Genomic DNA, 144,179 nt, shown 5'->3' with positions numbered 1-144,179 from the left:
CCTTCGGGTCTCTCCAGTCTGAGGAGCCCTCATATCTCTCACCATTTGTGTCTCCTGTCTCTCTCCCTGCCCCCAATCAGACCACATTCCTCCTGAGGGAATGATGCTCCCATCAGGATGCTGGATGGGAGTAAACCCCAGATTTCCACAGAGGCACACTGATATTTTCTGTTCTGTTTTCCATTTTTTTTCCAATAATTTCTTTCAGATGCTGGATGGGGAAGTCATCAGAGACATGACTTCAGAGGCAACACATTGCATCCTTTTGGGAATCCCTTCATTTAACATCGAACTTTTTGCCAAATATCAGGTCTGAACCTGAGTAAATCCAATTGTGTCGGTCTATACAAGGTATCATCTGGCAGCCAAAATAAGATTTCATGTTACTGATGTGAAACCATTGTTCACAGTAGCTGTGGAGCCAGAAGGCATTGCCCCAGGGCTGTGCTACTGTGCAGTACCAACAGATATCCACCTCCCAGAGCTGTCAACATATGAAGACCCCAAGTCTCCAGGTTTGAGGCAGCCATCTGACTTAGGAACAAATCTTGTGTCTCATTGCTCACAAAGTTAAAGGGATCTTGTCTTCCGGAAGCTACCCAGAGGGCTGCCTTAAATCAAAAAGGATTGTAGACAATGAGTTGGTCCTTCTTGAAAGCAGTAACTACTGGAGGAAGGGATATGGCAGTAGCCCAAAGACAGGCAACTGTGACCAAGTGCTGCTGCGAACAAGGGGTTCAGGGAGCCCAGAAATGTGGCACAGGCTGTCCCCACAAGCTGTGATGATCAGTGGAAAAGGGTTTCTATTAGGAAACAAGTGAGTAAATGCAAAAATGTATCCAAAAGAGAAAGTTTCTGTGGCTCCCGCATGGACCAGGTGCCTACCATGATGAAGGAGTAAAGATGACCTAAGGGACAGATGTTTGAGAAAAGCTGAACAATGTCCCATAGCAGTTTTTTCCTGATGTTTATATAAGAGCTCAAATTCTGCTATCAGCAAATCTTTTCCTATCAAGGGTATCTGTTTTCTTTTCAACTACAAGTGTGAATCTCATTTAAAAACCCACAGCAAGTCAGTTATAGTGATAATGAGGCATTTTTGCAAGGAGTATGAAAACCTTCCTTTCTGATTCTGACAATTGGTGGAACAAAATTTGTAATAGTTAAAAAAAGTTCTCAAAAAAATTGGAATTTGTTCCATTAATCTATTAAGAAAGGCTTGGTAACACATTAGGCTGTTTTCTTAGTGTCAGTAATATGTGACTATTATAGGACAATTCAAGTAAGTCTCAGTAGTAGACTGTGATTTATATTTAACTGTGAGTTTGTATATTATGTGCTAGTATGAACCAATGAAGCACCTCTGTGTCATGTTATCTCTTAGGCTAGCTGCACTGGGGAGATGATTTTATGCCAGTTGATTCCATTAATTTTTTTGCTTATTCTTTTAGAATAGATGTGATATTGGCCATATTTAATGTAAACAAATCCCTCATAGATTTTCCCTAAATTATATCAGTGACATGACATTTCCCTACATGACATGCTTTTTTGCACAAGGTGAAATAATGTACAGCCTAAAATTGTTTCCACATCCTCATCATCTGAAACAGCAGGAGTGCCCAGAATCAGAGGCCACAGCAATGCTATTGCATTTAGGACAACAAATTTCATTAAAAGTTTCATGTATTGGTTTAATTTACCCATCTCATGATAAACCATAAATCTCCTCTATCTTCTTTGACACTAACTACAGACTCAGAAGCATACTTTAAAATTATACCATGTGAAGATTTTTGAGCAAATATGGTAAAGCCTCTCAAAAACAAAGGTAATCCCTCTGAGCCTGCACGGTCTGTCATGTTTATTCATCTCTTCCAGTGTTATAACAATAAATACTGCTATGGTCTAGCTAGGACAGCCACTAAATGTGTAGTTTTATGGCTGAGTCTGCTCTCTGGTGCTCATTTAATCATGTGTTTTATTGTCAGCTCTTCTCCAACTGTCAAACGTTATTCCTTATGAAAGAGAGACCTGCTTTCTGTAACACACATCCCCCCTAGTCCCACTCATCATTTGGTACTATTACCTTTCTTTTCTCTAGGCTGTTGATGACATTTATGGATGGGTTTTTTTTCCCCCAAGAAATAGCATATTTTTAAAACAGGGCCTTTTTCTCTTTTTAGTCCTTTGCCTTAATAATTTCTCACACATTAGAAATGGCCCATCTGATGTGTTGATCTTTATATCCATCTCCATCCAAGAGCCGTAAGCAGCAGTGAAAACTCACTGTGTGTACTGATTTTGCCATTCTTCAGGAGGCCCCATGGAAAATCCCTTTTCTGCTCTGCTTAGTAACACAAATGCAGAAGCCGCACATGCTGCCCTCCATGGCACCGGGCTGCTCCTCTCCGTGCCTGGCCTCTGCCACCATTCCCTGAGCATGGACACTGTGACCGTGGACAATAAGGCCAATGCAATGGAAAAATACAAACATTTGCCCACATTCACATTCAACAGAGGTCTGCTTCTCATGGGAACATGACAGAAACTACCAGTGGCACAACACTGCAAATTGGTGGTATGTAAATGTGTAGTGGCCTCCACTGTGCATGTGCCTTACTGACACTGTAGGGCTGTCTGTGTGTGTATGTAGTCCTCTGAGCCTCATCCAAAGAATAATGCAAGGATCAAGGAGGAGAGATACTGTTTCAGTGGTTACCAGACTCATTTAGGCCTAGAGGGATTCACAGAGACAACTGTTTAGCAAGAGGAACCAGGCAAATAATCTGCTTCTTGGACTTTTATGCATTTCCGTGTACAAATATTTTAAAAAGAACAGTAAAGATTGACTGGTTTTACTATACTTTTCCAAGCTCAGCAGTTAGTTTGTTTCTCCATCAGAAAAAGTCAACTCAGCAAAACGGAAACCTTTTGTGATAACTCATTCATTCATCCAACACTTCCTATGGCAACTGATAAAGGGAGCTGCTGCTCACCTCTCCTGTGGATCTCACATAGCACATCAGTCTATATGGCAAAGGTGATACAAAGTGCTCTGGTATTGCAGAGATTAAATATCCCACCAGGTTTTAAAAGAAATTCTTAGCTACCCCCTCCTGTCACTTCACTTTTGACCCACACACCCTCCTTGCCCTGTGTGCTGTCACAGAGCAGTCCAGAGCCCTGGGCACAAGCCCTGTGGGCCACAGTTGCCACTGGATTATCACCAGTCAGCCTAGGACCCTCTAGCAGTGTCAGAGGAATAGCTCACTGATGACACCAGATTAGTTTCCCAAGTCCAGACAGGTAGTCTGGCCTCACCTCTACTGTGTGGACACCTTCAGAGCAAAGCCCTCATCTACCAAATTAATATTTCATCTGATGATTAGTAGCTCACACAGCCCACTGCAATGTCACAGTAGAGGACAGCAAGATATCTGGCCTTGTAGGGGCCATGCTGCTTCATCTTCTGAATAAATATTTTAACACAAAAAGAATCACTTCTATTAGTAAAAAATGCCATTTTTCAATTCAATATTGGTCTGCAAGTAGGTTGTGTTCATCCTGACAAGTCCTGTGATCGGCCAACTAATGGGGTGCTAATCAGGGCATACATATTCACATTTTCTGGGAAAAGGTGAAAGAAAAAACAGAAAAAAGCCACTCCTTTCTGATAGCAAACCATTACAGAACAGTCCTGCTGAGGATAATGGAAGATAACAACTTTCACATCATCAGTTTAAGCAGAGCAAAATAACTAGAAAACTGAGTCCTAATACCATGTTAAGTAGTACAGTTTTAATCTCATCACCCATGTGTTTTTCGAAGTGTTACCAGGAAATGTGTAACTGTTCCCCAAAAGCCTAACTCTCACTCCATGCTGCCTGTGCTGGCGAGCATTGCTGAAACTGCTCAGCAACTGGGACTGATGAGAGTGCAGTGAGAAAGCAGAAAGGTGCTTGGAGCTGGGAGACAGGGCTATAATATCACTATTTCAATCCAGCTGAAGAAAACCTTATTTTTGAAATTTTACAGAGAACAATAAATGTGTATTTCCTGGCCTCAGCAGGGGTCTGGCTGCAAGGAGCCCATTTCAGTTGCTTAAGCCATGCGCATCACCCTGACCTCAGTGCCAGGCAAGGTGATGGAACAGATCATCCTGAGTGCCATTACACGGCACATGCAGGACAATCGGGGCATCGGGGCCAGCCAACATGGATTCATGAAAGGCAGGTCCTGCTTGACCAACCTGATCTTCTATGACAAAGAGACCCACTTAGTAGATGAAGGCAGGGCTGTGGATGTAGTCTATCTAGACTTCAGTAAGGCATTCGACACTGTCTCCCACAGCATCCTCCTAGACAAACTGGCTGCCCGGGGCTTGGATGGGTGGACTCTTTGATGGGTTAAAAACTGGCTGGATGGCCAAGCCCAGAGAGTGGTGGTGAATGGGGCAAAGTCCAACTGGCGGCCGGTCACTAGCGGTGTTCCCCAGGGCTCAGTTCTGGGGCTGGTGCTGTTCAATATCTTTATAGATGATCTAGACGTAGGGATTGAGTGTACCCTCAGCAAATTTGCAGATGACACCAAGCTGGGTGGGAGTGTCGATCTGCTGGAGGGTAGGAAGGCCCTACAGAGGGATCTGGACAGGTTAGATAGATAGATAGATGGGCCGAGACCAACGGCATGAGCCTCAACAAGAACAAGTGCCGGGTCTTACACTTCGGCCACAACAACCCCATGCAGCACTACAGGCTGGGGGAAGAGTGGTTAGAAAGCGGCCCGGCGGAAAGAGACCTGGGGGTGCTGATCGACAGCCGGCTAAACATGAGCCAGCAGTGTGCCCAGGTGGCCAAGAAGGCCAATGGCATCCTGGCCTCTATTAGGAATAGTGTAGCCAGCTGGTCCAGGGAAGTGATCGTCCCTCTGTACTCGGCACTGGTGAGGCCACACCTTGAATACTGTGTCCAGTTCTGGGCCCCGCACTTCAAGAAAGATGTTGAGGTGTTGGAGCAAGTCCAGAGGAGGGCGACCAAGCTGGTGAAGGGACTGGAGGGTCTGACCTACGAGGAACGGCTGAGGGAGCTGGGGTTGTTTAGCCTGGAGAAGAGGAGGCTCAGAGGTGACCTTATTGCAGTCTACAACTACCTGAAGGGAGGTTGTAGCGGAGTGGGAGTTGGCCTCTTCTCCCGGGCAACTAGCGATAGGACAAGAGGACACAGCCTCATGCTTCGCCAGGGGAGGTTCAGGTTGGACATCAGGAAGAATTTCTTTTCAGAAAGGGTTATTAGACATTGGAATGGGCTGCCCAGGGAGGTGGTGGAGTCACCATCTTTGGATGTGTTTAAGACAAGACTGGACATGGCACTTAGTGCCATGGTCTAGTTGACAGGGTGGTGTCAGGGCAAAGGTTGGACTCGATGATCCCAGAGGTCTCTTCCAACCTGATTGATTCTGTGATTCTGTGATCAGCTTTGCAAATTTGCCAGCATCCTCTGCAAGATGGCCTGTAACATGTGTACACATGGTACCCAGCAACAGTAATTCTGAGAAAATGAAAAATGCTTTTCATTCATTGCAAACAAATGGGTACAGTGCAATCCCAGACAAACTTCCCTGAAGTAAGTAGCCTTCCAGATTAAAAAAGAAGGGAGTAAAAAGGAAGTGTGGGTCCCAGAGGACCCCTAACAGGAAATGCATGGGAACGGTTACTTCAAAGAAGGGCACAGATATATAGGAAAAGAGCAAGTTTCCAAATGCAGCCTTTGCTTTTTGCTCTGGAAGAGCAGACTTCTGCCTGTGACCAGCATGGGTGCTCGCACGCGCACTGCCAGAGCTACACTCTGCAAACTGCAGCCACTAGCAACGTCACGCTCCCAGCATGGACTTTTGTCGCTCATCTCCAAGTTATCCCCAAAACAATCACTTCTGGAATTTTAAAGCTCTGTGTTATGGAAATTATGCATATCAACCACCATAACAGGGTTGGACTCTAGGTTTCCGCATAAGCCGAAAGGTAGATTCCTTTATGAGAGTACTTTTTATTAATAGCGCTACAGCTCAAGCTGGGTGCCTCTGAAGAAGGACCCCAAACAAAGAAATCCCTGGGCAATTATACATTTACAATCTAAGTTCCCCACCCCTCATGTGATAGTTCGGGCCAATAGTAATGTTAAGGTCTGGGTTCTTCTTGCTTTTTATTGGTTTGATTTTTTTTCTGTTTCGTTACTAAGCAGTTGCTAAGTAACGAAACAGTATATATACAGTATCACATCCTCTCAGGTCGTTTTTGGCTGATTCTGTAGTTAACTATTTGGCATGTTGCAATATGGTTGTTACAGTTCATATACCACGATCTATAGGCTTTGTCTGGTCTAGCTATTAATGTTTAAGCTGCTAGCTCAAAGTTTCGACTAACTTTTTCTACAACAGTCGTCCCTTTGTTTTTTATTAACATTCCTGTTATTATATGGGAGCAGAATGTTTGTAGCCTCTAAGGTGTGAGCATAGTTGAGTACAGCAAATGTTACAACATTGAATACAAACAAACAGTATCACAAAAGTCATTATGAAAATTAATAACCCATAAAGAATTAATTTTGCCCAAGCTCCTAAATCTGGTACCCAAGAGGTGAGCCAAGATCATACTTCTTGGAATCCTGCTGAAGTATTGTCCAATTGTACTTTATGCATTAATTTTACTTGTTCCCACATGTTTCAGACATCGTCTGAAATCCTTCCCCTCCAGTCAATGTACGTGCAACAGCTGGTATTAATAATTGTACATACTCCCCCTTGTGAAGCTAACAAAGTATCTAATGCCATTCTGTTTTGCAGTGTAATTTTGGAGAGTAGTGAAACTTCTTCTTGTAATGCCATAAAGCATCAGCAGTATTATTGCCAAGAATTTCTATTGCTGCTGAAATGTTAACTAAGGCCTTTTCTAATTCACTCACTCCTAACCAGGGAAGAAACCATCTAGCGAAGGAGTGGAATGCGGTTGGCCTTTCTACTAGTGGATTACTACGTTTGGTCCTATGAACAAATGTTCATAACCACGATCTTCATTCCACAGTCAAATTTGAGAATACAGAAATATTAGAAGTAATGGCTCCTAAGGTTCAAGTTCCCAACCAATCTCCTGGTAATGTTTTGCGAGCTCTCTTACCACATATCCAAAACTACCCTTTTCCCTCAGGTACAGGCCAGGGTGTACTGGAAAAGTCCCCAAGTATTCCCACTATTCCTATTTTAATTGTTTGGTTACAATCGTTAAAGTTGCCCACAAGGGTAGTACCATTGTATAGGAGCTTAAGTTGACTGGGGAGAGCATGACATTTTTGCATATTTGCTCTTTGCTCCTGGGATTATCACCTCCCATTGTGAGTGAATGTGGTCTCGAAGGAAATCCCTAACAAGGAAATGCTTGAAGCTAAGTGACTTGGGAGGTGAGTACATATCCAACAGTTAGTTAGTTTTCTTAGTAATTTGGACTATGGTTTGTGACAAGTTAAAATAGAGGTTTTCTCTCCACTCATAATGGGGCTGTACAAATTTAGATATTCTCTTTACCTGTGTAATAAGCACAGCAAATGTTAGTAACTTCACCCATAAAATTTCCATAATCTCTCCTGTAAGGGTGGTATGTATACCAAGAGGGGTAAAACCCCTTATTAACAGTCTCAAATGGTCTGCTTAACCAGGTGTCTGGGGAGTCCCACGTCCAAGTGGCCCTGGAAAGGAAACAGAAATGACACGAATTCATAACTCCTTCATCCTTTGGAAATTCAAATGGTTTCAGTCTCCAAAGTAGCAATTGTGGTAGATTTTTTTGTTGCCAGTCATAGTTCATCTACTAAATGATCCTCAGGTAGCTGTTTAAGGTGTGAGTAGTGGATCCAGGCTTCCTTCCCTGTAACCTTTATAGCAAAATAAGAACTTAAAAAGATGGTATATGGTCCCTCTCACCTGGGTTCCAGTTTAGATTTATGGGAAAATACTTTTATTAAAACTCTATCCCCAGGCTGCAAATCATGTACCTGTATCCCTGGAGGGGTGGGTTGGTACCACTGAGCATGATCCCTTTTAATTTTGAAACTTTTTTGTAGATGTTTTTGTATCCCTAATACAAACTTGGTAACTTGTTCATCTCCATCTAAGAGGCTGGTCCTAGCGGGGACAAAGGTCCCGGGTATAGCTAAATGTCTGCCAAACACTGTTCCTGTTGATGACAACCTTAGAGGTTGATGAGGGGTATTTCCAACATCCCAATATCCTATAATACTATTCCTAAAACTTCAGGCCATTTCAAACCTACCTGACTACAAGTTCGAGTAATTTTATTATTTCTTTTAATTTTGTTGGAGCTTTTGGTATGAGCTGGACAGTGTACCACAGCGATTTTCCTTGGAAGCTTAATAGCTTCCAACAGCATTCGGATTTCAGTTCCATTAGAAATATACTTTCCCACCAAGGTAAGGAACTCTCATTCTTTCCATAGCATAGCTGTTGCATAACACATTCCAAAAGTGTATTTAGAATCAGTATAAATAGTTACCCGCTGATTATGTCTCCACCAGACTTCTTTTTTTAATGCAGTTAAATCAGCCCCTTGGGCACTCACCGAGGGTTGTAGAGGTTCTGCTTTAAGGACCTCTAAGTTTCTCACGACTGCATAGTCCGTGTGTCATTTTCCATTCACGTAGTATGAAGATCCATCGGTGAAAAGGGTTAGATCTGAGTTCTCTAGAGGATGATCTCGCAGATCTTCCCATAGGCAGCTGGAGTGAAATACTACGTTAGCACAACCATGATATGGCTCACCATCACACAGAATCACACAGAATCACACAGAATCAGTCAGGTTGGAAGAGACCTCTGGGATCATCAAGTCCAACCATTGCCCTGACACCACCATGTCAACTAGACCATGGCACTAAGTGCCATGTCCAGTCTTTTCTTAAACACATCCAGAGATGGTGACTCCACCACCTCCCTGGGCAGCCCATTCCAATGTCTAATAACCCTTTCTGAAAAGAAATTCTTCCTAATGTCCAACCTGAACCTCCCCTGGCAAAGCTTGAGGCTGTGTCCTCTTGTCCTATCGCTAGTTGCCTGGGAGAAGAGGCCAACTCCCACTCCGCTACAACCTCCCTTCAGGTAGTTGTAGACTGCAATAAGGTCACCTCTGAGCCTCCTCTTCTCCAGGCTAAACAACCCCAGCTCCCTCAGCCGTTCCTCGTAGGTCAGACCCTCCAGACCCTTCACCAGCTTGGTCGCCCTCCTCTGGACTCGCTCCAACACCTCAACATCTTTCTTGAAGTGCGGGGCCCAGAACTGGACACAGTATTCAAGGTGTGGCCTCACCAGTGCCGAGTACAGAGGGACGATCACTTCCCTAGACCGGCTGGCTACACTATTCCTAATAGAGGCCAGGATGCCATTGGCCTTCTTGGCCACCTGGGCACACTGCTGGCTCATGTTTAGCCGGCTGTCGATCAGCACCCCCAGGTCTCTTTCCGCCGGGCCGCTTTCTAACCACTCTTCCCCCAGCCTGTAGAGCTGCATGGGGTTGTTGTGGCCGAAGTGTAAGACCCGGCACTTGTTCTTGTTGAGCCTCATGCCGTTGGTCTCGGCCCATCTATCTATCTATCTAACCTGTCCAGATCCCCCTGCAGGGCCTTCCTATCCTCCAGCAGATCGACACTCCCACCCAGCTTGGTGTCATCTGCAAATTTACTGAGGGTACACTCAATCCCTACATCTAGATCATCTATAAAGATATTGAACAGCACCGGCCCCAGAACTGAGCCCTGGGGAACACCGCTAGTGACCGGCCGCCAGTTGGACTTTGCCCCATTCACCACCACTCTCTGGGCTTGGCCATCCAGCCAGTTTTTAACCCATCAAAGAGTCCACCCATCCAAGCCCCGGGCAGCTAGTTTGTCTAGGAGGATGCTGTGGGAGACAGTGTCAAATGCCTTACTGAAGTCTAGATAGACTACATCCACAGCCCTGCCCTCATCTACTAAGCGGGTCACTTGGTCATAGAAGGAGACCAGGTTGGTCAAGCAGGACCTGCCTTTCATGAATCCATGTTGGCTGGCCCCGATGCCCCGATTGTCCTGCATGTGCCGTGTAATGGCACTCAGGATGATCTGTTCCATCACCTTGCCTGGCACCGAGGTCAGGCTGACAGGCCTATAGTTCCCTGGATCATCCTTCCGACCCTTCTTGTAGATGGGTGTTACATTTGCTAATTTCCAGTCAGCTGGAACTTCTCCAGTTAACCAGGACTGCCAGTAGATAATAGACAGTGGTTTGGCAAGTTCATCTGCCAGTTCCTTCATTACTCTGGGGTGAATCCCATCCAGGCCCATAGCCTTGTGGGTGTCCAACTGGCACAGCAGGTCACTAACCGTCTCCTCCTGGATTACGGGAGGTTCACACAGCCCCCCTGTCCCTGACTTCAGGCTCTGGGGGCCGAGTCTCCTGAGGACAACTGGTCTTGACATTAAAGACCGAGGCAAAGAAGGCATTGAGCACCTCTGCCTTTTCCTCATCCCCTGACACTACACTACCTTCCTCATTCAGCAAGTGGTGGAGGCTCTCCTTGACCCTCCTTTTCCTGTAGAAGCTTTTTTTGTTATCTTTGACCGTAGCAGCCAAATCAAGCTCTAATTGAGCTTTGGCCCTTCTAATCTTCTCCCTACACGACCTGGCAACATCCCTATAGACCTCCCAAGTTACCCGACCCTTCTTCCAGAGCAAATAGGCTCTCTTGCTGCTATGGATGGCTATAAGCTCTTTAAGAGAGACAGGCGAAGCAGGAGAGGCGGTGGGGTAGCGCTGTATGTTAGGGAGTGCTTGGACTGTGTCGAAGTTGAGGAAGATGGTGAGGATGACAAGGTTGAATGTCTATGGGTAAAGATCAGGGGGAAGGTCGGCAGGCTGGACATTACGGTGGGAGTCTGTTATAGACCACCCAACCAGGATGAGCACACTTCGGCCAAAACAAACCCATGCAGCACTACAGGCTGGGGGAAGAGTGGTTAGAAAGCGGCCTGGCGGAAAGAGACCTGGGGGTGCTGATCGACAGCCAGCTAAACATGAGCCAGCAGTGTGCCCAGGTGGCCAAGAAGGCCAATGGCATCCTGGCCTCTATTAGGAATAGTGTAGCCAGCCGGTCTAGGGAAGTGATCGTCCCTCTGTACTCGGCACTGGTGAGGCCGCACCTTGAATACTGTGTCCAGTTCTGGGCCCCGCACTTCAAGAAAGATGTTGAGGTGTTGGAGCGAGTCCAGAGGAGGGCGACCAAGCTGGTGAAGGGACTGGAGGGTCTGACCTACGAGGAACGGCTGAGGGAGCTGGGGTTGTTTAGCCTGGAGAAGAGGAGGCTCAGAGGTGACCTTATTGCAGTCTACAACTACCTGAAGGGAGGTTGTAGCGGAGTGGGAGTCGGCCTCTTCTCCCAGGCAACTAGCGATAGGACAAGAGGACACAGCCTCATGCTTCGCCAGGGGAGGTTCAGGTTGGACATTAGGAAGAATTTCTTTACAGAAAGGGTTATTAGACATTGGAATGGGCTGCCCAGGGAGGTGGTGGAGTCACCATCTCTGGATGTGTTTAAGACAAGACTGGACATGGCACTTAGTGCCATGGTCTAGTTGACAGGGTGGTGTCAGGGCAACGGTTGGACTCGATGATCCCTGAGGTCTCTTCCAACCTGACTGATTCTGTGATTCTGTGATTCTGTGATTCTTTTTTTCTTTAAGTTCTAGTCTAAGTTCTCTGTTCAACCAGGCTGGTCTTTTTCCCCGACGGCTTGTCTTCCTACACACCGGGACAGCCTGCTCTTGAATATTTAGCAATTCCCTTTTGAAGCACGTCCAGCCTTCCTGGACTCCTTTGCCCTTCAGGACCGACTCCCAAGGGACTCTGTCCACCACCCTCTTAAACAGGCTAAAGTCTGCCCAGCAGAAATCTAAGGCAGAAGTTCTGCTCTTGTCCCTCCTTACTTCCCCCGCTATCAAAAACTCTAACATTTCATGGTCGCTATTCCCAAGACAGCCACCGACCCTCACATCTCCCCCTAGTCCTTCTCTGTTCACAAACAACAGGTCAAGCAGGGCCCCTCCTCTAGTGGGCTCATTTACCACTTGCATGAGGAAGTTGTCCTCCACACATTCGAGGAATCTCCTAGATTGCTTCCTCTCTGCCATGTTGTATTTCCAGCAGGCATCCGGCAAGTTGAAGTCACCCACGGGTACAAGGGCCGGCGACCGGGCGGCTTCTGACAGCCGCTTGTAAAACGCCTCGTCCGCCTGCTCATCCTGGTTGGGTGGTCTATAACAGACTCCCACCGTAATGTCCGCCCTGGCGACCTTCCCCCTGATCTTTACCCATAGACATTCAACCTTGTTACCCTCACCATCTTCCTCAATTTCGACACAGTCCAAGCACTCCCTAACATACAACACTACCCCACCGCCTCTCCTGCTTCGCCTGTGCCTCTTAAAGGGTTTATAGCCATCCATAGCAGCACTCCAGTCATGAGTCATCCCACCACATTTCTGTGATGGCAACCACATCATAACCTTCCTGCTGTACAGTGGCTTCTAGCTCTTCCTGTTTGTTGCCCATACTGCGTGCATTGGTGTAAAGGCACTTCAGCTGGGCTAATGGTCTTGTCCCCAACGCAGGCCTGTCGCCCCTAGGTTCATTTGTGGCTGCCCTGTTCTTATCCCCCTCCCCCATCGAACCTAGTTTAAAGACCTCTTAACCAGCCCTGCCAACTTCTGGGCCATAACCCTTTTCCCCTTCTGATTCCGCTGTTCCCCATCTGGCATAAGCAGGCCTGGTGCCATGAAAGCCACCCCATGGTCGAAGTACCCAAAATCCCACCTATGGCACCAGTCTCTTAGCCACGTATTAATCTGTTGTATTTTCATAGTCCTTTCCCTCTTTTCACCTAACACTGAAGGAATTGAAGAGAATATATCCTGTGTACCTACCCCCTTCACCAAATGCCCCAGGGCCCTGAAGTCCCTTTTGATTGCCCTGGGACTTCTCCCTTCAATCTCATCCCTACCCACCTGGAATACTAATGGAGGGTAGTAGTCAGAGGGCCTCACCAGTTCAGGAATCCTCCTGGCAACATCCCTTACCTGAGCCCCAGGGAGGCAGCAGACTTCCCTGTGAGTTGGGTCTGGCCTGCATATGGGGCCCTCCGTTCCCCTTAGCAGGGAGTCACCTACAACAATTACTTTTCTTTTCTCCTTTTTGGAGCTGGTTGCAACCCTCCTACTTGGTTGCTTCTGTTTACGTAACCCCTTAGAAGGTTCTTCACCATCGGAAGGAACAGGCAGTAAATTTGCTGGATTCAAAACATTACATCTTTTTAAAGTAATATTATCCACATTTAAAATAGTTAATTCATAACAATGTGCTCTTTGTGGGGACAATGCTTGTGTAGCATGCTGTTTAAGAATCAGTTCTACTTCATGTGGGACATACACAGTTATTGGGTGATTCAGAACTAATGGTCTGCTCCTTTTTATGATAGTTGCTGTTGCTGCTATCACTTTAACATAGGAATTATTCTCTGCTGCTACAGGATCCATTTGAGTTGAGCAATAAGCCACAGGGCAGTGATGTGGATCTAGCTTTTGAGTAAGGACTCTGCTGGTTACTCCTTTGTTCTCATGCACAAATAGTTCAAAGGGCTTGGAGTAATCCGGCAATCCCAGTGTCAGAGCAGAAGTTAAATCTCCTTTTATAGCTTGGAAAGCCTTTTCTCTCTCTGGATCTCAGCATTTTGGGTCTATTAATCTTTGTCCTTTTTTTAATATGAATCCTAAATATTTCTTCCTGCTGACACAGCTGAAGCTTAGAAAGAGATGTACGGTGACCTTTTTCTACTTAAGTAGTACATAGGCAAATAGCATCTTTGAAGCAGTCTTTGTATGTCTTGCTGGCAAATAACAAATCATCCACATATTGACAAGTATAGTATCTCCAGGTAATATAATGCCTTTCAAATTTTCTCTTTGCCACCCCAGCATGTGATCTTTAAAATAGTTACAGATGTCAGAGGTGATTTGGTCCACAAACATGCTTGCTGCCAATTCATTAACAAAATTCTGGAGAGTCATTCCCCCATACGTTAACAAAGCCTGTTGCAATCTTCCCCAGTAGTCGCTGGGGTGTTCCTCTGGCCTCTGTCTACATTTCTGTACTTTAGTTCAATTTACTCTTATCTCCTCTCAAACTCTAATCACATTTATCAAATGTCTAACCACTGTTTGGCAATTATTTCTACCTGTTTGATTATTATAGTCCCAATTAGAATCAGCCTGAGGCCAGGCAGTTCAATTTCCCCCTACCTGTAGGGTTAATTCCACATTCCTTTCAATTATCTTATCTTTCTGTCTGGACAGAACAACTCTCAATAACAGGTTAACATTGGCCCAGGATAGATTATATCCCAAACAAATATTAAAAAATAATGATGCACATTGACCCGCATCTTCCCTTAACCTGAGCATTTGATTTCCCCACATAACCAAATCCCCAGGGGTGATGGGTATATACATGTAACACTAGAGATGGGGGAAAAGCATTTCACATACACACCCCCACCCACCCACAGACACTCCCACACTGGCTGCATTACAAGAGGATTAGGGAACCCAACAGAAGCACTGGGGACAGCAGAGGCAATTGTGGGGGATGATAGAGGGAAGAGTGTAGGGTGGTGCAGAGACCAGCTCTACAGGTGCCTTGGTTAAATTACACACAATTGCTACAGCTGAAGTTCTTCCTTGAGGTTTTCGTACTCATTTTCGACCATCCTCTTTATGGTGGTCATATGCCCAATTATCTCATACATACCAATAATCCATTTGCTGAGGTTTTTCATCTTCTAAAATTTTCTGGAGTGTAGCAAATTTCTTTAATCTGAAGGATCCTTCACAGGGCCATACCCCCAGTGGTTGCCTAGAGTCCCATCTGGGTTGCCAAATTGTTATGGAAATTGCGCATGCCAGCCACCATAACAGGGTTCCACTCTAGGTTTTCTCCCCCTCTACGCTGCCCTAGTGAGGCCACACCTGGAGTACTGTGTCCAGTTCTGGGCCCCCCAGTTCAAGAAAGACAAGGAACTACTGGAGAGAGTCTAGCAGAGGGTTACAAAGATGATCAGAGGACTGGAGCATCTCTCTTATGAGGAGAGGCTGAGGGAGCTGTATCTGTTTAGCCTGGAGAAGAGAAGATTGAGAGGGTATCTTATCAATGCCTAAAAATACCTTAGGGGCAGGTGTCAAGAGGATGGGGCCAGACTATTCTCAGTGGTGCCCAGCGACAGGACAAGGGGCAACGGGCACAAATTGAAACATGGGAAGTTCCATCTGAATATGAGAAAAAACTTCTTTACTTTGAGGGTGGCAGAGAACTGGAACAGGCTGCCCAGGGAGGTTGTGGAGTCTCCTTCTCTGGAGATATTCAAAACCTGCCTGGACACAACCCTGTGCAACGTGCTCTAGGGGAACCTGCTTTGGCAAGGGGTTGGACTAGATGATCTCCAGAGGTCCCTTCCAACCCTAACCATTCTGTGATTCTGTGATTCTGTGATAAGCTGAAAGATAGATTCCTTTATGAGAGTACTTTTTATTAATAGTGCTACAGCTTGAGCTGGGTGCCTCTGAAGAAGGACCCCAAACAAAAAAAAATCCCTGGGCAATTATACACTTACAATATAAGTTCCCCACCCTTCGTGTGATAGTTCAGACCAATAGTAATATTAAGGTCTGGGGTCTTCTTGCTTTTTATTGGTTTGATTTTTTTGCTGTTTCATTACTAAGTGGTTGCTAAGTAACGAAACAGTATATATACAGTATCACATCCTCTCAGGTCGTTTTTGGCTGATTCTGTAGTTAACTATTTGGCATGTTGCAATATGGTTGTTACAGTTCATATACCACGATCTATAGGCTTTGTCTGGTCTAGCTATTAATGTTTAAGCTGCTAGCTTAGTCTGTTCTAGCTATTATTAATGTTTAAGCTGCTAGGTCCAAGTTTCAACTAACTTTTTCTACAACATCTGTGACTCTGCAGATCTGGGCACCTTCTGAGAAATAAACAGGATTTCATTTTCTTCTACTCCAGGTTTCTTCCTTTTAGAGGCTTTGTCTGTCAGGGCCTGTGATACCAGCACTTGAGGCCATTGGAAGAGCAAACCCATGGCAAAAGTTTAGACTGAAGTAGTATCCCCTGTGGATGTGCTCACAGGGCAACCTCGGAGTTCATCTAAACAGTGATGTTCCAGATCAAGACACCAGAGCCGTGACAGCAAGTAACTGTTGACACAGCTCAGAGTCGTTTAGCCACACAAAATTTGAGGAAACCAATTTGGTTGTCTCTGTATCCATGCCTTTACTTCACGGTCCTCCTCAGTCCTCTCTGATATAAAATTGGCAGCCGTTCAAGAAAAAAGCTCAGCAACTAGGTGGAGAAATGTATGGCATATATACCACTGCCAAGTGTGAAAAAGATACAGCATGCAACATAGGTGAGAAAATAAACCACTTTTATGAAAAATATGATAGGACCTTTGATTTGGATTTGGATTGTATCTGGTGTGAAAGCTAAGGCATATTATTATGTGTGGATAAAATTTCTCATTTTACCTTTGGCATATACGTATTTATTTATAGACGTCAACAGTGTATACAGTACAGAGTTCATAAATTGTCTTAGGGATAGGACCTCAATGCAAATGTAATCAATTTCATAGTCAACAATTGAAATGCTAAAATCAGTAGCTAATCTGATCTCTCCAAACCAATTGCAAACTGATAGATTCAATGTAGCATTTCTATTATCAATGGTTTAGAAGTTATAAACATGCTTTCCTGAAGCTTTACACGGAATAACAGCTGGCGGCAACATCACCTAGGTCTAGTCATGATGGGAGACCTTTCATTGGGAGTTGTTTTGCTTTCCCTTGTAAAAGCTCTGTTGTGTTTATTTCACTAATTTTTAGCTTGGCTATAATTTCATGACTACTGAATTCACGCTGCCCCCCATCCAAGCCATAGAATAGCTAAAGACTCAGTAAAGATGAGTGACATCATTAACCCAATACAGTAGCTATTCAGATGCATGCTGTGGTCTCCTTACATAATCACCTAATTTTAGCTACTGAGTGAGCCACAGACAGTACCACAGTGTATTTTGAACTCTGAATAACTGTCAAATATCCAGATGCTTTTTTCAAGGTTATTTTATTTTCCTACTTTAAAATTATTTCCTTATGCAAATCTCAAGGTGTTATTTTCCCTTAAGCAAACTCTCTCTTCAAAACACGCTCAAGGCTTCTGCTGCTCCTGATCATCTTGACACATCATTAGCTGGTCATCTCAATTGTAATAGTGCTCATGGCACCAATATACGGCACAGGACCTTAGGTTTTATGACTGTCAATGAGAACAGCCCTAAGAAAACAGTAAGGTGATGATACAAGTCTTAATTCAAGCACCAGACACACACATGCTCAAGTAAAGGCACCTGGTTTGCTAAAAGTAGCTGTTCCTTGTAGTTTTATAAAATATCTATGAATATACTTTTTGAACAGAAATGTTTTTTTTGCTATGATGTGCTACAACAGAAGCATCTGCAAGCCCTATTCCTTGCAATCAATTAACAGCAGACATGCACATTTGATGCCATTTATAGGTACAAACTCCAGATACAAATTAAATGTTGTAGCTTAAATGTGTTAGCGGTAGTGTTGGAAATCCTTCAAATGGGTGTTCCACTTTTGAAAAAGAAGAAAGAAAGCAGGGCTTTGATTGTAGGAATCCCATACGTGATTTGCACCCAGGTGCTGTACATGCGTTCCAGGTAAGCTGCATATTATACACACTGCATGTACAGGCTCCACAGATCGCACCACGTACAAAACCAATCTAATGATCCTATTTGATCTAATTTACATTTCTTCAGCTTTTTGTCTGATATTTTTACATAATTCTGCTCTAACAATGAGAATCGTAGCTTTAAAAACCTTTGATTTCTATAGTGTTTTTCATCCAAGGGCCCCCAACATAAGAAGGACATGGACCTGTTGGAGCGAGTCCAGAGGAGGGACACAAAGATGATCAGAGGGCTGGAGCACCTCTCCTATGAAGAGAGGCTGAGAGAGTTGGGGCTGTTCAGCCTGGAGAAGAGAAGGCTCCGGGGAGACCTTACAGCAGCCTTCCAGTACCTGACACAGGGGCCTACAGGAAAGCTGGGGAGGGACTTTTTACAAGGGCATGTAGTGATAGGATGAAGGGTAATGGTTTTAAACTGAAAGAGGGTAGTAGGAGGGAGGAAGCAGAGTGTCTCCTGTAGCCTGAAGCTTTTCAGGTTTGGTTTCTATCCCCAAAAGTATGCCTTTCTGGAAAACCTGAAAAAAATATTTTGTTTCAAAACAGGGATGTTTTAAAAGAGAAAATGGCTTGTTTTTCAGAGGACAGATTCTTAACGAGGGCAATATTTCATGTGGTAAATTTTGAGGTTGGGAGACGTAGTAGTGTCTTTGACAGAATTTTTGCCAGGCAAGATGCACTGGGTGTGTATCTGGTGTTTGTGTAACCAAAATAAAGTCTGGCTGGAAGGGGACAGGAGACTAGCCAAAGCAGTTATGTCAGGGTTGGTGGGTGGACACCTTTAAATCTAGGACATAGTTCATTTTTCAAGGTAATGGATGACACCTATTAAAATATATTAGGAAGAGAGTGTGTATTTATGAATATTCTCTTCTACATGTGTTTAGATAAATGTGCTGAGATCTTTAACAGAACTTAATGGAGTGCTAGCATCTTGTGACTTTTTTCCTCACTTGAAGCAACAGGTATAGAAGTGGTTGTTTGTCCTGGTTTCATGGGGACAAAATTATAGAATCAATTTTCTGTTACATTTTGTTTTAGTTTGTGGTCAGCCACAGTATGGTGATCAAGGCCATTAGCAGTGAAAGCCAGGGCAGCTGACCCAGGCTTGCTGGGGAGGGGTGGGGTTTTTGGGGGGTGTTTTTTGTTTGGATGTTTTTTGGGTTTTTTTGTTGTTTTTTTTTTTCCTCTGCTCTGCTCTCTTCTCCCCTCCCCTCCTCTCCTCTCCCCTCCCCTCCCCTCCCCTCCCCTCCCCTCCCCTCCCTCTTTCTCCTTCTTTTCAACAATTGCTATCCCTGGCGCGACTTGCTACCACTCTGTGGGCTAAGTATAATTTTATGTGTTTTGTGTTAGCATTGATATTGGTTTCCTTATTTTATTAAATCTGTTTAAATTTTAACCCACGAGTCTCCCTCCTTTTCCCAATTCCCATTTTCGGTTGGGGAGGGGACATTGGGTGATAGAACAACTGCTTATTGTTTAGCCCTGGGTGCGGGCTAAACGAAGACACCCCCCCATCCCCATAGTGGACATTTGACTTTCTTTCTCAGCACACTCTCTCTTGCTGCTGCCCAGAGCTGTTCTCCAGCCAGGAGAGCTGGCAACTAGTCCCTGTCCCTTGGTCCCTTGTGTAATCAACTAGCTCACCTTGGAGATATGCTCACATTGTGCTGGCACAGACTCACTTCTTCCACTTTGTGGTGCTATGCTCTGCAGACAGACCTCTGGCCCAGCTTTACATCTAATTAAAACAAAACTAGTGTCTTTGTGACAATTTCTGGAAAAACAAACATGCTAAAACCCAAGGCAACATCCTCTGCTGGCTTAAGTAACGGTGACTTCTTAGCACTCATTTCCATTAGCAGAGGTGCTGGCTCCTGAACTCCATTTCACTCTGTGCTACTGGCACAATATTTTTGATTGTGGTGTTAGTAGGAGTCAAATAAATCATGCTAATGTTGGGAGCTGAATGTTTGTGCTGCAGAGGGCAACTAGCTATGTACAGCTCCTCCCCAAGCATCTACTCTATGTCTAATCATACCATGTTAATTAACAATAAAAATTCTCCACATGGTAAAAACTGACTGTAAAATTCCCTGAAAAAAAAATCACATTTAATTGACAGATTAAAAATGAAACCAAAGCCCAACCACTCAGGAATGCTGAACAAAGCAAATGGGAATGCTGATCATGCCTTAGGAACAAGGAAGACAGTCTAGCTGTCCCATTGAGGTCCTGTCTATTTTTCTAGATGTTTATAAAGAGCATAAGCTAAATAGCAAGATTTGATTCTGCCCAGGACTCTGTCAGATTGCAACCCCTGCATTCATTCTTGCAGGCAGAGGGATCTATGTTTGAGATTCCAATTGTTTTTAATTAAAAAAACCCTGTCTCCCAAGCAGTGCAGCATGATTCACTAATAAACAGTATCAACGCCGAGCCTGGGATGTGGAGTGCCAGCCCAGCGCCCTCACTTCCCGAAGGAAATGAAATTTTTCTCAGCTCTGTGCAGAGAACTGAGTGCCAGAAGGAGTTAGTTAAAGAACATAATGAAGCCAGACAAGCACAAAGCAGAATTAAGTGACACGTTGTTCAGGGTATATTTCCAAAGGAGCCATTTTAACCTGAATTGCCAGTGTGATATGCCCACATTCTGAAGTATTCAGTTTCTCATGAAAACCAAATGGCTGCTGATGCAGTTACACAGCTCTGTTTGTAATTCAATCACAGGCACAAAACCACAAAAGTTAGATTACAACCATAAGATAAGAGTGTTTCCCTGATTTGAAAAGCTGTCTTACAGACTTCCCAGCAACAGAGATATCCTGGTAAAGAGTACCAAAGGGATATTGAAATAGCTGAACTATATTCCTAGATCTGCCGCTAATCTGACTTTAACTTTCCTCATCTTGTGTTTCTGTTTTTTTCAGTCCTGCAGTAATAGTTGTTTTTCCCATTTAGATTCTTAGAGCAGATGATACCATCTCTAATCATAAGTTTGAGAAGCACCTAACAGAATAAAAGCCTGAACTTGAACAAGGATTCTTGTATTACATCAAAAAGGAAAGGTAGGAAGTGGGGATATTCTGTAGGATTTAAGTTACTTTTTTTTTCCCCCTAAAGAATAACATTTAACAACTTTTCTTACAGAACTGTTTAAAACTCTGTTGTATGCCAGAGTAGGACAGTATGCTGGACAGTAACATAAGTGGTTAAAAGAAACAGAAAGAATATATACCACTGTGATACTTATTTCCAGAACTAAAGCTTGCCTTTTATTTTTTTAGTGTAAGCATGAGTTAAAAGCTAGTAAAAATTAACAGAAGAATCCTACAAAAGGACTTTTTATAGAGCCTCAACCAAAAAGATTATCACCTTGTGAAGAGCAAAATGTCTCCCTGCATTTGGGAATGTGACATCTGTCACCTTCATTAAAACTTTCTTCTGTAATCTTTCTTGCTTTACAGAATGATTTTACTACGTGTTTAGAAAACATTATGGAAACTTTGAAAGTTGACTCAATAATTTCTTTATGACCATGGGCTGTGAAGCATGGGTATGCATCATCTTCATCCCCCACCTTCATCCTACAACCAGCCTGGGGTGCTCATCTGCCAGCCCTACCACTCCAGGAAAGGTTTCTCAAAAAAGTGTCATTGCAATCCCATAAGCCTGAATTTCAGAGCTGAGGATAACTAAAAATGGGTGCCTCAGCACTGGAGAAAACCTCACCAAGAAGATAATTTTTAGCACTGTATCAGTCTAATTATCTTTTCTTTCTAGCAGAAGAAATTCTTTCTAATTATCTTTTCTTTTCTTTCTGGCAGCAGCGGCAGCAGCGGCAGCAGCGGCAGCGGAGGCAGCGACTGAGGTGAGTGCGAGGCGAGATCGGGCTGTAGCGGCGGTTTCCGTGCTCTGGCCCCCCCTGCCCTGAGCAGCAGCCCCGAGACCCGGAAGTTCCCAGCAACGAATCAGGAGAGGAGGGGGTGTAGCACCACCCCCCGTGATCAGGTGATAAAGAGCCTCTGGGAGGACAGGGACTAGTCCCTGCCCAGAGGGGAGAGGGGGAGTCAGCAGTGACTGTGTGTGTCCCAGGGCGGGGGAGGCCACAGCCGTTTGCAGCTCGTTGGGGAGGGCGCTGACTCTCTCCCAGTGCACAAGGCGAGGAAGGCGCCAAGGAGCTGTGAATCTTCTGCTGTCAGTCGGCAGCAGCGGTGGCAGCGATAGCGACTGAGGTGAGTGTGGGCGAGGGTGAGATTGGGCTGTACCGGGTGGGTTCTGTACTCAGGGCCACCCGAGCAGCAGCCCCCGAGTCCCGTCCCAGGAGAGGAGGGGGCATAGCTGGAGGCACCGTGGGAGATTTGAAGAGCCCCTGGGGAGCGCGAGCAACCCGGAGCGCGCAAACAGGGGCGTGGCAGTTTGCGCAGCAGTTTGCGCAGGCAGGGCGAGCAGAGTAGGCGTGCAGGAAGGTATGGTTTCCACCCGGCGGGGCCCTAAGTCCCTTGCGGGTGCCAGAAAAGACATGGCAACCCAAACGGACCTGCCGCGGAAGCATGCGGAGGTGCAGGTGGCAGGTTGCAGGGAGTGCCAGAGCCTGGCCCTGGCACTCGAGGGTAACGGAGACCTCACCTGTGTGAGGTGCGAACAGGTCGACGACCTGATCTCCTTGGTGGCCCAACTCAAGGAGGAGGTGGAAAGGTTAAGGAGTACAAGAGCATCCCAGGAAGAGGATGGCGGGCAGTGCTGTTCCCTGCCTGTCCTGGGGAAAACAGACGGGCCTAATGCTCCCCGGGTAGTGGAGGATCCTCTTCCTCCTCCACAAGGAGCAGGAGAAGACCTAGGGGATGGGGGGGAAAACAGACGGGCCTAATGCTCCCCGGGTAGTGGAGGATCCTCTTCCTCCTCCACAAGGAGCAGGAGAAGACCTAGGGGATGGGGGGGAATGGAGGCAGGTCCCTGCTTGGGGTGGCAGGCAAATCCCATCCCGACCTTCCTCCCCTCCCCACGTCCCCCTGAAAAATAGGTATGAGGTGCTGGAGCCTGAGCGTCTTCCTGAGTGTCAGGAAGACACAAATCTAGGTGAAAGACCCTCTACGGGGCTACGTAAACGGAAGCAACCGAGTAAGAGGGTTGCAACCAGCTCCAAAAAGGAGAAAAGAAAAGTAATTGTTATAGGCGACTCCCTGCTAAGGGGAACGGAGGGCCCCATATGCAGGCCAGACCCGACTCACAGGGAAGTCTGCTGCCTCCCTGGGGCTCGGGTAAGGGATGTTGCCAGGAGGATTCCTCAACTGGTGAGGCCCCCTGACTACTACCCACTCTCTTCAATTCCTTCAGTGTTTGGTGAAAATAGGGAAAAGACTATGAAAGTACAACAGATTAATATGTGGCTAAGAGACTGGTGCCGTAGGTGGGATTTTGGGTTTGTTGACCACGGGGCGGCTTTCATGGCACTGGGCCTGCTTATGCCGGATGGGGAACAGCTGAATCAGAAGGGGAAAAGGGTTATGGCTCAGAAGCTGGCAGGGCTGATCAAGAGGTCTTTAAACTAGGTTCGATGGGGGAGGGGGATAAGACCAGGGCAGCCACAAATGAACCTAGGGGTGACAGGCCTGCGTCGGGGGCAAGGCCACTAGCCCACCTGAAGTGTGTTTACACCAATGCACGCAGTATGGGCAACAAACAGGAAGAGCTAGAAGCCACTGTACAGCAGGAAGGTTATGATGTGGTTGCCATCACAGAAATGTGGTGGGATGACTCTCATGACTGGAGTGCTGCTATGGATGGCTATAAGCTCTTTAAGAGGGACAGGCGAAGCAGGAGAGGCGGTGGGGTAGCACTGTATGTTAGGGAGTGCTTGGACTGTGTTGAAATTGAGGAAGATGATGAGGATGACAAGGTTGAATGTCTATGGGTAAAGATCAGGGGGAAGGTTGGCAGGGTGGACATTACGGTGGGAGTCTGTTATAGACCACCCAACCAGGATGAGCAGGCGGACGAGGTGTTTTACAAGCGGCTGTCAGAAGCTGCCCGGTCGCCGGCCCTTGTACCCGTGGGTGACTTCAACTTGCCGGATGTCTGCTGGAAATACAACATGGCAGAGAGGAAGCAATCTAGGAGGTTCCTCGAATGTGTGGAGGACAACTTCCTCATGCAAGTGGTAAATGAGCCCACTAGAGGAGGGGCCCTGCTTGACCTATTGTTTGTGAACAGAGAAGGACTAGTGGGAGATGTGAGGGTCGGTGGCCGTCTTGGGAGTAGCAACCACGAAATGTTAGAGTTTTCGATAGTGGGGGAAGTAAGGAGGGGCAAGAGTAGAACTTCTGCCTTAGATTTCTGGCGGGCTGACTTTAGCCTGTTTAAGAGGCTGGTGGACCGAGTCCCTTGGCAATCGGTCCTGAAGGGCAAAGGAGTCCAGGACGGCTGGACATGCTTCAAAAGGGAATTGCTAAATATTCAGGAACAGGCTGTCCCAGTCTGTAGGAAGGCAAGCCGTCGGGGAAAAAGGCCAGCCTGGTTAAACAGGGAACTTAGGCTAGAACTTAAGGAAAAAAAATGAGCCTATTTGCTCTGGAAGAAGGGTTGGGTAACTTGGGAGGTCTATAGGGACGTGGCCAGGTCGTGTAGGGAGAAGATTAGAAGGGCCAAAGCTCCATTAGAGCTTGATTTGGCTGCTACGGTCAAAGATAACAAAAAAAGCTTTTACAAATACATCAACAGCAAAAGGAGGGTCAAGAAGAGCCTCCACCACTTGCTGAATGAGGAGGGTAGTGTAGTGTCAGGGGATGAGGAAAAGGCAGAGCTGCTCAATGCCTTCTTTGCCTCGGTCTTTAATGTCAAGACCGGTTGTCCTCAGGAGACTCGGCCCCCAGAGCCTGAAGTTAGGGACGGGGGGCTGTGTGAACCTCCCGTAATCCAGGAGGAGACATTTAGTGACCTGCTGTGCCAGTTGGACACCCACAAGGCTATGGGCCCGGATGGGATTCACCCCAGAGTAATGAAGGAACTGGCAGATGAACTTGCCAAACCACTCTCTATTATCTACCGGCAGTCATGGTTAACTGGAGAAGTTCCAGCTGACTGGAAATTAGCAAATGTAATGCCCATCTACAAGAAGGGCCGGAAGGACGATCCAGGGAACTATAGGCCTGTCAGCCTGACCTCGGTGCCAGGCAAGGTGATGGAACAGATCATCCTGAGTGCCATTACACGGCACATGCAGGACAATCGGGGCATCGGGGCCAGCCAACATGGATTCATGAAAGGCAGGTCCTGCTTGACCAACCTGGTCTCCTTCTATGACCAAGTGACCCGCTTAGTAGATGAGGGCAGGGCTGTGGATGTAGTCTATCTAGACTTCAGCAAGGCATTTGACACTGTCTCCCACAGCATCCTCCTAGACAAACTGGCTGCCCGGGTCTTGGATGGGTGGACTCTTCGATGGGTTAAAAACTGTCTGGATGGCCGAGCCCAGAGAGTGGTGGTGAATGGGGCAAAGTCCAACTGGCGGCCGGTCACTAGCAGTGTTCCCCAGGGCTCATTTCTGGGGCCGGTGCTGTTCAATATCTTTATAGATGATCTAAACATAGGGATTGAGTGCACCCTCAGCAAATTTGCAGATGACACCAAGCTGGGTGGGAGTGTCGATGTGCTGGAGGGTAGGAAGGCCCTACAGAGGGATTTGGACAGGTTAGATAGATGGGCCGAGACCAACGGCATGAGGTTCAACAAGAACAAGTGCCGGGTCTTACACTTCGGCCACAACAACCCCATGCAGCACTACAGGCTGGGGGAAGAGTGGTTAGAAAGCGGCCTGGCGGAAAGAGACCTGGGGGTGCTGATCGACAGCCAGCTAAACATGAGCCAGCAGTGTGCCCAGGTGGCCAAGAAGGCCAATGGCATCCTGGCCTCTATTAGGAATAGTGTAGCCAGCCGGTCTAGGGAAGTGATCGTCCCTCTGTACTCGGCACTGGTGAGGCCGCACCTTGAATACTGTGTCCAGTTCTGGGCCCCACACTTCAAGAAAGATGTTGAGGTGTTGGAGCAAGTCCAGAGGAGGGCGACCAAGCTGGTGAAGGGACTGGAGGGTCTGACCTACGAGGAACGGCTGAGGGAGCTGGGGTTGTTTAGCCTGGAGAAGAGGAGGCTCAGAGGTGACCTTATTGCAGTCTACAACTACCTGAAGGGAGGTTGTAGTGAAGTGGGAGTTGGCCTCTTCTCCCGGGCAACTAGCGATAGGACAAGAGGACACAGCCTCATGCTTCACCAGGGGAGGTTCAGGTTGGACATTAGGAAGAATTTCTTTTCAGAAAGGGTTATTAGACATTGGAATGGGCTGCCCAGGGAGGTGGTGGAGTCACCATCTCTGGATGTGTTTAAGAAAAGACTGGACATGGCACTTAGTGCCATGGTCTAGTTGACAGGGTGGTGTCAGGGCAACGGTTGGACTCGATGATCCCTGAGGTCTCTTCCAACCTTCTTTCTTTCTTTCTTTCTCTCTCTCTTTCTCTCTTTCTCTCTCTCTTTCTCTCTTTCTTTTCTTTTACTTTTTCCATTTTGTGGCTCTCTGGGCTACTCCAGTACATTGTTCCATTCTGCAAAGTGTTAATATCAGTGTTTTGCTTAAGCATATCCCAACTGGAGTGAGGCAGACTCATGTCTCAGATGAAAATACTTACTGCAGACTCTTCCACTTGTTCCTTCATCGGCTGTGCCTGTCATTGATTACACAGCCAGCTTTGGTTTCTCTGGTCCTCTAAGTTTCACCCAAGGTACTGTCTTAATTAGGGTAAATATCCCCCAGGATAACTGCTCATCCACACTTAATGCACCACTTGAGATATGTAGCATGTTACTTCTCAGTCATAATTCACTGCATAGCATGTCCCCATCAATAAAAGAAACAATATATGTATACATATATGTGTATGCAAATGGTTGCCACATTAAAGACAAAGCTGATCTCAGTTACTTTAGCATGTGACCTGTTAATCTGAAAGAAAATGATAGTTTGAACCACCAGGTTTTGTCTTTTTTTTTTTGTCTTTTTTTTTTTTTTGTGTCAATGTAACACAGGAGAATGTTCACAGAATCACAGAATCACAGAATGTTAGGGATTGGAAGGGACCTCGAAAGATCATCTAGTCCAATCCACTTGCCGGAGCAGGATTGCCTAGACCATATCACACAGGAACACGTCCAGGCGGGTTTTGAATGTCTCCAGAGAAGGAGACTCCACAACCTCTCTGGGCAGCCTGTTCCAGTGTTCGGTCACCCTCACCGTAAAGAAGTTTTCCCTCATATTTATGCGGAACCTCCTGTGTTCCAGCTTGCACCCATTGCCCCTTGTCCTGTCAAGGGATGTCACTGAGAAGAGCCTGGCTCCATCCTCATGACACTTGCCCTTTACATATTTATAAACATTAATGAGGTCACCCCTCAGTCTCCTCTTCTCTAAGCTAAAGAGACCCAGCTCCCTCAGCCTCTCCTCATAAGGGAGATGTTCCACCCCCTTAATCATCTTCGTGGCTCTGCGCTGGACTCTCTCTAGCAGTTCCCTGTCCTTCTTGAACTGAGGGGCCCAGAACTGGACACAATATTCCAGATGCGGCCTCACCAGGGCAGAGTAGAGGGGGAGGAGAACCTCTCTTCACCTGCTAACCACACCCCTTCTAATACACCCCAGGATGCCATTGGCATTCTTGGCCTCAAGGGCACATTGATGGTTCATGGTCATCCTGTTGTCCACTAGGACCCCCAGGTCCCTTTCCCCTACGCTGGTCTCCAACAGGTCTGTCCCCAACTTGTACTCATACATGGGGTTGTTCTTGCCCAGATGCAGGACTCTACACTTGCCCTTGTTATATTTCATTAAGTTTCTCCCCACCCAACTCTCCAGCCTGTCTAGGTCTCTCTGAATGGCTGCGCAGCCTTCCGTAGTGTCAGCCACTCCTCCCAGTTTTGTGTCATCAGCGAACTTGCTGAGAGTGCACTCTATTCCCTCATCCAAGTCATTAATGAATATATTGAATAGAACTGGTCCCAGTACCGACCCTTGAGGGATTCTGCTAGACACAGGCCTCCAACTGGACTCTGTCCCATTGACCACCACTCTCTGGCTTCTTTCCTTCAGCCAGTTCACAATCCACCTCACTACCCGATCATCCAGACCAGCCTTCCTCAGTTTAGCTGCGAGGATGCTGTGAGAGACTGTGTCAAACGCTTTACTGAAGTCGAGATAGACCACATCCACAGCTTTACCATCATGTGTCCACCGGGTTATGTCCTCATAAAAGGCTATCAAGTTGGTTAAGCATGACTTCCCCTTGGTGAAGCCATGTTGAGTGCCCCTAATGATCCCCCTATCCTTGATGTGCCTAGAGACAGCACCAAGGACAAGTTGTTCCATTACCTTTCCAGGGATGGAGGTGAGGCTGACCGGTCTATAGTTACCCGGGTCCTCCTTCTTGCCCTTTTTGAAGACTGGAGTGACATTCGCTTTCCTCCAGTCCTCAGGCACCTCTCCCGTTGCCCACGACTTAGCAAAGATGATGGAGAGTGGCCTAGCAATGACTTCCACCAGCTCCCTCAGCACCCGCGGGTGCATCCCATCAGGGCCCATGGATTTATGGACGTCCAGGTTGCTTAATTGGTCCCTGACCCAGCCCTCATCAACCAAGACAGATTCCTCCTCTATCCTGACTTCTTCTGGGGCCTCAGGGGTCCGGGGCTCCTCAGGACAGCCTCCAGCATATAGACAGAGGCAAAGAAGGCATTCAGTAACTCCGCCTTCTTTTTATCCTCTGTCTCCAGGGCCCCCACCTCATTCATCAGTGGGCCTACATTGCCTCTAGTGTTGGCTTTACCTGCAATGTATTTGAAGAAGCCCTTTCTGTTGTCCTTGACCTCTCTTGCAAGGTTTAATTCCAAGGAGGCCTTAGCTTTCCTAGTTGCCTCCCTACATCCTCTGACAACAGACTTATATTCCTCCCAAGTGGCCAGCCCCTCCTTCCATGATCTGTACACCCTCTTCTTCCGCTTGAGTTTGCCCAGCAGTTCCCTGTTTAACCATGCAGGTCTCCTGGTACCCTTCCTTGACTTCCTACCTGCTGGGATGCTCTGATCTTGAGCTCGGAAGAAGCAGTCCTTGAATGCTAACCAACTATCTTGAGCCCCCTTACCTTCTAGTACCCTGTCCCATGGGATTTCCCCTAGCAATTGCTTGAAAAGACCAAAGTTGGCCCTACTGAAGTCCAGGGTTGTGATTTTGCTAGCTATTCTGTTCCTGCCACATGAGATCCTGAACTCTACCATCTCATGGTCACTACAACCAAGGCTGCCCTCAACCTTCACCTCTTCAACCAGACCCTCCTTGTTAGCGAGGATAAGATCCAGCAGCGCTCCTCTCCTAGTTGGCTCATCCACCATTTGCATCAGAAAGTTATCATCAATGCACTGGAGGAACCTCCTGGACTGGGGATGGCTGGCTGAGTAGGCCTCCCAGCAAATATCAGGGTAGTTGAAATCCCCCATGACAACCAGGCCCTGTAATTGCGAGACTGCTCTCAGCTGCCTGTAGAAGGCCTCATCCACCTCCTCATCCTGATCTGGTGGCCTGTAATAGACACCCACAACAGTATCACCCCTGCCAGCCTGCCCCTTAATTCGCACCCACAAACTCTCAACTCGCTCCTGATCCGCCCCTGGACAGAACTCAATACATTCTAGCTGCTCACTCACATAAAGAGCAACTCCACCACCTCTCCTTAGTGGCCTGTCTTTCCTGAACAGGACATAGCCATCCATGACCACATTCCAGTCATGCGAGTTGTCCCACCAAGTCTCTGTAATTGCCACTAGATCATAGTCCCCCGACCGAACACGGATTTCCAACTCCTCCTGTTTATTCCCCATGCTGCGTGCATTGGTGTACAGGCATTTCAGGGAGGGAGCTGAGCACACCGATTTCACCCTAGGGGGATGGGAGGCCTCCTGGTCTACCTCAACACTAGAGCGTTGCCCCAGTGGTGCAAGCCCAGCTACTACCCCATCCCCCTGTGATTCTGTGATATGTAGCATGTTACTTCTCAGTCATAATTCACTGCATAGCATGTCCCCATCAATAAAAGAAACAATATATGTATACATATATGTGTATGCAAATGGTTGCCACATTAAAGACAAAGCTGATCTCAGTTACTTTAGCATGTGACCTGTTAATCTGAAAGAAAATGATAGTTTGAACCACCAGGTTTTGTCTTTTTTTTTTTGTCTTTTTTTTTTTTTTTGTGTCAGTGTAACACAGGAGAATGTTCATTTCAGAATAATTTTCCTTTCAGGCAATCCTTATCATTCAAGGATAATCTGCCTTGTGGTAGTCACCAGTAGTTGTGTTACTGCAGGATGAGGAAGAGCCTCTTGTGAACAAGGAGTCTGCTGTGCTGACATTGTCTAAATACCAAATTTTACAAGGATCATGAATCCTGAAGTTGAGCATGGACTGTTCAGTAAATCAACAAACCAGGAAGTATTTTCCACCTTGCTACATATGGACAATTTATAATGGGCTGGCGAGTCCAATATTAGAATTATTTTTTCATTATCATATATTTCCTTAACATCTCGATATAACTCTCTACATGCAGGAAAAAAAAAACAACCAAAAAAAACAAAACCAAACCCCCAAATGGTTCAAGGTTGTTTTTACAAAGGAAAAATGTCTGTCCCAACAATTCAACATTCATGAGAAACTCTAAAACAGAGTACCTGAAGCACAGCCATATGGATAACAGCATGACTGGGAAGAGATCAGCAGAAGAGCTTTCTGAAATGTGAAAATTTCCAAACTAGAGAGGAAAAGAGAGAGAGAAAAAGTCTTCTGTGTTCCTATGTTCTATGTTCCTGCAACTTCCCTTGAAAACTCTGGGATGTTAAGGATGCAAAGAGCTGCAATTACAAGCAGGAGAGAGAAAGCAGATTTTTTAAAGCTGATAGAAGACAAGAGTTTGCCTCTCAGAGACCCAGCTAAATTTGCAAGACTGCAAATAGAAAGGAGCACTTTTAACTTGTAGTACACGTGACATCAGCATCTGGTGCTAGCAAAAGGAGACCCCTCTACGCTGCATTTACCAAGCTGATTTTCAGATTAAAGCCATCCCAATCACTTTTGTACTCCTCAGTGTGGCTGCGAGACAGAATGTGCTATGTTCCCGGTCCAGGTCTCACTGAAGCTGCTTGGTTGGGAGCAATCCTTTTAGCAAAAGCTCCATGTGCATTTTTTTTTGTCTGCCTTGTCAGAGGAAACACAGAAACACAAACTACCATCCACCAACTCTGGTGTAGCTGAGTCATCCCTCCACAGAGGAAGAAATAATCTGCCTTTTGAATTATTGTTTCCCAGATGTATTATCTTTCATTTATTAGGGTAACTCCTTGTTATTTCCTGCTTCTCTCTTTTCAATGGTGTTTGCAGTATTCATCTGCATCATCTATTAATTTCATTACCATCCCGTTTAATGATCTCAAAGGGGGTAGTTTAAAATGATGTTACATAAAACCTGACATAAACTAAATATTCCTGCAGCATCCCACCAATCACATCCCACTCATCTCTGTACCCTACTATTTATCATGACCTGTTTCCTAGTCTTCTGCAAGAGTTCACACTGTGTTCGTATAACATGCTATCTTCAGGTGAAAATTCCTGAGTCACTGAGCCTTAGTTTCTTAGTCTGTGATTGTTTCTGGTTTTCCTTTGACTGCCACATTGTGCCTTTAAGGATTGAATTAAGTTTCTCTGAATTGTTACAATAACAACACAGTTTTGCCCCAATTCTGTGATGCGCTAAGCTATGGGGACATGGCTATAAGTACTTTATTGTTACAAATTATAGTGGTATTACTGTAACAAACTGGAAACTTCATATTCTCCCCAAAATTTTATCATAATAACTATATGCTTTTATTAGTCAGTAACTCAGCCACTTCATTAAAATATATATCAAGACACACTGAAATTATTCTATGAAAAATCAAGGAGATCTTACTGGAAAAAAACATAAAAACTTAAGAGACATTGTTGATAACATTGCTTGCTATTTTGAAGATGCTGCCCTCTTTATTTGGAAGATTCCTGATGTTTGCCTCTGCTTAGTCAGGTAATTTTAAATGAAGAGCCAACTGCAAACTGTACACCAAATTCATCACAGAGCGGCCCCCTTGCTGATGTCACAAATCATGGTGTTAGAAAATTGGAAGTTTGTTTGCTAAGAGATGTCTTTTATTGGAATCGCATGCAGACTCCTAAGTTTCATGCCTACTTTGAGTCCTTTGCTTGCATAACCACTGCAAACTTAGGTTTCACTGCACTAGAGAGAAGCCACCAAGTAAAAAGGGAAGCTAATAGTACAGAAGAAGGATGAATCCAACTAGGATAGAATGGCTGCACTACAACTTGTGCAGTTTATGTGGGCTGAAGAAGCATGCCCGTATACAATGCCACAAAAATAAAGAATACTATTACAAAAAAAGTCTCCATAACAATATAGTTAAAATTGTTATACACATAATTCCTAGTAAGTACCCCTTCTCATCCATCTGCCATCTCTCTGGGTCCTAAGTTGATGGCTAGAGTCTGAGGGATGATGGGGGAGATGGGGTATTGTGGCAAGTTGTTAGCATCCCTAGCTCTTTGACAGGAAATTGTTGTTGATGGTGGGGGTTTCTTCCTCCTCACTCTTGAATCTGCATGGGATTATTTTTATGCGTTTTGCAAGACATAATAACCCCTTGCTCTTTCTTTGCTGTTCTGCAGTTCCACATTATGGTCAGATTTACTATATATGGCCTGCTTTATATTTGTTAGACACTTGATTTTTTCCCTCTTTGCTGTCCCTAAAACCAACTTATCCAGCTTCCAAAGTTGCGTTCTCTGAACGACCAGTAATTACCACTGGTGAGTTCCTTTTAGCCCCAGGGCTGCTGGTATAGTCCTGTGTCCATACCTTCAAAGCCTTTGCTATGACCCCATGCCTGTACTCCTCTATGCTGCATTTTAATTCTAGGGTCATAAATAGTTTGTTCAACACAGAATAACCATGTGCAATTACTACCTACCAGTTACAAAGCCATGTATAATAACACAAGTTTCCCCATCATTGTACAAAGCTAAGCAAAACCTTAAACAAATGAAGCAGTGGTCACCTGGTTGTTAAACGACTGTTGTTGCAGCTAAGGAAGCTCAGACAAAGCTCCAGGCAGCCCAAGACAGGTCCAAACCCGGGCAAGTCCTAAGGCCTCTTAGCTTAATATAAAACCCTTGGCCTGTTACTAACAATGGCAACACTGTATTAAAGGACATTCTAGGCTGCACAATAGATCCACATAATCAAGCTAAGTAACACAGGACAGGGATGAACCAGAAACGCAGGTTTCACAGTTAGGTGCACACTCTGCAGAAATCAAGAAACAATGAGAGACAATTTCCAGTCTAGGAACAACAGTGCCCCTGAGGATGTGAGAAACAGAGATACTGGGTGGTCAGTGGCATGCAAAGAATAGAAGAGAAGTGCAGATAGTGCCTGAAGACAGACTTCCAGAGAATATCTCTAACAATCTCCAAGTTCCTCAGCATTTCAGCACTACAGAAACCTGCACACTAAGTGTCACCTAACACCTGCAAGCTAAGTGTCATGTATACATCTATGTTCTTAAATCAGCTGCAATGCAGTCCCAGTAATCTTGACAAGCATTAGTAATGGGCTAGAAAAATGCCAAAAAATTACGATTTTCAATAAAATATTCTCGAGGCCACTGGAAGAGCAGATGGTGAACAGGAAAGCTGTGGAATGAGAAACATTGTTCCTTCCATTGTTAGCAATCAGGAAGAAAACTCATCCACACAAAGCAGATAAGCAGGCACTTCTTTATTGCAGTGCTGGGGACACGGGGGATAGCTCCACCATACGTGTCCAACCAAACATTAAAATCCAACAGTTTTTATACTTTTTCTGTTGAGTCATTATTACATAAGTTCTTTTACATAAAAATGCATAGTATGCTCACTCTTAAATTTAACCTTTACAACGATTGGTTCCATTAATTATAACCTTATTAATATTTTTATTCTAAAACAATCATTGGTTAGTTCTACTCTACTGATTGGAAACTATCCCTGATATTCAAATCAGGATGGGAAGGGGTAAGGGGGTTTCCAAGAAGCATAACTGGTGTCCGTGACGGTCTCCTTAGTTTCTTAAACAAAACATAGAAAACTCCAGTAACTTCCTGGTGAGGTTTCTCTTGTTACCTATTTCAAACCTAACAGTGCTTATGGTTACCTGTTTCAAACTTAACAGTGCCTATGGTTACCTGTTTCAAACATGACTGTTCTATATGATCAAATCTTGATTATTTTATCAGAGTATTTGCAACACCATCCTGCTTGGAATTTCAGAAAGTCAATGTGTGGGCAACACAATCACCACAAGCAAGACAACCACAGAACTCATCTCACAGCTTTTGGCAGGTGTGAATGTAGCAATTCAATCCTAGCGTAAATCAGACCAGATGTATACCTATAGGTGTGTGGCTAGCCCTACTGCTAATTCACAGATTATACAAGATTATAGCAGATGACATTTTTTATTATAAAAGGAGAATTAAAGGAAGTGAGAATCCAGGATCAAAACAACTAACTGGGACAAGATGGAAATATGTTCAGAACGTGGAGTATTGAAATGTTGAATACAAGGAGGTCTTGAGGTCCTCCACATCAAACACTGTTAATGTCAGAAGGATTCCTGCTGGACAAGAAGAGACAGAGCCATTAAAGAAATCCTGAAACCAAAGTACAGAGGGTCCAATATGCCAGACATCCTCCTCTTAGGGAAGTCTGCTGCCCCCCTGGGGCCCAGGTTAAGGACATCACTAGGAAACTTCCTAGTCTGGTATGGCCCTCGGACTATTACCCATTATTGCTCTTCCATGTGGGTGGCGATGAAGCTGCAACACGTAGTCCAAGGGCAACCAAAAGAGACTTCAGGGCCTTGGGATGGTTGGTAAAGGAATCTGGAGCACAGGTAATTTTTTCATCTATCCTTCCAGTTGTGAGCAGTGACATTGGAAGAAACAGACAGACCCATTCTATTAATACATGTCTCCGTGGCTAGAGTCACTGCTAGAATTTTGGGGTTTTCAATAATGGGATGGCCTACATGGCACGAGGCCTGCTGGCGTCAGATGGGATTAATCTTTCTCAAAGGGGGAAGAGGGTTTTTGCTCATGAGCTAGCAAGGCTCATTGGCAGAGCTTTAAACTAGACTTGAAGGGGTAGGGGGATAATATCAGGCTCACCCATGACAAGCCATGGGACTACATGCCAAAGTTAGAGGGACGGGGTGCTAGTGAGGGCCCTCAGCCTCTTGCTCTGAGATGTGCTGGGTACACTGGAGCATACTTGAAGTCTTATGGAGATGAGACGGGGGCTCCTGAGGTCATAGGAGCCAACAGGGAAACACTGATGAAATACCTCAATGGAATTAAGGGGTGTTCCTTTAAAAAGGTGATACGGCCAACAGCCCACCTGAAGTGCCTCTGCATCAATGCACACAGCATGGGCAACAAACAGGAGGAGTTGGAAGCCATTGTGCTGCTAGAAAGCTACGACCTAGTTGTCATTACTGAAACTTGGTGGGACGAATCCCATGACTGGAGTGCAGCTATCGATGGCTACAGGCTGTTCAGAAGGGACAGGCGAGAAAGGAGGGGTGGAGGGGTTGCCCTCTATGTCAAGAAATGGATAGATTGTGAAGAGCTGTCTCTGAAGAATAGCCATGAGCAGGTTGAAAGCTTATGGGTAAGAATTAAAGACTGAGGTAACAAAGGGAAGCTTGTGGTTGGTGTTTACTACAGGCTGCCTGATCAAGGGGAGCCTACTGACGAAGCCTTCTTAATCCAGCTACAGGAGGCATCGCGCTCGCAGGCTCTCGTCCTGCTGGGGGACTTCAACCACCCCGACATCTGCTGGAAAAGTAGCACAGCAAACTGCAGGCAATCCAGGAGACTCCTGGAGTGCAATGAGGATAACTTCTTAAGCCAGGTAATAGACAGACCTACCAGAGGGGATGTAATACTGGACCTGTTGGTCACCAATGCAAGTGAGCTAATCAGAGACATCAAGATTGGAGGCAGCCTGGGCTGCAGTGATCATGCACTGGTGGAGTTCGCAGTCCTGAGGGATATGGGACAGCCAAAGAGTAAAGTCAGGACCCTGAATTTTAGGAAAGCAAACTTCCAGCTGTTCAAGGAGTTGGTCAATAGGACCCCCTGGGAAACTGCCCTCAGGGACAAGGGAGCAGAACAGAGCTGGCAGATCTTTAAGGACACTTTCCACAGAGTGCAAGAGCTCTCGATCCCCAGGTGTAAGAAATCAGGAAAGGAAGGCAAGAGACTGGCATGGATAAGTCGAGAACTGCTGGTCAAACTAAAGGGCAAGAAGGAAATGCACAGGCAGAGGAAGTAGGGACAGGTATCCTGGGAAAAGTATAGGGATGTTGCCCAGTTGTGTAGGGATGGGGTCAGGAAGGCCAAGGCGCAGATGGAGCTGAACTTGGCAAGGGACACAAAGAATAATAAGAAGGGCTTCTATAGGCATGTCAGACAGAAAAGGAAGGTCAAAGAAAATGTACCCCCCTGATGAACACAACTGGCAAACTGGTAACAAGGGACAAGGAGAAGGCTGAGGTACTCAACAACTTTTTTGCCTCAGTCTTCACTGGCAATCTCTCTTCCCACACCTCTCGAGTGGATGGACTGCAAGGCAGGGACTGGGGGAGCAAAGTCCCTCCCAGTGTAAGAGAAGATCAAGTTTGAGATCACCTGAGGAACCTGAAAATACATAAGTCTGTCTGTGGGACCTGATGAGATGCATCCCAGAGTCCTGAGGGACTTGGCTGATGCAGTTGCTGAGCCACTCTCCATGATATTTGAAAAGTCATGGCAGTCAGGTGAAGTCCCCGGTGACTGGAAAAAGGAAAACATTGCACCCATTTTTAAAAAGGGTAAAAAGGAGGACCCTGGGAACTACCGACCTGTCAGCCTCACCTCTGTGCCTGGGAAGATCATGGAACAGATCCTCCTAGAAGCTATGTTAAGGCACATGGAGGATAGGGAGGTGATTCGAGACAGCCAGCATGGCTTCACCAAGGGCAAGTCTTGCCTGACCAACCTAGTGGCCTGCTATGATGGAGTGACTACATGAGTGGACAAGGGAAGAGCTACAGATGTCGTCTATCTGAACTTCTGTAAGGCCTTTGACACAGTCCCCCACAATATCCTTCTCTCTAATTTGGACAGATATGGATTTGATGGATGGACTGTTCGGTGGATGAGGAATTGGCTGGATGGTTGCATCCAGAGAGTAGTGGTCAACAGCTCAATGTCCGGATGGAGATGAGTGACAAGTGGTGTCCCTCAGGGGTCCATATTGTGACCAGTACTGTTTAATATCTTCATCAGTGACATAGACAATGGGATCGAGTGCACCCTCAGCAAATTTGCAGATGACACCAAGCCGAGTGGTGCGGTAGACATGCCTGAGGGACAGGATGCCATTCAGAGGGACCTGGACAAGCTCGAGAAGTGGGCCCATGTGAACCTCATGAGGTTCAACAAGGCCAAGTGCAAGGTCTTCCACCTGGGTCGAGGCAAACCCTGGTATCAATACAGGCTAGGGGATGAAGGGATTGAGAGCAGCCCTGAGGAGAAGGACTTGGGGGTACTGGTGGATGAAAAGCTGGACATGAGCCGGCAATGTGCACTCGCAGCCCAGAAAGCCAACTGTATCCTGGGCTGCATCAAAAGAAGCATGGCCAGCAGGTCGAGGGGGTCATCCCATCACGGAAATGTGGTGGGATGACTCGCATGACTGGAGTGCTGCAATGGATGGCTACAAGCTTTTCAGAAGGGACAGGAGAGGAAAGAGAGGTGGTGGGGTGGCCCTTTACATTAGGGAGTGTTTTGATTGTATAGAGTTTAAGGATAGCGATAATAAGGTTGAGTGCCTATGGGTAAGAATCAGGGGGAAGGCCAGCAAGGCAGAAATCCTGGTGGGAGTCTGTTATAGACCACCCAACCAGGATGAAGAGGCAGATGAGTTATTCTACAAGTAGCTGGCTGATGTTTCACGATCACTAGCCCTTGTTCTAGTAGGAGACTTTAATTTGCCGGATGTCTGCTGGAAACAACTCAGTGGAAAGGAGACAGTCTAGGAGGTTCCTGGAGTGTGTGGAAGATGATAACTTCCTAACACAACTGGTTAGTGAGCCCACCAGGGGAGGTGCCCCACTAGACCTGCTGTTTACAAACAGAGAAGGTCTGGTGGGAGATGTGGTGGTTGGAGGTCTTCTTGGGCACAGCAACCATGAAATGATAGAGTTTTCGATTCTTGGGGAAGGAAGGAAGGGGGTCAACAAAACCTCTACCTTGGACTTCTGGAGGGTGGACTTTGGCCTATTTAGGACACTGGTTCAGAGAGTCCCATGGGAAATAGTTCTTGATAACAAAGGGGTCCAGGAAAGCTGGACATACTTTAAGAAAGAAATCTTAAAGGCGCAGGAGCAGGCCATCCCCATGAGCCGAAAGACGAGCCGTGGGGGAAGAATTCCAGCTTGGTTGAACAGGGAGCTTTCGCAGGAACTTAGGGGAAAAAAAGAAGGTTTATGATCTTTGGAAAAAGGGACAGGCAACTCAGGAAGAGTACAAGGATCTCACTACGTCATGTAGAAGGAAAATTAGAAAGGTGAAAGCTCAACTAGAACTCAATCTGGCCACTGCAGTAAAAGATAATAAAAAGTGCTTTTATAAATACATAAACAACAAAAGGAGATCAAGGGAATATCTCCACTCTTTATTGGATGCAGGGGGGAACATTGTGACCAGGGATGAGGAAAAGGCTGAGGTGCTTAATACCTTTTTTGCCTCAGTCTTTCACAGTAAGACTGGTTATCCTCAGGGCAACTGCTGCCCTGAGCCGGTAGATAGGGACAGGGAGCAGAATAGACCACCTATAATTCAAGAGGAAGTAGTTAGCGACTTGCTGTGCCACTTGGATGCTCACAAGTCTATGGGACTGGACGGTATCCACCCAAGGGTACTGAGGGAGCTGGCGGAAGAGCTTGCTAAGCTGCTCTCCATTATTTATAATCTAACCGGGGAGGTCCCAGATGACTGGAGGCTGGCCAATGTAACACCCATCCACAAGAAGGGCCGGAAAGAGGATCCCAGGAACTACATGCCTGTCAGCCTGACCTTGGTGCCCGGCAAGGTCATGGAACAGATCATCTTGAGTGCAATTACACAGCACCTAGAGGACAACCAGGGGATCAGGCCTAGTCAGCATGGGTTTAGGAAAGGCAGGTCCTGCCTGACCAACCTGATCTCTTTTTATGACCAGGTGACCCGCCTAGTGGATAAGGGAAAGGCTGTGGATGTAGTATACTGGGACTTCAGCAAAGCCTTTGATACTGTCTCCCACGGCATTCTCCTGGATAAGCTGGCAGCCCACGGCTTGGACAGGTGCACTCTTTGCTGGGTTAAGAACCGGCTGGATGGCCAGGCCCAGAGAGTGGTGGTGAACGATACTGCATCCAGTTGGCGTCTGGTCACTAGTGGTGTCCCCCAGGGCTCAGTACTGGGCCCAGTCCTGTTTAATATCTTTATCGATGATCTGGATGAGGGTATCGAGTGCACCCTCAGTAAATTCGTGGACGACACTAAGTTGGGTGGGAGTGTTGATCTGCCTGAGGGTAGGAAGGCTCTGCAGAGGGATCTGGACAGGTTAGATAGATGGGCCGAGACCAATGGCATGAAGTTCAACAAGGCCAAGTGCCGGGTCCCACACTTTGGCCATAACAACCCCATACAGCGCTACAGGCTGGGGGAAGAGTGGTTGGAAAGCAGCCCGGTGGAAAAGGACCTGGGAGTATTGGTGGACAGCCGGCTGAACATGAGCCAGCAGTGTGCCCAGGTAGCCAAGAGGGCCAACAGCATCCTGGCGTGTATCAGGAATAGTGTGGCCAGCAGGATTAGGGAAGCAATTGTCTCCCTGTACTCAGCCCTGGTGAGGCCACGCCTCGAGTACTGTGTCCAGTTCTGGGCCCCTCACTTCAAGAAAGACTTTGAGATGCTGGAGCAAGTCCAGTGGAGGGCAACAAAGCTGGTGAAGGGTCTAGAGGGTATGTCCTATGAGGAGCGGCTGGGGGAACTGGGATTGTTTAGCCTGGAGAAAAGGAGGCTGAGGGGAGACCTTATTGCTCTCTACAACTACCTGAAAGGAGGTTGTAGAGGGGTGGGGGTCAGCCTCTTCTCCCAGGCAACTAGCAACAGGACTAGAGGACATAGCCTCAAGCAGCGCCAGGGGAGGTTCAGGTTAGACATTAGAAAAAATTTCTTCACAGAAGGTGTTATTAGGCATTGGAATGGGCTACTCAGGGAGGTGGTGGAGTCACCATCCCTGGAGATGTCTAAGAAAAGACTAGATGTGGCACTTAGTGCCATGGTCTAGTTGACACAGTGGTGTTAGGTCAAAGGCTGGACTCAGTGATTCCAGAGGTCTCTTCCAATCTAGTTGATTCTGTGAATTCTGCCCCTCTACTCTGCTCTTGTGAGACCGCACCTGGAGTACTGCGTCCAGCTCTGGAGTCCTCAGTACAAGAAAGACATGGAGCTGATGGAGTGGGTCCAGAGGAGGGCCACAAAAATGATCAGAGGGATGGAGCACCTCTCCTATGAGGAAAAGCTGAGAAAGTTGGGTTGTTTAGCCTGGAAAAGAGAAGGTTCTCTGGGAGACCTCATTGCAGCCTTTCAATACTTAAAGGGGGCTTATAAGAAAGATGGAGACAGACTTTTTAGTAGGGCCTGTAGTGATAGGACAAGGGGTAATGGTTTTAAACTAAAAGATGGTAGATTCAGACTAAATATAAGGAAGAAATTTTTTACAATGAGGGTGGTGAAAGACTAGAACAGGTTGCCCAGAGAGGTGGTAGATGTCCCATCCCTGGAAACATTCAAGGTCAGGTTGGACAGGGCTCTGAGCAACCTGATCTAGTTGAAGATGTCGCTGCACATTGCAGAGGGGAATTGGACTAGATGACCTTTAAATGTCCCTTCCAACCCAAACCATTCTATGATTATGAATCCAGCAATTTCTAGGAAAGCCAAGTATTTTTCAAAAAATTTCCGAGTATTAACTAGAAGCTTACGAACCCCTAAGAAAATTAACAAACATTCCCTGCCCATATATATGGGAAACCTTATAGATCTGCCACTAACCACCAGTTCCAATAGTAGCTTAGCTGAATGAACATAGAAAACATTCATTACATCTGCTGACAATTGGAAGCTGTAAAAAGCTGCAGGCGCTTTAGGGTCAAAAGTAAATTCAAAATAGTCTGAACAAAATGGAGATACATTTTGAGAAAATGCAATGAAATTCAGTACAACTGACAAAATCCAATACTTAAGAATAATACATAACCACTAGACAGTGAATTGCCTGGGAAGCAACTCTGCAGTGGAGGTTTTGGACTTTGGGGGGGATTAGGACCTTGTCTCCATTTAGCTTGCATCTGGGGCTAAACAATAAACAGCCGTTCTATCACCCAATGACTTCTCCCCAGTTGAGAAAGGGAATTGGGAAAAGGAAAGGAGACCCGTGGGTTGAAATGGAAACATTTAATAAAATAATAGAATGGTTTCAGTTGGAAGGGACCTAAAAGATCATCTAGTTCCAATCCCCCTGCCACAGGCAGGGACACCTTTCCACTAGACCAGGTTCCTCAAAGCCTCATCCAATCTGGCCTTAAACACTGCCAGGGAGGGGACATCCACAACTTCTCTGGGAAACCTGTTCCAGTGTCTCACCACCCTCACAGGAAAGATTTTCTTCCTAATATCTAATCTAAATCTACCCTCTTTCAGTTTAAAACTGTTACCCCTCCTCCTATCACTACATGCCCTTGTAAAAAGTCCCTCTCCTGCTTTCCTGTAGGCTCCCTTCAGGTACTGGAAGGCTGCTGTAAGGTCTCCCCAGAGCCTTCTCTTCTCCAGGCTGAACAGCCCCAACTCTCTCCGCCTGTCTTCATAGGAGAGGTGCTCCAGCCCTCTCATCATCTTCATGGCCCTCCTCTGGACTTGCTCCAACAGCTCCATGTCCTCCTTATGTTGGGGGCCCTAGAGCTGGACACAGTATTCCAGGTGGGGGTCTCACAAGAGTGGAGTAGAGGGGCAGAATCACCTCCCTTGACCTGCTGGCCATGCTGCTTTTAATGCAGCCCAGGATATGGTTGGCCTTCTGGGCTGCAAGCGCACATTGCCTGCTCATGTTGAGCTTCTCATCAACCATCACCCCCAAGTCCTTCTCCTCAGGGCTGCTCTCAACCCATTCTCCACCCAGCCTGTATTTGTGCTTAGGATTGCCCCGACCCACATGCAGGACCTTGCACTTGACCCTGTTGAACTTCATGTGGTTCGCACAGGCCCACTTCTCAAGCCTGTCAAGGTCCCTCTGGATGGCATCCCTTCCCTCCAGCATGTCGACCGCACCGCACAGCTTGGTGTCGGCAGTAAACTTGCTGAGGGCGCACTCAATCCCACTGTCCATGTCGCCGACAAAGATGTTAAACAGGACCGGTCCCAATACAGATGACATCAGTCGCTCTTCCCCTATCCACCAGCGTTGTAACCCCATCGTAGAAGGCCACCAAATTTTTCAGCCATCATTTGCCCTTAGTGAAGCCCTGTTGGCTGTCACCAATCAATCACCTCCTTGATTTCCGTGTGCCTTAGTAGTTTCCAGGAGGATCTGCTCCATGATCTTTCCAGGCACAGAGGTGAGACTGACTGGCCTGTAGTTCCCCAGGTCTTCCTTTTTTCCCTTCTTGAAGATGGGTATTATGTTTCCCCTTTTCCAGTCAGTGGGAACTTCACCAGACTGCCATGACTTATGAAAAATGATGGACAGAGGCTTAGCAACTTCATTCGCCAGTTCACTCAGGACCCGTGGGATGCACCTCACCAGGTCCCATGGACTTGTGCACCTTCAGATTCCTTAGATGGTCTCAAACCTGATCTTATCCTACAGGTTTGAGACCATCTAAGGAGCATGAAGGTGCATAAGTCCATGGGACCTGATGAGGTGCATAAGAAAACCAATAAAATAAGTAAACCAATATCAGTACTAATGCTAACAGAAAATACACAGAGTTATACTCCGCCTATATAGTGGTCACAAGCTGCACGCTCCCAGCAGTGAATGCTAGATGTCGAGTGCTGCAAGCACCGCAGCTCCAGCGAAAGCGTGATGGTCACAATGAATGGGAGAGTAGGCCTCGGGAGCAGAATGACAGGCAACACCCTCCAAGGATGGTGACCATTGAAGAGGGGGGGGGTCGTTCCCAGCAAACTTTCCAATTTATAGTGAGTGTGACATTTATGGTATAGAATACTTCTGTTGGCCAGCCCGGGTCAGCTGCCCTGGCTTTCACTCCTCCTAGTTTAAGCACCTGGCTAACTCAGAACTGCTAACAGCCTTGATCACTATGGAAACCCACATACCATGGCTGGCCACAAACTAAAACAAAGTGTCTTATCACCTTTGTTCCCACCATATCAGGTGCTGAAGTCTTCTCAAAAGTGCAGCTTTTCTGAAAAGAATGTTGATTCTATGATTCTATCCCAGTGAAACCAGGACAGACCTAAACACAAATAAATAATGCCAAACTGTAGAGAAAAAAAGTGACTGCAATGAGACATGCAAACATTTTTCCTGTTTACTCAATAGTGCTAAAAAAGTAGCTTCATATGAAACACCGAATACATTGTGGGCAGTAAACTTCAAGAAATATGGACAATCAGAACAAGGCAGGGAAAAGCAAATAAATGACGATATGTCAGAAAACATAAACCATAAAGGAAAACTGAAAAAATAAGAGGAGTCAGGAGAAGATAATAAGCTTCAAATACAATAAAAAGCTTTTGCAAGGGGGTAGGTCATAAACTGACTTCTGTGGCTGCTGGGAACAGGATAGGAAATAGTGGGCTTTAATTATTGCAAGAATGTTTTTCTTAGAGATTATGAAAATTTTTCTACTGCTAAGAAGAATGAAGCATTGGAACAGATTGTTTAGGAGATTGTAGAGTATCTATCTAGACCTGGTTCAGGTATAGCTCTAACTTGAGTCAAGGATGAAATACGTAACTTCTCAAGGACCCATCCAATTTATCTACTGCAGGTATTTCTCTGTTGCATGATACAACAAGGAAAAAGGCCAGAGCCTGAAGAAATACTTCTTTGAAAGAGTAAGAAAAATCTTAAGTACTCGCGCTGACGTACAACAGTCCTGCAGAAACAATGTGATAGCTAAGGTAAAAAAAGACGACTTATTGGCTATGCTTTCTGAATTAGCCTTCTTTTGAGTCATCTCTCAGAGTACAATATGAACATACTGTCTGATCATCAGCCATTAAAAAATATCATAAACTATTGCCAAGGCATTCAAGCAACACATAGGCTATGGAGATTCCAACAAGCTGATCTGAGTATAAGATGCTGCTGCCAAAGTGGGAGACTGTCAGCATGCTCCAATACCTTTGCATGTAGGATGGTGTGGGGATCTGTTCCTTGTCCCCCTTTTTTTTTTTTTTTTTTTTCCTCTTTGGCATTGTCTCAGAAACCGTCCTATCCCACGTGCTCAGACGCCATCTTCTGGGGTACAGGACTACCTGACCTTGACGACATTTTGTGAGGCAAGAAGTTAGGCGCCGACTAGAGTGACGTCTCCGCCCTGCAGCCCTCCACCCACTCCGGAGAGAGACCCATCCGGGACATCGGGCGACAGCCTGGCAATGGGCCAATCCTACGGCACGGGAACCGGACCTGTCCTGCCCTCGGGCCTGTGAGTGGTGCAAACTTGTGACTGGCGGCTCCATGTCACACGACTCTGCAAAATTTCTCTGTAAAAGAGGCCGTTTTCCCCCACGACGTGTGCGCCCACCCCCCGACTGCTGAGAATCAACAAAGGACCCACGGGACGCCGCGGGATCCAGGGTGGTGACTATCCTTTCCCTCTCAACTGATCTCTTTTCCTCTCTTCCTTTTACTTACTTCTCTCTCTCCCTCTCCCTTCCTTGCTCACTAAGTTGCCTCGTTGTTGGACTTAATAAAGTCAAAGTTAAGTTTATTGATACCGTGCCTCGGTTGTGCTTTGTCCGAACTCAAGGATCACGAATCTATTTTATTTCTGGTCAGGATTTTGGGGGTGCTTTACTTGCAGGCAGGTAAAGCATACCGGGTGATTTATACCGGGTGATTAATCAGGCGGGTCCCACGTGGACTGACTGCATTGAACCAGGCGGGTCCCTGTCACGGTTTAAAGCTGGGCTGGCTATTAAACCTATGGTAGATGCTCTCTGTTAACCCTCCCCCCCCACACCCGAAGGGAAAGGGAAAAGGAAAAGGGAGAGAGGCTTCCAGGTTGGAAAGTGAAAACAGTTTTAATAAACTATAATAATGAAAAAGAGTATAATAACAATAATAGAAATAATCAAATATATACAAATATATATACAAAACCAAGATTGAGCTCCCCTGAAGTCAGCCACGTCACCACCGGCACTGCAGGGCAGGCTCCGGGAAGGCCCAGGCTGGGCCTAGCGACGGTCGAGAGCTGGATTCAGGAACGCACGGATCGGGATCGGGGGCAGCAGGAAAACAGACGGAGTCCTCCTTGGACACCGGCCATAGCAGAAAGAGCGAGACCCTCGTGATCCCCCCGCTTTATACTGAGAATGACGTGTATGGGATGGAATCACCTGCCCTGTCTGCTCCCCCCTGCAGCTGCGACCCCCCTTCGGTTCTTCACTCGTAAGCAGTGAGGAATTCAGCAGTGACCTTGGTTTCTCTCAAGAACAAGTACAGCAAGAGCCTTTCTGCACAACATCCCTACCGGTGCCTCAGCGATAACTACAAACTTCGAGCGTTATCAGTCCTGGAAGCAGACAGTGTCTGCAAAACATGCAGTTAGTTTCAGAAAGTGCAGTTACTTAGAGGAGACTTAGCTGAAAGTAAAAATCACTGAAAGGAAAATTGGCCCGGTTTAGGCCAAACCAGGACAGTCCCACGTGGACTGACTGCATTGAACCAGGCAGGTCCCACGTGGACTGACTGCATTGGAGTTACTAATCAGGCGGGTCCTTCTCAGGACTGACTGCATTTAATTTCTAGATTTACTTTTTACTAATCAGGCGGGTCCCACGTGGACTGACTGCATTTAATTTCTAGATTTACTTTTACCAATCATGCGGGTCCCTCTCGGGACTGACTGCATTTTATTTCTATATTTACTTTTAAGGCAGATCTTAATCCGGAACCTGACAGATGGGAAGCTTTGACAATCAAAGCAAATTTCAGCCAGGATGATATGCTACAGACAGAGAAATATCTTGCATTTCAGAGCTGTCCAGACTGCATGAAACAATTAGAATCTGGGGTCCCAGAGAACGAATGAAGTGGATATTGTATACAAAACTGTGTTTAAATGAAATTAGCCAAAAATCCTAGCAGATTTAAAAACTGATGTAATAAGATGAGTCTATGCTTCAATGTCAGGCAAGCATAAGGACACCTCTGCTGACCAGCTATCCAACTCTTCATTTACATATGTGCATGAAAAAGTGCAACAGATGAGAAGAGCTCAGGGATCAATAACGGGACAGAACCTCACGAAATCCCAGCCTACCCGTGGTAAACAGTCAGAACAAGTCTGATGATTTTTAATGAGGGTAACTGTGGGACTTTCAGTAAGTTCCAATTGCTGAGAGGCAGGCTAGGAGGACATACAGGCATTTAACATGACCAGGAAATAGATGATGGATGGACTAACAGGCCACATCAAAATTCAAATGATTCAGTATTAAAGGAGGATGTGAGCTCCAGATGTCTCAAGTTGGACACCCCTAAAGGCATCAGAGGTCAAAGAAACTAATGGACAAAGATCTAACCAAGAGGATGGCACTTCTGCTCAGCAATGCCACTCATTGCAAAACAGTCCTCAGGGTCCAGTAGAGACTGAATTGATAGGATAAAGATTCATGGTTTCTCTTCCCATAAGACATATTTTTCTATAGCCCAACAGAGAAAAGGCAGGCATGACAAAGAACACCAACCTAGGCATGTAATTATAAGCAAGGAGCCAATGACTGGAGGCCTCTGGGCACCAATTCACAGTTCTTGCTAACAATCACAAAAACTAGACTCAAAGTATCATCTTCAGTAAATTACAGGTCATAGGAAGTACCTGTGCAGAGAGGAACTTAAGCAACCATAAAGCAGTTGCACACAGCCAGAGGAAAAGTGCCAGGACTCAAAGACAGCCTTAGCAATCTTCTCGCCTGTTGCAGAAGACTTAAAAAATAAGATATATAAGCAACACGAAGGACTAGGGAGTCAAAATAAGACCACTATACCAATGGCAGCAACACAAACAAGGAATGGGAAACTGGGCTGACCACTAGCTGGTGGGCTGCAATGATCTGGCAGGAAGAGTCTTGGCCCTATGGACAGGCATGTAGTACTGAACAGTTGGCCTTAACAAGTCATTAGCACAAAGGACAAAAGAGCATAAATTGCTGTAAAGAAACATCTAGAAGCTGCACAGAACATGGAGAGAAAAATCCAGGTTTGGAGAAAGCACCACCAAAGCCATTCTGCATGCCAAAATGCTAGTGATGTTTGTGGCATATCTGTAAATAAGTCTTCTAAGTAAGCGAGCAGACAAAAAAAGCCCACCTTGTTTCAGAAATATAGAAAGAAAAGCTCATCTAGACTCTGGCCACATTAACACTAAATACAGACACATGGAGGACCAAGATCACAATTTGGCAATGACTAAAACCTAGGTCCTTCATGAAGTTTAAAAGAAAATTAGGTTCATTAAAAAGTAATACAAGTATAGTTTCTAATATTCCAGTTTGCATGTAGAGTTGCATCTTTCATACCAAATATTTATTCATGTTAATATTTTTAATGTTAATATTCTTCCCTAGACAATTCAAAGGGGTGAGTCAGAGTTTTCTGTCCCAAGTATGGTCAAGCAGACTGTTCATATCTCCTTCCTGTCCAGATTAACTCTTACCATTGAGCTTTTCAAGATTAAAAACTGCTTTTAAAAATGCGTTAAGATTTGCCTTGTTGGTGAACATGCCTGAAAATCCAGTGTAAGGACTATGGCAAGCAAAACAAGCCAAGAGTTAAAGTATAAGTACAATTTAAGTTAGTTTTACATCTTTTTAATACATATCTGCACAGGCACTATTTTACATTATATGCTGCTAAAACAGTCATTTAAGACAATCGGGAAATTAATCACTGTAAGAAAAAAATGACAAACGAGAAATTCTAACAGAACTTTTGCAGGGTTCACTTGCAGAACTCATTCTTCCACAAATTAGGAAACAAGATCTAGCTGATATGAATAAATAACATAAAAGGAGAAACTCCTCTTCAATCTCAGAGAACAGCTACAGCATTTTTTCTCATCTGCCTTTCCCTGCAACTCTGCTCCCTAAGCCACACTGCCTCAGTGAATAACTAACAATAGAAATGATAAACTGTTAATATTCAGCTTAAAACCAAGGACATATTAAACCTTTAAAAAGGTTATTCAAGATTTTATAAAAATTTATTTGAAAATACTTTATTTTGTAGTGCATTATTTGGATGAAAAAAGATGAAAAATAGCTTTAAATGAAACAATGTCATTTAATGTTTATTTGCCGAGGGGAACATTGCACAGGAAGGTCTTTAGCAGGTCCTGTTAACAACTGCTGCTCTTCATCTAGTACCTCTTTTTCTCCTCCATTTACTGTCCACCTAGGTATTAAGTCCTTCATTCTACATATTACAGCCGTAACTGTAAACTAAGTGTTGATTTGCTATTCTACATAAGTATGTACTAAAACATTTTTTACAAGGGACAAAGATTGTGGATTACTTAGTGAGGTTCCACTCTTATCAAAAGAATACACTGAGTGAAAGCAGTGGAAATATTTTGTTATGGGAATGTTATGCCAATGCTCATTACACCTTTTGAAGTCAGGCTTACTTTTCCCTAAAGTATAAAAATGATAATTGAAAAAGAAAGATAAGCTTGGAAAAGGAAATCATACAATGAAATTGTGATGCAGAACAATGCTTAAAAAAATCTAAGCTCTGATGAATATCAGGACCACATGCTTGAGGTTAGGAAGTTGATTAAGTACTTTGCTAAAAATAGCCTTAAAATATGCCTTCAGAATCTATTCATAATTAAGAAAGCTTGATTATGATGTCTACTGCTCTCTACTCTTAGTGGAAATGCAGTGTGCTGCCTATATTGAATACTATTATAATCACAATACTTATCATATTGTATATTATTGTAATCACAATATAAATGCCTAAAACTAACCCAGGCTCCTTTCTCTTTCTCTATAGGACATTAGTTTTAAGTCTGTCCTTCACTTTATGACATTCAGAATTGTAATTCTGTGTTAAACACTGAAAACTTTCAATATTTAAAAAAGCACCTTATAAAGGATAGTATCAGTCTTCAGAGAGTTTGAGGCAGGATATACATAATTCAGGCATACAACAAAGTCTTGGTAATAAATACACAGATCTGCTCTATCCTAACACTAATCAGTAGAAAGTAATAGAGATAAGAAGCCTGAACAAAATTCTGCATCAACTAGGCAATAAATATGTTGGTTTTATTATACCAAAATATATAATTGTCCATTCTGATTTCACATTGTTGAAAAATAAAAGCCATATAAAATACTACTGCAAGTTACTACATATACTTATAAGGAACATCACACAAGGATAGACACTAGAAAATATGTTTTCTAAAATTCACACACAAGTGTGGACTAAACTGGATTATTCCACATTAATTAATCTAGATAAAAGTGTAAAATTCATTACACTTGTAACAAAGGAGATAATTTGTTAGATCTTACTAGAAAAAATAAAAAGTCTGAGAAACTGTATTATTTTATTTATATACTTTAAATTATTGAACACTGTCATGACAGCATTTATAAAGTTGGCAGTAATAAAAATCATTTGGCAATATACTGAATTCACTAGAGTTCTATTTATAAAGAAATACTTTTCACTTGAATCATAAAGTTAAATAACTGACATAGGGAGGAGTTCTTTGCACAATATAATTCATTCCTTATTACAAAATTCAGATGTGGGATTACAATCCATTGTAATACAACAATCCCTTTTTACACCGCAGCTAGTTTTATGAAGTAATTTATGCTTTCAAATTTTGATCCACTACCCAAAATAAAGAAATAAATGCTGCATTTTGTTTCAAATGCTCTAAAATTATTCTTTAAACCAAATTTTTCAAATTTTATGTTTTTTCTACTCTGGCTTGTCCATTTCATCATCTTCTGGTTCCACTTCTGCAAAAACTAGTTTTGGCTGCATTTTCAAAAATATTAAAAATATTAAAATAATAGTCAGACTACAATTCTTTATCAGAAACTGTATTAGACATGCACTAATTAGACACAATTACATCCTTTCTATACTTAAAAAAAGAGCATCCTAGACTTGCCTGTTTTTCATTTTCAGCATAAACCTATCAACTAACCTTCTAAGAACTGAAGAAACTTGCAGCTCTCAGGCAAAGAACAAGCATAACAAAAATGCATCTTTTGCAAATATTATTTCCTCATCAGCTCACAATCATTATCTGTGTATTCCATGAATAAAATTAAGATCAAAGAGAGGAACAAATCAATTTAACATAATGCTAGAAAAATGGAGCCACAGATCTTCTCATTCCATGATTTTAAAAAAGAAACTTCCGTTTTGATAAACTGTAGTATGACAGTAGCCAGTAAGTGAAAACAGAACAGCTAAGCCAGGTTTCTGGCTTAGCCTATGCATGAAAATACAGCTTCTCCTCTGGAGACTTTATCCAGCACTACCGTAACATAAAAAAAACTAATGATCTTCATGTGAGAATACAGCGTATCTTACAGTCAAGCTTGATGGTATCTATTCCTCCTCTGTTTACTTGTATTTTAAATAGCACTGTCGTGGTTTAACCCCAGCCAGCAACTGAGCACCATACAGCCACTCACTCACTCCCCTCTGGTGGGATGGGGGAGAGAATTGGAAGAGTAAAAGTGTGAAAACTCGTGGGTTGAGATAAAGACAGTTTAATAAGTAAAGCAAAAGTCATGCACACAAGCAAAGCAAAACAAGGAATTCATTCACTACTTCCCATCAGCAGGCAAGTGTTCAGCCATCTCCAGGAAAGCAGGGCTCCATCACATGTAATGGTTACTTGGGAAGACAAACGCCATCACTCCTAACGTCCCCCACTTCTTTCTTCTTCCCCCAGCTTTATATGCTGAGCATGATGTCATATGGTATGGAATATCCCTTTGGGTCAGTTGGGGTCAGCTGTCCTGGCTCTGTCCCCTCCCAACTTCTTGTGCACTCCCAGCCTACTCGCTGGTGGGGTGACGTAAGAAGCAGAAAAGGCCTTGACTCTGTGCAAGCACTGCTCAGCAGTAACTAAAACATCCCTATATTATCAACACTGTTTCCAGCACAAATCCAAAACATAGCCCCTTACCATTTACTATGAAGAAAATTAACTCTATTTCGGCCAAAACCAGCACAAACACTTAAACTTTATAAAAATAATTATTGATTACTTTTTAAACACACACAGTATCAAGTAGCATTTCAACCAACTATTTGGACATTCAGTTCCCCTGTTTTAGACTTTAATCACTGCATGGTCCCCCTTTCCAACCTAATTCTCAGCACAATCATTGTGGAGCTGAAACTACTAGATTTCTGATGCTGGCTGTGCTCGACTTCTCATTACAACAAAGACACGACGAAGTATAAAACGCAGGCAAGGCAGTCATCATCTCATTAATGTATTAACTAATGTTTTACAGCAGTCTAAGGATGTGAAGCACTATTATTATAACAACTGTTATTTGGCAGACTCTACAAAATGCATAAACCTTAACAAAATTGTGTCTGCCTTACTTAACACAATAGATACAATTCAATGTTGCCACTGACTTCAAAGAGTAATAGCAAGCCATCAGCTATTAAAGAGCGGGATTCTACACTTGTTAAACATGTGGCACAAAATAGATTTAAAGTCACCAAAACTAGTCAAAGACAACTTCTGTATATACAGTATCTTTCTATTGGCCTGCCTTCTCCTCCATCCTCCAAATTTGCAATGGAGGTAAGGAGTATACCAAGATGTTCCAGAGAGGGTCCTACTGCAGGACTCTATTGGCACATGGTCCCTGGGTGCAGGCTGTACATCTCATTATGCCTAAGCAGACCTTGAACCCAGATAAGGACCTACACTACTGGAAGTTAGATGAGTCATTCTGTTCTCCATGGAAAGCAGAACTAAGAGTAAAAAATTAAGATTTTTCTGAATTAAAAATGTCATCAGAAAATAGTTACATAAACTCTACTTAAACCACTGAAGGAGGATTTAAAAAAAAAAAAAAAAAAATTAAAAAAATCAACATTTGATCCAAAACAGTCACCAGGGATGACAGCTATATTGGCTGAAATACTGGATTCTGTTAGCTGCTGAAGAGGTGGAATGCATGGAATCTTCTTTTTCTCTTTATTTCAAAACCTATTGATTGAAGTTTATTTAGCCCATTTTAACAGTGTACCTTCCTTTTATCACAATGCACAGAAGAAAGATATCTAAATGCCATATAGGTTCACATCAGGTCAGTATTGAGATTTTTGTTAGCAAATCACAACTATCAAGTGTAAACCTATAATTTCTGACCATTGAAACCTGCAACTGTCATAATTTTAGTCAGAAACTTCCAACCATTAAGAATGACTTTATTTGTGAAATGAGCAGCAGAACCTATGCATTTTCTAGGATAGGAGAGGCACAGTGAAAAGTTATAAACTTCAGCTAATATAAGTATGCTACTCTGAGTCCAGTAAAGCAGGGGGGGTGAGGGAGAGATAAAAAAGAAACTGTAGCATAATCTAGCAGTAACCAGCTAAAGAAAAAAACATGCAGAGGAAATCAAGTCTGGTTGCTATCTCGGTTTTTAAAATTAGCATGAAATGGCTGTAGCCTCAGCTCAGCTGAAATGTAAACTGTTTGACCTCCACAAGCTATACAGCAGTAACTGGGACACCTAGGGTGATTCATATACCTGACTATTTTAAAGACATAAGCATAGAAAACATTGGTTTTGTTATAGCATTAACAGCAGTGATAATTTAATTTAAACACAAATTGGTCTGCTTAGTAACTGCACTAGAGATTGCTAGTGTAGTAGGAGTTTGCTACATGATTAATATTTATACAAAAATTATCAAAACAGGTTTACTACTTCAAAATATTTTAATTTCTGAGGGCTAAATAATATATGTGGAAAGCAGTATTCTTTTTCCCAATCAACTCTCTCAATTTTATTTATCCTTTACTTTGGGAGTTGATTTCGGTTTGTTAGGGATCTTCTTGGCAGATCCCATGGGAGATTGCCATGGAGGGCAAAGGGGCCCAGGAGAGCTTGTTGATCTTTGAGAACAATCATCTCCTCAAAAAACATTTCAACCTGTGTGCAGAAAGTCCAGGAAGTCTGGCAGAAGCCTAGTATGAATGCACAGGGATCTCCTAACTGAGACAAACCCCAAAAAGGAAGAACACAGACAGAAGCAGCAGGGACAGCCTTAGCCAAGAGAAATAGAGGCATTAAGTGAACATGTAGGAAAGGAGTTAGGAAAGCCAAAGCTCAGCTGGAGTTGAAATTAGAAAGAAATGTAAAAGGCAACACTAAGGGCTTCTACAACTACAGTGACAGACAAAGGAATGCCGAGGAAAATATGCTCAATGGGGCAAGTAACCTACTACCATAGGATATGGAAAAGGCCAAGGCACTCATTGCTTGTTTTGGCTCAGTTTTCCCTGAGAAGGTCTCTGAGGACCCCTACACTACCAGCAGAGTCTTTGGGAGGGAGTGAGACATTACCAACAGAAAAGGAAGACAGAGACAGGGAGTACATAGCTCATTGGACATATACAAATCCATGAGACCAGATAAGACTGGACCCAAAGGTACTGAGGGAGATGGCCAATGTCATTGCAAGGGCACTCTATCATCTTTGAGAGGTCATGGTGATCGGGGGAGGTTCTTGATGACTAGAAAAGGCAAACATTCATCTTCATGAAGGGTAAAAGAAGGATTTGGGGAACTACAGGACAGTCTACCTAACCTCAGTGCCTGGGAAGGTTATGGAACAAATCCTCATGGAAGGCATTTCCAGGCACATGAAGGACAAGAAAGTGATAGGGAACAGCCAGCATGGATTTAGCAAGGGCATACTGTGCCTGCCAACATGACTGCTGGAACATGCTGCCCAGAGAGGTTGTGGAATCTCCATCCTTGAGGCTATTCAAACTTGGCTGAGCAAGTCCCTGAGCAACCTGAATCTAATTGTGATTTCTGTGTAATCGGACCCGAGCAACCTGATCTAAGTGAACATGCTTTAAGCAGGAAGCTGGACTAGATAACCTCCATAGGTCCCTTCCTACTTAAATTATTCTATGATCCTGTGATTCCACATGACTGTCAGCTGAAACCAGTATCTCATACACTGACAAATGCATTGTGGGTTACACTAACAGGTTGCAACCAAAAAGAGGAAAACAAAACTAACATGATTTATTCTTACTAGATTTGTTTGTATGATTTTCTGCATGTTCTCTTTACTTCAGTGGTTTTCAACATATTCAGATATGCAGATCCCTAAAAAATTTCCAGGGGCCATGCAGACTGCTCTAGAGTCAACATAATCCCTCTGGTTATGGGTTGTTTTCCTTAGTTACCTTTCAGGGATCCAGTAAAAAGTAGCTCATTGGCATCTGAGATTCATAGACTAGCAGCTAAAAAAATACTGCTATAGCTAAACCAGCTGGAGGTGACAATTGCATATCACAGCATGTGATTCATGTTTCAGTAACTTTTGAAATTTGTGTTTATATTGCACTGAAACAAAGAAAGAAGAAACCAGAATAATGTCAGAAAGGCTACTTTCAGACTGAAAAGCAGAGGTTTTCAGCATCAGGCCCCTTTGTATTCCTTACCCCACCAACCAGCCTGACTCTTCTTTGAATCTCAGGGGCTTCCCTCTCAAAATTAACAATTTCTAAAGAAGACATATCTTAAATATACCAACATGTGTCAACAAAATCACTGTTATAAAACATTCTGTTCAGTCCTGCTTCTTCAACTAAAGATACTCGAGCCACTATATGACTAACACTTCACACACTGGTACTGCCATTGAAAAAAAGATCAGTGAACACAGCACAGCTACAGGCTGTTGCTTTGGCATTCCCTTTCACCTGTGACAAGCAGCAATGACAAAGACAGCAAAATAGGAGCAACATCACTGAACTGTAAGATATTTTCTAAGAACTCTGGTCTATCTTGATGGGAAGGGAAATTTCACTCTCACCTATGATACAGAGGAGAGCTACATCTGGGCCTGATTAGGCCCTCAGCTACAATGCTTAGTAATTCCTGCTGATCCTTCAGAGGGACATCTGAAGTCATTATAGTATCTCCGTACAGATGTGTTAAAACAAACAGCTCACAAAGAACGTAATTTTCAGGCATTTACAACTGATGCCTCAGGTTCCTTTCCTGTAGTTCTTTACTTGAAAACTTCAATCTGTCCTTCCTTTCCTTTCACTCCACTGGAATGACTCTTGCCAAGGTCTCTAACAAGCTTTTTCCTGAAAAATCTCAAGGTCTTTTCTTTATCCTCATCCATTATGACTTTTCTACTGCATTGATCATATTTTTTTGACACTTTTTATTCACATTGGGCTTCTGTGATAAGTCATCTTCTGATTCAGTATGTACTTGTCATCCCTTGGTATCCTTTCAGCAGCATCTGATTTTTCACCAGTCCTTTTGCCACTTATGTACTTCCTCCTCCATTTCTGGCTCAAATTATAGGAGAAACAGAAAGGTCAGGCTAATGATAACAAGCTTGAAAATAATTTCAAGTGATAAATAATGCAAATGACTATTTGGCTTCAAGAATAAATTAGGAACCTTTAACTCCAACAAAAAGGAAATATTTTTACATACAATGTATAAACTAACAGCAAAAGTCATGCCACAGGTATTTCTTATAAGAATTATTAAAGTGAAAATACAATTTAAAAAGCATTAAAACAGTTATCTGATTTAGAATGACCTTATCACTATGAATCAGGACCAGACAAACTCTAAGCCAGTCATCACAATCACAGAGTTAAGAAAACTCTGGTCAGCCAAAAAATGAGTGTTTCTTAGTCTTCTCAGTCTAAAATTATTTTATAACCATCACTGAAGAAAATTAAGTAACTAGGGTTTCCTTCAACATTTTCTTAAGAAGGAAAATGAAAAACTATAAATTAATAACCATCCGTTAGACAAAAAACAAAAGCCTTGTCAAACGAGATATATAAAGCAGATACTTTTATACCATATTTAAGTGAAAAGTTACTACAAGAAATGTGGAAAAGGTGACAGAGAAATAAAGTAGTAAAAAGAATAAACACTATTGTAAAAAATGAAATGTACTGATTGTATGTTTTCAAGGTCTCAAGACAATATATTATTTTAAGCATGTATCAGAATATCACCTTTCCTAACTCTATAGTATATCTTATGCTATAGCTAAAAGAGTCAGTTTCCCTAGGTTTGTATACTGCTCATTATTATGAACTCCTGATTTTAACAGGGGCACCAGGGACACTCTTAGAATCCAATATTATGTGACAATTTGCATCAATTACTTGTACTTTTCATATTTTATTAAACGTTCATCTGTAAGATACTTGATATACAAGGTAAACATACATGCCCTACAAAGTCAGATACAGGATATATAATTAACACAGCTCTATTTTATGAGTGCGTGCAGGCAAGCAGCTAATGAAACCTATGACTGCCATTGGTCTGCAACTGTTAATATAGACCTCCATTTCTGAAAATTAAGAACATAACATGATTATAAAGACAGTTTTTGCATTTCAGTGCCTTAGCCTGTATTATTATTATTGACATATTAATAATTAATTTATTAATAATAGTTTTTAAATGCTCTTCACATAGGGTACATCTTACAGTTAAGTTTTTAAAGCAAGGATAACGGCAGTTTCACTGGCATGAGGTTTATCAACTGACAAAACCATCAAGGAAGCATGCTGTTGGCTGCAGTCCAGCTCCCCCACATACATATCACTGTCTGGTGTGTAAGTTAACAGCAGTCTGGACTTGCATCCTCCCCCCTTCTCAGACAGCTCTCTTTTTCCCCTGCAGCTACATCTTTTAACAAGAAACTTTAATGAGATCTGCCCACCTGACACAGTAAGCCTTCTGTAATACAGCTATGTTTTAAAACTTTTATGTCTACTACATTGCAGGTGTCAGGGATGAAAACTAATATAAAATCAATGAAGTTACTGAGCCAAAAATACACTGAGGTATCTATCTACCTGATGGAATGTGTGATCATATTTACTTTTCAGAATGGATAGTTGCATCTCTCAAATAAGACCAGGTACATACGCATTCAAAGTTAATTTCACCTCTAGCAAATATGAACCCCCAATTAAAAATCAATATTTAGCACATTCATTACAACAACTGTTACAGAATCAGGCTTTCAAATACTACTTCTTTGATACCAAGGATGCTACTGTATAATGCATTGATTTGATGTACTTCACAACAATGCCATACTTATTAATTATCCAGTCAAAGGCAGGCTGGGTCACTGATGTTCTGTCTCCATTTAGCCCACACCTGGGGCTAAACAGTAGCAGTTTTTCTCTCACCCAATGTCCCTTCCCCACCTGAGGAAGCAAATTGGGAAAAAGAGGGAGACTCGTGGGTTACTTTATTAAATCTGTTTAATTTTAAAGAAACCAATATCAATGCTAACACAAAACACACAAAAGTATACTTGGCTACAGAGTTGCAGCAGGTTGTCCAGGAATGCCAATCATTGGGAATGAGGAAAAAGTGAGTCCAGAAGAGCAAAAATAACCCCACCTCTCCCCAGCAAGCCCTTCCTTTTATAGTGAACTCGACTGTTAATGATATAGAATACACCTGTGGACCAGCCAGGGTCAGCTGCCCTGCATTTAACAGCTAAGGGCCTTGATCACCACACCACAGCTGGCCACAAACTGAAACCAAATCCCAATGAAACCAGGACAGGATTCCACCCCTTATTCTATATCATTTACAATCAAGTCACTACTGTTTTCCCCATCCCTCAACACACATACACATCCACATATACACACAGATATTCTCTTCAGTCCATGAGCCATCTCTCCAAGAAGTCCATTGAATCAATTCAGTCCAAACCCATGGGTTCCATTTCTCATCATAGTCTCTCAGGGCAGGAAAAGCATTGGTGTGGGATTCACTCAGCTGGCAGATCAGGACCAGGCCTCAACACGGTGTCATGGACTGGTGAAGTTGGGCACAGCAGGATGATGTGTTGCATCTTGATCTTACAGCTGGTGTATCTGGTACAGCCCATGTTCAGGGTCTGGGGTTATTCTTATTACAGTAAGTTACACTTACCATCATACAGTTGAAATTATTAGCTATTTTTGCCCAGAAATAATTCTCCTTGGGGTACACATTTAACTTCCCCATCCTCCTGCATCATCCCCCATGTGCACCCAGGTCCTTGAGCAAAAGCAATTCCACCAGTGGGTTTGCCTTTGCTCAAGGCAGGAGTAATCCAAACTGTTTACCCCAACATATTTCTTCCATGAACCACAGGGACTTTTTCCCCCTCTACAGTGTGCAACAGTTTGCATCGAGAAGGACCAGCCCGACTGACAGATTCCCTGGTATCAACTAACCAGGTGGACTTTGCTAAGTGTGCATCCCAATTTTTGAATGTCCCAGCACCCATCACTTTCAGTGTCATCTTTAACAGTCCATTACATCCTTCCACTTTCCCAGCAGCTGGTGCATGGTAGGGGATGTGATATATCCATTCAATACCATGCTCTTTAGCCCAGGTGTCTATGAGGCTATTTCAGAAATGAGTCCCCTTGTCTGACTCGATTCTTTCCAGAGTGCCATGTCACCATGAAATCTGCTTTTCAAGGCCCACAATAGTGTTAGAGGCAGTGCATGAGGCACAGGGTATGTTTCCAACCAGCCAATAACTTGCTTCCACCATTGTGAGCTCATAGCACTTGCCTTGGCAGGTTCGTGGAAGCAAGATGTAATCAATCTGCCAGGCCACTCCATACTTATATTTTAGCCATCATCCTCCATACCACAGGGGTTTTAGTCATTTGGCTGCTTTAATTGCAGCACAAGTTTTACATTCATGGATGACCTGTGCGATGGTGTCCATGGTCAAATCCACCCCTCGGTCACGGGCCCATCTATATTTGGCATCTCTGCCTTGATGACCTGATGTATTATTGGCCCACCAAGATAAAAATAATTCACCTTTATGCTGCCAGTCGAGGTCTACTTGAGCCACTTCAAACTTAGCAGACTGATCCACCTGCTGGTTGTTTTGTTATTCCTCAGTGGATCTGCTCTTGGGTACGTGGGCATCTACATGATGTACCTTCACAACCAGCTTCTCTAATTGGGTAGCAATATCCTGCCATAATTCAGCTGCCCAGATGGGTTTGCCTCTGCGCTGCCAGTTGTTTTTCTTCCATTGCTTCAGCCATCCCCACAGGGCATTTGCTACCATCCATGAGGCAGTAATCAGGTAGAGTACTGGCCATTTTTCTCGCTCAGCCATGTCTAGAGCCAGCTGGATGGCTTTTACATCTGCAAACCGACTCTACTCACCTTCTCCCTCAGCCACTTCTGCCACTCATAGCATAGGACTCCACAAAGCAGCTTTCCACCTCCGCTGTTTGCCTACAATATGACAAGATCCATCAGTGAACAAGGCATGATACTTCTCATTCTCTGACAGTTTATTCTATGGTGGGGGCTCTACAGCGTGCATCACCTCCTCCTCTGGCAACATTCCACAATCTTTGCTTTTGTGCCAGTCCATGATTACTTCCAGAATTCCTGGGCGATTAAGGTTCCCTATTTGGGCCCGCTGAGTAATAAATGCAACCCACTTACTCCACGTTTCATCAGTTGCATGATGTATAGAGGGGGTCTGTCCCTTAAACATCCAGTTCAACACTGGCAATCTGGGTGCCAGGAGGAGCTGTGCCTCAGTGCCTATTACTTCTGAGGCAGCTCCAACTCCTTCATAGGCTGCCAGCATCTCTTTTTCTGTTGCAGTATAACAGTCCTCTGATCCTCTGTATCCCCAGCTCCAAAACCCTAGGGGTCGGGTCGACCTCAAGTCTCCCCCGGTGCCTTTTGCCAGAGGCTCCAGGTAGGGCTGTTCTCCCCAGCTGCGGTGTAGAGCACGTTCTTTACATCTGTTCCCATCCGGACTGGTCCAAGGGCTACTGCATGACCTCTCTCTTGTTTAATTTGCTCGAAAGCCTGTTGTTGCTCAGGGCCCCATTTTAAGTCATTCTTTAGAGTTACTTCCTAGAGAGGGCTCACAATCCGACTGTAATGGGGAATGTGCATCCTCCAAAAGCCTACTACGCCTAGGTAGGCTTGCGTCTCCTTTTTGTTAGTTGGTGGAGACATGGCTGTTTTGTTAATCATGTCCACTGGGATCTGACAGTGGCCATCTTGCCACTTGATCCCTAACAACTGGATCTCTTTTGCAGGTCCCTTGACCATTGTGCATTTGATAGCAAAAACAGCTTCTAGAAGGATTCTAATTACTTTTTCCCCCGCTTTCTCAAAAACTTCTCCTGCTGTATTAGCCCATATAATGATGTCATCCATGTACTGCAGGTGTTCCGGAGCTCCACCATTCTCCAGTGCAGTCTAGACCAGTCCATGTCAAATGGTGGGGCTATGTTTCCACCCCTGGGGCAATCACAGAATCAATCAGGTTGGAAGAGACCTCTGGGATCATTGAGTCCAACCATTGCCCTCACACCACCATGTCAACTAGACCATGGCACTAAGTCAGTCGGCGGCAGCGGCAGCAGCGACAGCAGCGACTGAGGTGAGTGCGGGGCGAGGGCGAGATCGGGCTGTACCGGGTGGTTTCCGTACTCTGGGCCCCTCCGAGCAGCAACCCCAAGTCCCGTCTGGACCCGGAAGTTCCCGGCAACGAATCAGGAGAGGAGGGGGCGTAGCACCACCCCCCGTTGATCGGGTGATAAAGAGCCTCTAGGAGGGCACAAGATACAGGGCAAGTAAGCAGTGATTGTGTGTGTCCCGGGGTGGGGGAGGCCACAGCCGTTTGCAGCTCGTTGGGGAGGGCGCTGACTCTCTCCCAGTGCACAAGGAGAGGAAGGCGCCAAGAAGCTGTGATCCAGGGGTGTCACCAGGAGGCATTTATCAGCTCAGTGAAAGAACAATGGTCTCCACCCGGCGGAAGAAGACCAAAATGGATGTGGGAACCCAGACAGAGCTCTCACGGAAGGAGGCAATGGTGCAGGTCACAGGCTGCAGGGAATGCCACAGCGTCTCCCTGGTGACAGGGGGCTGTGTGTGCTGTGAGCAGGTAGATGATCTGCTCGGCCGAGCGGCACAGCTGCAAAGCCAGGTTGAAAGGCTTCAAGCCGAAGTAGAAAGGCTTAGGAGCATTAGGGAGGCTGAAATGGAGATAGACTGGTGGAGCCAGGCTCTGCCCTCCCTGCAACAAAAATGGGAGCACCTGCCAGAGAGCTCCCAGGATCGAGGGGCCCCTGTACTCTGCCCCTCTCAGGTGGAAAACAATAACCTAAATGAAAGGAGTGAGTGGAGGCAAGTTCATGGCCATGGCAAAAGGCGAGTGCCCTCCTTGCCTACCTTGCCTCCACAGGTGCCTCTGAGCAATAGATATGAAGCCCTGGTGGAATACAGCCGGTCCAATGGGGATGTGGTGGAGAGGCAACCTATATCAGAGGTCCCACCACAGTCAGAAAAACCTGACAGGCGTATAGCTACCTCCTCCACAAGGAAGAAGAGAAGAGTTTTAGTGGTTGGAGACTCCTTCCTAAAGGGATCTGAGGGCCCAATATGCAGAGCTGACCCCCATCCCAGGGAGGTCTGCAGCCTGCCTGGAGCCCGAATCAGGGATATCACCAGGAAACTCCCCAACCTGGTGAAGGCCACAGACTACTACCCCCTGCTGATCTTCCAGACAGGTGGGGAAGAAGCTGCATCCCGTAGTCTGAGGGCGATAAAGAAAGACTACAAGGCCCTAGGACGGTTGGTGAAAGAGTCTGGGGCACAAGTTGTTTTCTCCTCCCTCCTTCCATTTTCAGGTGATGACGTGAGATGGAATGTTGCCGCTTGTCTGCAGCAAGCTCCGTTCGGTTGCTGGCTGGCCTGAGGCTATCCGCACCCCAGGGCCATTGAGCACTGACACCAATGTGAGGATGCAACAAATGGCGTTTATTTAACTGCGCAACAGCCTTATATAGTCGTCTTGTCCCGTACGAACTCGCACGATAATGACACATCCTGCTCCTTTCGCCACGCCTACCTTCCGTTACAGCCCGAGATTTTCCGGTCGCTGTACCCTTATCTACCTACAATGGAATAGTAGGATTCTCTCTATAAATGCCTGGCTATGAGACTGGTGCTACAGGCAGGGCTTTGGGTTCTTTGATAATGGCTGGTTTTATAAGACACCAGACCTGACAGTAATACATGGGAAAGGTTTATGTCGTAGGGGCAAAAAGGTTCTGGGACAGGAATTAGCAGGGCTCATTCGGAGAGCTTTAAACTAGATTCGAAGGGGGATGGGGTAGTAGCTGGGCTTGCACCACTGGGGCAACGCTCTAGTGTTGAGGTAGACCAGGAGGCCTCCCATCCCCCTGGGGTGAAATCGGTGTGCTCAGCTCGCTCCCCGAAATGCCTGTACACCAATGCACGCAGCATGGGGAATAAACAGGAGTTAGAAATCCGTGTTCGGTCGGGGGACTATGATCTAGTGGCAATTACAGAGACTTCTCGCATGACTGGAATGTGGTCATGGATGGCTATGTCCTGTTCAGGAAAGACAGGCCACTAAGGAGAGGTGGTGGAGTTGCTCTTTATGTGAGTGAGCAGCTAGAATGTATTGAGTTCTGTCCAGGGGCAGATAAGGAGCGAGTTGAGTGTTTGTGGGTGCGAATTAAGGGGCAGGCTGGCAGGGGTGATACTGTTGTGGGTGTCTATTACAGGCCACCAGATCAGGATGAGGAGGGTGATGAGGCCTTCTACAGGCAGCTGAGAGCAGTCTCTCAATTACAGGGCCTGGTTGTCATGGGGGATTTCAACTACCCTGATATTTGCTGGGAGGCCTACTCAGCCAGCCATCCTCAGTCCAGGAGGTTCCTCCAGTGCATTGATGATAACTTTCTGATGCAAACGGTGGATGAGCCAACTAGGAGAGGAGCGTTACTGGATCTTGTTCTCGCTAACAAGGAGGGTCTGGTTGAAGAGGTGAAGGTTGAGGGCAGCCTTGGTTGTAGTGACCATGAGATGGTAGAGTTCAGGATCTCATGTGGCAGGAACAGAATAGCTAGCAAAATCACAACCCTGGACTTCAGTAGGGCCAACTTTGGCCTTTCAAGCAATTGCTAGGGGAAATCCCATGGGACAGGGTACTAGAAGGTAAGGGGGCCCAAGATAGTTGGTTAGCAATCAAGGACTGCTTCTTCCGAGCTCAAGATCAGAGCATCCCAGCAGGTAGGAAGTCAAGGAAGGGTACCAGGAGACCTGCATGGTTAAACAGGGAACTGCTGGGCAAACTCAAGTGGAAGAAGAGAGTGTACAGATCATGGAAGGAGGGGCTGGCCACTTGGGAGGAATATAAGTCTATTGTCAGAGGATGTAGGGAGGCAACTATGAAAGCTAAGGCCTCCTTGGAATTAAACCTTGCAAGAGAGGTCAAGGACAACAGAAAGGGCTTCTTCAAATACATTGCAGGTAAAACCAACACTAGAGGCAATGTAGGCCCACTGATGAATGAGGTGGGGGCCCTGGAGACAGAGGATAAAAAGAAGGCGGAGTTACTGAATGCCTTCTTTGCCTCTGTCTATACTGCTGGAGGCTGTCCTGAGGAGCCCCGGACCCCTGAGGCCCCAGAAGAAGTCAGGATAGAGGAGGAATCTGTCTTGGTTGATGAGGGCTGGGTCAGGGACCAATTAAGCAATCTGGACGTCCATAAATCCATGGGCCCTGATGGGATGCACCCGCGGGTGCTGAGGGAGCTGGTGGAAGTCATTGCTAGGCCATTCTCCATCATCTTTGCTAAGTCGTGGGGAACGGGAGAGGTACCTGAGGACTGGAGGAAAGTGAATGTCACTCCAGTCTTCAAAAAGGGCAAGAAGGAGGACCCGGGTAACTATAGACCAGTCAGCCTCACCTCCATCCCTGGAAAGGTAATGGAACAACTTGTCCTTGGTGCTGTCTCTAGGCACATCAAGGATAGGGGGATCATTAGGGGCACTCAACATGGCTTCACCAAGGGGAAGTCATGCTTAACCAACTTGATAGCCTTTTATGAGGACATAACCCGGTGGATAGATGATGGTAAAGCTATGGATGTGGTCTCTCTCGATTTCAGTAAAGCATTTAACACAGTCTCTCACAGCATCCTCACAGCTAAACTGAGGAAGTGTGGTCTGGATGATCGGGTAGTGAGGTGGATTGTGAACTGGCTGAAGGAAAGAAGCCAGAGAGTGGTGGGCAATGGGACAGAGTCCAGTTGGAGGCCTGTGTCTAGCGGAGTCCCTCAAGGGTCAGTACTGGGACCAGTTCTAGTCAATATATTCATTAATGACTTGGATGAGGGATTAGAGTGCGCTGTCAGCAAGTTCGCTGATGACACAAAACTGGGAGGAGTGGCTGACACACCAGAAGGCTGTGCTGCCATTCAGAGAGACCTGGGCAGGCTGGAGTGTTGGGCGGGGAGAAATTTAATGAAATATAACAAGGGCAAGTGTAGAGTCCTGCATCTGGGCAAGAACAACCCCATGTACCAGTACAAGTTGGGGACAGATCTGTTGGAGACCAGCATAGGGGAAGGGGACCTGGGGGTCCTAGTGGACAGCAGGATGACCATGAGCCAGCAGTGTGCCCTTGTGGCCAAGAAGGCCAATGGCATCCTGGGGTGTATTAGAAGGGGTGTGGTTAGCAGGTGAAGAGAGGTTCTCCTCCCCCTCTACTCTGCCCTGGTGAGGCTGCATCTGGAATATTGTGTCCAGTTCTGGGCCCCTCAGTTCAAGAAGGACAGGGAACTGCTAGAGAGAGTCCAGCGCAGAGCCACGAAGATGGTTAAGGGGGTGGAACATCTCCCTTATGAGGAGAGGCTGAGGGAGCTGGGTCTCTTTAGCTTAGAGAAGAGGAGACTGAGGGGTGACCTCATTAATGTTTATAAATATGTAAAGGGCAAGTGTCATGAGGATGGAGCCAGGCTCTTCTCAGTGACATCCCTTGACAGGACAAGGGGCAATGGGTGCAAGCTGGAACACAGGAGGTTCCACATAAATATGAGGAAAAACTTCTTTACGGTGAGGGTAACCAAACACTGGAACAGGCTGCCCAGAGAGGTTGTGGAGTCTCCTTCTCTGGAGACATTCAAAACCCGCCTGGACGCATTCCTGTGTGATATGCTCCGGCAGGGGGATTGGACTAGATGATCTTTCGAGGTCCCTTCCAATCCCTAACATTCTGTGATTCTGTGATTCTTAAAGACATCCAGAGATGGTGACTCCACCACCTCCCTGGGCAGCCCGTTCCAGTGTCTAATGACCTTTTCTGAGAAGAAATTCTTCCTAATGTCCAACCTGAACCTCCCCTGGCAAAGCTTGAGGCTATGTCCTGTTGTCCTAATCAATTCAGGGTGTATTGGATGCCCCTCCAGGTGAAAGCAAATTGTTGCCTACACTCCACTGCCAAAGGAATGGAGAAAAACGCATTTGCGTTGTCAACCGTGGCATTCCACTTGGCTGCCTTTGACTCCAGTTCGCAATGAAGTTCTAACATGTCCGCTATAGCAGCATTCAGCGGTAGTGTGACTTCGTTCAGGCCACAATAGTCCACAGTTAGTCTTCATTCCCCATTGGACTTGCACACTGGCCATATGGGACTGTTGAAGGGGGAGCGCATTTTGCTGATCACTCCTTGGTTCTCCATTTGATGGATCAGCTCATGGATGGGGATCAGTGAGTCTCTGTTAGTCCAATATTGCCGTCGGTGGACCGTTATAGGAGCAATGGCACCTTTTGCTCCTCGACCCTCAGCAGCCCCACAATAGAAGGGCCCACTGATAGACTGGGCAGGGTTTACAGTTGTTCAATTTCTTCCGTCTCCACAGCCGCTACACCAAACGCCCACCAGTACCCCCTCGGGTCCTTGAAATACCCTCTTCTCAGGTAATCTATGCCAGGAATGCGTGGGGCATCTGGGCTGGTCACAATAGGGTGTCTCTGCCGCTCAGCCCCAGTCAGACTCACTTCAGCTTCCAGTACAGTCAGCTCTTGGGAGCCCCCTGTCACACCAGAGATACAAATTGATTCTGTCCCTTTATAGTTTGATGGTATTAGGGTGCATTGTGCACCAGTGTCTATTAGAGCCTTATACTGCTGTATTTCTGATGTGCCAGGCCATCAAACCCACACAGTCCAAAAACCACAGTTGTCCCTCTCCTCCACCTGGCTGGAGGCAGGGCCCCTCTAGTCCTGAATGTAGTGTTCGTTATCCACATCTTGGTTCGAGCAGCTCACATAAATTTGATCCCCATTATTCACATCTGGTAAATAGGGGTCCGAAGCCCATCTACACTGGCTGGAGAGCTTCCCATTAGAAAACAGAGCAACAAATCTCCTGGAAGAAGCCCCATTCCTAATCAGTTCACCTTGCAACTCACGTACATGTGTCCATAAAGCCGAGGTAGGTTTTCCCTCCCATTTCCTCATGTCTTCTCCATGGTCACGCAGGAAAAACCACAGGGTGCCTCGTGATGCGTGCTATCTCTCCTAAGCAGGTCTTGCAGGGGAACGCTATCTCCTGATGGCAAAGACCTTTGTCAGTGCAGGTGGGGATTGTGGTCTGTCCTCCACCTGTGGCAATTTTTCCAACACCTCACCGAGCAGGTCTGTGGATCTGTCAGATGGTTTTTCCACATCTGAGACGCTGACGCGTGCGGAGGAAAAGAGATTGTCTGTATACTGCCGCATCCGATTATCTATGTCGCCCACCATTGATGCCTCAGCATCTGCCCAGCTAAATAATTCTAATATGTTGCCATATGATGGTGGCGGGCTCAGTACCCACTTGTGCCACATGGGTCCAATAACTTGGAGCGCATCTGGATCTACTAGTGTCTGTGGGTCATCCAGGTCCTCAAAAGTCAGCTCCTGCACAGCTATTTCCCTCAGATTCTTAACCCCTCTCTCAATGGTTGTCCACTTACCTGGGTGGTATATGACATTGTCCCTAAAGGGATACCTTTTCTTTATGCTTCACAGGAGTCACCACCAGAGAGTGAGGGGCTCTGCACCAGTTGCAAGACCCCTATCAATACCCACTTCTCTAGCCCTTGGTCCCAGCTGCTTGGCTTCTCTGCCATCTAACTCAAAACCATCAGATCCCTTATCCCAGCAGAGGAGCAGCCAAGTAACCAGTTGCTTGCCTTTATGACAGCTGTAATCTCTACGCATATCTCACAGCTCACTCGGGGATAAGGATCAAGTGGTTACCTCTGGCTCGGCCTCTTGTGATGTCCCTGGTAGGCCATCACGACCTGCTCTTTTTGTGGTTTTCATCTTCTGTACGAGGGCGACCGATACCAGCACTGGTTGAGTCCCTAGGTTAGCTGCATCACCCATCACTGGGGGCTGATTAGCTGCAGCCCTTGTTGCCAAGGTCTGGATCATGGCAGCAAGTGCTTCCTGGAGTTGGGTAATCACAGTACACAGTGCAGAGATCTGAATAGCCTCTGGGGTAGCCAGGATGTCTGCTGTAGGGACTGGCAGGGTCTGAGTATCTGCAATGCCAGTCATGGGTGTTGGGGCAGCTGCAGTGACTGTCATAGGGGCTGGAGCTGCTGCAGGGCTCATTACAGTGGTTGCAGCAGCTGTGTTGTATCCACCCTTATACCAATGTTTAAGCAAGAGCAAGAACTGAAAAACATTCAAAAGGCCTGACAATATGAGCATAGAGGTTGAAACATCCCACTGGTATTCAAAATTCTCAAAAGCCATTGAGATCAGCCTCGAGAGAAAACTAAAGTCCATGTCATCCATTCCCATTCCATAGAAATCAGAAACGGGCACAGTTTCAAAAGAATTTATAATACCATAAACCAATGCCAAACAACATAGCAGAGCAATACCTCTAAGTCCATGCCCAGAAGTGACAAACCACACAAAACCAGTAACAAACAGCAGCAAAGCCACACATTTGATTAGCCACCACAAAAGCAACTGTAAAACTAAACCCCAGAGAATTCCACCCAGCGACCCTGCTACCAACACCAACATAATGAATGCTCATAACAAAAACAGTCAAATCTGTGAAAACTTCAGTCCTCCAAGACTCTTAGAGCAAAAACTCTACACTTCTCCCAGGTGATCTATTTACTTTGGGTGCCAAATAAACTGTCTTCATTTAGCCCACACCTGGGGCTAAACAATTGCAGTTTTTCTCTCACCCAACGTCCCTTTCCCAACCAAGGAAGGAAATTGGGAAAAAGAGGGAGACTCATGGGTTAAAATTAAACAGATTTAATAAAATAAAGAAACCAATATAAATACTTACACAAAACACACAAAAGTATACTATAGGTATAGCTATAGGTTTGCAGCAGGTTGTTCCAGGAATACCAATCCTCAGCAACGAGAAAAGAGGAAGGGAGGAACTTTTTTTTTTTTTAATTAAAAAAAAAAAAAAAAAAAAAAAAGACCAAAAACAACCCCACCTTTCTCTAGCAAGCCCTCCCTTTTATAGTGAACTTGATTGTTAATGATATAGAATACACCTGTGGGCCAGCATGGGTCAGCTGCCCTGCATTTAGCTGCTAATGGCCCTGATCACCATGGCTGGCCACAAACTGAAACAAAATCCCAGTGAAAGCAGGACACGTTCTCAAGATGTTTTGGAACAGTTATTCAGTTATCTTTGTAAATGTGTGGGTCAAGTCAGAAAACAATTATCACCACTATAAACAGCTATGATTCTTAATATACTTTGAGTTTCTTGAAAGAGGTGATGGTTGTTTCACTAAAGAGCTAAAAACTAATAAAGAAAATACAGTAAGTAAAGCACTAATGAAAGTACAGCCTAGGAGATAAATCACTGGGCTGCAAACAAGAAAATAAGTTTTTTATTGGTTCTGCCTGTTCTGTGCAGACTATTTTATCTCTTCACAACCTTTTCCTTATGCATTTTGAAATTTTGCACTGTATTTATTCTTACAAAATAATAAAAATTTGATAGAAAGCATTAAAGAAGCATATTGCACAATATTTATTGTAACAAATACGCACAAATACCACACTCATATATACAATTTAAACTGAGAAAGTTACCATCTGTGGGATTATCAAGATTTTATTACCATAATCTTGATGAGGCTGGTTAATTTATGTAAAAACAACTGAACACTTATTTCTTTATGTTGAGTTTTTCAGTAGGAGATTTTATTAGTACAAATTTTAGTATTTCTATACCTGTGAGACTAATTAATTCAAGCAGGTACTCAGATCCTTATGTAGCAAAAATTCAAATAAAAACTTATGACATTCAAGAAATAATATAATATATGCTATCATAACACCAATCTTGAAGGTTTAACCTAAGAATCAGTCAGAACTAGAGGGCATATTGGAAAACTTATCATCCCAGTCTGTCAATGGGACAGTACCTTATTAAAAGGTATACTGCAATTTCAGATGTTGATTTGGAGAAGATTCTAAATTCTAACGAACTTAGAAAGATTTAAAATAATTTTCTAGCACTGACAGATACATTATAAAAATGTAAATGACAAATTTCAACAATTTAACCTCCTGGAAACTCTTATCTTCATATAAGAGTATAACATATTCTTGGTTTACATATTCGTGGCAGCAATCCAGATAAGGCAAAGTATACCATTAAAAATGTGTCTTCTATTTTTACCAAACTCCCACTGGTCTCCAAAAATATTACTTGCATTTTTAATTGTTTCCTTACTTAGCATATGCCAGAGCAACCCAGTATGGATTCTCCTCTGCTTCCTTTGTGTGACGTAAAATAGCTTCTTGAGGGTTACAATCATCTGTCCTATCCAGTGCAATATTCTTAACTATGTATGATGACAAGGTATCTCCATGAGTTCTAAGACGGCCACCACAACCTGTAGCAAAAAAAAAAAAAAAAAAAAGTAAAAGAGAGTATTTTAGAGAAAAATATTTAAGAAATAAACAGAGAAATGTTGTATTGTGTCTGTAATAGTGATCTGATGCAAAGAAGCTATTTAATACTATAGGAAGAGTCTAATTTAGAGCTGCATTCACATAAGCGTACTGATTATATAACTTAAAGTAAGTCATTGCAGTTATTCATTTATTCCAGGCAAGCACTCTAATCAAAGACCAACATCTTACAGCACTGGACACTGCCCACACACATAGTAGAGCCACCACCCAAAAAGGTTTGAATGTTTCCTGAGGTAAGGAAATGCCAGGGCAGCAGCAAGAGCCCCCAGGAGCCAGCAGCTCTCAGGGAGAGTCGCTGATGAGGCGGGGGCATTGCCAGAGCAATCGCGGCCCCTCCTACAAAAGGTGGCCTAGGGAGCACCAGCGACTAGGAGTGCCTCGTGGCAGTCTGTGTGGGAGGCAGGGCAGCACAGGGCAAGTGCAGACACCCTACCTGATCCTCAAGGCAAAACGGTGGGCACTTGCCTGAGAGCAAGGGCTGCAGCTCCAGTTCGGGGATCCCCACCATTTGACCCCAGTAGTGACCGATGCCTCCACCCAGATGGAGCTCCTGAAAGGAGTACAGAACTTAGGCTGTGGTAAGTGCTTTGATCTTTTGCCTGGCGCAGGGATGGGCAGCAGACCTGCCTGCAATAGGTGTGCCCAGGTAAAGGACCTCCTGCAGCAGGTGGCTGAGCTGCAGGAGGCAGTGAGGAGGCTGTGTGACATAAGGAAGGCTGAGAAGGAGTTGGATAACAGGGTCCAAGTGCAGTCTGCAGTGGCCCTGGAGTCCATGGCCAAACAGCCAAAACACCCCCACTGGCACACACAGAAGGAAGGGGGGATAAAACTACAGAAGAATGGAAGGTTGCAAAAGCAAGAACCAGCAGGAGGAAGAGACTTTCCCCAAAGCCTGAGGTGCCTTTGCAGAACCCCCCAGTGGCACACACAGAAGGAAGGGGGGATAAAACTGCAGATGAATGGAAGGGTGCAAAGGCAGGGGCTAGCAGGAGGAAGGGACTTCCCCACAAGCTGGAGGTGCGCTTGCAGAACTCCTTCACTTCTCTGAAGTCTGAGGAGGAAAGACGCGCTGTATCAGGAGAGATGCTGGAGCTCACTAAAGCAGCCCAGTGTACTCCCTGTATAAAGACCAGTGCTACCAAGAAAAAACAACGGGTGATAGCGGTAGGCGACTCTACTGAGAGGCACAGAGGCACCCATCTGCTGACCTGATGCGCTCTCTAGAGAGGTGTGCTGCTTACAGGGAGCTCGCATCAGGCATGTCATGGAGAGACTACTGAGCATAGTACAGCCCATGGACTGTCGTTATATTTGTCACGGCGGTCAAATAAAGACAGGAGACAGAAGGATAGTTCCAAGCAGGCAGCAAAGCAAAAGCAAAAAGCAAAAGCAAAAAGTGCCCACGTTTATTTTGCTCCATTTTTTTATATCTTCCCCCCTAGCTGGCTAGCTTTATGATTGGTTGCACTCGCTGTTCACGCGCCCGACCACAACCGCTGATTGGCCATCACACGCCAGCCACGAGTCCATGGTTGGCAGCTGGAATGTCACTCCATGTAGAGGGGTTTTTGGAGCAGAATGGTCATGTAATGAGCCAGAAGTATGAGAGTATGGAGTGAAGGCCTAGCTGCGTGAGAAGATTCATGTAGCTAGTGTCAACAAGCCGACCTTCGAGAGATGAGGAAAAACAGCAGCTGAGCAAACAAGAATTGAGGGAGTAGCCGGTGGGAGCCGAACACGGAGGAGAAGAAACAAGAACTGATGGAGCCAATTAAGGAAGGACCAGTGGCAGAGCAGTGACCAATCAACACATCAAAGAAGAGTATGTTTAGTAATATTAACGAATAGCAATGCACATGCTTACAGCCAGGGAAAGTACAAAATGTATAAAAGGGACAGCTTATGCTTAATAAACGTCTTCACTTTGATTCACATTGGATTTTGTGGAGGCGTGTTCCTTCTCCTCAACTCCGTATCTTGTTTTGCTCACATCCTGTTTTCTTGCTAAATTCCTCTTCACTCTCAGGTTTAACCGTTTCAAGGACATAGCTCCATTCCTTCAAGGTCAGGGCTGCCAGCAGCCCAGTCCAATCCCTCAATTCCCCCTTTTAGTTTTTCAACCAAAAAGGCCATGTTTATCATCCGTTGCAGGGCCCTTTGCAAACAAGAAAACAAACACGGTAACACGAGCATGATGATACAAACTACAAACAATCCCATAAGTCCCATCTTTATCAATCCTGTCAGCCATCCCCCGAGTCCTAGGTGACCCAGCCAGTCATCTAAGAACCCATGACCCTCTCGTATTTTCTGCGTTGTGTCCATTAGTTCTTTGATTTGCTTATGAATTGATTTGGACTGATTGCTCAGATCCATACAACACATTCCATCAAAATCCTGACAGACACCCATGACCATGCGCTAACAATAAAAAGTCTATAGCAGCTCTATTTTGCAAGGTAGCATGTCGAATACTATCTACATCGTTGGCTAATGCTTCTAAAACTCTAGAAGTTTGGTTAGCTCTTTTTGCAACCCAGCAAGCTAAATTTCGCAGTTGCATCAACCTTTGGGCAGCATCATTACATTCTATCCCTATGGTAGTGCCACTTCTTTTTTGCCTGGCCTTATGTAGGTTAGTATGGTTAGTATGACTTTTTGCGTAGGCATTACTAGACTTAATTTGCCTATGGTACACGGACCTCCCACCTTCTTACTGGGCAGCCCTGGCCAAGCCCTATCCCCACAAATTAGGAATAAACCCTTTGGTAATTTTTGCTTTCAGATCTGTTTAAGGGGACCCCCACTAGACATGTATGAAAGGGTTGTTCAGGCTGAGCTAAGGAGGCACAGAAATGCATCTGGTTCAGGCTCCGCATCAGAGTCACCCAAACGTTGTGACTCCCCTCCCAAGGTGTCGGCGGAAGGACTATCGGCTGGTGTCCTCTTGTCAGCTCCAGGATCCAAAGCAGGCTTAACACACCTGGTGGGAAACCACCGTGGCCCTGCATCTGTGGAGACACAAGCATACCCACGTCCCCAGGTAATTAAATCCCATGGGCCTGTCCACCTTCCCATTTGCTGGTCTCATGCTAAAACCTTTGCCCTGACAAGAGGATCGCCTCCCTGCAAAGACAAAAAATGAGAGATAATTACAGGACACTCTTTCCTGGTTGGCACAGTTAAATGATTCAATGTGTACACAGCCTTCCATAGGCGAGCATGCGGGGTCTCAGAGCTCATTCCCCCTTTTTGTTTTTCGAGAAGTTGCTTCAGAGTGTGGTGCACTCGTTCCACAATGGCCTGGCCGGTCGGGGAATGAGGAATGCCAGTAACGTTCCACCCCCCAGGAGGCGAGAAATCGGGCCATGCGTGCAGATACATACGCCGGCCCGTTGTCCGTCTTAATACATTTCAGAATCCCAAGGGCAGCCCAAGCTTGTCGAAGATGTGAGATGGTGTTGACTGCTTTCTCGCTGTCATGGGCCAATGCCCACACGACCTTAGAAAAAGCATCCACAGAGACGTGAACATATTGTAGGCGACCAAAAGAGGGAATATGTGTTATGTCCGTTTGCCACAGGTCCAAGGCTTGGCAGCCGTGCGGGTTAACCCCGCGTGGAAACACCAGTCCAGGTCCTAGGCGTTGACACTCCGGACAAGCGATGGTGATAGATTTCGCGTACAGCACAATGCGAAAACGTTTTAAAGCAACAATGGCAGCACTAAGTTCAACCAATTGAGGTGATCCCTGTACTAAATGCACCAATTCCTGCCATTGCCTTTCATCATACCAGGTAACTACTGCTTTTCCCGATTTTCCAGAGCCGTCAGTAAAGACCGTGGGGCCTTGTACTGGGCTATCCGCTGCCAGCGGCTTTTGAATCACTTGTAACTCTGAATGAGCTTGTAATAATTTGTGACTGGGAAGATGATAAGATACCTGCCCTTCAAATCCTTCCAGGGCCAATTCAAATGGTAAACTGTTTGCCATACACCATCTTACATAATCGCGTTCAATGGGAATTATCAGTTGACTGGGGTCTCGGCCCGTGAGTTGAACGCATCGTGTGCGTCCTTTCGTGATTATTTTCGATATCAGCTCAATCTGAGCGCTCACTGTTTTTCGTGGTTGAACGGATAAAAACAGCCACCCTAGAACGTGTAGCGGATCCTGCCAGCGCTCATTCCACTGGCCCAGTAATCCCATGGGATGATAGTTGGCAATGGTACATATAAACTTACTGGCGTCTCTAAATCCACAGGATGTACCTTTTTCTCCCGCATACCATTGGCCACTTCCTCTAACGCCAAGGTGGCTTCCACTGTCAGTGACTGGGGAGACATCAAATCAGTGTCTCCCTTCAATAGGTCAAAGAGCGGCTTCAATTGAGCAGTCGGGAGGCCCAAGTACAGCCTTACCCAACTGATGATCCCCAATAATTTCTGCACATCATTCAGGGTTTTGACGTTTACTCGGAATTGGATGGATTGTGGCTCAATTGTCTGATCCAAGACCTTAACTCCCAAGTACTTCCATGGGGCCTGCTGCTGAACTTTTTCCGGTGTTATACACAGCCCAAAAGTGGCCAATGATTGCCGCAGAACTGGATATACTTGTTGAAGTTCTGCTTTATCTGCAGCTGACACAAGAATATCGTCCATGTAATGATAACAGGATACCTGTGGAAATTGCTCCTGTACTGGTGTCAACGCCTTTGCTACATACCATTGACATATTGTGGGACTGTTTTTCATGCCTTGCAGTAATACCGTCCACTGATATCGTTGACAAGGTGCCATGTTGTTCCTATTAGGTATTGAAAAAGCAAATTTGCATTTGTCAGTTTCATGTAAAGGGATGGTGAAAAAACAGTCCTTCAGATCAATAACCAAAATGTCCCAGTTTCGTGGGATCATAGTCGGCGAGGGCATGCCAGGTTGTAAGGCTCCCATCCCCTCCATCACATCATTTACTTTCCGCAGATCCTGCAGTAGTTGCCATTTACCTGACTTTTTCTTAATCACAAACACAGGGGTGTTTCAGGGGCTATGGGAAGGTTCTAAGTGACCTTGTGCTACTTGTTCTTCCACTAATTGTCGGAGGCCTACACGCTTTTCTTCAGGAAGGGGCCACTGCTCTACCCAAACGGGGGTGTTTGTTAGCCAAGTTAGAGGCAGAGTTGGTCTTTCTGCACCCTCCACAACAGTGGCCCCTATTAAAAATCCTTTTGTGTACCAATGACCACTCCCCATTGTCCCAGAACATCCCGTCCCCGCAAATTCAAGGGGACATCAATCACGTAGGGTCACACTGTTGCCGTCTGACCCTCAGGGCTCTAAACTTGCACCATAAATCGGTTCTGGACACTCTGTGTCGCACCACCTACTCCCGCCAGCATGGAGCCAGCCCAGCAGATGGGCCAGGATCGAGGCCATATACGTGCAGATGTGATAGTCACATCTGCTCCCCTATCAATCATCCCGGTCACCGGTATTGTCGAGGGGGTTCCTTTGGCGAAGGTGAGTATACAAGTTAAAGTTGGGCGGGTATTCTGTATGCTCTGAGCCCAAAAGATCTGCGGCATTCCCGTCGAACCGAACCATCCCTCCCCTCTGATCTTATCCTGTTTACAAGTGACTTGCGCTCGGAAAGGAATCAACTGCGCAATCCGGCTACCTTCGGAAATTGACACGGGGGGGGTGTTGCCGCTTGTCTGCGGCAAGCTCCGTTCGGTTGCTGGCTGGCCTGAGGCTATCTGCACCCCAGGGCCATTGAGCACTGACACCAATGTGAGGATGCAACAAATGGCGTTTATTTAACTGCGCAACAGCCTTATATAGTCGTCTTGTCCCGTACAAACTCGCACGATACTTGCACATCCTGCTCCTTTCGCCACGCCTACCTTCCGTTACAGCCCGAGATTTTTCCGGTCGCCGTACCCTAATCTACCTACATTTCCCCCTCCCCATGCTTCAAGTCATGCGAAGTAAAGCGTATCGCTGATTCTGGAGCCTTGCGTCAAAGCGTAAGCGTAGCTGGCGGATACAACATCCCGAGCCCAGGTTCTCCAGTAAGATTCCCCTGCAACTCCTGAGATGCAAAGCAAAAGCAAGCTAATCATGAGCGCATTGTTCAAAGCTTTTGTTTCACTCAGCAACGGTCGCCGTTCCTCATCTTTCTTGGCGCCCCGCCGCTTTACCAGACTCTCTGTACTGTCATGACTCCTCACGTCTGAAGGTCGAGGCTGGTGCTGTTTCGGCTTCTCCCACAGGTACTCCTGCAAAACATAAAGCTCGGACAGCGTACATATTACTTCAGGTTAGGATTTTGTTTTAAATCAGGGCGCAAACAGCGTGTAGGGACCCACTGTATAACATCATCCCGTTTGATGGCGGCATACCCCCTCCCGTGATGTAGCAGCTCCCAACCTGTTTCCCACTCCGCTGCCCCAGGGAACCGAACCTTGACTGGGGGGCCCACTTTTGGCACCCCTGGACCCCAATGTCGCTCAATTGGGGCACGCTCTTGGTCTCCCAGGGCAAAATGATTTAAAGAATAAAGAGCGCCATGTAAAATGTGAGATTGGTAGTTGACAGGAATTACGTCTGGGAATCCTTCCCCCTCCCCAAGAATCTTAATTCTGTGTTTTAGCGTCTGATTAGCACGCTCTACAATGGCCTGCCCGGTAGAATTATACGGAATGCCGTGTTTGAGCGTGATACCCCACCGCTGACACCACTGACGTGTGGTATGAGCAATAAAACAGGGGCCATTATCAGTTTTGATCTCGACAGGTAGGCCTAGCCAAGTGATTGCAAGATTCCAATGTAGCTGAATGGAGCGTGCTGTTTGTTTCCGATGCGGGGTGGCCACAATCATCATACTGTAAGTGTCCACGCGCCTCTATATTAGTTCTGATTGGCTTATGCTAAAAAGCTATATCTTGCAGGTGCAGCATTCTTTCTTATTTTTCAACTTCCCCCATATCTTGTTGGTCTCATAGCCAAGGCCCTTGTTCTGTATTATGATTGGCTAGTTCATCACCACCCCATTACCACCCCCTGGATATGCCTGGACATAGCTCGTTCAGTATCTCGTTCCCACCATTGTCCCGTGGGAACCCCACAAATCCGCCTTTTTGTTTTTGAACAAGCTATGTCCTATCTCGTCCTTTTTGTTTTTGTTTCTTACTCAAACCTGGTTCCCTGTGTCTCGTAGAGCCCAGTCAGAGAATCCCAGCCTTGGTTACCCATAAATCCTGCTCTCTGTTGTTGTGCCAAAAAGGCTGTATTGACCATTCGTTGCACAGTTTTCTGCAAACATGCAAACAAACAGGGTAACACAAGTAGGATAATGCCTATTATAAACATTCCCATAAGCAGACTCTATCTACAAAACATGCAGTTTACTTCAGAACATACTGTTATTCTCTATTATTCTAGCTGAAAGGAAAATTACTGACAGGAAAGCTGATTCTGTTTAAAGGTAACACAGAGCAGGCCTTTTAGAGCCTACTCTGAGGCCTACTCTTGCTAAACCGTTGCTAAACCATCCGGTATCAATTTCCCCCTTTGGAAGTAGTTAGATTTATTATCTCACGACTTCCATATACTATTCTCAATGATTGTCTTAACACAACCCACGCAGATCCCTATGATAACTATAATCACAACTACATAAACTATTCCCTCTAACAATGTGGCTAACCATCCTTTTAGAGACAATCCACCGTACTCCTGCGCCTGTAGAGACAGAAGCATAACCTCGACCAATTAGTAATAGTTCCCCTGGTCCCAACCACTCGTTAGTACCTGGTTCCCTATACCACACTTTGCCTTTGTTTTCCACATAGCTTGCTCCCTGTCAAACTGCCTCCCAATGTATTACAATTGGGGGTCGCTCCTTATCTCCTGCTAAAGTTAAATGGTTAAGTATATAAACAGCTTTTGCAAGTCTCTCAGAAGGTTCAGTCACCTCTCCCCCTTTTTGTTTTTGCAGAAGCTGTTTCAATGTACTATGAGCACGTTCCACAATCGCCTGACCCGTAGGCGAATGAGGAATCCTGGTGACATGTGTAATACCCCATAGTTGACAAAACTGACGAAAAATCTGTGAACAGTATGCTGGTCCATTATCAGTCTTAAGTTGTTGTGGAACCCCAAGACTTGCAAAGCAAGCAAGTAAATGTCGTTTGACATGACGACCTGTTTCCCCAGTTTGTGCTGTTGCCCATATTACATGTGAAAACATATCAACAGATACATGAACATATTTGAGTCTTACAAATTCTGCAATGTGAGTAACATCCATTTGCCACAGTTGCAACGCACTCAACCCTCGAGGATTTACCCCTATTCCAATTCCCATGCCAATTTTCTGACAACTAGGACAAGCACTAACTAATTCACGTGCTTGTGCCATGGTGAGGTGAAATTGTTTCGTTAACATTTTCGCTGATTGATGAAAGAATTGATGGGATAGGCGAGCTTGTTCAAATAAATTTGGTGATATTTGCGTATAGGACACAAGTGTGTCTGCTTTATTATTTCCAATGCTCAAACCTTGATCAAATTGATGACTACGAATGTGGGTGACAAAATAAGGTACCTCTCTGAGGTTTATTGCTTGATGCAACTGTAGCAAAATGGTGTAAAGTCGCATATTTCTTATTGGTCGTATAAAAGCTCTTTCAATTCGATTTATAATGCCTGCTGCATAAAGAGAGTTTGTTACAATATTGACAGGTAAATCCTTCCATTTTACAAAAACCTGATATATCGCAAAAAGTTCAAGTGTCTGCAATGAGTCCTCAGTTTGTCCTGAGGATTTACAATGTTTCCATTGTCCATCCTCTTGCCAGGTAATAACTGCTGAATGTGATTGCTTTCCTGCACCAGTAAAAACAGTTAGTCCAGTCACAGGTATCTCTGATCTGATAGGTTTTTCTTCCCAATCCTGTTTGCAAATAAACTGTAGCTTTTTATCTTTTGGCAAATGTGTTAACAATTGTCCAGTAAAGTCCTGTAAGGCCATTTGAAAGAGTTGACTGATTTGTTAACCACTGTAGATATTCCTTTCTGATAGGTAAATAGATAGCATCTGAGTCTAGTCCTGTAATGTCTGTAATCCTTTTATGCACTTAGATAAGCAATTGTGCTATTGCTTCCACTCTGGTACAAATTGTTGTTTTAGGATGAAAAACCAAAGAGTCCACTCGAGCATTGCCTTCTGCAATAAACCCAGGCAAATTAGTATGATTTCTTACATGTAAAACATAAAACAATGCAGTTCGGATTTGAATTTCTTGCCACAGAGCTCGCAGCAATTCAAAAACACACTGATTACATATATGCTCTATAACAGATCTATCCAATTGCTTTATAATGCCAGCTACATATGCTGAATCAGCAATCAAATTAAAGGGAATGGGAAAATTCTGAAATATTTTTAATACAGCTCGTAATTCTACCACCTGAGGTGAACCCTTTTGTTGTACTACCATAGATTCCCACTTGCCATCAGAATACCAGACAAGGCCTGTCTTGCCTGTGTCCCCAGATCCATCCGTAAAAATGGTAATTCCATCCACAGGAGTGTCTGCGCACCACACTCCTGTGGCAATTGGAAGTTCCGCACTCAGTTTTATAACAGGATGGGAGGGCAAGTGGTAAACAACCTGTCCCGAGAAATTCTCCATAGCTGTTTGCAAAGCAAAGCTATTAGCCATACACCACTCAAAATATTGAGCTGCAATAGGAACGGTTAGTGATGCAGGGATCTCTGGCCACAAGCTCCCGACATCGCATCTGTCCTTTGATGAATAATCTGTGCCAATAGCTCTGTAACGAATCTGATCATTCTGAATTCCATTGACCAATTATTGCATACGGAATTTGCCTATCAAACAAAGTGATAATTTGTATTTCCTGATTCAAATCAATACGATGTACAAATTTGGAATGTAGCCTGCTTTCTATTTCTGTAATCAGTTGCTGTACCTCTGAAGTAGTGTGTCGTGGCGCTGTTAAAGTTGTGTCCCCTGCTAACAATTGGAATAGAGACTGCAATTGTGACGACGTAAGCCCCAAGTACGGCCGCAGCCATAACTTGAGCCTTATGTTCCACAGTACCCACTTTTGCACATGCCTTTATCATAGCATTCAAATCTGTTTTTCCAGGTAAAGCTTCAATGATCTTTTGACAATCAGCATTAGCATTATCCCTGTTTGCCACAGGTCCAAGGCTTGGCAGCCGCGCAGGCTAACCCTGCGTGGAAACACCAGTCCTGCGCTCCCTCCGGTTCGGGCTGCGAGTTAACTGCATAGGCCTGGAACTGGTTGGGAAGATTCATTTCTGTCAGCACACGGTTCCCCCCGCCACGTTCTTTCTCCAGTTTCCCTGCACTCTGCAGCTGGTTGTTATCAGCTGACCTTGAGCATTATACTGAGACCTGCACAGCTTCACAAGATGCCCTAGCTTCCCACAGCAATGACACATCAAAACAGAGTTATCTCTCCCACTCAGCTTCAACTTCTTAAGGCAGTTTTTCTTAAAGTGACCTTCCTGTTCGCATGTATAACAACGATGAACTACCTTAATTGTCGCCGCAAAAGTTTTTGCTAAATGCTCCATCTGAAATGTGGTGGTTCCTACTTTCTCACAAGCATCCATTAGCTCAGTTAAGGTGGGGTTATGATTTGCCATCCCTGCAACAACTTTCCTGCAGTCCTCACCTGTGTTGTCCTTCGCTAACTGTAGTGGCAATGCTTCTTTTACAATTTTCCAATCTAACAGTTGCCAAATATTTCTCCCCTCAGGACCCGCACCCACAATCACCGGATATGCTTGTGGAATTATAACTCCTTCTAATAACGCATCTCGAATGACCCCTTTCCATTTCACTCCTCCCTCACCTCCCCCCCTTCCCCTGTATACGCGGGCGGACGCTGACCCTCTCCCTCACCTCCCACATTACCAGATGGACGCAAACCTCCCCCCCCGCCCTGATCTAAAGGTGGAGTAGGGAGGTGTAAAGGAGGTTGAAGTGGCCCTAATACTTGTCCCGAACACAGAGGGGGGTTTTGGGGGAGACATAGTCACGTGTCCCGAGGCGTTGGCTGAACGATGCTGCTGCAATTCCATCTTTAATTCTTCCAGTCGTCTACCAAGCTCTGTCATGTCAAGTTCGTGTCCATTTCGTGATGGTAACAGTCCTTTAAGTCCTTGTGACTCTGGTACTGCTGACTCCGTAAATGGCGAATCCCGTAAAGGTGGATATAAAGCATGTTTACCCTCCTTCTTGTCCTCCTGCTCAGCCTCATCCGTAGAGAGATCAATGAGAGGAGGGGGTTTCGGAGGGGGTTTCTGCCAAGTCTCCTGTTCAGCGTCTGAATCAATTAGTCCAAATCGAGTTTGTGTTTTAGGGTGCACTACCGGTTCTAATGGATCTGTATCTATTTTACTCGCTCCCCGCTCCTCAGCTTTTTTCGGAGCCGTCCGTACCCATGGTGGTAAAGGAGCTGCCACCGGTACAGCCACCGGGGCCGTGGGAGGTGTTGGTCCCGCAAACAGTGAGGGGGTAGTAGGCGCCTGTGGTCCTAAAGCCATAAAAGCTGTATGTGTGACTTCTCTCTCTGCTTTTATTCCTTTTAACGCTTCGCTACCCAGCCTCCATGTAGCAGACAATTTAAAGGCTTCCTTATCACCACTTGACACCGCATTCCAGAGAGAGTCACCAATCTTCTCCCATAAAGGCACTTCAAAGACTTCATTAAAGGTTGTAAAATGTCCTTTATCTTTTGCCCAAAACAGTAACTGCTTTAACGCAGCTTCGTCATATTTAATTCCTCTCTCAGAGAGTATATGTTGGAGGAGTTTCACCACTGCCACTTCTGTCTTGGTCAGGGTAGACCCCATGTAAACACGCCCGAGCCGCATCCCATGTCGCCCGATCCTCCCGCGCAGCCCGTAGCAGCCACAAGATAACTCCCCATGTTTTTAATTCTTTGGCAGAACCCGCTGCCATAGCTCGCTCAGCGAGCTTCATCGAGCACCGCTCCCAGGTATTCGGCTGTAAACAATCAGCCGGTCCTGCCACCGCCCCCCTCTTTAACAAGACGGTCCACACACTGGGCTACGTCTTTCGATTTCACAGAAATCTTAAATTCCCCACCCAGTAACGAAATCACCTTTATCAAGGTTTCCATGGTTCGCGAACCCACTCCGACCGACCGCGGTCCGCCAGACCAGCAATCACGTCGGGGTCACCATTTGTTGCCGCTTGTCTGCGGCAAGCTCCGTTCGGTTGCTGGCTGGCCTGAGGCTATCCGCACCCCAGGGCCATTGAGCACTGACACCAATGTGAGGATGCAACAAATGGCGTTTATTTAACTGCGCAACAGCCTTATATAGTCGTCTTGTCCCGTACGAACTCGCACGATACTTGCACATCCTGCTCCTTTCGCCACGCCTACCTTCCGTTACAGCCCGAGATTTTCCGGTCGCCATACCCTAATCTACCTACAGGGGGGTAGGAGTCCATACCATCGCACAAATTTGACCCATATAGTCTGCATCAATAACTCCTGGTAAAACAAATAGACCTTGCAAGGTTACACTGGAACGTCCAAGTAATAGTGCACTTAACCCGTTTCCAAGGGGTCCCACAGCATTCAATGGAACCTTATGCACTCTGCTATTCTCTATTGTGATTGCGGTTGCTGTGGTAACATCCAGTCCGGCACTCCCTACAGTTCGGGCTGCGAGTTGACTGCATAAGCCTGAAACTGGCTGGGAAGATTCATTTGTGTCAGCATGCAGTTCCCCCCGTGTTCTTTCTCCCATTTCCCTGCACTCTGCTGCTGCTTGTTATCAGCTGACCTTGAGCATTATACTTAGACCTGCACTGTTTCACAAAATGCCCCAGCTTCCCACAGTGATCACACATCAAAACAGAGTTACCTCCCCCACTCAGCTTCGACTTCTTAGGGCAGTTTTTCTTAAAGTGACCTTCTTGCCCGCATGTATAACAACGATGAACTACCTTAACTGCTGCCGCAAATGTTTTTGCTAAATGCTCCATCTGAAACGTGGTGTGTTTTTTTTGTTTTGTTTTGTTTTGTTTTGTTTTGTTTTTTATAGTTCTAAATTCATCAATGCCTGTTCGTTAGCCTATCACCTCCAGTTTGCCTCAAAAAGCAACTTTTGCATAGGGGTCAGTGCCACTTGAGCAATCGCGCGGCAGTCGTGGGCTGTCAAGTCTCCTGTAAAAATACCACACAATAACGATTGAGCATAGGGTGAGCCCAGACCATGTTGCATACATGTAGCTCTTAACTCCTTAATCACTCCCCAATTGAATGGCTCCCATTCTGGTGGGCCGTTTCCATCCCCTCGATATACCGGGCAAGCCAATACCCCGCCACCCATAGCAGCTGTGGCCCCGAATTTTTTTTTTTTTTTTTTTAGTTCCAAGCAGCCGCGGCCCCGAAATCACCGTCCGCAAGTGCGTGCTCTCTTAATTTTCTCCAGAACATGGCCAGGTCCGGGCCAGACACAGTAACCTGGACTGGCTGCAGCATGAATAACTCCTCCATGCTACCACCTGACTTTCCCGACCTTCGGGCTCTGCAACAATAATGTCCTGCTTCCATCTCTTCAGAAAGGTCTATTAAGGGTGGCTCAGCCTCAGATTCGGGTAACAGGACGGTAGAAGGATCAATGTTCCGCTGCTGTTCTATGGGAGGGGGGGTGCTCTGGCGGCACGGAGGGCAAAGTCACTGTGAAAGGAGCTGTAGCCGCCTCAGCCGCCGCCTTTGCCTCTCTGTCCGCCTTCAATTGCTCCAGTGAGTCTAAGACTAATCTCCACGTCGTCAACGACGCAGTGGCAATCTTGTCCCCCCTTGAGACAGCCTCAAAGAGAGACGTTCCAGCGCTTTGCCACATACTAACTTCAAAAGCAGTCTGCGCCATAGCTGGCAAATCATTCTTTTGACACTATACCAGCAATGTTCTCAGGGCATTCCCCTCATATTTGATGCCCCTCTTTTTGAGTATGCGCATCAATATCGTTAGTATTGATTTTTCCTCGGCTGAAATTTTAGCACCCATGTTAATCAGTCCCCAATGGCTCACCTCTCTCAGTGTCTGTTACAGTGGTCTGGACCCCAGGCTCACTCCGCCTGTCTCAGCTACATTGGGCACCGCCGTCACCGCTTGTCATCCGTGGTCTCTCAGCACCTCTAAATGCTCCGGTCATTCCTCACACTCCCCAGTCGTGCCTCACCCGGGGCACCATTTGTCGTTATATTTGTCATGGCGGTCAAATAAAGACAGGAGACAGAAGGATAGTTCCAAGCAGGCAGCAAAGCAAAAGCAAAAGGCAAAAGCAAAATAGCGCCTGCGTTTATTTTGCTCCATTTTTTATATCTTCCCCCTCTAGCTGGCTAGTTTTATGATTGGTTGCACTCACTGTTCACGCACCCGACCACAACCGCTGATTGGCCGTCACGCGCCGGCCACGAGTCCATGGTTGGCAGCTGGAATGTCACTCCGTATCTTGTTTTTCTCACATCCTGTTTTCTTGCTAAATTCCTCTTCACTCTCAGGTTTAACCATTTCAAGAACATAGCTCCATTCCTTCAAGGTCAGGGCCACCAGCAGCCCAGTCCAATCCCCCAATGGACTATTACTCACTGCTGCTGTTTCATGTGGGCACCAGTGATACAGCCAAGAGCAGTCCGAGGCGTATCAAGGAGGACTACAGGGCCCTGGGAGCAGTGGTAAAGGACTCTGGAGGCCCAGGTAGTTTTCTCATCAATCCTCCCGGTCAAAGGGAAGGGGATTGAAATGGACAGTTGAATTAGGCAAATCAACACATGGCTGCAGGACTGGTGCCACAGCCAGGGGTTTGGCTACTTAGACCACGGGACTGGCTTCGAGAAACATGGTCTACTGGTGGCCGATGGGGTCCATCTGTCAGAGAAGGGCAAGAGTGTCTTGGGTCATAGGCTTGCCAAGCTGGTAAAGAGGGCTTTAAACTAGAGTTGCCTGGGGAGGGGAACCTCAGTCCATCCCAGTCCAGCCAGCTTGATGTCAGGGCCAGCAATACATGCTCAGAGCCTGGAGAAGGATGGCAGGTCAGCAGGAGAGTGCCAGAAGAGCAGCGGAAAGGAATTTCAGGCAGTAAGTCAGCATTCTCAGGGGCCCAAATGAAATGCCTCTATGCAAACACACGGAGCATGGGGAACAAAAAAAATGAGCTAGAGATGTGCGCATACCTGCAAGACTACGGCCTTATTGGCATCATGGAGACGTGGTGGGATGTCTCCTATGACTGGAGCATTGGAATGGAAGGATACAGGCTTTTTAGGAAGGACAGGCAGGGGAGACGAGGAGGGGGTGTTGTCTCTATGTCAATGACCAGCTGGAGTGCATGGAGCTCTGTCTGGGGATGGAGGAGGAAGAGCTGACAGAGAGCTTATGGGTCAGGATTAAAGGGAAGGCAGGGACAGGTGACATGATACTGGGCATCTGCTACAGGCCACCTGACCAGGAAGACTGAGTAGATGAGGCCCTCTATAGACAGATAGGTGTACCCTCATGTTCACAGGCCCTGGTCCTCATGGGGGACTTCAACCACCCCGCTATCTGTTCGAAGGACAACACAGCTGGGCACAAGCAATCCAGGAGGTTCCTGGAATGTGGGGATGACAACTTCCTTCTCCAAGTGATAGAGGAGCCAATGAGGTACCATGCTGGACCTTGTTCTCACCAACAAGGAGGGTCTGGTGGGGGATGTGAAGCTCAAGGGCAGCCTTGGCTGCAGTGACCATGAAATGGTGGAGTTCAAGATCCATAGGGCAGCAAGGAGGGTGCATAGCCAGCTCACCACCCTGGACTTCAGGAGAGCAGACTTTGGCCTCCTCAGGGACCTGCTTGGTAGAGTCCCTTGGGATAAAGCCCTGAAGGGAAGAGGGACACAAGAAAGCTGGTTAATATTCAAGGACCACCTCCTCCAGGCTCAGGAGTGATGCAACCCAACAAAAAGGAAGTCAGGCAAAACTGCCAGGAGACCCACATGGATGAACAAGGAGCTCCTGGATAAACTCAGGCACAAAAAGGAAGCCTACAAAGGGTGGAAGCAGGGGCAGGTAGCCTGGGAGGAATACAAGGAAATTGTCCGAGCAGCCAGGGAGAACATCCGGAAAGCTAAAGCCCTGATAGAATTAAATCTGGCCAGGTGTCCTGGTTTCACTGGGATTTGGTTTCAGTTTGTGGCCAGCCATGGTGATCAAGGCCCTCAGCAGTTAAATCTGGGGCAGCTGACCCTGGCTGGCCCACAGGTGTATTCTATATCATTGACATCAAGCTCACTATAAAAGAGAGGGTTTGGTAGGAAGTGGTGGTAGGGTTTGTTTTTGTTGTTTTTTTTTTTTTTTCTGATTTTGTTGCCTTTTCTTTTTATGTTCATTGTTGTGATTCCTGGAGTAACTTGCTAGTGATTTGTGGATGAGTATATTGTTGTCTGTTTTGTGTTATTGTTTATATTGATTTTCTTCATTTCATTAACTCTGGTTAACTTCATCCCATGAGTCTTCCTCTCTTTTTCCCAATTCCCTTCCTCATTTGGAGAAGGGACATTGGGTGAGAGGAAAAACTGCTATTGTTTAGCCCCAGGTGTGGGCTAAATGAAGATACCAGGGATGTCAAGCGCAACAAGAAATGCTTCTATAGGTACATTGGTGATAAAAGGAAGACTAGGGAAAATGTGGGCCTTCTTTGGAAGGAAATGGGAGACCTGGTTACCTGGGATATGGAGAAGGCTGAGGTACTCAATGACCTTTTGCCTCATTCTTCACCAGAAAGTGCTCTAGCCTCACCACCCAAGTCACAGAAGACAGAGGCAGGGACTGGAAGGATGAAGAACCGTCCACTGTAGGAGAAGATCAGGTTTGAGACCATCTAAGGAGCCTGAAGGTGCATGAGTCCATAGGACCTGATGAGGTGCATCTGTGGGTCCTGAGGGAACTGGCGGATGAAGTTGCTAAGCTGCCCTCCGTCATTTTTGAAAAGCTGTGGCAGTCTGGTGAAGTTCCTACTGACTGGAAAAGGGGAAACATAACCCTCATTTTCAAGAAGGGAAGAAAGGAAGACCTGGGGAACTACAGGCCAGTCAGCCTCACCTCTGTGCCTGGCAAGATCATGGAGCAGATCCTCCTGGAAACTATACTGAGGCATATGGAAATCGAGGAGGTGGTTGGTGACAGCCAACATGGCTTCACTAAGGGCAAATCGTGCCTGATGAATTTGGTGGCCTTCTATGATGAGGTTACAGTGTTGCTGGATAGGGGAAGAGCAACTGTGGATGTAGTCTATCTAGACTCCGGTAAGGCATTTGACACTGTCTCCCACAGCATCCTCCTAGACAAACTGGCTGCCTGGGGCTTGGATGGGTGGACTCTTAAATGGGTTAAAAACTGTCTGGATGGCCGAGCCCAGAGAGTGGTGGTGAATGGGGCAAAGTCCAACTGGCGGCCGGTCACTAGCAGTGTTCCCCAGGGCTCAGTTCTGGGGCCGGTGCTGTTCAATATCTTTATAGATGATCTAGACGTAGGGATTGAATGCACCCTCGGTAAATTTGCAGATGACACCAAGCTGGGTGGGAGTGTCGATCTGCTGGAGGGTAGGAAGGCCCTACAGAGGGATCTGGACAGGTTAGATAGATGGGCCGAGACCAACGGCATGAGGTTCAACAAGAACAAGTGCCGGGTCTTACACTTTGGCCACAACAACCCCATGCAGCGCTACAGGCTGGGGGAAGAGTGGTTAGAAAGCGGCCCGGCAGAAAGAGACCTGGGGGTGCTGATCGACAGCCGGCTAAACATGAGCCAGCAGTGTGCCCAGGTGGCCAAGAAGGCCAATGGCATCCTGGCCTCTATTAGGAATAGTGTAGCCAGCCGGTCTAGGGAAGTGATCGTCCCTCTGTACTCTGCACTGGTGAGGCCGCACCTTGAATACTGTGTCCAGTTCTGGGCCCCGCACTTCAAGAAGGATGTTGAGGTGTTGGAGCGAGTCCAGAGGAGGGCGACCAAGCTGGTGAAGGGTCTGGAGGGTCTGACCTATGAGGAGCGGCTGAGGGAGCTGGGGTTGTTTAGCCTGGAGAAGAGGAGGCTCAGAGGTGACCTTATTGCAGTCTACAACTACCTGAAGGGAGGTTGTAGTGGAGTGGGAGTCGGCCTCTTCTCCCAGGCAACTAGAGATAGGACAAGAGGACATAGCCTCAAGGTTTGCCAGGGGAGGTTCAGGTTAGACATTAGGAAGCATTTCTTTTCAGAAAGGGTCATTAGACATTGGGATGGGCTGCCCAGGGAGGTGGTGGAGTCACCATCTCTGGATGTGTTTAAGAAAAGACTGGACATGGCACTTAGTGCCATGGTCTAGTTGACAGGGTGGTGTCAGGGCAATGGTTGGACTCGATGATCCCTGAGGTCTCTTCCAACCTGATTGATCCTGTGAACTGATGTCATCTACCTGGACTTGTGCAAAGCATTTGACACTGTCCCGCATGACATCCTTGTCTCTAAATTGGAGAGAGATAGACTTGATGGATGGACCACTCAGTGGATGAGGAATTGGCTGGATGGTTGCACTCAAAGAGTTGTGTTCAGTGGCTTGATGCCCAGGTGGAGGTCTGTGACAAGAGGTGTCCCTCAGGGGTCAGTATTGTGACCAGTATTATTTAATATCTTTGTCAGCGACATGGACAGTGGGATTGAGTGCACCCTCAGCAAGTTTGTGGATGACACCAAGCTGAGTGGTGTGGTTGATACTCTAGAGGGAAGGGATGCCATCCAGAGGGACCTTGACAGGCTTGAGAGCTGGGCCTGTGTGAACTGCATGAAGTTCAAGAAGGCCAAGTGCAAGGTCCTGCACATGGGTCAGGGCAATGCCAAGCACAAATACAGGCTGGGTGGAGAGTGGGTTGAGAGCATCCCTGAGGAGAAGAACTTGGGGGTGATGGCTGATGAGAAGCTCAACATGAGCTGGCAATGTGTGCTTGCAGCCCAGAAGGCCAACTGTATCCTGGTCTGCATCAAAAGCAGCGTGGCCAGCAGGTCGAGGGCAGTGATTTTGCCCCTCTGCTCTTCTCTTGTGAGACCCCACCTGGAATACTGTGTCCAGCTCTGGGACCCCCAACAGAAGGAGGACATGGAGCTGTTGGAACGAATCCAGAGAAGGGCCACGAAGATGATCAGAGGGATGGAGCATTTCTCCTATGAAGACAGGCTGAGAGAGTTGGGGTGGTTCAGCCTGGAGAAGAGAAGGCTCTGGGGAGACCTTCTAGCAGCCTTCAAGTACCTGAAGGGTCCTAATGGAATGCTGGAGGGGGAATCTTTACAAGGGCATGAAGTGACAGGACGAGGGGTAATAGTTTTAAACTGAAAGAGGGTAGATTTAGGTTAGATATTAGGAAGAAATTCTTTCCTGTGAGTGTGGTGAGACACTGGAACAGGTTGCCTAGGTAAGTTGTGGATGCCTCTTCCCTGGGAGTATTCAAGGCCAGGTTGGATGGGGCTTTGAGCAACCTGGTCTAGTGGAAAGGTGTCCTTGCCTGTGGCGGCAGTTTGGAACTAGATCATCTCTAAGGTCCCTTCTAACCCAAACCATTCTATGATTCTGATTTTAAGGTTGTGTCTTCAATGGAACCCAAAATGAAGAAGGTGGTACTTAAGTTTTAATCACCCCCTGAGACAAGAGCTCAGGCTGGAAGCAATAATTTCAGCAGTTAAAAGGAAACTGCAAGCTCTCACTCCACTTACCAAGGTGATTTCATGCTTTTTTCAGAGAAGTAGAAGAGGAACAGGGGATTAAATTGCCTAACAGTGCTTTATGGAAACCTAGCACAAAAAACTTGACTAACCATTAGTACTGGTTGTATGGATATTCTGTGGATGACAGCTTCAATACTCAGAAAATACAGCCACCAGAACAACAAAAAACTTCAGTTAACTAATTCTAGATTCAAACATTCAACACAAAGACTTAACCTGTTTCTTATAACATTTAAAGCGCAAACAAGACAAATCTATGTAGACTCTGAAATTTGTGAAATTCCAGGTCATACCTCAGCTTTGCAAACAGAAAATAATGTCATCTTATAAGAATGATAAAATGCAGAATTTATCATCACATAAACATCTTCAACATTTAAAAAAAGATTTCTGTAATGGCCAGATGTTTTGGACAGCATATCTTTGGAGCATGAAGTCCTGGAAGCCTGTCATAAAAATCCTGAAAATAATTTTATCAATGGAACTGATGTGGCCAGCTTCATGACCATAAGATCTGAAAATATAGCACTTAGAAAAGACAATTACCAGTAAGGATTTAGAAGCTGTTTGGTACTTGTTGTTTCAAAAGTACTAAGTTCTTCAAATGAAATCAATCTGAAAAGCCTTTGGCAAGGTCTATTGCATATACAGAGTAGCCTGCATTAGGAAATACTGGGAAAAGATTGTGAAAATATTTTTGTGAAGTCAGGCAGGGAGAATATTAAAGATGTTAACAGAAGGAGAAACACTCCAAATTTACCTCCATCATCACTGTGAAAGAAGTTAGGATAGATTCAGTGGGTGGTATTGATAGTAGGCCTTTGTCATTATGTTTAGGTAACAGATTGTCTTGTAATACTGACTTAAACTGAAAATCATGAAAAAATTATCTATACAATTTTAAAGACATGTTTTTCTTGCAATCTGGATGAAAATGTTTATCATCTTAAATAACTGCCTAATAAAATAAAAACAGATTACTGATTGTTCCTGAAACTAGCCATACCTTTTTCTAAAGTTGCTATACTATTATTTTAAATAGAAAATATGAATTATCCAAACAATACGTATTTTTTACTTTATTTTTAAACTGAGCTTCAGACTCCCATTTCTTTTAAAATAAACTCTATTTTCAGAAAATTTTATCTATAATAACTTAAAAGCTTAATAATATGTGGTAATCTTAAACCGTAAAAATCATAAATACATAGAAAGGTGGCAGGCAAAGGTGATATCAATTTTCCCTCGTGTGTTATTTTGCTTGCATTTCTTCTGAGACATGCTCATCTGTTGATGATAGACATCTGATCACCCTTTGCGTTCTTTAGAAGAATGTGGTTTTAGATCTTCTCTAAAAGATAAGATTTCTGTAAGTGAATGCCTCTAAAACAAAGCAGTACAATTATATTAAGAAGTAATCAGTTGCCTGGTGAAGGGCAGCATCATTTCTGCAACATCTTGGTTTTCCTGAAAGTACTTTTTGTCAAACTGTTGCCTATATCATGGCACTATATGTTTGAAATATAGTGAGGTACCAGCATGAGGAGCAGTGTGAGCCTGAAGAGAAGATGACTAGGAATGAGTCTTTGATAAAATAAGGAATATCTAAGTGAAACTTTTCTCCATGAAACTGGAAAAAGAAAACTCAAAAGCAGCCCACACTCTTTCATATAATGAAACCTTAATTTTAGCAAAACAAATTGTCGATCTTAAACTTCAAGAATAAATTCCATTCATAACTGGTGCTTGTATTGAAACATTTATTTTCTGTAGGTTACTTTTTCAACTGGGCATGGAAAAGGAATATCCCATGCTAAATTTCATTTTCCGTACGGTATTTTGTGTGGGAACTATTCAACAGTTCACATAAGTTGTTGTTTGTTTGGTTGGGTTTTTTTAAGCTTTAGTATATACACTGTGTTATTGAGACTTTTAAAAAAGTACAGCAGTAGACTGATATATCTTTGAGACAAGGTTTTTCTCGGTGGTACTTCTATGCGTCTGCATTAAATCATAGTGACTGTTAGTACTTTTCATGTATACAAAGTAGATACATACAGACTAGCATCCTTATATGCAAATTATTCTAATTTTTTATACATGAATATCTGGAATTTTTAATACAGGTTTAGGCACTTGAAATAATTGGCCTGATTTTTTTTTTATTTTTTCTTCTCCTCTAAGAAGTTCAGCAATGCTGGCCTATAGCCATGACACTATTCTCAGGTGTTATCTTTCACTCAGGAAGTAAAGCTTTCCCTTTTTATTGTGTATACAGGTTTGTGGAGGTTTGGGTTTATTTTGTGTCTGCCCCCCTCCCCCGAATTTTCTGTAAGTCTGTTCTTAGTGGAGTATAAGATTTTATTTTTATTTTTTCTCTTCAGAACTTTCTGGCTCATCTCTTCAAATCCCTTTTCAGGCATTTTCTAGAAGTTTTTTTTTATTTTATCACTTCACTTCCTTGTGCTGAAGACTGTCTTCCTTGCTGTGAAAGGGTTTCTGAATCTGATGATTATCTATCTTATGTATGTGGGATGACCCAGGTTTTTGTCCAATGGTTAAGAGCCATCCTCTGGTTAGAGTCTAGGTTTTATCCATGGTCTGCCTAACTTAAAGTGCCTAATGGAGGTTAAATGGTATTCTAGGGGTTAAAAACTAAGCATGAATTCCATATGAGTTTTATCTTCTCATGAAAGCTTTATAAGTCATTTTAACATTTCCAGGTTGAGTTTAATTTTGAGTAACTCTAAAAATATTCTTATTTTATTTCTTTTACAGTTTTTGACATCACTTTTCAACACTATCTCGTGTAGACGACTTAATTTTGGAGAGTTAGGCTCTTGACTTGCAAATTAGTTTATCCCATTGTCTAGCTAATCTTGTATTGATACTTGAAATCATAGGAGTAGGTAATATTTTCACAAATGTGAAAAGAGAAGAAATCTTTTTGAAGGTAAATGAAAGGATTTTTAGTGAGTGAGATGCTTTCTGTACTATCATTTTTGCATATGGTGATTTGAACACAACTATAATAGTTCTTCAAATAGAGGTTTAAAATAGGATCTCATTTTAATAAACCTTTGATTTGAGGATAGCAAATGAGAGTAATGAGCATTAAGCATTATTTCCTCAAAGTTCTGAGTAGCTTTAAGCAGCTAATTTTCTATATTAAACAGATGTATTTGGTAGGGGATTTTTGAGCTTTTTAAGTTAAAATAGTACCTTTTTTAAAACTGATTTTTTTAAAAAAAAATTTTGCTTTTTAATCAACTTTCTACTTTTCTTTTCTTTTTTTTTTTTTTGGAAGACAAATTTAACCAAACAGCTTATATATGCACATGAACTGTCTTGAATAAACTAGTGCAAAATCTTAAACTGATTGATATTAAATGCCATTTCAGTATCTTGCTAGAAATATTATTTGTACTTTTTAGAAAAGTCTAGAGTACAAATTTCTTCCTAGAAATGAAACACATCCAAATTCTGCAATGAGGTGATTAGAGAGCAAAAATGGTAAACTAACTTTTCTCTGCTGTCTTCAGTGGTTTATTCAGGTTATGTAATTTCCATTTCCATTACCCTTCCAAAATACTCAGACATTGTACAAGGTAGTGAAAATTCAAAAACAAAGCATAGCTGACATATTTTAGGAAGAAACTAACAGAATTATCTTTTTTACTTTAGTAGTATTTTCTATTTTGGTGACACCTGAAGAACTGTAGAAAAAATAAAAAAAAATTAAAAGCTTGAATGATCTTAATTTTATTTTTCTTTTTTCTTTTTTTCTATGTAGGTTTCTGCTTTAGGGTTGGATCCTTCAGGTGCCCATTTGATAACTGGTAAATATGACTAAGATATTAAATTTTGGGATTTTGCTGGAATGGATGCCTCTCTCCAAGCTTTTCGGTTGCTCCAGCCTTGTGTATGGTAGGCATAAAGAATTCCTTTTTTTAACCTAAGACAGTGTCTGTTTTAGGCTCCTAATAGAATGCACAAAAACCTTGTAAGCTAGCTTGTTTGAAAGGCTTTTATATCCCATTATACTTTTTGTGATAAATGGAATCTGAACCCAAGAACTTGTCTGCTTATGTCTTTTCATGCTTTTTCCAATGACTTGCATATTTTCCCCTTTTAGAAAGCTACAGCTGAATTTGCAGATGGAATTTTTAACAGCATATCAGCAAATAGATTATAAACATCTCGAAGAGACAGGTTAACTTTCATAATTGTAATTGAAATTAACAGAATACACTTTCCATATATACTCTGCTTATATAAAATTAATGAGGAAGAGAAGAAAGTTAAAACAGTTGATCCCTTTGTGGAGAGCCTCTGTAGTTGCTGCCAGTATTTTGGGAGGGGAAATCTAATTTTCATTAAATCATCTGTTTCTGGAAGCGCTGGTCCTTTGCATTGCACTGATAACCAAATAGCTACATAGTGTGCATTTAAAAAGTATAGGTCTATGTCACGGTTTAAAGCTGGGCCGGCTATTAAACCTGAGGCAGACGCTCTCTGTTAACCCCCCCCGCCCCCACTCAAAGGGAAAGGGAAAAGGGAGAGAGACTTATGGGTTGGAAAGTTAAAACAGTTTTAATAAACTATAATAATGAAAAAAAAAAGTATAATAATAATATTGGAATAATCAAATATATACAAATATATACAAAACCAAGATCGAGCTCCCCCGATGTCGGCCACGTCACCACCGGCACTGCAGGGCAGGCTCTGGGAAGGCCCAGGCTGGGACCAGCGACGGTCGAGAGCTGGATTCAGGGATGCACGGCTCGGGATCGGGGGCAGCAGGAAAAAGGACAGAGTCCTCTTTGGACACTGGCCAAAAGCTCAAGCCGCAGAAGCAGCCCGAAGCAGCAGCAGCACGCAAAACCAGCAGGCGGAAGAGGCAGAAGAAGGCAAGGGGCACAGGGGGCAGAAGAAGGGGCGAGACCCTCGTGATCCCCCCACTTTATACTGAGAATGACATGTATGGGATGGAATACCTTCGTTGGTCAGTTTTGGGTCACCTGCCCTGTCCACTCCTCCCTGCAGGTGCGACCCCCCTTCGGCTCTTCACTCGTAAGCAGTGAGGAATTTAGCAGTGACCTTGGTTTCTCTAAGACTAAGTACAGCAAGAGCCTTTCTGCATAACATCCCTACCGGTGCCTCAGCGATAACTACAAACTTCGAGTGTTATCAGTCCTAGAAGCAGACACTGTCTGCAAAACATGCAGTTAGTTTCAGAAAGTGCAGTTACTTAGAAGAGACTTAGCTGAAAGTAAAAATCACTGAAAGTAAAATTGGCCTGGTTTAGGCCAAACCAGGACATTCCACCCCTTATTCCTTACCATTCACGTCATACTCAGATCACCACTACCTTTTCATTTTCAAATATATACAGACATCACTAGTTTATGATTCATCTCTATACAAAGTTCATCAAGTTCATTTAGTTCAGGATTGTGGGTTTCCATCTGGCATAGCAGTCTCTCAGGGCAGGAGACATGGTATGAGTTTTGTCACGGTTCATGCCCACGGGTTGCAGGTTAAAGATGTCAGTCTCGAGGAGGTTACTGGACGCCACTTGCAGCTAGCTCCGGTCTCATCACCACTGTCTTAACCTGGAAGACACTTATGAACACTGTTAGTATCATGCAGCAATTAACATCATACAGTTCAGAATTAAATATTCTCACCCAGAATCACATCACCTTCAGGGACACATCGGACTCCACCATCCTGCAGCATCACCCACCAAGTACATCCAGGTCCTTGAGCAAAAGCAATCCCATGAATGGGTTTACCTTTGCCCGTAGCGGGAAGAACCCAGACAGTTTTTCCCAACAGGTTCCTTTCATGCACCACAGGGACTTTATCCCCTTCTACTGTATGTAAAAGGTCTGACTGAGCAGGGCCAGCTCGAGTGATAGACCCCTGGTGTTAACTAACCAGGTAGCTTGTGCCAAATGCTTATCCCAGTTTTTAAAGGTTCCACCCCCCATTGCTTTTAGGGTAGTTTTTAACAGCCCATTATACCGTTCAATTTTCCCAGAGGCTGGTGCATGATAGGGGATGTGATATACCCATTCGATGCCATGCTCTTTGGCCCAGTTATCTGTGAGACTGTTTTTGAAATGAGTCCCGTTGTCCGACTCAATTCTCTCTGGTGTGCTGTGTCGCCACAAGATTTGCTTTTCAAGGCCCAGAATAGTGTTTCGGGCAGTGGCATGGGGCACAGAGTATGTTTCCAGCCATCCGGTGGTCGCCTCCACCATGGTAAGCACATAGCGTTTACCCTGGCGGGTTTGAGGGAGTGTGATATAGTCAATTTGCCAGGCCTCCCCATATTTATACTTCAACCACCGCCCCCCATACCACAAAGGTTTTAACTGTTTGGCTTGCTTAATTGCGGCACATGTTTCACAATCGTGGATAACCTGTGCAATAGAGTCCATAGTTAAGTCCACCCCTCGGTCACGAGCCCATCTGTATGTTGCATCTCTCCCTTGATGACCTGAAGTGTCATGAGCCCACCGAGCTAAAAATAGTTCACCTTTATGTTCCCAGTCCAAATCTATTTGGAACACTTTAGCAGCCTGATCTGCTTGTTGGTTGTTTTGATGTTCCTCAGTTGCCCGACTTTTAGGTACGTGAGCATCTACATGACGTACCTTCACAACTAGTTTCTCTAGCCGAGCAGCAATATCTTGCCACAGTTCAACAGCCCAAATAGGTTTACCTTTACGCTGCCAGTTGCTTCGCTTCCACTGTTTTAACCACCCCCACAAGGCATTTGCCACCATCCATGAGTCAGTTGTCCTGGTTTGGCCTAAACCAGGCCGATTTTCCTTTCAGTGATTTTTACTTTCAGCTAAGTCTCCTCTAAGTAACTGCACTTTCTGAAACTAACTACATGTTTTGCAGACAGTGTCCGCTTCCAGGACTGATAACACTCGAAGTTTGTAGTTATCACTGAGGCACTGGTAGGGATGTTGTGCAGTAAGGCTCTTGCTGTACTTAGTCTTAGAGAAACCAAGGTCACTGCTGAATTCCTCACTGCTTACGAGTGAAGAGCCGAAGGGGGGTCGCAGCTGCAGGGGGGAGCAGACAGGGCAGGTGACCCAAAATTGACCAACGAGGGTATTCCATCCCATACACGTCATTCTCGGTATAAAGTGGGGGGATCACGAGGGTCTCGGACTTGCTCTTTTCTGCTATGGCCGGTGTCCAAGGAGGACTCCGACTGTTTTCCTGCTGCCCCCGATCCCGATCCGTGCATCCCTGAATCCAGCTCTCGACCATCGCTAGGCCCAGCCTGGGCCTTCCCGGAGCCTGCCCTGCAGTGCCGGTGGTGACGTGGCCGACATCGGGGGAGCTCGATCTTGGTTTTGTATATATATTTGTATATATTTGACTATTCCAATATTATTATTACACTCTTTTTCATTATTATAGGTTTATTAAAACTGTTTTAACTTTCCAACCCAGAAGTCTCTCTCCCTTTTCCCTTTCCCTTTCCCTTCGGGTGGGGGGGGGGGAGGGTTAACAGAGAGTGTCTGCTGCAGGTTTAATAGCCAGCCCAGCTTTAAACCGTGACAGATTTATTGGCGCCCAATGTGGGGCTCGAGAGAAGCTCCAACAGGTTGCTCTGATAAGTCGACTCCCGGCTCCAGTGGGAGGAGACCCGGAGAGCTCAGGTGAGAGAGTATCAGATTTCTTCCTTTGAGATTTACGAGGGGCTGGAAATTAAAACAGATAGTGAAAATGATAATGTCCTTTCTGAATGCTGTGTTATCACGTCTTTTTATAGAGTTTCTTTCACAGTTGAGTATTGCAATGATGCCTTACCTGCCGTGGGCACTGAGTTATTGCTTGCTTCTTCTTAATGTTTACATGTGGTTTAGCAGTGGGCACTGGTCGAAATGTATCGCTTTGGTATGGGTTTTAATACTGATTTATGCCGTGATAAACTGGGCAGTTATTATTCCGATCTCTTATCTCTATGACACAATGATGGGCAGCTTTAATCGTGAATCAGTAGCAGCGACTTCATCTGCGGACTCCGGGTGTCCTTTAGCTGATTGTGTTAATGATTACACTTCCAATTTTACTTCGGGAAATAGTACCTTCTCCTTTTCTGCCAAGCTGATTCCTCTAGATTTTGTGAAATTCGGATGGTGCTGTCTAGGTGGCATGTTTTTATTTTCGGTTGTCCTGAATGTGTTTCTGATGTGGGATAAGATTAAATATCGGTGCAGGGACAGTTGTAGGTGTTGTGCAGCTACCTCAGATCCTACAGCGTGTGCTGCCGCTACAGCCACTAAATCCACTGAAACCTCGGCAGCCTGCACCACAGCTGCTACACCCCCCAAGATGGCCACTGCAGCTACTCAGACTCTAACGAGTCTCAGCACTCCCATGACAGCCACTGCAGCTACTCAGACCCCAGCATCTAACGAATCTGTACCAATTGCTCCTGTAACCAGGAAGAAATACCAAAAGAAATCAGCTCGTGAAGAGGAGGATGATGACTCAGAGCCTTCTAAGGCAGAGCCATCACGTGACCCAGGTGAGGGCCCTTCTCAGGCACAGTCAGGGCCTGACACAGAGGGGGGTTCCCTTGATCGTCATTTTAAAGCAGACCCATCACAGAAGAAAGGTCCTTCTAAAGCAGAACTATCACAGGAGGAGGACTCGGATGTAGAGGTAACCTACCACTCCTTATCCCTGAAGGACCTGAGAAATATAAGGAAAGATTTCAGCCGTTATGATGGTGAGCCAATTATTACCTGGCTGCTCCGATGCTGGGATAATGGGGCTGATAGCATGCAATTAGATGGCAGAGAAGCCAGACAGTTGGGATCCCTGTCCAGAGATGGTGGTATTGATAAGGCGCTTGCAAGAAAGTCAAACACTATCAGTCTCTGGAGGCGACTCTTGTCAGCTGTAAAGAGCAGGTATCCCTATAAAGATGATGTTATGAGCCACCTGAGCAAATGGACCACTATAGAAAAAGGTATTAACTACCTTAGAGAACTAGCTGTGCAAGAGATCATTTATAGACACCCACGGGAAATTGTAGATCCTGTAGATCCTGATGAAGTGGAATGCAACCGATCCATGTTCCGGAAGGTTGTGAAGAATGCTCCACCGACATACACCCACACATTGTCAATATTAGTATGGGGAGAAGATGCTATGGCACGATCTACTGTGGGTGAAATGGCTAACTGTATGCGACAGTATGAAGATAGTATTTCTTCCCCACTGCAGACCCGCATCTCAGCTGTGGAAAAACTGACTAAGGAAAACAAGGACTCATTTAAACAACTGTCAGACAAACTGTCCAGGATAGAGAATAAACTTGACTCTCTACCAACACAGGCCCGCGTTGCAGCTGTTAAGAGAAAACGCCCTCCTACAGGACCAGCTCAAAGGAAACGGAACACATCACGAGGTATCCTGTGGTTTGCCCTGCGTGGTTATGGGGAGGACATGAACAGATGGCATGGACAACCTACCAGTACCCTACAGGCACGAGTACGTGAGTTGCAAGCTAAAAGAAATACCAGAGAGAATTTTCCTAGGAGGATGGCTGCTCCAGTTACCAGTGAGCAGGACCCCAGCCAGGGTAGATGGGCCTCAAATTCCTTTTTCCCAAGTGTGAATAGGAGAAATGAAGGTCCAGTCCCTGTGAGCAGCACGAATCCATTTCTTAATTAGGGGGGCCCTGCCTCCAGCCAGGTGGAGGAAAGGGACAACAGAGTTTATTGGACTGTGTGGATTCGATGGCCTGGCACATCAAAACCACAAAGGTATCGAGCCCTGGTAGACACTGGTGCACAGTGCACCCTCATGCCATCGAATCATAAAGGGGCAGAATCTATCAGCATTTCAGGAGTAACAGGAGGATCTCAAGTGTTATCTGTATTGGAGGCCGAAGTGAGCCTAACTAAAAACGAATGGAAAAAGCACCCCATTGTGACTGGCCCAGATGCTCCGTGCATCCTTGGCATAGACTACCTCAAGAGAGGGTATTTTAAGGACCCAAAAGGGTATAGATGGGCCTTTGGTATAGCAGTTGTAGAGACTGAGGACATTAAACAGCTGTCTACCTTGCCTGGCCTCTCAGAGGATCCTTCTGTTGTGGGGTTGCTGAAGGTTGAAGAACAACAGGTGCCAATTGCTACTACCACGGTGCACCGACGACAATATCGCACCAATCGAGACTCCCTGATCCCCATTCATAAACTGATTAGACAATTAGAAAATCAAGGAGTGATTAGCAAGACTCGCTCACCCTTTAATAGTCCTGTATGGCCAGTGCAAAAGTCTAATGGAGAATGGAGATGAACTGTGGACTATCGTGGCCTAAATGAAGTTACGCCACCTCTGAGTGCTGCCGTGCCAGACATGCTAGAACTTCAATACGAACTGGAGTCAAAGGCAGCCAAGTGATACGCCACCATAGACATTGCTAATGCATTTTTCTCTATTCCCTTGGCACCAAAGTGCAGGCCACAGTTTGCTTTTACCTGGAGAGGTATCCAGTATACCTGGAATCGACTGCCCCAGGGGTGGAAACACAGTCCTACTATTTGCCACGGACTGATCCAGACTGCACTAGAAAAGGGTGGAGCTCCAGAACATTTGCAATACATTGATGACATCATTGTATGGGGTGATACAGCAGCAGAAGTTTTTGACAAAGGGGAGAAAATAATCCAAATTCTTCTGAAAGCTGGTTTTGCCATAAAAAGAGGCAAGGTCAAGGGACCTGCCCGGGAGATCCAATTTTTAGGGATTAAATGGCAAGATGGGCGTCGCCAGATCCCGATAGAGGTGATCAACAAAATAACAGCTATGTCCCCACCAACTAACAAAAAGGAAACACAAGCCTTCTTAGGCGTTGTGGGTTTCTGGAGAATGCATATTCCAGATTACAGCCAGATTGTACGCCCTCTTTATCAAGTGACCAGAAAGAAGAATGATTTTCAGTGGGGTCCTGAACAACGACAGGCCTTTGAACAGATTAAACAAGAGATTGTGCATGCAGTAGCCCTTGGACCAGTCCGTACGGGACAAGATGTTAAAAACGTGCTCTACACCGCAGCCGGGGACAATGGTCCTACCTGGAGCCTCTGGCAGAAAGTACCAGGAGAGACTCGAGGTCGACCTCTAGGATTTTGGAGTCGAGGATACAAGGGCTCTGAGGCCAATTACACCCCAACTGAAAAAGATACTGGCAGCATATGAAGGAGTTAGAGCTGCCTCAGAGGTAATCGGTACTGAAGCACAGCTTCTCCTAGCACCTCGATTACCAGTACTAGGCTGGATGTTCAAGGGTAAGGTTCCTACTACTCATCATGCAACTGATGCTACATGGAGTAAATGGATTGCATTAATTACACAGAGGGCTCGAATAGGAAACCCTAATCGCCCAGGAATCTTAGAAGTGATTATGGACTGGCCAGAAGGCAAAGACTTCGGAATGCCACCAGAAAAGGAGGTGACACGAGCTGAAGAAGCCCCACCATATAATGAACTACCAGAGGATGAGAAGCAGTATGCCCTGTTCACCGATGGGTCCTGCCGTCTTGTAGGAAAGCATCGGAAGTGGAAAGCTGCTGTATGGAGTCCTATACGACGAGTCACAGAAGCCACGGAAGGACAAGTTGAATCGAGTCAATTTGCAGAGGTAAAAGCCATCCAGCTGGCTTTAGACATTGCTGAACGAGAAAAGTGGCCAAGGCTGTATCTTTATACTGACTCATGGATGGTAGCAAATGCATTGTGGGGGTGGTTAAAGCAGTGGAAGCAAAGCAACCGGCAGCGCAAAGGGAAACCTATTTGGGCTGCTGAACTGTGGCAAGATATTGCTGCTCGGCTAGAGAAACTAGTCGTGAAGGTACGTCATGTAGATGCTCACGTACCTAAAAGTCGGGCAACTGAGGAACATCGAAACAACCAACAAGCAGATCAGGCTGCTGAAGTGTTCCAAATAGATTTGGACTGGGAACATAAAGGTGAACTATTTTTAGCTCGGTGGGCTCATGACACTTCAGGTCATCAAGGGAGAGATGCAACATACAGATGGGCTCGTGACCGAGGGGTGGACTTAACTATGGACTCTATTGCACAGGTTATCCACGATTGTGAAACATGTGCCGCAATTAAGCAAGCCAAACAGTTAAAACCTTTGTGGTATGGGGGGCAGTGGTTGAAGTATAAATATGGGGAGGCCTGGCAAATTGACTATATCACACTCCCTCAAACCCGCCAGGGTAAACGTTATGTGCTTACCATGGTGGAGGCGACCACCGGATGGCTGGAAACATACTCTGTGCCCCATGCCACTGCCCGAAACACTATTCTGGGCCTTGAAAAGCAAATCTTGTGGCGACACGGCACACCAGAGAGAATTGAGTCGGACAACGGGACTCATTTCAAAAACAGTCTCATAGACAACTGGGCCAAAGAGCATGGCATCGAATGGGTATATCATATCCCCTATCATGCACCAGCCTCTGGGAAAATTGAACGGTATAATGGGCTGTTAAAAACTACCCTAAAAGCAATGGGAGGTGGAACCTTTAAAAACTGGGATAAGCATTTGGCACAAGCTACCTGGCTAGTCAACACCAGAGGATCTATCAGCCGAGCTGGCCCTGCTCAGTCAGACCTTTTACATACAGTAGAAGGGGATAAAGTCCCTGTGGTGCATGAAAGGAACCTGTTGGGAAAAACTGTTTGGGTTCTTCCTGCTATGGGCAAAGGTAAACCCATTCATGGGATTGCTTTTGCTCAAGGACCTGGATGTACTTGGTGGGTGATGCTGCAGGATGGTGGAGTCCGATGTGTCCCTGAAGGTGATCTGATCTTGGGTGAGAATATTTAATTCTGAACTGTATGTTGTTAATTGCTGCATAATACTAACAGTGTTCATAAGTGTCTTTCAGGTTGAAGCAGTGGTGATGAGACCGGAGCTAGCTGCAAGTGGCGTCCAGTAACCTCCTCGAGACTGACATCTTTAACCTGCAACCCGTGGGCACGAACTGTGACAAAGCTCATACCATCTCTCCTACCCTGGGAGACTCCTAGCCAGATGGAAACCCACAATCCTGAACTAAATGAACTTGATGAACTTTTTTTTTTTTTGTATAGAGATGAATCATAAACTAGTGATGTCTGTATATATTTTAAAATGAAAAGGTAGTGGTGATCTGAGTATGACGTGAATGGTATGGAATAAGGGGTGGAATGTCCTGGTTTGGCCTAAACCAGGCCGATTTTCCTTTCAGTGATTTTTGCTTTCAGCTAAGTCTCCTCTAAATAACTGCACTTTCTGAAACTAACTGCATGTTTTTGCAGACAGTGTCTGCTTCCAGGACTGATAACGCTCGAAGTTTGTAGTTATCACTGAGGCACCGGTAGGGATGTTGTGCAGAAAGGCTCTTGCTGTACTTAAGAACCAAGGTCACTGCTGAATTCCTCACTGCTTACGAGTGAAGAGCCGAAGGGGGGTCGCAACTGCAGGGGGGAGCGGACAGGGCAGGTGACCCAAAATTGACCAACGAGGGTATTCCATCCCATACACGTCATTCTCAGTATAAAGCGGGGGGATCACGAGGGTCTCGCTCTCTTTCTGCTATGTCCGGTGTCCAGGGAGGACTCCGTCTGTTTTCCTGCTGCCCCCGATCCCGATCCGTGCATCCCTGAATCCAGCTCTCGACCATCGCTAGGCCCAGGCTGGGCCTTCCCGCAGCCTGCCCTGCAGTGCCGGTGGTGACGTGGCTGACTTCAGGGGAGCTCAATCTTGGTTTTGTATATATATTTGTATATATTTGATTATTTCTATTATTGTTATTATACTCTTTTTCATTATTAGAGTTTATTAAAACTGTTTTAACTTTCCAACCCAGAAGTCTCTCTCCCTTTTCCCTTTCCCTTTCCCTCTGGGGGGAGGGGAGGGGGGGGATAACAGAGGGCATCTGCCGCAGGTTTAATAGCCAGCCCAGCTTTAAACCGTGACAAGGGTACTGGTAGGTTGTCCATCTCTGGACAGGGATCCCAACTGTCTGGCTTCTCTACCGTCTAATTGCATGCTATCCACCTGTCGGGTTCCGGATTTAAGGTCCGCCTCTAAAGCAAATCTAGAAATAAAATGCAGACAGCCGCCCCCCCCGTCCGCCCCCCCCGAGAGAGAGAGAGGGAGAGAGAGAGGCCCGCCTAATTAGTCAAAAAAAGGAGCAAATCTAGAAATAAAATGCAGACAATCCCTGTCCCCTGCTCCCCGAGAGAGAGAGAGAGAGAGATCCGCCTAATTAGTAATTCCAGTGCAGCCCACGTGCGGCGTGCCTGGTTCAATGCAGACAGCCCGCGCGCAGGGCCCGCCAAAAATATAAATAATTCCAGTGCAGCCCACGTGCGGCGTGCCTGGTTCAATGCGAACACCCGGTATGCTTAACCTGCCGGCAGGTAAAGCACCCCCAAACAATCCTGACCCGAAATATTAAAGATTCGTGATCCCTGAGTTCAGACAAAGCACAACCGAGGCACGGTATCAACACACTTGGCTCTGACTTTATTAGGTCCAACACTGAGGCAACTCAATATTCAAGGAAAAGAGAGAGAGAGATGAAAGAAAGAAAGAAACAGAGAAAACAGTTGAAAGAGAAAGAAAAAAAGAAAATATTCACCACCCTGAGATCCAGCGATGTCTTCCTTGGAAGATGGCGGTGAGGGTCCCACGTGTTGAAGTGATCCAGCCTCTTTTATAGAGTTTTTCGGCAGAGTCATGTGACTGGGAGCCGTCAGTCAACAGTTCGCACCAATCACAGGTCCGAAGGCGGGACATGTCCGGTTCCTGCGCCGTAGGATTGGTCCCTTGCCAGGCTGTCACCGGAGACACGCATCCGGAGGCGGGTGGAGGGCGGGCGCCTAGCTTATTGCGCCATCCCACGTTGCCAGGCTCAGGCATTCCAGGCAGCCGCCATAAGATGTCGCCCGAGCACGTGGTTTACGATTTCTGAGACAATGCTCAAAAGGAAGGGCCAGATTCCCACACCACCCCGTGGCTCAGAAATCATCAACATATAGTCAGTAGTTCGATTCCAGGGGGTGTAGAAAAGTTCGATTCCAGGGGGTGTAGAAAAGTTCGATTCCAGGGGGTGTAGAAAAGTTAGGACAGAAAAAGATAACAGGTTAAAAGAAGGAAAAGGGAAGAGACAAGGAAATGTAGAAAGGTAAGGATAGAAAAAGATAATAGGTTTTGAAGAAAGACAAGGGAAGAGTAAAGCATACAAGGAAATAAAGATAAGTCCAATGACTTGTGATTGGTATCATTCTAATAAACAGAATGAGTCACCTCTTCTTCTTTACAGAAGTCTAACAACAACAATATCATCAATAATGATAAATAGCTTTTGATAAAGTTATAGTGCAACTATAACATGTAAACAAAATGAGAAAAAGTTATACAGTGTAAACACATTTCCATTATCATCAATTTTCAGGAAACAATTACAGTCATTTAACTTTGGCACAAACTCCTTCTTCTGTTAGCAGGTAATCGAGAACCAGCCAATCTTGATTGGCTCTCGAGCACCGCTGATTGGTTCATTGGTGTTTCAGGTTGCGGGCCCATAATACTCAATAATTCGTTGGGGATCATATAATTTGATTCCCAATTCTTAGCTGCCAATTTTTAGAAGTATGAAGCATATCATCCCAATATACCATACCCCAGCCCAATTTTTTGGTAGTATTTTGAATGCATAGTGCCCGCAAAACCAATAATGACCTTTCAGGGTTCGCATCCCATTTGCAAAGGACTTGGCCATGATCTGGCAGGGCGGTAGTCCTTTGACTCACATGGTTCCCAGGCCAAAGGGGTTCCCTGTCACACCACAGTTAATGCAATTAATTTAATTCCATCCCCATTTGCATTACCATGCTCCTGCTCATTGTTTCCAAACACAATTTGTACCTAATATTTCCCCAAAGTGAGTATAATCAGTGGGGGACCAGAAAATCTTCTCCCACCAGGGACTGATTGTAGCACCCTCCCTTTTGGGTGTAACTAATACAATAGTGACCAGGAGCAGGGTGTTGCATAGGCCAAGATGAGGGTGATTCCTTTCACAATCCACTCATGAGCAAGAGAAATGGAGATCCACAATCAACTTTCAGACCAAATGGTCCGCCACACACCCAACAATTAATAAGCTTAAAAGCTTGAGTAACCAATTTTCCCAACAACAAGAACTCATTTTCCCCATGTTAAACCTGAGAACAAGGAAGCAAGGTTCTCGCCGGGTAGGCTTTGAACAGTATAGGCGAGACAACATACAACTGCCCAAAACAATTTGTCAATAGTGACAAAGGCACATTGCAAAAATTATTAAGGCTATACAATTTAAAACTATACATTCAATCAAAACTTCCATTAAATGTTGCTTTCTTCTTCTGCTTCTCTGAACTTCTATCTTCCAACCTGCAAAGGAACAGAAAAAGAAACTTCTCGGTCCTATTAGTGAAAGGACCGGATGAGGTTTTAGTTAAAATGATGGAACAATCCATCGTGTATTAATTTTATGCTCCTTTCCCAGGGCATCTTTTGCTTTCCATGCATATTCATTGAACGGAGCAACAAGTACCAGTGGGACTTCTCCCACGGTAGGGAGTTTTACCAGTACTGGTTGTCCTGGATGATAAGCTGAATTTTTGGGGTGATCTGGACCCTTGGGGGCAGGTATGATTGTCGGGGGCTCCGGATAAAAAGCTGTAATTTTCGGGCTGCCAAATTTTCCCCACCGGTTGTTCACCAAAGTGAGAGCATCCCATAACCGGTTTGCCCATCCTGGGTCATGCGGTTTTAGGAATCGCTTTAGTAAGCCATTGGTCCTTTCCACTATCCCATTTGCTTGGGGGTAGTAGGGAGTGTGGAAAGTCCATTTGATTCCCTCTTCAGTTGCCCAATCCTGAACCATCTTTGCTGAAAAATGTGAGCCATTATCCGATTGAATCGATTGAGGTTTTGGGAAAGAACTAAACCATCCTTTTAAGGCTTGGATGGTGTTTGCCCCGGTGGCTCGGGCAAACGCTTCTGCCTGTGCCAGTCCTGATATCACTTCCACTCCCACTAACACATATTGCTTTCCTTCTGATTTGCGAAAAGGTCCAATATAATCTACTTGCCAGGTTTCCCACAGTCCTTTTCCGCTTTTAATGTGTAGGGGAGGGCTGTCTAGGGGATGTCTGTCGAGTCGGTGACGGCATAAGCTGCACCCGGAAATACATGTTCGACAGTTCTCCCTTGTGACAGGCCAGCCTCGAGCCTGTGCTTCGCAGTAAAGGTCTTTGGCTCCTGTGTGTCCTCGTTTGACATGTAGCCACTCCAATAGTCTCTCCCAATTTTCTGTTACTGATTCATTTTGTAAGGGAGCCAGACGAGACAATTCGTCCACTTTATTGTTCAATTGGCTAGTTAGATCGTCACTGCTTTGGTGAGAGGCCACCCAGGCTATGGCAAAATTCCCTTGTGTGGCAATTCTTAAAATGTCCTGCCACTTTTCCTTTTGCCATACCGGTATCCGGTTGACTTCCCACCCATTTTTCTCCCAGAAAGGAAGCCACTCGGTGCATCCCTTGAAGACAGCAAAGGAATCAGTATAGATATAGACAGGAGAGGAAGATTGAGCCTCATGTTGGAAAACACTCCAAACCGCAACTAATTCACCCACTTGTGCACTACCTTCACCTTCTGTTATGATTTTCTCATCAGTCTGGGCTTGTAAGGCAGCGGCCCGATATTTCCACACTTTTCCCTCACGTTTGGCTGAGGCATCAGTAAACCAGGCATTCAGTAATTGTTTGGAAAAAGGAGGCGCTACTTGTATGACAGGAGGTGGGAGGTTATTCTCACGACTTGGAGAGAATTCCTCCTGTATAGCTAATTTTTTAGGTGTGCCTTCTGTTACATTAAAGATACCACAATAATGTTCAATTTGTGCATACCATTTCCGCACAGATGCTCGTTGTGCCACCCCGTCAGGGGGTGGGGTCCCTGCTAAAATTGGTTTTATTACCTTAAAGGGGCCTCTGAGAATGATTGGTTGCTGGCGAATGGTGCGCTCGGCCTCTCGTAGCGCTAAGCTTACCACAAATAATCCCTTTTCCCATACTGTATAACGTTTCTCTGCGTCTTTAAAACTACGAGAATAAAAGCCAACAGGTCTCGGGGGTCCCTCTGGTCCCTTTTGCCAGAAGTGAAGTGATAGTCCAGATTCAGCAAACCCCCATTCAATTTGGATGGGATCGGTAGGATGAATTGGACCTAAGGCTTGGTGACTAGAAGCCTCAAATATCAGTAGTTGTAAAGCTTCCTCGTGGACAGGGGTCCACTCCCAAGAGACACCTTTCCGTAACAAATTATGCAACGGCCTAGCTATTATGGAAAAATCAGGGATATGTTTTCGCCAAAATACCAAAGTTCCTAGTGCTTGCTGCAGTTCTCGTTTTGAGGTAGGTAATTTTACCTGGTCTAAGGCTAGCAGAGTATCATCTGGAATGCACATGGTTCCTCCTTTCCACCAGATTCCCAGAAATTTAACTTCATTTGCAGGCAATTGAACCTTTTCAGGTGGGACTTGCAATCCCAACCTTTCCAGGTGAGTGATAATTGCTGATTGCATCCTGCCCACAGATTCAATTTGGTCTCCCCCTATTAGCACATCATCAATGTATTGATAAGTTTTGACATTCTCTTCCAGAGGGATTTGTTCCAACTCCCTGGCCAGGGCATGGTGTGCCAGAGTTGGGGAGTGTTTAAACCCTTGAGGTAACCTTGTAAATGTATATTGCTGTCCTTCCCAAGTGAAGGCAAAGCGAGCCTGATCCTCTGGTTGGAGAGGAACCATGAAAAACATATCTTTAACATCAATAGTTGCCAAAATAGGGTGGGCTTGCTCCTGAATGGTACTAATGAGTTCAGCAATGTTAGGCACAGCAGCAGTTAGGGGTCCTGTATTGGCATTCAATCGACGATAATCAATCGTCAGTCGCCATTTCCCATTTGGTTTTCGCACTGGCCATACCGGAGAGTTGTAAGGCGAGTGCGTGGGAACTATAATTCCTTGTTCCCGCAATTCTGTCAAAACAAGGGCTATGCCCTCTCTGGCTCCCAGGGGTAGAGAATATGGTTTCACATTAGTCACTGCAGATGGGGGAAGGGGAGGGGCTGGAATCAGGAGTCTCAAATTTAGTTTGGCAACTCCAAATATCCAGTTACCTCCCTTATTGTCTGTCCACTTACGGCCCTTTAAGACATCCATTCCCAATAGATTTGAAGGGAATTCTCCCATTACCATTTCTACAGTAATCGGTGTGTCTTCCCCAGGGAGTCTGAGAGAGGTTCGCACTAACGTCTGTGCCTTAACATTCCCGAATGCATCTGACACCATCAGGGATTTTTTTGAAGGTTTTAGTCCACATCGATGGGCATCATCCTCCTGTATAGCAGAGATTTGAGCACCAGTGTCCACTACAAAAGGAATAGGTATTTGTTTAGGTCCCACCACACAATATGAAATCAAATCACCTCGAGGGGTGAGGGTGAGCTGTCTAATGTGCATCCACCCTTCGCCCATCCGCTCACGAGAGACGGGCGAAGGAACTAGTTTTCCTCCCTTCTGGGGGAAGATTTAAAAACTACCTCCTGCTCCACCCAAGGTGGGGCAGAGGGAATTTCGCACCTTCCCCCAGGGACACTAGCTGGTGGTTTTTCTGGTGGTTTAATCACCCATCCCTCATCAGTGGTAATTACTTTCGTGCCTCTCTCTGACCACCCTAGTACCATTTTCTCCAACTGTTCTGTATTAAGCCCATTCATACACTTCAGGGGTATTCCCTTATGTTTTCCTATCAACCACAATGCTTTCCTGTGAGATATAGTATCTTTCTTTGAATTCACCGGGTTCGGGGGAGAGGGCCTCGTTGGAGGAAACTTCGCCTCCGCACGCCTCACAGTTTTAGATTCCGATTTCACAGGACCATATTTTCGCCCATAGTTAATCAATTCTTGAGCTACTTCTCCCCAAGTCCACACCTTCTGTTCTGGGGTACGGCGATCCGGGGTTAAAACTCCAGTTAAAGCAGCTGTCACCCGTGCACTCTGAGGGGTATTTCTGATAGTACCTTGCAACTGAATTCCTAAGGGTTTCAATGAATCAGGCAAACCTCTAACCAGGGGAGTCATCCTCTCAGGATCTACCGGTATCATCACTGGGGATTCCTGCCTAAGCTTCAATTCCCGATCATACATCATTTGCAAACAAGCCGCCTTGTGCACATTCTCCACAAGCTGATCCACCGAGCCTGTAAGCGCAAGAGGATCTCCCCTCTCCAAGGGATTCAAACCTCCAGCCCAATAAGCTGCTCGCTGAGTGAGAGACCAAGGGGCTCTATTATCACCAGTAGTCAAAAACACTCCAGGTCCCCAATATCCCTCAGCTTCTCTTTCACTCAACAGAATCTGATCACCACCAGTCAACGACACTCTCCACACATACTCTGTCTCAGACTCCTTTGGACTGCGTGAAAAATCCCTTTTCAACTTAGCCAATTCAGCTGCTGTGTACGGCACCTCCTTCGTAACCATTTTAGGATTATGGTCCTCACTATCCTCATAAGCATATTCGACCTTAACCAGCGGTCGAAGGGGTTGCGTAGGACCCTGCGGTAAATCACATTGTGTCCCCGCTTCCTCTGGTTCCCCCTTACGGTACAAACCATCCCCTTTGTGATCCTCACCAGGGGACGGGGCTGCATCAGCTGCCTGTGCACGACTCCGTCGCCCTCTGCAGTCACAAGCACGTAAGTTCTCCACAAAAGCCTCCTGCAAACACCTTACGTTCTCCCGCTCATTCTCTACTTCATCCTGCAGAGTTTTAACCCTTTCCTCCAATTCACAGTTTCTCTCCTCTAAAGTTACCAACCGATCTTGCAACAACCGCACCAAAAGCTCTTTTGTCTGCGGCGTCTGTGCCGAGTCCTCCAACTCCTGCTCTTGCGTTACATCAAATGCACTCAGAATTGCACCCATTCTCTCTAAGTTATTGATACCTTCCGAAAACTCAAGTATCCTGCCGACTACGCCAATTTATAAATGTCGGGTTCCGGATTTAAGGTCCGCCTCTAAAGCAAATCTAGAAATAAAATGCAGACAGCCGCCCCCCCCGTCCGCCCCCCCCGAGAGAGAGAGAGGGAGAGAGAGAGGCCCGCCTAATTAGTCAAAAAAAGGAGCAAATCTAGAAATAAAATGCAGACAATCCCTGTCCCCTGCTCCCCGAGAGAGAGAGAGAGAGAGATCCGCCTAATTAGTAATTCCAGTGCAGCCCACGTGCGGCGTGCCTGGTTCAATGCAGACAGCCCGCGCGCAGGGCCCGCCAAAAATATAAATAATTCCAGTGCAGCCCACGTGCGGCGTGCCTGGTTCAATGCGAACACCCGGTATGCTTAACCTGCCGGCAGGTAAAGCACCCCCAAACAATCCTGACCCGAAATATTAAAGATTCGTGATCCCTGAGTTCAGACAAAGCACAACCGAGGCACGGTATCAACACACTTGGCTCTGACTTTATTAGGTCCAACACTGAGGCAACTCAATATTCAAGGAAAAGAGAGAGAGAGATGAAAGAAAGAAAGAAACAGAGAAAACAGTTGAAAGAGAAAGAAAAAAAGAAAATATTCACCACCCTGAGATCCAGCGATGTCTTCCTTGGAAGATGGCGGTGAGGGTCCCACGTGTTGAAGTGATCCAGCCTCTTTTATAGAGTTTTTCGGCAGAGTCATGTGACTGGGAGCCGTCAGTCAACAGTTCGCACCAATCACAGGTCCGAAGGCGGGACATGTCCGGTTCTTGCGCCGTAGGATTGGTCCCTTGCCAGGCTGTCACCGGAGACACGCATCCGGAGGCGGGTGGAGGGCGGGCGCCTAGCTTATTGCGCCATCCCACGTTGCCAGGCTCAGGCATTCCAGGCAGCCGCCATAAGATGTCGCCCGAGCACGTGGTTTACGATTTCTGAGACAATGCTCAAAAGGAAGGGCCAGATTCCCACACCACCCCATTATCCCAGCATCGGAGCAGCCAGGTAATAATAGGCTCACCATCATAATGGCTGAAGTCTTTCCTTATATTTCTCAGGTCCTTCAGGGATAAGGAGTGGTAGGTTACCTCTACATCCGAGTCCTCCTCCTGTGATAGTTCTGCTTTAGAAGTACCTTTCTTCTGTGATGGGTCTGCTTTAAAAAGACTATCAAGGGAACCCCCATCTGTGTCAGGCCCTGACTGTGCCTGAGAAGGGCCCTCACCTGGGTCATGTGATGGCTCTGCCTTAGAAGGCTCTGAGTCATCATCCTCCTCTTCACGAGCTGATTTCTTTTGGTATTTCTTCCTGGTTACAGGAGCGATTGGTACAGATTCGTTAGATGCTGGGGTCTGAGTAGCTGCAGTGGCTGTCGTGGGAGTGCTGAGACTCGTTAGAGTCTGAGTAGCTGCAGTGGCCATCTTGGGGGGTGTAGCAGCTGCGGTGCAGGCTGCCGAGGTTTCAGTGGATTTAGTGGCTGTAGTGGCAGCATAACACCTACACCCGTCCCTGCACCTATATTTAATCTTATCCCACATCAGAAACACATTCATGACAACCGAAAATAAAAACATGCCACCTAGACAGCACCATCCTAATTTCGCAAAATCTAGTGGAATCAGCTTGGCAGAAAAGGAGAAGGTACTATTTCCCGAAGTAAAATTGGAAGTGTAATCATTAACACAATCAGCTAAAGGACGCCTGGAGTGCGCAGATGAAGTCGCTGCTACTGATTCACGATTAAAGCTGCCCATCATTGTGTCATAGAGATAAGAGATCGGAATAATAACTGCCCAGTTTATCACGGCATAAATCAGTATCAAAACCCATACCAAAGTGATGCATTTCGACCAGCGCCCACTGCTAAACCACATGTAAACATTAAGAAGAAGCAAGCAATAACTCAGTGCCCACGGCAGGTAAGGCATCATTGCAATACTCAACTGTGAAAGAAACTCTATAAAAAGACGAGATAACACAGCATTCAAAAATGACATTATCATCTTAGCTGTCTATTTTAATTTCCAACCCCTCGTAAATCTCAAAGGAAGAAATCTGATACTCTCTCACCTGAGCTCTCCGGGTCTCCTCCCACCAGAGCTGGGATTCAACTTATCAGAGCAACCTGTCGGAACTTTTCTAGAGCCCCACGTTGGGCGCCAATAAATCTGTCACGGTTTAAAGCTGGGCCGGCTATTAAACCTGAGGCAGACGCTCTCTGTTAACCCCCCCCGCCCCCACTCAAAGGGAAAGGGAAAAGGGAGAGAGACTTATGGGTTGGAAAGTTAAAACAGTTTTAATAAACTATAATAATGAAAAAGAGTGTAATAATAATATTGGAATAATCAAATATATACAAATATATATACAAAACCAAGATCGAGCTCCCCCGATGTCGGCCACGTCACCACCGGCACTGCAGGGCAGGCTCTGGGAAGGCCCAGGCTGGGCCTAGCGATGGTCGAGAGCTGGATTCAGGGATGCACGGCTCGGGATCGGGGGCAGCAGGAAAAAGGACAGAGTCCTCTTTGGACACTGGCCAAAAGCTCAAGCCGCAGAAGCAGCCCGAAGCAGCAGCAGCACGCAAAACCAGCAGGCAGAAGAGGCAGAAGAAGGCAAGGGGCACAGGGGGCAGAAGAAGGGGCGAGACCCTCGTGATCTCCCCGCTTTATACTGAGAATGACATGTATGGGATGGAATACCTTCGTTGGTCAGTTTTGGGTCACCTGCCCTGTCCACTCCTCCCTGCAGGTGCGACCCCCCTTCGGCTCTTCACTCGTAAGCAGTGAGGAATTTAGCAGTGACCTTGGTTTCTCTAAGACTAAGTAGAGCAAGAGCCTTTCTGCATAACATCCCTACTGGTGCCTCAGCGATAACTACAAACTTCGAGTGTTATCAGTCCTAGAAGCAGACACTGTCTGCAAAACATGCAGTTAGTTTCAGAAAGTGCAGTTACTTAGAAGAGACTTAGCTGAAAGTAAAAATCACTGAAAGGAAAATTGACCTGGTTTAGGCCAAACCAGGACAGTCTATCATCTTAAAAAAAAAGAAAGCTATATATTTATGATCTGGATGAGGGGATCGAGTGAACCTTCAGTGAGTTTGCAGATGACATCAAGTTGGGCAGGAGTGTTGATCTGCTTGAGGGTAGGAAGGCTCTGCAGAGGGATCTCGACAGGCTGGATCGATGAGCTGAGGCCAATTGTACGAGGTTCAAGGCTAAGTGTCTGGTCCTGCACTTGGGTCACAACAACCCCATGCACCACTATAGGCTCAGGGAAGAGTGGCTGGAAAGCTGCCCAGTGGAACCTGGGGACCTTCCAGAAGTTTACAATAGAAAAAAAATCTGTATTATTTTTAAGCAAACAAGAACTAAAACAGATGTTACTATTTGATGGTTTTATATATGTATCACTAGCCACAAGATATAGTCATCTGACAAGAACAGCTTTAGGCAAAACAGTATTTAGCCTAGTTATTTGGCAATATACTTACAAGCAATAAATAAATCAATTTTATCATCAGTTTGAGCAGTAGATTTTATTATTACTTTCTAGGCTCTTATGCTATTTAAAAAACTGGCCTGAATTTAAATCATCTATGTAAACAGAATCCTTGTCTCATATAGTTTGTGGAAATAAGAAGGCAAAGTGGTCAAAACCCAATCAACAGTTGTTAAAATACTTCAAAACTATGAATCAGCCCTTCTCCATTTGCATTTTTAACTACCATTAAAAATGTACACATTGTTGCTTATTAGTCTTTTACACTCATGGCATGCAAGTAACAATAATAACCACCTCCAACCCCTGCCTTGAAAGGGGTAAACTGTATCAGCAAATGATAAAGGGTAAAAGAAAGCAAGAAACTAGATCAGATCAGTAGTTTCTAATTTTTTTTTTTGGTTGGTTGGACAAGGGTATGGGGGAAGCTGACAATTTTTACAAGACACACTTTAAGAGATTAATTTGTTGTAGCATCATAGAAATGTTAGTTGGAAGAGACCTCTTGGGTTCACCTAGGTCAACCTCCTGCTCAAAGCCAGATTATAGCCAACACCAGATCAGGTCAGCCATGGCTTTGTCTAGCTGGGTCTTGAAAACCTCCATGGATGGAGGTCCCACAACTTCCATGGGTAACCTGTTCCTGTGCTGCAATACCAACCTACTGAAAAATTTCTATAGTGACAGACTTCTAAAGTGATTGGCTACACCCTCATTTTAACTTGTCTCCAGTACCTGTAGGCTATTATTGGATTGCCTGCTACTCTCCACCAGACTAAAAAAGCCCAGATCCCTCAACCTCTCTTCATAGCACATATGCCTGAGACCCTTGTCTACCTTGGAAGACCTCTATGGGACCTCTTCCGGTTTCTCCAAACTGTTTTCTCTTCTTCAGTTCATCCTGAACTGGAGGGCCCAAAACTAGTCGCAGTATTTCAGACATGAAACAAGCAGCACTGATCTGCTGGTCACGTGCTTCTTAATGTAGCCCAGTTTACAGTTTGTCTCATTTGTAATGCAAGTACACTGTTAGCTCACATTCAGCCTGGCATCCACTGTAATCTGTGGTCCTTGTCAAGCCAGTTAGATACCAGCATGTATCAATATATGGGACTATCCCATCCCAGAGACAGGGCTTTACACTCTTCCTTATAGAACTTTATGAGGTTTCTCATTAAGAGCAAAAATATACTACATTGTCAGTCTCCTGGCATTCAATTCATTTCTTGCTTTACCTTTGTTTGTCGTATCCACAATGTATTGGTCTCCTTTTATGCATGCCATTGCTGGGAAAACATCTCTGTCAAGAACTTTTGCCTGAGAGTTATGAGATATGACAAGAATGACATCTCCTGTGCTGCTATACTGTAAAGATTTGATTTGGTGACTAAAAAAAAGAAAGAAAGAAAAAAAAAACACCAGTATGGAAATCACTCTCTGAAAAATGCTTCCTGTAATTTTATTAAATTTACATATATAAAAATATATAGAATCATAGAATCATTTAGGCTGGAAAAGACCCTTAAAATCATCAAGTCCAACTGTTAACCTAGCACTGCCAAATCCACCACTAAACCATGTCCCTAAGCACTACATCTACACTCCAGGGATGGTGACTCCACCACTTCCCTGGGCAGTGTGTTCCAATGCCTGACAACCCTTTTGGTGAAGAAATTTTTCCTGATATCCAATCTAAACCTCCCCTGGCACAACTTGAGGCCGTTTCCTCTCATCCTATCACTTGTTACTTGGGAGGAGACTGACACCCACCTTGGGACAACCTCCTTTCAGGTAGTTGTAGAGAGCAATAAGGACTCCCCCGAGCCTCCTTTTCTCTAGACTAAACCACCCCAGTTCCCTCAGCCGCTTCTCATAAGACTTGTTTTCTAGACCCTTCACCAGCTTCGTTGCCCTTCTCTGGACTCGCTCCAGCACCTCAATGTCTTTCTTGTAGTGAGGGGCCCAAAACTGAACACAGTATTTGAGGTGCAGCCTCACCAGGGCCGAGTACAGGGGGACGATCACTTCCCTAGTCCTGCTGGCCACACTATTTCTGATACTAGCCAGGATGCTGTTGGCCGCCTTGGCCATCTGGGCACGCTGCTGGCTCATCTTCAGCCAGCTATTGATCAACACCCCCAGGTCCTTTTCCTCCAGGCAGCTTTCCATCCACTCTTCCCCAAGCCTGTAGCGTTGCATGGGGTTGTTGTGACCCGAGTGCAGGAGCCAACACTTAGCCTTGTTGAACCTCATACAGTTGGCCTCGGCCCATCAATTGTGCCTGTCCAGATCCCTCTGCAGAGCCTTCCTACCCTCAAGCAGATCAACACTCCCGCCCAACTTGGTGTCGTCTGCAAACTTACTGAGGGTGCACTCAATCCCCTCATCCAGATCATTGATAAAGATATTGAACGGAACAGGCCCCCATACTGAGCCCTGGGGAACACCACCACTTGTGACTGGCCACCAACTGTGTTTAACTCCATTCACCACAACTCTTTGGGCCTGGCCATCTAGCCAGTTTTTTACCTAGCGAGGAGTATGCCTGTCCAAGCCATGAGCAGCCAGTTTCTCCAGGAGAATGCCGTGGGAAATGGTGCCAAAGGCTTTACTAAAGTCCAGGTAAACATAGCCTTTTTTGTGTAGCTTGGAACAATTTGCATGACACCATATTAATGCCTATTGTTTCATCCTTTGCATTACAGTTCTACCAAGAGAAAAAAGGGAAGTATGATTCCATGACATTTTCTGAAAAGAAGAGGTATAAATAGAAGAATGGCAGGGTTTTTATAATTCGAAAATGGAAACAAGCAAGGATAAAATGGATTAGAATATATAAAATATGTTAAATCATTGTGATTTCAGTCAGACATTCCTGTGGTCAGAAGGGTCTTATTCTGCCCTCAGCTTTTAACATGATTCCACTTCACGGATCTGGAGTAAAATTTACAAAACCTTTCAAGACCTCTTTCTGTTTATTTCCTTAGGGTCGCACAGCAATGCTCAATTTGTGCTGTTGGCATCTCCTTTACTCCAGAGTGACAGTGAGTGGGAAGACTGAATTGCCCCACTAATATATCTGTAGTGAGTTCTGTGGTAAACAGAAGACTCCAATTATCAATTACTTTAAATGATGTGGGGATTTTTTCACAAAAAGGGACTGCCTTACCAGTGTAACACACAGGTACATGAACAAATGATTGTAATAGGACAATTCACAGACTGTGCCAGAAGAAAAAAACTTAAATACCATGATGTGCTTTATGGATTAGTTCAATCATAAAAATACATGCAAGTTAAGCCAACTATATCTTTTTTCCAGCTTGTAGACACAAAGGTTTTACTTACATAGTAGAAATATTTATTAAATGTTAGAATAGATATTTTAAAATGTTTGTTGCTCTTTTAAATGTAGAGATACATTAGTACTCCTTTATTAGCTTGAATAGTTTGTAGATAGTAAAAAACAAAACAAGACATTATAAATTTTTAAGATTTGCTAATTTTGTTCTGTGTAAACAAGTGTCTAACTATTTACCAAATATGGATTCAGTGCATCCCTGATGCTTGAATTGCTGTGAATTAAAATGGTCTGGTCAAGTAAGTAAAATCCAGATAACCACTGCTATAAATGGATGTGTAATTGCATTTTCAGAGACACTACATGGCTGATATTACAGGAAAAGTACTTTAAACCCATTTAATTTTGTTTCATGCTAGTGACAGGTCTTTTCAGGATTTAGACACATCATGTGAAAAGTAACAATTTGCATTGCTTAATTTACAACACAGGACTTAAATGTTAAAGACAGTATTCTATCTGTGGAATTTAATAATAACAGAAACTATAAAGTTTCCAAAGTTTAATCAGTAATTCATCTTAAGACTGGAACTATACGCTAAGAAAGTAGGAGTCTGAGTAGGGAAGATTGTCTGATTATGCCAATGTCCAATGTGCTTGTAAAAATTAATTAATTTAAAGAGATAAATAAAAGTGTTTTTTTAAGGAATTATGTTGTGTAAAGGTTTGTTAGTGAATAGCGCACCTTTGAAAAATGTATATTTCATTATTAAATGGCAGCAGTTGTTGGTATTATACAGTATCAGGTGAATTTCTGACTTCTTTTTGGTGGTGGGTCTTACCATTGCTTTTATAATGTCGAAGAATGCTCAAGTGAAAATTTGGCTCTAAATAAATGAAGGTACTGTCTAGTGTTTTTTGAGGAAAAATAGCTGCTGTAAGATTTCTTTATTATGGTGATTTCAGAGTATTTTACTTGGAAAAGTAACATTAGAATGCTTTAGTTTCACAGCAGAGATGTTTAAAACTTAAAGAAATAGGCAGTACCAGAGAGAGATAATCGAGAACTGCTATTAATTTGTGCTTAAAGAAAACAGGTTTTCTGAATTGCAAGTAAAAGCATTATAAAAATTCGATTTATTCCAAGCATTCCAGAAAACAGAATTTTTTTATTTTTACTGATTATTCTGCATCTTGAGTAAAATGTGTTTATGAATGTGATTAAATGTTACATTTGTCTATCTATCTGTCTAATTTTTTACGTTTAATCTAGTATTTACACCTGACCCTTCTGTGTTGAGGAACTATTGATTTGTAAGGCTGGCTTTTTTTGTTTGGGTCAATAGATTTGCACTTAATGAAACACTTGTAGAAATAAGAAACTATTGAAGAGTATGTGAAAACTTGTTTTATGTTGCATGCAAAGCAAACAAAACAACTATAACAGAACTTGAACTTTGGAGCCAGCAGCCTTATCAGGTCAGACCAAAAGACTGACAGTCTTTAGTCTAGAGAGGAGAGGTCTAAGTGGGGAAAGGATATGATCAAAGTTTGCAAAACGGTGAAGATGGTAGATGAGCTGAATGTGGAACTGTTGTTTGCCAAAACCTCTCATACTAAGAGGTATTTGTTGAAAGTAGCAGGAGTTAAGTTTAAAACTAATAAAAGAAAATACTTCTTTTTGGATACTGTCCGAATACATTCTGGAGTATGTTGTCACAGGAGGTTGTAGAGACAGATTTAAAAAGGGATGAGAAAAATTCATGTTTAGAAGGGCTCATAAACAGATAGGAAATGCAATAGGCATTCTTTTATAACATCCCTTATATGACAGTTGTGGATAGTGAGGGGGAATGAAGAGAATAAACCATAATGGCCAGACTTGGTCAGCATTATTATTGCTGTGATCAAAGACTGAATACAGGGCTAGATGAATCCATGGTCAGATTTAGTCAGGTTTTTCTTATGTTTTTATATGTTTTTCAGTCACAGTTAATAACTAAGGCAGAATTTCATACTATACTACTGTTGGAAATGTAGTGTGTGGATTGTTCTCAAGATATAATGCTTTTGCAGTGGTTTTATAACTAGAGTTCGTGTAGTTTTCATGCAAACAGGTTAACTGTTCATAAGGTCTTCTCTCTCGAAAGATGTTGAGACAAAGCCCAATATATCTTTATGTGGCTTTGGTATACAGAGATTTCAGGTAAGAATATTTCATCTAGTTAAAAAAAAAAAAAAAAAAAAGAAGAAGAAAAAAAAATGTTAAAAAAAGTCTTCCAGTCCTGAATCAGTCTTTCTACAGGGCAGGAGACCTGCCTGTACCCAATTTTGACATTCCTGACATTATACATGGATGTGATTTAGCATTCAGTCCTTGACACATTCTTCTCTGTCATGCTTTATCTGTCAAGATGATGTATATCCATAAAAGGAGAAATGAAAAGCTTTATAGTGATGCACATCAGAGGAAAAGGTGAAATCAAACACCTACTCATCTCAAAGTTTTTTATTCTGACAGTGCACTGCTCTTGTATACAGTGAAGATGAGCTCTGGAAATTTTGCAGTAGATTTCTGTTAGTTTTGTTCTAAAATTTGTACTAGGCATTGATGTAAGATCAAATAACTTGTATTGCAGTGACTGCTCTGGAACTTGTAATAGAGAATGTGGTGCTATCTGTATCTCTAGATGTTGAGATTTAATCCTCACATTGGAAAAGGAACTGTCACAACTGGTATGTGTGGAGAAGGACACCTGTCTCCGTTTAGACCGTGTCCAGGGGATAAACTATAGCCAGCTGTTCTATCACCCTATGACCCCTTCCCAGCCAAGAAGGGGAATCAGGAAAAGGAAAGGAGACCAGTGGGTTGAAATGGAAACAGTTTTAATAAAATAACAAATCTAATATTAATGCTAATAATAAGTACACAGAGTTATACTCAGCCCAATGAATGCTGAATGTCGAACACTGCACAACAGTCACAACAAATGGGAGAGAGTAGGCCTCGGGAACAGAATGATGGGCAAGCCCCTCCAGGAATGGCAACCATTGGGGGGGAGACCCATCCTCAGTAAACTTTCCAATTTATAGTGAGTGTGACGTTATGGTATGGAATGCACCTGTGGGCCAGCTTGGGTCAGCTGCCCTGTCCTTCGCTCCTCCTAGTTTAAGCACCTGGCTAACTCAAAAAACTGCTAATGGCCTTGATCACCGATTTTATCCCAGCAAAACCAGGACAACACCCAATGCTGAACACTGAAATGGGACCCTTTGGAGGATCAATTCTGAGTGTATGGATATAGAGGAATGAAACCAGTATTGCCTTCAGTAGGCATGAAGGAAGATTTAATATCTTCCAGTTTTGCTGGCTTGAGTCTCAGTTGAACATCACACGGAATACTAAAGCAAGGCTACTAAATGCAGTATTAGTTCTTAAATTGAGACTTCTCCATTCGCTTGATCAGTATTTCTGTGTGGAGAGCTTCTGTGTACTCCAAACCTGGTTGCCTGAACCAACACTTGTTTTTAAAGATGCTTGCAAGAAAAGGTGTAAGGATTTTCCGTTTCTCGTCTACGAGTTTAGAAGCTGCTGAAAGTAACAGTTGAAGCACGTGTGTCATGCTGCTTGAGGCATGCTGAACAGCAATGTCTGAGGTTTGAAGGAAGTGAAGAGGACACAGGGGAGCACCTGAGGGGTGTTAATGTACTGTTAAACCTTAATCTGTATATTCTGTGCTTGTAGATAACATTGACACCACCTCTAGGGAAAACAATCATTCATAAACTTATTGTTTGAAATATTTACAGCATCGTGGAGTATATTTTATCTGACTACTGTAGCATTTGTATTGTCTGTCTCTTTAGTTGAATGGCTGTCACTTGCATACAGTTTAAAAATAAAGTAAGAAAAAAAGGTTGCACCTTCTGGTTGATATGTTGAAAAGAAGAGTTTTCACGATGCATAAAGAAGTTTAAAAAGTAAACTTTGCAAGTAGACTTGTAAAGTCAAAGGAAAATAAAACATTTTAAATATGTTAAATATGAGTAGGTTTTGTCTATAATGTATTCTAATTTGACTATAATGTATTCTAATTTGTGGTTATTAGGCTATTTGTAAATTTATTACAATTTCAGACTGCAGATATATGAGTTACCAGCAGGGAGTCTCAGTGTGTTTTGTATGACTGTTCAAGGACACAGTGTTGAACTAGAAAAAGACTGGATAAGAAAGACACGGTTCCTATATGAAAGAAGCAGAAACTGGTCAGCTTGCACACTGGAATGAGCCAGACCCTAGACCCAGCAGTTATAGAATAAGTCTGAAAACTCCTCTTGTTCGCTTGTATAAGTTCATGTCCACTTATGAGATTGTTAGTCAATATATATAACTTACAGTAGCTCACTTCCTTGAAAATACTCCAGACGATGGCTAGCTAAAACTTATGAAATACCATACTGTTTCTTTTATTCAGGTGTCCTGGTTTTGTGGGGATAAAATTTATAGAATCACTTTTCTGTTATCACAGAATCACAGAATGTTAGGGATTGGAAGGGACCTCGAAAGATCATCTAGTCCAATCCCCCTGCCGGAGCAGGATTGCCTAGACCATATCACACAGGAACGCGTCCAGGCGGGTTTTGAATGTCTCCAGAGAAGGAGACTCCACAACCTCTCTGGGCAGCCTGTTCCAGTGTTCGGTCACCCTCACCGTAAAGAAGTTTTTCCTCATATTTATGTGGAACCTCCTGTGTTCCAGCTTGCACCCATTGCCCCTTGTCCTGTCAAGGGATGTCACTGAGAAGAGCCTGGCTCCATCCTCATGACACTTGCCCTTTACATATTTATAAACATTAATGAGGTCACCCCTCAGTCTCCTCTTCTCTAAGCTAAAGAGACCCAGCTCCCTCAGCCTCTCCTCATAAGGGAGATGTTCCACTCCCTTAATCATCTTCGTGGCTCTGCGCTGGACTCTCTCTAGCAGTTCCCTGTCCTTCTTGAACTGAGGGGCCCAGAACTGGACACAATACTCCAGATGCGGCCTCACCAGGGCAGAGTAGAGGGGGAGGAGAACCTCTCTCGACCTGCTAACCACACCCCTTCTAATACACCCCAGGATGCCATTGGCCTTCTTGGCCACAAGGGCACACTGCTGGCTCAGGGTCATCCTGCTGTCCACTAGGACCCCCAGGTCCCTTTCCCCTACGCTGGTCTCCAACAGCTCTGCCCCCAACTTGTACTGGTACATGGGGTTGTTCTTGCCCAGATGCAGGACTCTATACTTGCCCTTGTTTTATTTCATTAAGTTTCTCCCCGCCCAACTCTCCAGCCTGTCCAGGTCTCTCTGAATGGCTGCGCAGCCTTCCGGTGTGTCAGCCACTCCTCCCAGTTTTGTGTCATCAGCGAACTTGCTGACAGCGCACTCTAATCCCTCATCCAAGTCATTAATGAATATATTGAATAGAACTGGTCCCAGTACTGACCCTTGAGGGACTCCGCTAGACACAGGCCTCCAACTGGACTCTGTCCCATTGACCACCACTCTCTGGCTTCTTTCCTTCAGCCAGTTCACAATCCACCTCGCTACCCGATCACCCAGACCACACTTCCTCAGTTTAGCTGCAAGGATGCTGTGGGAGACTGTGTCAAACGCTTTACTGAAATCGAGATAGACCACATCCACAGCTTTACCATCATCTATCCACCGGGTTACGTCCTCATAAAAGGCTATCAAGTTGGTTAAGCATGACTTCCCATTGGTGAAGCCATGCTGAGTGCCCCTAATGATCCCCCTATCCTTGATGTGCCTAGAGACAGCACCAAGGACAAGTTGTTCCATCACCTTTCTGGGGATGGAGGTGAGGCTGACCGGTCTATAGTTACCCGGGTCCTCCTTCTTGCCCTTTTTGAAGACTGGAGTGACATTCGCTTTCCTCCAGTCCTCAGGCACCTCTCCCGTTGCCCACGACTTAGCAAAGATGATGGAGAGTGGCCTAGCAACGACTTCCGCCAGCTCCCTCAGCACCCGCGGGTGCATCCCATCAGGGCCCATGGATTTATGGACGTCCAGATTGCTTAATTGGTCCCTGACCCAGCCCTCATCTACCAAGACAGATTCCTCCTCTATCCTGACTTCTTCTGGGGCCTCAGGGGTCCAGGGCTCCTCAGGACAGCAATATTTTTGTTTCAGTTTGTGGCCAGCTGTGGTATGGTGATCAAGGCCATTAGCAGTTAAATCTGGGGCAGCTGACCCAGGCTGGCCCAGACGTGTATTCTATATCATTGACATCAGGTTCACCATAAATGGGAAAGCTTGCTTGGGAGGGGCAGGATAGGGCTCTTTTTGCTCTGTTCTCTTCTTCTCGCCCTCTTTTTCCTTCTTCTCAAGGATTGCTATCCCTGGAGTGACTTGCTACAGCTCTGTGGGCTAAGTATAATTTTGTGTGTTTTGTATTAGCATTGATATTGGTTTCCTTATTTTATTAAATCTGTTTAAATTTTAACCTATGAGTCTCCCCCCTTTTCCCAATTCCCTTTCTTGGTTGGGAAAGGGACATTGGGTGAGAGAACAACTGCTTATTGTTTAGCACCGGGTGCAGGGGCTAAATCAAAAAGTTAGGTCACACAGGTAAAGAAGCGCTTTGCTGCACAGAGCAAGGGTTGGCCCCTAAACAGGAAAACTTGTGAAGTTATTCTTACAGAATGTCCTTAAATGTAGGTTAAAATTGCAAACAAATCACCCTGCTAAAGCACCGCCCCTACATATCAATGAAGGAAAACTTTATGGTCTACATGGCAAATTGATTATATTGGACCATTCAAACCCTTTGCAGGATATCGGTATATCCTCATAGGAGTGGTAGTCATCTCGGGCTTGCTTATGGCAACTAAGTGCAAGAAGGCCAATGTACGAAATACTGTACAAGGGCTATCGTTTTGATTCTCAGGTCTACCTACTCCTGATGTCATCCAAAGTGATAATGGCTCATGCTTCTCATGTAAGGAAGTGCAAGAATGAGGAAAACAAGAAAAAATTCAATGGCTATTGCACACCCCATATTATCCTCAAATGGGATGGTAGAAAGAGCTAATGACTTATTGAAAAGGAGTTTTAAGCCACACGAGGCCCAGTGCGATACTTGACTTTCCAAATTACTTCATCAATTGAATAATCGGTATGAGCCCCCTGTGAGCTGAGCGTTCTTTGCAAAAGCTGAGCTTGATGTTCCACCTTCTGATGAAAGAAAATATCTGATAGCATTATAGCCAGGATAACCTGTCACGGTAAATTTACCACAAATTGGAACTGTACCTATGAGACTAACTAAACCTCATGGCCCACTTTCCTGGGAAGCTACTGATGGCAGTGGTGCAAAACACAGAATAAGTGCACAGTGGATTTTTCCTTCTTTCTAACGAGGTAACCTGTCTGGAAAACCCCACGGAGACCAGTCTATTTTACCCTTTTGTTTTGCAGCCTCCTCCAAGATGAAAGTAAGATACATCATTCTACTGCTGTTGAAGATGTCGATAATACTTGCTTCCCCATGAACACCCACCTGTCTCGACTTAGCTGTCAATCAAGAAATCAGCCATGATTGTATCAATATAGATAAGCCACCCGTCTTGTTACTAACAGACAGTAATATAAACATGACTTGTAACACATGACCACCTGTTAATAAGGGATATATATATATGTTATGATTATTCACAATAACTCTTACATGCCATATAGAAAATGCTGTAATGTAAGTCATTGCTCAATACATGACATAGTGAAGGGACGTTATGATGTTGAAGTATCATGCAGATGGAACACTCTGAAGGGACACGACATAATACTAGGAACAATATCTCTCAGAATCACTAAACCTATCACAACGATGTCAGTGCCTACTTTGATTACTCCCCCAGTTTTACTAAGGAGTCTTACTGAGGATACTGCACTCAAGCCTAAGTATGCACAATGCAGTAATCAAGCAAACCCACAGGAGCTGATAACCTCTGCCTTAACATGGACAGTGAAGCCCAATATATCCAAAACCCACCAGTGGGGCAGCAAGAATGAAGGTATCCACCTGACCATGCACACCAATCTTACCTTTTGCTTAAGTGTTAGTAGTCCCTATACAGGAATCTGGACTTGGGTTGGAGAGACTAATACTCGCATTATAGATGAGGACACTGCCTTACAATATGATCACAATGCCACTGAAGGCCCTATTAAGTTTGTCCTTTTACACAATTGCACACATGTAACAATACCAGATAAACCCAACAAGGGATGGCAGCGCCCACTGGAAAGGGAGCCATTGGGATTCATTATGGGAGTTTGTGTGCCAATTAACCGTCGAGGTCATGGTTCATGTGCCACAGTGGGCAGTATGCAATTTAACATTTCCCTGATTCCCACTACCGTTACTACACTAACAGCTACCCCTATTGCCTATCAGTCTACTCCCTACCCTATTATTCCCACAACCGACCAAACCTTATCCCCACAAATTTCTGAAATTGGTCCTTATGCTATTAAATACACAGGCCAACAGCAGGTGTTGTTTAATCCATCATGGTCCCTCAAATGAGTGGAACTATCAATGCAAATTAATATCTCTGCAATTAAACCTACCTGCTCACCATTCTTAAGTATGTCCTATGCAGGATGGTTAGCATGGTTGCATGGACGAACCCTCTCCAAAATGAGCAAGGAGAGATGTGACTGGTGTCCTGGGAACAGGATTAGGAGTATTAAACAGCATGGACACTGAAGTTTTAGCAAACAAAATAAGCTCAGCAACAAGTAATTTACACAAATTAGAACATCCATTGCGATCTTCTCTATCAGCATCGGGAACTAACCAATGGCTCCTATCTGATATATTACCCCAATGGAAACAAATTAATGAAAACGACCACCAGTTCATTGTGAATGCACTGGGTGCAGCCCAAAATAATGTCTCTCTTGCTCTTAGTTGTATTCAGGCTCAAATGTGGATACAATCTACTGTGGCAGCCATTGTAAGAGAAGGTGAGGAGGGCACCTTACCCACTGAAATTCAAAAGGAAATTTGGGATAATGCAACTGAATTCGAAAGGGAATTCTAATCCTGGTGGCGTCTAGTTAATTTTACCTATGATCCTACCAACAGTAAAGCCACAACTTTTATTCTAACAATGTGCAATGCTTCAGTATATACCTGTCCTGGTTTGGACTAGGACAGACTTTTCAGTTAAGTTTCTTTTAAGTGACTACTTTCTGAAGTTGACTACATGTGCTTGTTGCCGTGGAAACTAGGGTCCCTGTTGGGTCTCTTTGTTCCACAAAGGAAGGGACCGTAAAGTGTCGCATCTGCGGGGAGGGGCGGACAGGACAGGTGACCCAAAACTGACCAATGGGGTATTCCATCCCACCCACGTCATAGTTTAAAGCTAGGGGACCATGAGGGTTGCACTCTCTTCCCCTATGGCCAACATCCTGGGAGGACTCTGCCTGCACTCCTGCCCTCATTTCTGAATCTGGTTGTGGAAGACCCTCGGCCTGCAAACAGCTGTGCTTTACTTGAGGAGCAGAAGATTTGCTTGGGAACACTGCATTGAGAATAGTTTTTGCTTGCTTCTAAGATAAAGGAGCCGAGACCAGTTCACAGGGCCTTTTGAGGCATGAAAGAAGTAAACATGTGTTGAAGGTCAGTTCTGAACACAGAGCTGAAAACAGGGAATGGTTGTTGATGTTTTGAGCCCAGGACACTGTGGCTCTTCCCAGAATGGGTGATGAGTGCTTAGCGTGTGAATGTTGATGTTATCTTGAACTTCCTAGTCCGGCTCCTGCATTGTAGCAGTTAAATAGGGTAGTAGAATAACAATAAAAAGCCTTAGGCCTTTCGGCTTCAGGCCCTTGCATCCTGGATCTCAGAGTCTGTGCCTTCCTTGCTGCCCGCCGCATCTGGTTCCTGCCTGCTGCTGCATCTGGTTCGGGACTCCCCAGCACCTGCCCTGCAGCATCAGCAGTGACGTGATCGTCATTGGGGGAGCTCAGTAGCCATTTTGTATATAGTTCATTATTTGTTATACTCTTTCTTTTCCTTGTTATTCTCTTTCTTTTCCTTGTTATTGTTTATTAAAACTGTTTTAACTTTCCAATCCGTAAGTCTCTCTCCCTTTTCTCTTTTCCTTTTCCCCTCTGAGGAAGGAGAAGGTTAATAGAGAGCATCTGCTGTCCGCTTAACTGCCCACCCAGCCTTAAACAGTGACAATACCATATACCAAATCATTGCGCTGGGATTAAATCACAATGGAACAGTACTCTATCCAATGGAACTATGGGCCCAACAAAAGGGAGACAAATGGCAAACTGTTGATGTCGACGTGTTGTGTGAGAATAACAAGGACTTATTTGTGAAAGCAATGCCATTAAAGCCCAAGACATTTGTCTTGACAATGAACAAAATGTTTGCCATTTTGAGATGCATCCTAATGAAACCTCTGAGACTATACTTGTGTATATTAGAAATGGATGTGTTTGTATGAGAATCCTTTGTGATTTTATATTTGTAGGTAATATTACTGTGGATATAAGCAATCACTCACAGAATCACAGAATCACAGAATGTTAGGGATTGGAAGGGACCTCGAAAGATCATCTAGTCCAATCCCCCTGCCGGGGCAGGATTGCCTAGACCATATCACACAGGAACGCGTCCAGGCGGGTTTTGAATGTCTCCAGAGAAGGAGACTCCACAACCTCTCTGGGCAGCCTGTTCCAGTGTTCGGTCACCCTCACCGTAAAGAAATTTTTCCTCATATTTAAGTGGAACCTCCTGTGTTCCAGCTTGCACCCATTGCCCCTTGTCCTGTCAAGGGATGTCACTGAGAAGAGCCTGGCTCCATCCTCATGACACTTGCCCTTTACATATTTATAAACATTAATGAGGTCACCCCTCAGTCTCCTCTTCTCTAAGCTAAAGAGACCCAGCTCCCTCAGCCTCTCCTCATAAGGGAGATGTTCCACTCCCTTAATCATCTTCGTGGCTCTGCGCTGGACTCTCTCTAGCAGTTCCCTGTCCTTCTTGAACTGAGGTGCCCAGAACTGGACACAATACTCCAGATGCGGCCTCACCAGGGCAGAGTAGAGGGGGAGGAGAATCTCTCTCGACCTGCTGACCACACCCCTTCTAATACAGAATCACAGAATCACAGAATGTTAGGGATTGGAAGGGACCTCGAAAGATCATCTAGTCCAATCCCCCTGCCGGAGCAGGATTGCCTAGACCATATCACACAGGAACGCGTCCAGGCGGGTTTTGAATGTCTCCAGAGAAGGAGACTCCACAACCTCTCTGGGCAGCCTGTTCCAGTGTTCAGTCACCCTTACAGTAAAGAAGATTTTCCTCAAATTTAAGTGGAACCTCCTGTGTTCCAGCTTGCACCCATTGCCCCTTGTCCTGTCAAGGGATGTCACTGAGAAGAGCCTGGCTCCATCCTCTTGACACTTGCCCTTTACATATTTATAAACATTAATGAGGTCACCCCTCAGTCTCCTCTTCTCTAAGCTAAAGAGACCCAGCTCCCTCAGCCTCTCCTCATAAGGGAGATGTTCCACCCCCTTAATCATCTTCGTGGCTCTGCGCTGGACTCTCTCTAGCAGTTCCCTGTCCTTCTTGAACTGAGGGGCCCAGAACTGGACACAATACTCCAGATGCGGCCTCACCAGGGCAGAGTAGAGGGGGAGGAGAACCTCTCTTGACCTGCTAACCACACCCCTTCTAATACACCCCAGGATGCCATTGGCCTTCTTGGCCACAAGGGCACACTGCTGGCTCATGGTCATCCTGTTGTCCACTAGGACCCCCAGGTCCCTTTCCCCTACACTGCTCTCCAACAGCTCTGTCCCCAACTTGTACTGGTACATGGGGTTGTTCTTGCCCAGATGCAGGACTCTACACTTGCCCTTGTTATATTTCATTAAATTTCTCCCCGCCCAACTCTCCAGCCTGTCCAGGTCTCTCTGAATGGCTGCGCAGCCTTCCGGCATCTCAGCCACTCCTCCCAGTTTTGTGTCATCAGCGAACTTGCTGACAGCGCACTCTAATCCCTCATCCAAGTCATTAATGAATATATTGAATAGAACTGATCCCAGAACCGACCCTTGCGGAACTCCGCTAGACACAGACCTCCAACTGGACTCTGTCCCGCTGACCACTACTCTCTGGCTTCTTTCCTTCAGCCAGTTCACAATCCACCTCACTACCCGATCATCCAGACCACACTTCCTCAGTTTAGCTGCGAGGATGCTGTGGGAGACCGTGTCAAACGCTTTACTGAAATCGAGATAGACCACATCCACAGCTTTACCATCATCTATCCACCGGGTAACATCCTCATAAAAGGCTATCAAGTTGGTTGAGCAAGACTTCCCCTTGGTGAAGCCATGTTGACTGCCCCTAATGATCCCCCTATCCTTGATGTGCCTAGAGACAGCACCAAGGACAAGTTGTTCCATCACCTTTCCGGGGATGGAGGTGAGGCTGACCGGTCTATAGTTACCCGGGTCCTCCTTCCTGCCCTTTTTGAAGACTGGAGTGACATTCGCTTTCCTCCAGTCCTCAGGCACCTCTCCTGTTGCCCATGACTTAGCAAAGATGATGGAGAGTGGCCTAGCAATGACTTCCGCCAGCTCCCTCAGCACCCGCGGGTGCATCCCATCAGGGCCCATGGATTTATGGACATCCAGGTTGCTTAATTGGTCCCTGACCCAGCCCTCATCAACCAAGACAGATTCCTCCTCTATCCTGACTTCTTCTGAGGCCGCAGGGGTCCAGGGATCCTCAGGACAGCCTCCAACAGTATAGACAGAGGCAAAGAAGGCATTCAGTAACTCCGCCTTCTTTTTATCCTCTGTCTCCAGGACCCCCACCTCATTCATCAGTGGGCCTACATTGCCTCTAGTGTTGGCTTTACCTGCAATGTATTTGAAGAAGCCCTTTCTGTTGTCCTTGACCTCTCTTGCAAGGTTTAATTCCAAGGAGGCCTTAGCTTTCCTAGTTGCCTCCCTACATCCTCTGACAACAGACTTATATTCCTCCCAAGTGGCCAGCCCCTCCTTCCACGATCTGTACACCTTCTTCTTCCACTTGAGTTTGCCCAGCAGTTCCCTGTTCAACCATGCAGGTCTCCTGGTACCCTTCCTTGACTTCCTACCTGTTGGGATGCTCTGATCTTGAGCTCGGAAGAAGCAGTCCTTGAACGCTAACCAACTATCTTGGGCCCCCTTACCTTCTAGTACCCTGTCCCATGGGATTTCCCCTAGCAATTGCCTGAAAAGGCCAAAGTTGGCCCTCCTGAAGTTCAGGGTTGCGATTCTGCTAGCTATTCTGTTCCTGCCACATGAGATCCTGAACTCTACCATCTCATGGTCGCTACAACCAAGGCTGCCCTCAACCTTCACCTCTTCAACCAGACCCTCCTTGTTAGTGAGGATCAGATCCAGCAGCGCTCCTCTCCTAGTTGGCTCATCCACCATTTGCATCAGAAAGTTATCATCAATGCACTGGAGGAACCTCCTGGACTGAGGATGGCTGGCTGAGTAGGCCTCCCAGCAAATATCAGGGTAGTTGAAATCCCCCACAACCACCAGGCCCTGTAATTGAGAGACTGCTCTCAGCTGCCTGTAGAAGGCCTCATCACCGTCCTCATCCTGATCCGGTGGCCTGTAATAGACACCCACAACAGTATCACCCCTGCCAGCCTGCCCCTTAATTCGCACCCACAAACTCTCAACTCGCTCCTGATCTGCCTCTGGACAGAACTCAATACATTCTAGCTGCTCACTCACATAAAGAGCAACTCCACCACCTCTCCTTAGTGGCCTGTCTTTCCTGAACAGGACATAGCCATCCATGACCACATTCCAGTCATGCGAGGCGTCCCACCAAGTCTCTGTAATTGCCACTAGATCATAGCCCCCCGACCGAACACGGATTTCTAACTCCTCCTGCTTATTCCCCATGCTGCGTGCATTGGTGTACAGGCATTTCAGGGAGCGAGCTGGGCACACCGATTTCATCCCAGATTCACCCCCTGATTTCACCCCAGGGGGATGGGGGGCCTCCTGGTCTACCTCAACACTAGAGCATTGCCCCAGTGGTGCAAGCCCAGCTACCACCCCATCCCCCTTCGAATCTAGTTTAAAGCTCTCCGAATGAGCCCTGCTAATTCCTGTCCCAGAACCCTTTTGCCCCTACGACATAAACCTTTCCCATGTATCACTGTCACGCCTGTTGTCTTATAAAACCAGCCATTATCAAAGAACCCAAAGCCCTGCCTGTAGCACCAGTCTCGTAGCCAGGCATTAATAGAGAGGATCCTACTATTCCATCCCACGTCATCACCTGAAAATGGAAGGAGGGAGGAGAAAACAACCCAATACACCCCAGGATGCCATTGGCCTTCTTGGCCACAAGGGCACACTGCTGGCTCATGGTCATCCTGCTGTCCACTAGGACCCCCAGGTCCCTTTCCCCTACGCTGGTCTCCAACAGCTCTGCCCCCAACTTGTACTGGTACATGGGGTTGTTCTTACCCAGATGCAGGACTCTACACTTGCCCTTGTTATATTTCATTAAATTTCTCCCCGCCCAACTCTCCAGCCTGTCTAGGTCCCTCTGAATGGCTGCGCAGCCTTCCGGTGTGTCAGCCACTCCTCCCAGTTTTGTGTCATCAGCGAACTTGCTGACAGCGCACTCTAATCCCTCATCCAAGTCATTAATGAATATATTGAATAGAACTGGTCCCAGAACCGACCCTTGCGGGACTCCGCTAGACACAGACCTCCAACTGGACTCTGTCCCATTGACCACCACTCTCTGGCTTCTTTCCTTCAGCCAGTTCACAATCCACCTCACTACCCGATCATCCAGACCACACATCCTCAGTTTAGCTGCGAGGATGCTGTGGGAGACCGTGTCAAACGCTTTACTGAAATCGAGATAGACCACATCCACAGCTTTACCATCATCTATCCACCGGGTTACGTCCTCATAAAAGGCTATCAAGTTGGTTGAGCATGACTTCCCATTGGTGAAGCCATGTTGAGTGCCCCTAATGATCCCCCTATCCTTGATGTGCCTAGAGACAGCACCAAGAACAAGTTGTTCCATCACCTTTCTGGGGATGGAGGTGAGGCTGACCGGTCTATAGTTACCCGGGTCCTCCTTCTTGCCCTTTTTGAAGACTGGAGTGACATTCGCTTTCCTCCAGTCCTCAGGCACCTCTCCCGTTGCCCACGACTTAGCAAAGATGATGGAGAGTGGCCTAGCAATGACTTCCGCCAGCTCCCTCAGCACCCGCGGGTGCATCCCATCAGGGCCCATGGATTTATGGACGTCCAGGTTGCTTAATTGGTCCCTGACCCAGCCCTCATCTACCAAGACAGATTCCTCCTCTATCCTGACTTCTTCTGAGGCCTCAGGGGTCCGGGGCTCCTCAGGACAGCCTCCAACAGTATAGACAGAGGCAAAGAAGGCATTCAGTAACTCTGCCTTCTTTTTATCCTCTGTCTCCAGGACCCCCACCTCATTCATCCGTGGGCCTACATTGCCTCTAGTGTTGGTTTTACCTGCAATGTATTTGAAGAAGCCCTTTCTGTTGTCCTTGACCTCTTTTGCAAGGTTTAATTCCAAGGAGGCCTTAGCTTTCCTAGTTGCCTCCCTACATCCTCTGACAACAGACTTATATTCCTCCCAAGTGGCCAGCCCCTCCTTCCACGATCTGTACACCCTCTTCTTCCACTTGAGTTTGCCCAGCAGTTCCCTGTTTAACCATGCAGTTCTCCTGGTACCCTTCCTTGACTTCCTACCTGCTGGGATGCTCTGATCTTGAGCTCGGAAGAAGCAGTCCTTGAATGCTAACCAACTATCTTGGGCCCCCTTACCTTCTAGTACCCTGTCCCATGGGATTTCCCCTAGCAATTGCTTGAAAAGGCCAAAGTTGGCCCTCCTGAAGTCCAGGGTTGTGATTCTGCTAGCTATTCTGTTCCTGCCACATGAGATCCTGAACTCTACCATCTCATGGTCACTACAGCCAAGGCTGCCCTCAACCTTCACCTCTTCAACCAGACCCTCCTTGTTAGTGAGGATAAGATCCAGCAGCGCTCCTCTCCTAGTTGGCTCATCCACCATTTGCATCAGAAAGTTATCATCAATGCACTGGAGGAACCTCCTGGACTGGGGATGGCTGGCTGAGTAGGCCTCCCAGCAAATATCAGGGTAGTTGAAATCCCCCATGACAACCAGGCCCTGTAATTGCGAGACTGCTCTCAGCTGCCTGTAGAAGGCCTCATCACCCTCCTCATCCTGATCCGGTGGCCTGTAATAGACACCCACAACAGTATCACCCCTGCCAGCCTGCCCCTTAATTCGCACCCACAAACTCTCAACTCGCTCCTGATCCGCCCCTGGACAGAACTCAAATATCTGTATCTAATTTTACTGAAATTATGGGATGTTACTTTAACTATTCAGCTCCTGTCACATCTCATCAATTACTACAATCTAACTACACATTGTGTCAAGATTTGTTACCTACCCCCATTGGAATGAATCTTACATTGGTAAGAAAGCTATTACAGCATGACAATCATCTCTACCGATTGCTGAAACAAGTTCAAGAAAATGGACAAAGAACCCTGATTACCATTCATCATGACGCAAAAGAAATACACCATGTTCTGGAAAGAGTGAAAAAGGATGGAGAACATCATTGGTGGGATACCTTATTCATATGGTCACTGACAGCAACAGGAACTTTGAATCTAATGCTTCATCCAGTTGTGATTTGATTAGCTCTAACATTATGATGTTTATTACTTATAATCATTCTGTATGTAAAGGTTTGGTACATGACAAAGCAAATACTCCTTGTTCATCATGTGAAATCACCCAATAATGCACAAAAATAATATGTAATTAATAGTAATATTTTACGCTAAAAGCTGTTTGCTTACTGTGGATCTGCAAGCATGCCAACATGGTATGTCAAATGTTTATAGCATAGAGGCAAGAGGAGACCGTACCACCACTCTGTGATGTGAAGTAAGTTAACTGTAGTCACGGGGTGGAGTGTGATGGATACACTTGCCCCCTAGCCGTACTTGGGTTCAGGCTGACTAAGGAGCAACAGGCCCCATGTCCTGTGGTAAACCTGAGAGCTGGAAAGCTCCTGGCTCACGTACAAGGGAGTGTAAGTGCCTCGGAAAAATATTTTGAAAGGTGATTTCGAAACTCAAAAGTGCAAGATGACCAAAGCACAGAACAAGATGCCAGAGCTAAAATGAAGGTATCTATCTTGTCTATACTATTGGCTAGCAGCCAGCTACTTCACTCTACAAATATTACAATCAGGATGGGCCCAATTTGAGCTCTCCCTGAATGGCAGCTGGACCGCACGTCAGGTGACTCTCCCCTTGAGCAGGGACGCCTCTCAAGGTTTGAGATTCCTTACCTGAGACTAAGAGATTCTTCCTTACCCAAGGCGGAGAGATCCCTTACCTGCGACAGATCATTGGTAAGTGACTGATAGCATGCTGAATTATTACTAATGAAACACTACTAATCCATGTAGCTACTCAATATTATTATAAACATTGTATAGATAATTCCATTAGGCATAAACCATTGTCCAAGTCGAGACTAAGATTGGACCTAGCCGCACCCAGGCTCCATAAGGATTTTAGAAAGCAAGGGTTCCACTCTGAACCTTGTGACTCAATGGGAGGGTCTTCCTTACCCTTTTGCATCTCCGGTCTCTGTGTGAATCATTCTAACTTGATTCTAACTCAATTTTCCTTTTTATGTTTCTTCCACACAGTAATTAATAAGGTGAACCTTGACATCAAACGTATTGAACCTTGTCAAACCACTGTTAAATTTTGTTAAATTCCACTGAATTTATTGAACTCTGTCAAATTATTATATTACCTCAACAAAACATATTTCTGCTTCTCTCTTTTGAATGAGGTGCATTCCACTCCTCTGTGACAATAACATGTAGGAGCAACTGACGTGCGGAAAACAGATTCCACAACCGGCAAGGTTGTAAAGTAGGTATGTTTATTCAGCGCTGGGCAGCACGGGGGGTAGTCCCACCAAAATCGTGCACCCCGGTTTGGCAAATTCCCAGAGAATATATACCATAAAGTTATACATAGTCATAGGATTTCCGAGAACTCATTTACATAGCCATGATATGCAAATGTCCGTTCGCATGCGCAGTCGTTTTTCCTGGTGGTCCTCAGGGGTCTTCAGATGAAGGCCAGTAGTCTTCCTCACTGTGTTCGCTGACTGACCCCTGCTTCTGCGCAAACTCAGTCCGGGGATCACGTAGGCCACGTCCTTTGAGGTAGCTGTTGCAATTCCCTTATCTCCATGTTCCCGTGCATCGGCCCCTCCCAAGGCCCAGCCATCTGAAGTGAGATTACCACTCTCCAAATTGTAAAGGCTTCCCTTTGTTTAGTTGAGCACCCAGGATAGTCGAGTAATTAAAGTATTTACAACATCCCCCTTGCCCTTGGGGTCCCAACGTTTCACAACAGACATGAGTCACTGATTGAAGCTTCTGTTTTTTTCCCAATATCCATTGTTAATTTTAGTGCATCTCCCAGTAGCTCTTAAGGGCAGTGATATTGATGCTATTTGTATGTCCTTGTTGTGATTTTGGACTTAATTCAAATCTTACTAGCTTTTTAACAGATTTATGTCGGTTCATAGAATTTTAGTTGTAAGTAGTGTGGGTCCCTGACAAGAATATTCATATGCTCTAAATGCATTGTAAAGCATCCTTTTCAAGTTGTCTGGAGTCACAGAATAATTTAGGCTGAAGAGGACATCTGGAGGTCATCTGTTTTGATCCCCTGCTTAGAGCAGGGACAATTTAGATCAGATTGCTCAGGTAGCAGTAGGCTGTGCAGTTGTCAAGGATGCTGATTTAGGAGTGGAAGGTAGTTTGTTGCAAATTGAGATTTTTACACAACTTGAGGTAGCAGCAATTTAGGATTTATTATGATGTAGGTAGTAGAAATTCAGAGTTTATTATTAGATAAATCACAGGATTATATTGTATGGTATTTAATGACACTTGATCATTGAACGGACGATCTTTGAACTCTTCTTCATCGGCATCTATCAGTGGATGATCTGTGAACCTCGCGAAATCTACCGAGAGGCATCCCAGCTCAGGGGGAGATACTGGGTCACAGCCCGCTGCAATCCTGGAGAGCTCAAAGGGTCTCGCTTAAGATCGCTATTTATAGGATCGTGAGATGATTTAATTTGGTCAGTACCTTTTTTCGTTTTGGCCACAACTTGTGTTAGGTGATTCTGGTATCTCAGCAACCATACAATTCCAGTACTTTCCAGATTGCACAGTTCTGGTACCTACCAGATAGGGCTACGATCCAGGCAGCAGGAGTTTCGGGTACAGTATCCAGGCAGCAGGAGTTTCAGGTACGGTCAGGGAGTGCCTGATCATCCCAACTCACTGCACTTGTAACTAATACAAGAAAGTATCAGATTGTCCCAACTCACTGCACTTGTAACTAATACAAGAAAGTATCAGATTGTCCCAACTCACTGCACTTGTAACCAAAACAAGAATACAATGTTGGATCATCCTGAGATGGCAAAGTGACCTGGGGGGTGGGTGCTGCACCACCACAGCAGTGAACAGACTGAAAATTCAGGGCTTAAGGCAAAGAGAAGTAACATGTTCAAACTCTAGAGATATTTGATGTTTTATCACATTGGGTTCTGAAACAAGTCACTTCTCTGGTCTTTTTTGTTTAAAAGGAAAAAAAGATTGTTAAAAATATTTTCTTAGTTGTTTATCTCCTGCCTTTACTATTTTAAAATCTAGACATTTCCAACTGCAGCAAAACAATAACAAACATTTCCCCCCACGTGGAGAACATAGCTGATAAGGGAACATAATTCCCTAATTTTTAATATTCAGAAGTAATAAAAGTTAATGCTACTTTGTCCACTAACCTTCTGCTTTAGACTTTAAGCCTTACACAAAGGGCAGAAAGGAACGTAGGGGCAGCTTCAGTAGCAGCAATATTATGATGTGAGCAAACCATGGTGATGAGTGTATGAAAAAAATGGCGCTCTCTGTGGTTATCCAGACAGATGTGGGACTGTATCATGACTCTTTTGAGACGTGAGGTGGAGAACCATATGTCTTCTCTACAAAATATGCTGTCTTCATTTCTGAATTTTTGTGAGGAGGAGGGAAGCATTTTACACTTTGGTGTGTATTCCAGAAAAAAATATAAATACATAAGTTTTTATTTACTTACACTTTATGTGCTGCAGTGTGGCCTGGTCTTTAGAAGCCTTTCAAAAGTTTTTATGGGAATTGTACTACAACATGCGAAGTAAAAGTCACTTTTAAAATTTTCTATAGCCCAAAGTGCATAGTTAATCTGTACAGCTGAGTCAGACTTTGCATTGTTTAGAATAGATTATTTAACTTTAAAAATCACAGTACATTTAAGAATTACAATATGCTATTTTTGTTACATACCTCTGCTGTTCATTGCTAATGGAGATGCAGAAAAGTGGCTGAGTGAGATCTAAGATGGCAGCAAAAACGGTTAAGAAAACTGTGATGTATATAGGATCAGTAGAGGTGTTGCTTCAAAGAGCTTTTAATTGCTTAACTGCTTTAATTTAATTTCAGTTGATTTTTCACTGGTTTAATGGAGAGTGCTGCTGAGTGTTAGTTCCAATCGAAGTTATTTATTGGAGTGAAGGAGAACTTGAGATCCAAATGAGCCTTAACTATTTCATAGCCATGACTAATCAGCTTTTTAGAAAGCATCCTGTTTTCCTAGTGATTTACTCTTCCTGCTTTTGCTGTATCATGCACAACTGCTCTTGAGTCATTTCAGTTCATGCAGGTGACAGTAACTTGAACTGTGGAGATGTTCTTTACCAGAAGTCTTCTCCTTTGATCTCAATCTGATGTACCCCATAGGGAGATTGATTACATCCCACTCTTATCTTTACTAAGTGGGAGATGAGATCTCAGTTCATTGCCGCCTTGTCCCATTTGGAAAATGGCACAAAGTTGTACCTCCTTTTACTGTCACAGCTTTCAGAAGTCAATCACATAATATCTGTAATTCATCTAATGTTCTGTATAGAAATAATAATATTACAGTTAGATATTTCTGGGATAGTAAATGAAGGACTTCTTGTGTGCAAAGTGTTATGTAGTCTCAGGAAAATACTAATGCTCATTTTTTTAAATAGCACAGCGTAACATAGACTGTGAATTATTATTAATTCAAAAGTATATTGAGCTCTTTATAGATCTCAATATACTTCATTAAAATCACTGAACCTGTTACTAATTGGATGAAAAGATCTTAGGGGGATAGTTCTCTAACCTACTCCGTTGATGGTTTTCTGAAGACTTGCTTGGATACTTTGCTGATTTGAACTGGAGAAATGATATGCTTTGATGCAGACATCCATGATTGTCAACTTAATGGCTGATGCAAAGAAAAACAATCTCTTTCTTTAGTCAGATTTGTGTGTGAAGACTTCATCAACAAGAAACAAAGCAAATTAGCTGCCACTGCCAGCCAGAAAGTTATTCAAAACTAACAAGCTTTTTTTCTCTTAGTACAGTCTAGTTGCCCAAATGCTCATCACTAATGGCATCAAATACGTTCAGTGTTTTAGGGAAAGACAAAGGAAATACTTCAATATTTAAGGAAGTACTAAGGGATAAAGGCTTATAAGAATTTGGGCAGAATGGGCATGTTCAGTTTTTGCCTACACGTTGGACTAGGGAAGGAATTTTTGTCAAATAAACTGAATCCATTATAACTATCTTGAGTTAACGTCTCCTGAGAAAAATTCTTCAAGGAGGAAACCATCACACCCACACAGTTTGGAACAACTAAACTAATTATTTTTATTAACCTATGAGCCCTGCAACCCCTGTTTTCAGTACATTTTAATTTGAAGACCATTTTCTTAGTCTGAAGAGGCCTTTTTCTATATCATTCTTTTGGGAATTTAAACAGTGTTTTGGAGCATGTGTGTGGTTTTTTAAATGCCTCAGGTGATTTGCCTTCCAATTTAACTTCTACAGAATTTGAATGTATTTAAGATAGTGCTCAGTGTAGTGCATTCTCCTCTCAATATTATCTAAAGCTTTTGTCCTGCTTTCATTGGGATTTGGTTTCAGTTTGTGGCCAGCCATGGTGATCAGGCCCTTAGCAGTTAAATCCAAGGCAGCTGACCCACACTGGCCCACAGGTGTAGTCTATATCATTAACATCAAGCTCACTATAAAAGGGAGGGCTTGGGGAGAAGAGGTGGGGCTTTTGTTGCTCTTGTCTTTTTTATTTTCAATGATTGTGATTCCTGGAGCAATTTGCTGGTGTTCTGCAGATAAGTATAGTTTTGTCTCCTTTGCGTTGTCATTTATATTGATTTCTTTATTTCATTAAGTCTGGTTAACTTTAACCTACAAGTCTCCCTCATTTTCTCAATTCCTTTTCTAATTTGGGGAAGGGACATTGGGTGACAGAAAAAACTGCTTATTGTTTAGCCTTGGGTGTGGGCTAAATGAAGACAGTTTATTTGGTGCTCAAAGCAAATAGATCACCTTGGAGAACCATAGACTTTTGGTATAAGAGTCTCGGAGGGATGAAGTTTTAAGAGACTTGACAGTGTTTGGTACAAGCATGTATTATGTTGGTGTTGGTAGCAGGGTCATTGGGTGGAATTCTCTGGTGTTTGGTTTTACAGTTGCTTTTGGGATGGCTGATCAAATGTGTGGCTTTGCTGCTGTCTGTTACTAGTTTTGTGTGGTTTATCACTTCTGGGCATGGATTTACAGGTATCCCTCTGCTATGTTGTTTGGTATTGGTTTATGGTATTATAAATTCTTTTGGAACTGTGCCCATTTCTGCTTTCTATGGAATGGGTGACCTGTATGTTCTTTTCACCTTGAAGCTGATCTCATAGGCTCTTGAAAATTTTGAATACCCTTGGGATGTTTTGACCACCATGCTCATATTGTCAGGCCTTTTGAATGTTTTGCAGTTTTTGCTCTTGCTTAAACATTGGTATAAGGGTGGATACAGCACAGCTGCTGCTACCACTGTAACAGACACTGCAACTGCCCCAGCACACAAAACTGGAACTGCAGATACTTGGACCCTGCCAGCCCCTACAGCAGGCACCCTGGCTACCCCAGAGGCTATTCAGATCTCTGCACTAGGCACTGTGATTACCCAACTCCAGGAAGTGCTTGCTGTGATGACCCGGACTCTGGCAGCAAGGGCTGTAGCTAATCGGCCCCCAGTGATAGGCCATGTAGCTAACCTAGGGACTCAACCAGTGCTGGTATCGGTCACCCCTGTAGAGAAGGCAAAAACCACAAAAAGGGCAAGTTGTGATGGCCTACCAGGGACATAGCAGGAGGCTGAGCCAGAGGTGACCACTTGATCCCTATTTCTGAGTGAGCTGTGAGACATACGGAGAGATTACAGCTGCCATGAAGGTGAGCAACTTGTTACTTGGCTGCTCTGCTGTTGGGATAATGGAGCTGATGGTTTTGAGTTAGATGGTAGAGAAGTCAAGCAGCTGGGACCAATGTCTAGAGAAGTGGGTACTAATAGGGGTCTTGCAACTGGTCTACAGCCCCTCACTCTCTGGTGGAGACTCCTGCAAAGTGTGAAGAACAGGTATCCCTTTAGGGATGATGTCATATACCATCTAGGCAAGTGGACAACCATTGAGAGAGGTGTCAAGAATCTGAGGGAAATAACTGTGCAAGAGCTAATTTTTGCTGACCTGCATGACCCACAGACACCACTAGATCCAGATGCACTCAAAGTTACTGGACCCATGTGGTGCAAGTGGGTACTGAGCATGCCACTGTCATATGGCAGCTCATTAGTGTTACTTAGCTGGACAGATGCTGATGCACCAATGGTGGGTGACATGGATAATCGGATACAGCAACATGCAGACAATCTCTTTTACTCCACACGGGCCAACGTTTCCAATGTGGAAAAACTGTCTGACAAATCCACAGAACTGCTCAGTGAGGTGTTGGACAAATTCTCCCAGATGGAGGACAGACCCTGCTCCCCACCTGCACTGCAGAATGTCTCAGCCATCAGGAGACAGCATTGCCTGCAAGACCTACTGTCCTGGTTTGGCCTAAACCAAGCCGATTTTCCTTTCAGTGATTTTTGCTTTCAGCTAAGTCTCCTCTAAGTAACTGCACTTTCTGAAACTAACTGCATGTTTGCAGACAGTGTCTGCCTTCAGGACTGATAACGCCCGAAGTTTGTAGTTATCGCTGAGGTACCGGTAGGGATGTTGTGCAGTAAGGCTCTTGCTGTACTTAGTCTTAGAGAAATCAAGGTCACTGCTGAATTCCTCACTGCTTACAAGTGAAGAGCCGAAGGGGGGTTGCAGCTGCAGGGGGGAGCAGACAGGGCAGGTGACCCAAAATTGACCAACGAGGGTATTCCATCCCACACATGTCATTCTCGGTATAAAGGGGGGGGATCACGAGGGTCTCTCTCTCTTTCTGCTATGGCCGGGGTCCAAGGAGGACTCCGTCTGTTTTCCTGCTGCCCCCGATCCGTGCATCCCTGAATCCAGCTCTCGACCGTCGCTAGGCCCAGCCTGGGCCTTCCCGGAGCCTGCCCTGCAGTGCCGGTGGTGACATGGCTGACTTCAGGGGAGCTCGATCTTGGTTTTGTATATATATTTGTATATATTTGATTATTCCAATATTATTATTATACTCTTGTTCATTATTATAGTTTATTAAAACTGTTTTAATTTTCCAGCCCAGAAGTCTCTCTCCCTTTTCCCTTTCCCTTTGGGGGGAGGGGGGGGGGATAACAGAGGGCATCTGCCACAGGTTTAATAGCCGGCCCAGCTTTAAACCGTGACACCTACTTAGGAGACTAGTGCATATCACGAGGCATATCTATCATGTGTTTTTTTCCTGCATGACCATGGAGAAGATATGAAGAAATGGCATGGAAAACCTACCTCGGCTTTATGGACACACGTACATGAGTTGCAAGGTGAACCAATTAGGAATGGGGCTTCTTCCAGGAAATTTGTTGCTCCAGTTTCCAAAGGGAAGCTCTCCAGACAGCATAGATGGGCTTTGGATCCCTATTTACCAGACATGAATAATGGGGATCAAATCTACATGAGCCGCTCAAACAGAGATGTCGATAATGAACACTGTGTTCAGGATTAGAGAGTGTCACGGTTTAAAGCTGGGCTGGCTATTAAACCTGCAGCAGATGCTCTCTGTTAACCCTCCTCCAGCCAGGTGGAGGATAGGGATAACTGTGGTTTTTGGCCTGTCTGGGTTCGATGGCCTGGCACATCAGAACCACAGCAGTATAAGGCTCTAGTGGACACTGGTGCACAATGCACCATAATACCATCAAACTATAGAGGGACAGAATCTATTTCTATTATCTCTGGCGTGACAGGGGCCTCCCAAGAGCTGACTGTATTGGAAGCTGAAGTGAGTCTGACTGGGACTGAGTGGCAGATGCCCCCTATTGTGACTGGCCCAGGTGCCCCATGCATTCCTGGCATAGATTACCTGAGAAGAGGGTATTTCAAGGACCCAAGGGGGTACTGGTGTGCATTTGGTGTAGCGGCTGTGGAGATGGAAGAAGCTGAACAGCTGCCTACCCTGCCCGGTCTATTAGAGGACCCTCCTATTGTGGGGCTGTTGAGGGTCGAGGAGCAAAAGGTGCCCATTGCTA

The 144,179-nt window shown here is 45.1% G+C and overlaps 1 long non-coding RNA gene across 1 annotated transcript; it reads right to left on the bottom strand.

Moving 5' to 3' along the window:
• Nucleotides 1–45,847: 45,847 nt before the first annotated feature.
• On the bottom strand, nucleotides 45,848–105,729 carry LOC137675775 (uncharacterized). The gene is made up of 3 exons (XR_011049997.1): nucleotides 105,097–105,729; nucleotides 104,511–104,550; nucleotides 45,848–45,887 (listed from the first exon to the last, which is right to left on the bottom strand). It is a non-coding gene; the product is annotated as an uncharacterized lncRNA (long non-coding RNA).
• Nucleotides 105,730–144,179: the final 38,450 nt, after the last annotated feature.

This window comes from Nyctibius grandis, chromosome W (assembly GCF_013368605.1).
Source record: "Nyctibius grandis isolate bNycGra1 chromosome W, bNycGra1.pri, whole genome shotgun sequence".
Classification (NCBI taxonomy): Eukaryota; Metazoa; Chordata; class Aves; order Nyctibiiformes; family Nyctibiidae; genus Nyctibius; species Nyctibius grandis.
Note: the sequence above shows the minus strand (reverse complement) of the source record. Positions and strands in the feature narration are given on the sequence as shown.